This window comes from Oncorhynchus mykiss, chromosome 19 (assembly GCF_013265735.2).
Source record: "Oncorhynchus mykiss isolate Arlee chromosome 19, USDA_OmykA_1.1, whole genome shotgun sequence".
In the NCBI taxonomy this organism is placed as follows: domain Eukaryota; kingdom Metazoa; phylum Chordata; class Actinopteri; order Salmoniformes; family Salmonidae; genus Oncorhynchus; species Oncorhynchus mykiss.
Genome location: NC_048583.1, coordinates 9303305 through 9447483, shown reverse-complemented (window position 1 = coordinate 9447483; position 144179 = coordinate 9303305). Strand labels below are relative to the sequence as shown.

General features: G+C 41.7%; 6 protein-coding genes and 3 pseudogenes across 7 annotated transcripts in view; 3 read left to right on the top strand and 6 right to left on the bottom strand.

Moving 5' to 3' along the window:
- Nucleotides 1–17863: 17863 nt before the first annotated feature.
- Nucleotides 17864–19163, bottom strand: LOC110533187 (annotated as a pseudogene).
- Nucleotides 19164–22005: 2842 nt separating this feature from the next.
- On the bottom strand, nt 22006–24703 carry LOC110514468 (erythroblast NAD(P)(+)--arginine ADP-ribosyltransferase). Its single transcript, XM_036954183.1, has 2 exons — nt 23415–24703; nt 22006–23204 (listed from the first exon to the last, which is right to left on the bottom strand). The coding sequence occupies exons 1-2, from the start codon at nt 23547–23549 to the stop codon at nt 22461–22463; spliced, it is 879 nt and encodes a 292-aa protein (XP_036810078.1). The 5' UTR covers nt 23550–24703; the 3' UTR covers nt 22006–22460.
- Nucleotides 24704–34249: 9546 nt separating this feature from the next.
- Nucleotides 34250–35277, bottom strand: LOC118941451 (erythroblast NAD(P)(+)--arginine ADP-ribosyltransferase-like). Its single transcript, XM_036954184.1, has 2 exons — nt 35142–35277; nt 34250–35017 (listed from the first exon to the last, which is right to left on the bottom strand). The coding sequence occupies exons 1-2, from the start codon at nt 35217–35219 to the stop codon at nt 34250–34252; spliced, it is 846 nt and encodes a 281-aa protein (XP_036810079.1). The 5' UTR covers nt 35220–35277.
- Nucleotides 35278–38048: 2771 nt separating this feature from the next.
- Nucleotides 38049–54244, bottom strand: LOC110516167 (annotated as a pseudogene).
- Nucleotides 54245–56436: 2192 nt separating this feature from the next.
- On the top strand, nt 56437–65714 carry LOC110534588 (von Willebrand factor A domain-containing protein 7-like). Its single transcript, XM_036954180.1, has 18 exons — nt 56437–56568; nt 57514–57825; nt 58034–58186; nt 58649–58789; nt 58940–59033; nt 59855–59983; nt 60411–60597; nt 60836–61005; nt 61538–61650; nt 61883–61999; nt 62320–62479; nt 62583–62659; nt 63152–63284; nt 63365–63517; nt 63705–63797; nt 64094–64380; nt 64527–64826; nt 65004–65714. The coding sequence occupies exons 2-18, from the start codon at nt 57637–57639 to the stop codon at nt 65472–65474; spliced, it is 2967 nt and encodes a 988-aa protein (XP_036810075.1). The 5' UTR covers nt 56437–56568; nt 57514–57636; the 3' UTR covers nt 65475–65714.
- Nucleotides 65715–67732: 2018 nt separating this feature from the next.
- Nucleotides 67733–76964, top strand: LOC118941543 (C-type lectin domain family 4 member M-like). Its single transcript, XM_036955478.1, has 5 exons — nt 67733–67790; nt 75856–75984; nt 76106–76248; nt 76400–76503; nt 76683–76964. Exons 1-5 carry the CDS (start codon nt 67733–67735, stop codon nt 76813–76815), a joined length of 567 nt encoding a protein of 188 aa, XP_036811373.1. The 3' UTR covers nt 76816–76964.
- A 15814-nt stretch (nt 76965–92778) lies between these two features.
- Nucleotides 92779–93763, bottom strand: LOC110533188 (annotated as a pseudogene).
- A 9171-nt stretch (nt 93764–102934) lies between these two features.
- Nucleotides 102935–104631, bottom strand: LOC110534506 (NAD(P)(+)--arginine ADP-ribosyltransferase 2). Its single transcript, XM_021619384.2, has 2 exons — nt 104390–104631; nt 102935–103927 (listed from the first exon to the last, which is right to left on the bottom strand). Exons 1-2 carry the CDS (start codon nt 104465–104467, stop codon nt 103160–103162), a joined length of 846 nt encoding a protein of 281 aa, XP_021475059.2. The 5' UTR covers nt 104468–104631; the 3' UTR covers nt 102935–103159.
- A 26427-nt stretch (nt 104632–131058) lies between these two features.
- LOC118941447 (C-type lectin domain family 4 member E-like) overlaps nt 131059–144179 on the top strand; it is a 14311-nt gene continuing 1190 nt past the window's right edge. Inside the window, exons 1-6 of one of the 2 annotated variants that reach the window (XM_036954175.1) lie at nt 131059–131531; nt 132751–132846; nt 140095–140217; nt 140319–140461; nt 140599–140699; nt 143701–144179. The exon at nt 143701–144179 is cut by the window's right edge and continues 1190 nt beyond it. In XM_036954175.1, coding sequence (XP_036810070.1) covers nt 131429–131531; nt 132751–132846; nt 140095–140217; nt 140319–140461; nt 140599–140699; nt 143701–143860 — 726 coding nt within the window. In that variant the 5' untranslated portion in view covers nt 131059–131428 and the 3' untranslated portion in view covers nt 143861–144179. Of the gene's footprint in view, nt 131532–132750; nt 132847–140094; nt 140218–140318; nt 140462–140595; nt 140700–143700 lie in introns of both variants that reach the window. The other variant, XM_036954174.1, reaches the window with a different exon arrangement.

The following is a 144179-nucleotide window of genomic DNA, read 5'->3' as shown; positions in this document are numbered from 1 at the left end:
GATGAAAATCACTGTTTTTTTAAATGTTTTTACTTTTAATGTCATTGGCTAGAACGTTATATATTTTTCGACAAAACGTAAAAATGCAGCGTTTTCATATGTTTAGACACTGGCATTGTGCTGGAGATAATGAACATGAGGATGACAACATGTTTAGACACTGGCATTGTGCTGGAGATAATGAACATGAGGATGACAACATGTTTAGACTCTGGCATTGTGCTGGAGATAATGAACATGAGGATGACAACATGTTTAGACTCTGGCATTGTGCTGGAGATAATGAACATGAGGATGACAACATGTTTAGACTCTGGCATTGTGCTGGAGATAATGAACATGAGGATGACAACATGTTTAGACTCTGGCATTGTGCTGGAGATAATGAACATGAGGATGACAACATGTTTAGACTCTGGCATTGTGCTGGAGATAATGAACATGAGGATGACAACATGTTTAGACTCTGGCATTGTGCTGGAGATAATGAACATGAGGATGACAACATGTTTAGACTCTGGCATTGTGCTGGAGATAATGAACATGAGGATGACAACATGTTTAGACTCTGGCATTGTGCTGGAGATAATGAACATGAGGATGACAACATGTTTAGACTCTGGCATTGTGCTGGAGATAATGAACATGAGGATGACAACATGTTTAGACTCTGGCATTGTGCTGGAGATAATGAACATGTGGATGACAACATGTTTAGACTCTGGCATTGTGCTGGAGATAATGAACATGAGGATGACAACATGTTTAGACTCTGGCATTGTGCTGGAGATAATGAACATGAGGATGACAACATGTTTAGACTCTGGCATTGTGCTGGAGATAATGAACATGAGGATGACAACATGTTTAGACTCTGGCATTGTGCTGGAGATAATGAACATGAGGATGACAACATGTTTAGACTCTGGCATTGTGCTGGAGATAATGAACATGAGGATGACAACATGTTTAGACTCTGGCATTGTGCTGGAGATAATGAACATGAGGATGACAACATGTTTAGACACTGGCATTGTGCTGGAGATAATGAACATGAGGATGACAACATGTTTAGACTCTGGCATTGTGCTGGAGATAATGAACATGAGGATGACAACATGTTTAGACTCTGGCATTGTGCTGGAGATAATGAACATGAGGATGACAACATGTTTAGACTCTGGCATTGTGCTGGAGATAATGAACATGAGGATGACAACATGTTTAGATTCTGGCATTGTGCTGGAGATAATGAACATGAGGATGACAACATGTTTAGACTCTGGCATTGTGCTGGAGATAATTAACATGAGGATGACAACATGTTTAGACACTGGCATTGTGCTGGAGATAATGAACATGAGGATGACAACATGTTTAGACTCTGGCATTGTGCTGGAGATAATGAACATGAGGATGACAACATGTTTAGACTCTGGCATTGTGCTGGAGTTAATGAACATGAGGATGACAACATGTTTAGACTCTGGCATTGTGCTGGAGATAATGAACATGAGGATGACAACATGTTTAGACTCTGGCATTGTGCTGGAGATAATTAACATGAGGATGACAACATGTTTAGACACTGGCATTGTGCTGGAGATAATGAACATGAGGATGACAACATGTTTACACTCTGGCATTGTGCTGGAGATAATGAACATGAGGATGACAACATGTTTAGACTCTGGCATTGTGCTGGAGATAATGAACATGAGGATGACAACATGTTTAGACTCTGGCATTGTGCTGGAGATAATGAACATGAGGATGACAACATGTTTAGACACTGGCATTGTGCTGGAGATAATGAACATGAGGATGACAACATGTTTAGACTCTGGCATTGTGCTGGAGATAATGAACATGAGGATGACAACATGTTTAGACTCTGGCATTGTGCTGGAGATAATGAACATGAGGATGACAACATGTTTAGACTCTGGCATTGTGCTGGAGATAATGAACATGAGGATGACAACATGTTTAGACTCTGGCATTGTGCTGGAGATAATGAACATGAGGATGACAACATGTTTAGACTCTGGCATTGTGCTGGAGATAATGAACATGAGGATGGCAACATGTTTAGACACTGGCATTGTGCTGGAGATAATGAACATGAGGATGGCTAGTGGTGGGATTTCCCTTTAACTTGTCCTTTGTACATTTGACTTGCTTTTTGTTAACATGATTTTGCATCTTTTTGGGGGGAAATGTATTTTTGTAATATTTGCGAATGTTTTGTAGTTGTTGTTATCCATTGTTTGATGTTCTGAACAAAGCACATTTCAGTAAATATTCCCACAGTACTAATTGGTAGTTTTCCCATATAATTTTATTGAACCATTTAACTTTGTTAGTTCAGTGTGTCATATGATATCTTAACTATAATCAGAGGGCCATGTAATATTATAATTCAGAAGAGGGAGATGACCACATGTTCTACTTAACTATGTAATATTATAATTCAGAAGAGAGAGGTGACCACATGTTCTACTTAACTATGTAATATTATAATTCAGAAGAGGGGGGCGAGCACATGTTCTACTTAACTATGTAATATTATAATTCAGAAGAGGGAGATGACCACATGTTCTACTTAACTATGTAATATTATAATTGAGAAGAGAGAGATGACCACACGTTCTACTTAACTATGTAATATTATAATTCAGAAGAGGGAGGTGACCACATGTTCTACTTAAATATGTAATATTATAATTCAGAAGAGAGAGGTGACCACATGTTCTACTTAAATATGTAATATTATAATTCAGAAGAGAGAGGTGACCACACGTTCTACTTAACCATGTAATATTATAATTCAGAAGAGGGAGATGACCACATGTTTAGACTCTGGCATTGTGCTGGAGATAATGAACATGAGGATGACAACATGTTTAGACTCTGGCATTGTGCTGGAGATAATGAACATGAGGATGACAACATGTTTAGACACTGGCATTGTGCTGGAGATAATGAACATGAGGATGACAACATGTTTAGACTCTGGCATTGTGCTGGAGATAATGAACATGAGGATGGCAACATGTTTAGACTCTGGCATTGTGCTGGAGATAATGAACATGAGGATGGCTAGTGGTGGGATTTCCCTTTAACTTGTCCTTTGTACATTTGACTTCCTTTTTGTTAACATGATTTTGCATCTTTTTGTGGGGAAATGTATTTTTGTAGTATTTGCGAATGTTTTGTAGTTGTTGTTATCCATTGTTTGATGTTCTGAACAAAGCACATTTCAGTAAATATTCCCACAGTACTAATTGGTAGTTTTCCCATATAATTTTATTGAACCATTTAACTTTGTTAGTTCAGTGTGTCATATAATATGATATCTTAACTATAATCAGAGGGCCATGTAATATTATAATTCAGAAGAGGGAGATGACCACATGTTCTACTTAACTATGTAATATTATAATTCAGAAGAGGGAGATGACCACACGTTCTACTTAAATATGTAATATTATAATTCAGAAGAGGGAGATGACCACATGTTCTACTTAAATATGTAATATTATAATTCAGAAGAGGGAGGTGACCACACGTTCTACTTAAATATGTAATATTATAATTCAGAAGAGGGAGGTGACCACATGTTCTACTTAACCATGTAATATTATAATTCAGAAGAGGGAGATGACCACACGTTCTACTTAAATATGTAATATTATAATTCAGAAGAGAGAGATGACCACATGTTCTACTTAACTATGTAATATTATAATTCAGAAGAGAGAGATGACCACACGTTCTACTTAACTATGTAATATTATAATTCAGAAGAGAGAGGTGACCACACGTTCTACTTAACTATGTAATATTATAATTCAGAAGAGGGAGGTGACCACATGTTCTACTTAACTATGTAATATTATAATTCAGAAGAGAGAGGTGACCACACGTTCTACTTAACTATGTAATATTATAATTCAGAAGAGGGAGGTGACCACATGTTCTACTTAAATATGTAATATTATAATTCAGAAGAGAGAGGTGACCACATGTTCTACTTAAATATGTAATATTATAATTCAGAAGAGAGAGGTGACCACACGTTCTACTTAACCATGTAATATTATAATTCAGAAGAGGGAGATGACCACATGTTCTACTTAAATATGTAATATTATAATTCAGAAGAGGGAGATGACCACACGTTCTACTTAAATATGTAATATTATAATTCAGAAGAGAGAGGTGACCACATGTTCTACTTAAATATGTAATATTATAATTCAGAAGAGAGAGGTGACCACATGTTCTACTTAACCATGTAATATTATAATTCAGAAGAGAGAGGTGACCACATGTTCTACTTAACTATGTAATATTATAATTCAGAAGAGAGAGATGACCACATGTTCTACTTAAATATGTAATATTATAATTCAGAAAAGGGAGATGACCACATGTTCTACTTAAATATGTAATATTATAATTCAGAAGAGAGAGGTGACCACATGTTCTACTTAACTATGTAATATTATAATTCAGAAGAGAGAGGTGACCACATGTTCTACTTAACTATGTAATATTATAATTCAGAAGAGGGAGGTGACCACATGTTCTACTTAACTATGTAATATTATAATTCAGAAGAGAGAGGCGACCACATGTTCTACTTAACTATGTAATATTATAATTCAGAAGAGGGAGGTGACCACATGTTCTACTTAACTATGTAATATTATAATTCAGAAGAGAGAGATGACCACATGTTCTACTTAAATATGTAATATTATAATTCAGAAGAGGGAGGTGACCACACGTTCTACTTAAATATGTAATATTATAATTCAGAAGAGGGAGGTGACCACACGTTCTACTTAACCATGTAATATTATAATTCAGAAGAGAGAGGTGACCACATGTTCTACTTAACTATGTAATATTATAATTCAGAAGAGGGAGGTGACCACACGTTCTACTTAAATATGTAATATTATAATTCAGAAGAGGGAGATGACCACATGTTCTACTTAAATATGTAATATTATAATTCAGAAGAGAGAGGTGACCACACGTTCTACTTAACTATGTAATATTATAATTCAGAAGAGAGAGATGACCACATGTTCTACTTAAATATGTAATATTATAATTCAGAAGAGGGAGGTGACCACACGTTCTACTTAACTATGTAATATTATAATTCAGAAGAGAGAGATGACCACATGTTCTACTTAACCATGTAATATTATAATTCAGAAGAGAGAGGTGACCACATGTTCTACTTAACTATGTAATATTATAATTCAGAAGAGAGAGATGACCACATGTTCTACTTAAATATGTAATATTATAATTCAGAAGAGGGAGATGACCACATGTTCTACTTAAATATGTAATATTATAATTCAGAAGAGGGAGGTGACCACACGTTCTACTTAACTATGTAATATTATAATTCAGAAGAGAGAGATGACCACATGTTCTACTTAACTATGTAATATTATAATTCAGAAGAGGGAGATGACCACATGTTCTACTTAACTATGTAATATTATAATTCAGAAGAGAGAGATGACCACATGTTCTACTTAAATATGTAATATTATAATTCAGAAGAGGGAGATGACCACACGTTCTACTTAAATATGTAATATTATAATTCAGAAGAGGGAGGTGACCACACGTTCTACTTAAATATGTAATATTATAATTCAGAAGAGAGAGATGACCACATGTTCTACTTAAATATGTAATATTTGATTTTGAAGATTTATGTCAGTCAAAAGGTTAGTACAACAGAAGTTCAAAAAATGCATGAGACTTTTACTAAATCAGGGATGGACCACAAAAAAATCAGAACTCAACATGACGGGCTGCAGTAGCACCCCTCCCCACACCTATTGCAAGCAAAACATTTAGTGGCCCCACTCCTGACAGCAGATATGTTTTTTATGTTTTAGGGTTCATTTTGTGCATTTCTACACATTTTGCCTTGCGATGTAGACAATATTTTGCAGTTTTCTAACTAACTAATGCAATTCTACTCATTTTGCCATGGGGCGAAGAGGAACATCAGCTGATTTACAGCTCATTTCTTGTAAGTCTACTCATTTTGCCATGTGGTGTAGAGAAGGAATTGCCCGTGGGTCGCCGTTGCCCATTCCTGTACTAAATATTCCCACGTCTCCAGCTTCTTTGCAAAACTTCATGACACAACACCACAATAACACATTTTTTGTTTGTTTTGATAAATGTTTATGTTACAGCCAATTTTGTTACAGCTTGACCATAGTGGGAAACAGCAAGTTGACCATAGTGGGAAACAGCAAGTTGACCATAGTGGGAAACAGCAAGTTGACCATAGTGGGAAACAGCAAGTTGACCATAGACATTTAGGGGTGATTTCCCAGACACACATAAAGACTAGTCCTGGACTAAAAAGCAAACTCATTGAAGACTCTCTGTGTCTGGGAAACCGCTCCCCAGATCCATACAAATAAATAAAGGATGCCGCTACTGGGTTTTCTCAAGACAGTCACCACATCCTTCATCACAAGGCACACCAACCTTCACTCAGCGTGGGGAGCACAAGACTGACCCAAAATCCTGGTACTCAAACACAATAAGCTGCACCTGGAAACACACATGAACCTGGGCAAAAGATGGTTGGTGTTCCTGCCTGACTACATTGCAGACGCCTGCCAGATCTCACAACGATTGGGTAGGTGTTGAGCGTATCAGCTAAACAGATCATATGTTATAGCAATTGGATGCCCGACTGTGCAGTCGATGAAGTGGCACCGACTATTGGTTGATGAAATGCAACGTCTGCAAGGAAGTGGGCCTGGAACTCGACCAAGACATTTAACATGTCACTAATGTCAGATGTTACTGTCACGTTCTGACCATCGTTCGTGTGTGTTTTCCTTGTTTTAGTGTTGGTCAGGACGTGAACTGGGTGGGCATTCTATGTTGGATGTCTTGTTTGTCTATTTCTATGTCTGGCCTGATATGGTTCTCAATCAGAGGCAGGTGTTAGTCATTGTCTCTGATTGGGAACCATATTTAGGTAGCCTGGGTTTCACTGTGTGTTTGTGGGTGATTGTCCTTAGTGTCCTGATGTCATTGTTCTGTGTTAGGTTTCACAAGTATAGGCTGTTTCGGTTTTCGTTAAGTTTATTGTTTTGGTATTGTTTGTGTTTAGTTTGTTTCTTCATTAAACATGGATTGCAATAGACACGCTGCATTTTGGTCCGACTCTCCTTCTCATACGGAAAACCGTTACAGTTACAGGTTTTGTTATTTTTTGTCATTATCGACAATATGGCAATTCAAGTCACTTTTGGATGTTATTGTGCTCTCTAGTTCATAGACAATCTCACGTTCACTCTTATCATCTTTGTCCTTATCTTCCAATACTTTATTCTTGATTACCTCAGCAATTTAAAAAAACGATTATGGGGGAATCAATACCTCTTCTTCATCGTTCAATTGAAATAAACCTGCCAGGGAAGCACCAAAACAGGTAGTGATCTTAAAACATGTCTTCCAATCTGCAAACATTTTAGCCACAAGCTCGTCGGTAGATGATGAAGCAAATTGGCCAAATCGCATTGTCATCTTTTTTTCCTTCGTAAGCTAATCGGGTTCCACGGAAGGTTTCTACACACTGTTTTCCCAGGTCTTAATGAAGAATACGTCAGGCAACAGGAAATGCACGGAGTGATACTTATAAATGATCTTGTAGTGCTTCCCTAGGGTCGTTGCCTCATTGAATGGCTCAAAAATCATCTCTGTTGGATTCACATACATGAATTGCCCTTAAATGGTCATTAGACAGTTCAATGTTATGTTTATGGTTGTCATAAAACCCCAAAGCTTCCCACCAAGCGGATTGACGTTTTCTGTACTTTTTTTTCTCCTTTGGTAGGAAGTTGTTTGTCACCTCACAGAGCATATTCTCCCTGCAGCCCTCATAGGTGTCATCGAAAGAGTCAGGGGCCATGTCATGAATCTTCAGAAAAGGGAAGAGACAATGGTAACACTTTAATTATAGTAGTGAAATATATTATTCATAAAGCATTCATAAAGCCATTATATGCATGACATAAAGAGTCATGAAGCCTTTATATGCATGACATAAAGAGTCATGAAGCCTTTATACTGTATGACATAAAGAGTCATGAAGCCTTTATATGCATGACATAAAGAGTCATGAAGCCTTTATACTGTATGACATAAAGAGTCATGAAGCCTTTATATGCATGACATAAAGAGTCATGAAGCCTTTATACTGTATGACATAAAGAGTCATGAAGCCTTTATATGCATGACATAAAGAGTCATGAAGCCTTTATATGCATGACATAAAGAGTCATGAAGCCTTTATATGCATGACATAAAGAGTCATGAAGCCTTTATATGCATGACATAAAGAGTCATGAAGCCTTTATATGCATGACATAAAGAGTCATGAAGCCTTTATATGCATGACATAAAGAGTCATGAAGCCTTTATATGCATGACATAAAGAGTCATGAAGCCTTTATATGCATGACATAAAGAGTCATAAAGCCATTATATGCATGACATAAAGAGTCATGAAGCCTTTATATGCATGACATAAAGAGTCATGAAGCCTTTATATGCATGACTTAAAGAGTGATGAAGCCTTTATATGCACGACATAAAGAGTCATGAAGCCTTCATATGCATGACATAAAGAGTCATGAAGCCTTTATATGCATGACATAAAGAGTCATGAAGCCTTCATATGCATGACATAAAGAGTCATGAAGCCTTTATATGCATGACATAAAGAGTCATCAAATCAAATCAAATTGTATTTGTCACGTATGCTTGTGCTTCTAGTTCCGACAATGCAGTAATAACCAACAAGTAATCTAACTAACAATTCCAAAACTACTGTCTTGTACATGAAGCCTTTATATGTATGACATTGTCATAAATCCCTGTTTTCGTAAACTCTAAGCCTACATAGTTTTATGTAGTCTTATGCAGTAATGACATAAACATTATAGCACCCACTCCACATGAACTGTTATAAGCAAGCTACAATGTCTCTGCCAAATGTCTCTGTTGCACATGTATGTTATGAAGCCTTTATGTGTACACATACTTATTCATGTATTGGGTACAATCAGAGAAAATGCATTAGTGTTTACCAGCACTAGTAACTGATTCATTCATTATTTTCCACCACGATTGGTAAAGTGGCACACTCTTTGGATGTTATAATACATTCATAGGAATTTAAACTTATTCATGAATACTTTTTCATGACTTGCTGAAAATGATTAAGTTACATTGTGACATTTTGACCTTACTCTTTTAAGTCTACAGTCTGTAGGTGCTACAAAGTAATAATTGGTGTAATTTGAAGCTTTATTAGAAGTGCTCTGTAAAATGAGCACTATTTCCATAACAGTTTTCTTACATTAATTAATGAACCACAGAGGTACCCCCGCTCTACGGGTGTTACCCGTGTTTGGTTATTTTGTTCACTGTCAGCCTATTTGTGCAACTATTATTGAATTTGCAGAAAAAAGTAATTTGGTTGCAAATGCAACTGGGGCCATGTAAATCATTTTTAGGCTACTGATTCCACCAGTGGAACCTTGTATGACCACACAAGTCTATTATGCGACTGAGAAGAGTAAAATAATTTGGTTGCAAAGTCACTGCCCTGCCCTACCTCTGCCCTACAAGGACCATGAACATACGGCTTATAGTTCTGCCTGGACAGGAACATTAACACAAGGCTCATAGTTCTGCCTGGACAGTAACATTACCACAAGGCTTATAGTTCTGCCTGGACAGGAACATTAACACAAGGCTCATAGTTCTGCCTGGACAGTAACATTAACACAAGGCTTATAGTTCTGCCTGGACAGGAACATTAACACAAGGCTCATAGTTCTGCCTGGACAGGAACATTAACACAAGGCTCATAGTTCTGCCTGGACAGGAACATTAACACAAGGCTTATAGTTCTGCCTGGACAGTAACATTAACACAAGGCTTATAGTTCTGCCTGGACAGGAACATTAACACAAGGCTTATAGTTCTGCCTGGACAGGAACATTAACACAAGGCTTATAGTTCTGCCTGGACAGTAACATTAACAAGGCTTATAGTTCTGCCTGGACAGGAACATTACCACAAGGCTTATAGTTCTGCCTGGACAGTAACATTAACACAAGGCTTATAGTTCTGCCTGGACAGTAACATTAACACAAGGCTTATAGTTCTGCCTGGACAGGAACATTAACACAAGGCTCATAGTTCTGCCTGGACAGTAACATTACCACAAGGCTTATAGTTCTGCCTGGACAGGAACATTAACACAAGGCTCATAGTTCTGCCTGGACAGTAACATTAACACAAGGCTTATAGTTCTGCCTGGACAGGAACATTAACACAAGGCTCATAGTTCTGCCTGGACAGGAACATTAACACAAGGCTCATAGTTCTGCCTGGACAGGAACATTAACACAAGGCTCATAGTTCTGCCTGGACAGTAACATTAACACAAGGCTTATAGTTCTGCCTGGACAGGAACATTAACACAAGGCTTATAGTTCTGCCTGGACAGGAACATTAACACAAGGCTTATAGTTCTGCCTGGACAGTAACATTAACAAGGCTTATAGTTCTGCCTGGACAGGAACATTACCACAAGGCTTATAGTTCTGCCTGGACAGGAACATTAACACAAGGCTTATAGTTCTGCCTGGACAGGAACATTAACACAAGGCTTATAGTTATGCCTGGACAGGAACATTAACACAAGGCTTATAGTTCTACCTGGACAGTAACATTACCACAAGGTTTATAGTTCTGCCTGGACAGGAACATTAACACAAGGCTTATAGTTCTGCCTGGACAGGAACATTAACACAAGGCTTATAGTTCTGCCTGGACAGTAACATTACCACAAGGCTTATAGTTCTGCCTGGACAGTAACATTACCACAAGGCTTGCTTTGTATATTTACCTGATAACGTACTGCAGGATATAGCCATTCCTATACAGCACTGTAAATTAGTAACATGCTGTTGAGTTGTTATACATTTTCAGAAGTCTGGACATGTCTACTGTCCCTCTTACTGAACATCCCCCTCCTCCCACGTCAATACCACACTCATCCACCATCTCTTCTTAAATGCCAAATACAATAAGTCATGTTGAGACAGTGGCTTCAACAAATGTAAAAAGACTACTTAATGACTATCTCTAGCCAGTGGGTTTGAGTGGCGTGTCTCCTCTCTCACTACTGGCTATTATATCATTCAGTGTTGTTTTAAAAGTCACTGCTACACGTTCCTGCACCATTAGAATGTTTTCTGTCTGCTTGGCCTTTATGTAGTGTACACTAGATCTGACTACATCCCACCACTCAGTTGCTGAATATATCCTATAACATGTACATATACCTGGTTCTGTCCATACTGGTCTTTTATTCTGTCCCTTTGAATACACCTCAACCACAACATTACATAATACTGTGTTCAATAGTGCCTCTAACAATTTCTGCCTTGAGATAATGTAAATTCTGCCTTGAGATAATGTAAATTCTGCCTTGAGATAATGTAAATTCTACCTTGAGGTTTTAGGCTATTGTTCCAGCCCAGCACTAAAATACCTCATACCACTAGTTAAAGCCACTGTCTGCAAGGTGCCCAGTAATTTCACATACTTGAAATATAACTGTAACGGCTTTCTTCTATCTCCTCCTCGGACGAGGTGTAGCAAGGATCGGACCAAAATGCAGCGTGTAGATTGCGATCCATGTTTAATAAACAAATGTAAAACACGAATCAATTATAAACACTACAAAACAAATAACAAAACCAAAACAGCCTATACTTGTGTAAACTAACACAGCGACAGGAACAACGACACATAGGACAATCACCCACGACAAACTCAAAGAATATGGCTGCCTAAATATGGTTCCCAATCAGAGACAACGATAAACACCTGCCTCTGATTGAGAACCACTCCAGACAGCCATAGACTTTGCTAGATAACCCCACTAGCTACAATCCCAATACATACACACCAGAACCCCAGGACAAAACACACCACAATACAAAAACCCCATGCCACACCCTGGCCTGACCCAATACATGAAGATAAACACAAAATACTTAGACCAGGGCGTGACAATAACCCTTAATTGTGAATAATATGACTCGTCTTGAATACCTTTATGTGATTATCTTACTTTATTATAACCCATAAATGTAGCACATGTTTCTACAATTGTGCTTGTTGTGTAATTTGAGACTTATTTAGAGCTTCATATCACCTTTAAAACATGTCATGGGATGCCATTCCTTTAGCACCACGGGTATAGAAATCAAGTGGTCGTTCTGATATTTCTTTATTTTTACTTTGGATGATGTGCATATTGTTTTCTAGGTATTATTACTGCACGGTTGGAGCTAGAAACACAAGCATTTCACTGCACCTGCGATAACATATGCACATCTGTGTACACAACCAATAAAGTTTGATTTGAAGTGCTAGTTTCATGTGAAAATCTCGTAGCATGCATTTTTTTTTACATTGTTGTTGGTGGCCTATTCCATCATATATGGTATACAACATAGTTACAGTAAATATTGTTACTGTAAATGCTACAGTAAATATAGTTACAGTAAGTGCTACAGTACATATAGTTACAGTAAATATAGTTACAGTACATTTAGTTACAGTAAATGCTACAGTAAATATAGTTACAGTAAATGCTATATATGACCAGGCCTGTGTTCAAATACTATTTGAAATCTGTTGGTAGGGGCAAGGGGGCAATTTGGGATTCACCATCTCTCTCTCTCTCGTCTGGTCTGGTCTGTTCTGGTCTGGTCTGTTCTGGTCTGGTCTGGTCTGGTCTTGTCTTGTCTTGTCCTGTCTTGTCTTGTCTGGTCTGGTCTGGTCTGGTCTGGTCTGGTCTGGTCTTGTCTTGTCTTGTCTTGTCTTGTCTTGTCTTGTCTGGTCTGGTCTGGTCTGGTCTGGTCTGGTCTGGTCTGGTCTGGTCTTGTCTTGTCTTGTCTTGTCTTGTCTTGTCTTGTCTTGTCTTGTCTTGTCTGGTCTGGTCTGGTCTGGTCTGGTCTGGTCTGGTCTGGTCTGGTCTTGTCTTGTCTTGTCCTGTCCTGTCCTGTCCTGTCCGGTCCGGTCCGGTCCGGTCCTGTCCTGTCCTGTCCTGTCCTGTCCTGTCCTGTCCTGTCCTGTCCTGTCCGGTCCGGTCCGGTCCGGTCCGGTCCGGTCCGGTCCGGTCCGGTCCTGTCCTGTCCTGTCTTGTCTTGTCTTGTCTTGTCTTGTCTTGTCTTGTCTTGTCCTGTCCTGTCCTGTCCTGTCCTGTCCTGTCCTGTCCTTGATTGATTGATTGATTCTCTCTTTGTCTGTCAATCTCACTCTCTATTTCTATCTCTTGGTCAATAACTCTAGCCAGTGTTCCAGACATCTGATTTAAACGGTTAATCTGATTTAAGATGTAACGTTGCCTGCGCACTGTGGAGCAAGACAGTCCTTATTTGGCCGAAGGTGAAAGGTCATATGACAGTCAAAAGTATTTCTATGACATTATTATTATAAATATGATGATTATTATATGACATGTTGCCTTATGTTGCATTTTTACATATTTGTTTACAAGATTCTGAAAGTTTTTGCATTATTTTGAATGTTTGAAATTTTTTTTGGGGTATTTTCCATTTCTACACAATGCAGTAAAAACAGTAACAGTTCCTTCAATGCCAACTGGTAGTTTCCAGTATCACTTTACTGAACAACTAATTAATTCACTCATTCATTAGTTAATCGTGTGTCATGGCCTAAGTCTCTCAAAAGTGGAGGAGGCTTCAGTGGAAGTTTAACAAAGACATGTGAATGTAATAATGCTGAATGTTTTTCTTTATTCATGTTGGCAGAAGCTGCAAGCATGGAGTCTGTTACACAGGGTACTACAGGTCTATTGACTTACATCTTAATATCTGTGTCCTGATGTCAGAATGTAACAATAACAGCATGGAGTCTGTTACACAGGGTACTACAGGTCTATTGACTTACATCTTAATATCTGTGTCCTGATGTCAGAATGTAACAATAACAGCATGGAGTCTGTTACACAGGGTACTACAGGTCTATTGACTTACATCTTAATATCTGTGTCCTGATGTCAGAATGTAACAATAACAGCATGGAGTCTGTTACACAGGGTACTACAGGTCTATTGACTTACATCTTAATATCTGTGTCCTGATGTCAGAATGTAACAATAACAGCATGGAGTCTGTTACACAGGGTACTACAGGTCTATTGACTTACATCTTAATATCTGTGTCCTGATGTCAGAATGTAACAATAACAGCATGGAGTCTGTTACACAGGGTACTACAGGTCTATTGACTTACATCTTAATATCTGTGTCCTGATGTCAGAATGTAACAATAACAGCATGGAGTCTGTTACACAGGGTACTACAGGTCTATTGACTTACATCTTAATATCTGTGTCCTGATGTCAGAATGTAACAATAACAGCATGGAGTCTGTTACACAGGGTACTACAGGTCTATTGACTTACATCTTAATATCTGTGTCCTGATGTCAGAATGAAACAATAACAGCATGGAGTCTGTTACACAGGGTACTACAAATCTATTGACTTAGTTCTTAATATCTGTGTCCTGATGTCAGAATGTAACAATAACAGTGACCCACTAACTGATTAAAATATAACTAACAGACATTGAAAATATATTAGTATAACAAAATATATTTGTTAAAAAAAAGTTTAAGGAAGCAGAGGTAGACTTGTTTGATTTAAACATCTTGATGGAAAATGAACTGATGAATGAATCTCTCAAAAAGAAATGGACCACGCACGTCTCAATAGTTTGCTGTATTCACACAATATACGTTTACCCTGGATGTACAATTTAGAGTTGAATGAACTTGTATACTAATATGAGGTTAACAAAATTTACCATGTTGACATAACTTACCATTTAAGGCAGTGAGTTATAACATTTGACAGTGTTGGTATTGATAGAAGCTGTAGACAGAGGCACCATCTAGATGACAGATTTCAGTAAATGCAAAATGTCATGTTAAGAACTTTAATCTCAATGCAAATAGGTACGGATGTATTGCTCATCTGTTTCTCCACATACGGCAAAGTAGTAGAATCATTATCTGATTCCTAACAGGGGCTTGATCTGTATTTACACTAAAGCACAGTTCAGATCACTTAAATATGTTGCACTTTTCAGTTTGAAAACAACTTTGCACCACAGGTCTTTGACTGTGTTTCTATTTTTCACTTCCTCAATTTTAAATTTCTCATAAGGAGGGATCAAAACCTCTGCCTCAAGTGATCCCATGCTCGTATATTTTTCCACAGAGGCACCATAGCATGTTTCAATTTCAAAACAATTTTCAGTTCCAAATTCTGCAGCAAGAGTCTGAGAAGTAGAGGTTGAGAGGAATTTGCCAAATCTAATTTCTTGTTTTAATTGACCCTTGTAAACACGTTTGGTTCCACGGTATACGGTTTTCAAACATTCATTGGGATTATTTTTTTCTTTCAGAATACGTATGGCATCAGACAGCAGGAAATGCCATGCATAGAACTCAAATGTTTTAGCTTTGTATTTATCTTTTCCCACACGAACTGCATCATTGAGTGTTTTGTAAAAAATACCAGAGTACAACTTGATTGCAACAATATGTTCAACTGTAAGTTCCCCATCAGATTCTTTGTTGTCAGTAGCATCATAATGGTCTGTCCAACGTGTTCCAAAGTCGTCCGTATTGGCTGTAATCTCATCTTTCAGGTACACCTTCACCTTAGTCAACATCGCTGGAACACAGCCCTTGTACGCATCATCGACAGATGAAAGTGCCATGTCCAGAACGGTGTCAGGCCTCACCTTGGAGAGGAGGAAAAGGATTTAGCTATTTCACCTTTTTAGGATTTTAAATTCATTTTAAACATTCAGTTAAGGTATGTGACACGTGCGCACAAACAAACGTACCATTCCACTGACCATACTGAAGGTCAATGAGAAAACAGCCCACACTACAAACTTCACCATCTTCACTGCAATCTAGAGTAGACTCAAAGGTGATCCTAGTTATTATCAGGTTACAGCTCTCTGGTGCTTGTGGCTGTGATGTTACCAAGTTGTCTTCACTTTGGTGCGCCTCCCTCCTTCCGGACAGTCATTTATCCTGTATCTGCTATTTGCATAGCTAAAATGCCACTTCAGTACAGGTCTCATTCATACAATACAAACTCGTGACGGTCTCCCATTGGCTGTTTTTACTAGTTAGTTTGGAATCTGTTGATCTTATTCCTCTGCCCTTTTTTGGAAATTGAGCATTGCCCAAGGAAGATGAAAACGGACATTTACATGCCACTTGACATCATGTTTACTCCTTAACTCTATACTGAGTAGGACAAGTTTGATACTGTATGGTAGCTGAGCTTCTACTGTTGTCAGTACACAATGTGTGTTTTAGCTCGTTGCCTCTAAATGAACAAAACAGCATAACATATCTTTTAAATCTTGTTTTGAGTGCTGACACATTAATCTTATGTTTTAACTTACATTGCTGCTAGACACTCACCTATGCCCAATTACAAAAAGGAATGTATGAACAACTAATTGTAACTCTAATGTCCCTAGGCGATGTTTAACGGGAGTATCCTCTCTCTAACTCACTCATGACCATGATCCCCTTCACACTACTTGAACAATTTCAGGCTTATTCACTATTTAAACCCTAAAATCTCATAGGATGCATTTGCTCTACGGTTTACATTAGCTCTCCAGGACCAGGTGAGGTGACCACTGAGAGAGGTAGCTAAAAATAGTTGGTCTGTTTTATGCATCAAATGCTGCCCCCTTCTGGTAGTTGTGGAGAATGCACAATGTAATAATTTGTCGACTGTGGTCTTTGAATACCATTGAACTGCTTTAATCATGCTCAATGATGCTTTATTGATGCTACAGGGCAAGTGCTGAAAATGTATGATGAAAACATAATTAACTCTAAATTACAGCACATTAGATAATACATTTTTCCATGTAGGCACAGTTACAGTTAATGCTACAGTAAATATAGTTACAGTAAATATAGTTATAGTTAATGCTACAGTAAATGGTAGTTACAGTAAATGCTACAGTACGCATAGTTACAGTAAATGCTACAGTAAATGGTAGTTACAGTACATGCTACAGTAAATATAGTTACAGTAAATATAGTTATAGTTAATGCTACAGTAAATATAGTTACAGTAAATGCTACAGTAAATATAGTTACAGTTAATGCTACAGTAAATATAGTTACAGTAAATGCTACAGTAAATATAGTTACTGTAAATGCTACAGTAAATATAGTTACAGTAAATGCTACAGTAAATATAGTTACAGTAAATGTTACAGTAAATATAGTTACAGTACATGCTACAGTACGCATAGTTACAGTAAATGCTACAGTAAATATAGTTACAGTAAATGCTACAGTAAATATAGTTACAGTAAATGCTACAGTAAATATAGTTACAGTAAATGCTACAGTAAATATAGTTACAGTAAATGTTACAGTAAATATAGTTACAGATAATGCTACAGTACATATAGTTACAGTAAATGCAAAATATGACCAGACCTGGGTTCAAATACTATTTGAAATCGTTCAAGTACTTTGAGCGTTTTATTTAACCTGCCTGGAGTGCCAGATGGGCAGAGTTTGCACTTTGGGGACTGTCCTATTGGTTCCATTGCAACAGGCAAGCTAAATTAATTGCAGCTAAAGTATTTGAATCCAGGTGTGTATATAAACTGTGATGAAGTTGTTGGTAGCAGGATTTCTATATTAGATTTCTCCCTGTGTGGGCATTACATTATGGAGCAAAGGACCTGGCAGAAGAAGAACAATGTGAACAGACAGTATATAACACAGGTCTACAGTGATGGGGGAATCCACAGGGAACAACCCTGCCCGTTTCGTTTCACTCTCTGAATGAGAGAGAGCTTCATTGACTAACATACCGTTCTACTGCTGTGTTTTCCTATACAGCTTTACAATTCAGATTGTTTTGGAATCCGACACTCTCCAGTTTGAAGAGAGATTTACATTTTAGAACATTCTGGCCTTTTTCCTTTTTGGTCATTCTGAACATCTCAACAGGTGGAATCAACACCTCCTCCTGTTCTCCCAACACTGGGTAGGACTTGAGATATGTTCCTGCACATGTCTTCATCTCAAAGCAGGACTTCTCTCCAAATGATTGACTAATTCTCTTGTCAAGAGAGCTCGAGGCAAAGAAGACGAATCTTATTAGTTGGTTAACTTTACCGCCAAACTCCATGTTGGTTCTCCGGTATGTGGTGTGACAGCCCTGTTGGTTTTCTTTCAGGAGGCGGAGAGCACCGGTCCGGACTGCTTGGTTGAACACTGGGTATAGTTTAACCCCCTATAGTTTGACCCCCTGAGTAAGCACAGATAGCCTTGATATGATCATGTGGAAGTTTGTCTTTAGAATTCTACTTGGACTTGTCCTTTTGGAATCGCTGTGTCCCATATGTTGCACATCCTTCTGCCTTCATCCAGGCTTGTTTGAAGATCCCTACTTTTCTAATTTTATGTTCCAGATATTCCTTCTGCACCTTGTTGTACATTTGTTCAGGGCAGCCATTATACATGTCGTCAACCGAGTCAGGGACCATGTCTAAGTGTATGCTGGAATTGAGCAGGCTGATGGAGAATAACCTTCAGAGAATATGGAGGTGGAAAAGTAGCCCCAAAAACAAGAGGAATAGTTTATGAAAATGTTAAACTGTAGCGATCTTGTTCACAGATTAACTATACCCTTTCATAACAAGGTTCTCATCTCAAAATCCTATAGTTCTACAGAACAAACAGAAGTTGACACTGGATTGTGGGCAATGCTGAAAAGGCCTATGTGCTAAAACACTTCCAGAAGTAATCTTCTAGTTCCATGTTCCAGATTGAGAGATCCTCTTACCATCGTGGAGTCCACACCCAGAGTCCAAGCATGGTAGAGACACAGCACAGAAAAGGTTAGGATGTTGTCTCTCTCCATGCCTTCAACAGCACCTGTAGTAAAACAACATGTATAGGAGACCATACCAATCAGCATAACAATACAAAAACATGATATAACATAGCTTTAATATCATTCCCTTTTAATAAATAAGAAAATGGGACTAACTGCATTAGCACCATATAGGAGCTGATAGTAAATTCAAACATACTGGCAGTCATTATATTCATTATCAAAATAGCTTATAATGATCTGGTAGTTGAACTTACCAGACTGGAGCACGTCAGAGGTTGTTTTGTATTGTTCAACTTCAGGACTTGTGTTTTGCAGACTGTCTGATAAGATCTACTTAAACCTGGTGAGAGAAATGACTTTACAACAGACATGACCACAAACCATGTTCCCACACTGAAGCACCAAGATAATACGTGAAAAAAATCATGCAGACCTTGTGCGGTCAGTCAGTTGTCATGGTCACAGTCTCTCAGGTTGTGTGACTGGTAATAACCTCACTGGATGAGTTCCAGGATGTTTCAGTAGCACGTCGGAGTTGGAAAGACAGCATAAACATATCTGGAACTCATCCAGTGATGTCATTACCAGGCACACAACCTGAGAGACTGTGACCATGACAACTGACTGACCACATGGGGCAGGGGTTGACTAGCTGTTTCCATCTAATAGGTATCTTTTTCTCATATTTTCCCCTCAGAACCCAGACTAAAGTTTCAGACCCTCTTGAAGGTGTGAAATAGTCACTATCAGCCTGAGTTTAATGTAAACCACAACCACAATACAAACAACCTGACAAAAGAAATGTCATTCAGACTCCCAGATGTAACTATGTAGGTGTCATCATTACCGTATAAGATACTTATTATAATTTCTGTCTCAGAGATATTCTGTATTATAGTGGTGTCAAAGTAACAGTTAGTGTCAAAGTAACCTGTGGATAGACAGTAGATGTTATGACAGTTAACCTGTGGATAGACAGTAGATGTTATGACAGTTAACCTGTGGATAGACAGTAGATGTTATGACAGTTAACCTGTGGATAGACAGTAGATGGTATGACAGTTAACCTGTGGATAGACAGTAGATGTTATGACAGTTAACCTGTGGATAGACAGTAGATGTTATGACAGTTAACCTGTGGATAGACAGTAGATGTTATGAGAGTTAACCTTTTGGATAGACAGTAGATGTTATGACAGTTAACCTGTGGATAGACAGTAGATGTTATGACAGTTAACCTGTGGATAGACAGTAGATGTTATGACAGTTAACCTGTGGATAGACAGTAGATGTTATGACAGTTAACCTGTGGATAGACAGTAGATGTTATGACAGTTAACCTGTGGATAGACAGTAGATGTTATGACAGTTAACCTGTGGATAGACAGTAGATGTTATGACAGTTAACCTGTGGATAGACAGTAGATGTTATGACAGTTAACTGCCACCCTATGGCCTATGTTGTCTCTGCCAGTCAACAAGATGGCTGCTGAAAGATTCCTTCATAACCAAGTCCCGCCCCCTCTCTCTCCTCCAACCCCACTCATGATGTTGGCCACGTTCCAGGCTGACTACATTGAAGTCACCTGCCAGATCTCACAACTCCTCGATTGTATCATATACATCATATGGTGTAGCAATCTGATGCCCATTTGTTGCTGCATGCAACTCAACTGCAATATAGTCAGCCAGGAACGAGACATCTCTCCTCGTTGTGGTTGACAGATTGAACTGTACTGAGCTCTGACCTCACAGATACAGGAAACTACTAACCCTGCTGCTGCTCTCCCTCCCATCTCACTCTGACCTCACAGATACAGGAAACTACTAACCCTGCTGCTGCTCTACTTCCCTTTGACAGAAACTGTTTCCTCTCTCTCTGGTTTTCTAGCCTATTTGTTCATGTTTGGCCTCAAGTCTATTTCAAAGCCATGACTAAGTGTTACTTCTCTGTGAAACTATGTCTATAACTATGGCTAATTTTAAAGTCAACAATAGGTTTTCTATATTGTCCTACCTGCATGAAAGTGGAATGACAGTGTTGATCTGTTTAGCCACATAGCTTTTAGCTTTAGCTTCCTATTTGAGGTGTTAGTTGCTAAGGGGTGCTACTGCTGCTGCTTACCATTTTAAACCAATCAGAGAACAACCTGAGAACTAGTGGAGTTGCTTTTTAATGAGATGCAACTAGCTCTAGGAAGAGTATTGGTGGTTCCACTCTTCTATGATGGAGGCCACTGGGCCTTGGGGACATTCAATGGTCCAGACATTTTTTGGTACCCTTCCCCAGATTTTTGCCATGACACAATCCTGTCTCAGAGCTCTACGGACAATTCCCTCGAACTCGTGGCTTGGATATTAGTGCTAGAGGCGTCACTACAGACACCCTGGTTCAAATCCAAGCTGTATCACAACCGGGCTGTGCACAATTGGCCCAGCGTTGTCCTGGTTTGGCCAGTGTAGGCAGTCATCGTAAATAATCATTTGTTCTTAACTGACTTGCCTAGTTAAATTAAAAACCTCATACTGTAACTAGCTACCAAGAAGCCATTTCAGGCTATCAATCAAGTTATTATTATTTTTACATTGAATTAAGAGCAATGATTATGGCTTTAGATTACAGGAAAAATCTCACAATGCCTGGATAGGTGTTTAACGTATCAGTTAACCACATCTTATAATATAGGAAACTGATTCCCGATTACGCAGTCGATGACTTGGCCAGCAGCCATTAGTTAATGGCTGCAGCCTGTTTTCAATATAATTGGTCTGGAATGAGACCATTCTCTCCTCGTTGTTGTTGATAGATTGATAGACACTCTGACCTCACAGATACAGGAAACTATTAACCCTGGGTGAATGGGTGAAGAATTACCACGTTAGCAACAGTCTCACTCAGATGGGATGATTGAAGCTTCAGGTTAACTTTGGCTATATCTTTATTTAAATCGGAGTATCTTTGTAGCCCATTGTAATTATAACCTGAGAACAAACACATTTTCTTCAAGTGAGATGAAATTAATCTCTTTATAATGGATGTGTAGGTAGTGGATAAATAGGACAGGAGATGTAATATTGCTGAATGCTTTTCATTATAGGTTTTTAGCAAAAGCTGCAGTGCACATGACAACAAATGCCAATTCACTGGCAGAAGAAAGGTTAACAATCTAAGCAAACAATGTGGGAAACATTTACAACAGGACAGATCTGACAATCTGAAAGTAGGAAAAGCTCCACTAATGTTTTCTGTATTTCCTGTATTTGTGGGAGGGAGCGACGGTGGATGGGGAAGCCAGGTGTTGCACTAAAAACTGCATTTCATATTTAACTGAAAGCGGAACAGCTGTGTTGCTGTTTTGATTTTACTCTCCTTGGAGTGGTCCAACCATCTGGCATTTCAGGTCACTCTTTCCTTTCTTAGTACTCTGCAGTTTGTAGACGACGTCACACCAGAGGTCTTTCTTGTCTTTTCTCTTCAGCACCTCTGTAATTCTGAACACCTCGTAGGGAGGAATCAGCACCTCCTTCTCATGAGCCATCTGAGATGCGTACTCCCCCAGTGGGGCACCAAGGTAAGTGGTGATCTCAAAACAGGAGCGACTTCCAAAGCGTTCACCAGCGATTTTCTTGTCTAAAGAGCTCGAGGTGAACTGTCCGAATCGCATTTCAGTATTTCGGACTCCGTGGAAAGACACGTTGGTTCCTCGGAAGGTTTGAAAACGCTTATTTTTCTTGTTCAGGATTCGTAAAGCCAGGGTCAGAAGGAAGTGCAGGGAGTGGTACTGGAATGTTGTGCTGTAGCTCTTCTTTTGGGTACGAGTGGCCTCGTTAAATGACTTGAACATTTGGGAGTATTCAGTCACATACACCTGGATTGCCAGGGAATAGAGTTTAGACAGTGCTCTTTTCGGTTTGGGTTTGTAACGGGCCTCAGCATCGGTCCAAGCCTGGTTGAAATCTTTGTTTTTTAGTCTCTCCGTTTTCAGGTAATAGTCATGCACCTTCCTGAGCATCTTCTCCTCACAGCCCTTGTAGGAGTCATCAACAGAGTCTGGAGCCATGTCTAAAGGGATTTTGGGTTTTAGACCATGCAGAGGGAGACTGACCTTTAGTGAAAGGAACAGAGAAAAATAGACAAACAGGTATGACACAAGAAAATGCAAATAAAATGATGATGAGAGACAAGATGTAAGGCTGGCCATCAGTCATAATGTCATCACAAACTTTGTCCACACTAAACTTGTGCCTGTTATTTTGATAATTGAATCGCTCTCTCGCTCATATTCAAATGCACTCAAAATAGTGTTGTATCTTACCGTCTTTGTATCCACACCCGGAGTCCAAGCAGAGAAGACACACAGCACAGAAAAGGTTAGGATGTTGTCTCTCTCCATGCCTTCAACAGCACCTGTAGTAAAACAACATGTATAGGAGACCATACCAATCAGCATAACAATACAAAAACATGATACAACATAGCTTTGATATGATCAACTATTTAAAAATGGATAGGAGTCACTGCAATGCCACCATTTAATGAAGCCGTATCATGCAGAGATTACAATGAGGTTTACGGTATCTGATAGCTGGACTTACCAGACTGGAGCACGATAGAGGTTGTTTTGTATTGTTCAGCTTTAGGACGTGTTTTTGCAGACGGTCTGCCAAGATCTACTTATACCTGGTCAGAGATCTGACTTTACAAGCAGACATGACCACAAACCATGTTCCCACACTGAAGCACCAAGCTAATACGTGCACCATGTCATACAGATCTTCATGTCTGCACACGTACACATGCATGAGGATGTACACAGCTCTACCTTGGTTCACCACAGGGCCATTTGAAACTAAAAGTGATGCTGCTGAGAAAGAGTTAACGTTCCCCCTTCCTGTCTTTCTCACGCTCCCCTCGACCCCAAGTCTACCACTGCACCGTGTGGTCAGTTGTCATGGTCACAGTCTGTCAGGTTGTGTGACTGATAATGACATCACTGGATGAGTTCCATACATTTCTCAGGAACACATAGGATTTCCATCTCTTAGAGATATTCTGTATTATAGTGGTGTCAAAACAACAGTTATAGTGTCAAAGTAACCTGTGGATAGACAGTATATGTTATGACAGTTAACCTGTGGATAAAGAGTAGATGTTATGACAGTTAACCTGTGGATAGACAGTAGATGTTATGACAGTTAACCTGTGGATAGACAGTAGATGTTATGACAGTTAACCTGTGGATAGACAGTAGATGTTATGACAGTTAACTGCCACCCTATGGCCTCTGTTGTCTCTGCCAGTCAACATGATGGCTACTGAAAGCTTCTCTCATAACCAAGTCCCGCCCCCTCTCTCTCCTCCAACCCCACTCATGATGTTGGCCACGTTCCAGGCTGACTACATTGAGTTCGCCTGCCAGATCTCACATCTCCTTGATTACTGTTTAACATATCAGTTAACCACATCATATGGTATAGCGATTTGATGCTCATTTGTCGTAGCGTCAAACTCAACTGCAATACAGTTGGCCTGGAACGAGACCGTTCTCTCCTTGTTGTGGTTGATAGATTGAGCATTACTGAGCTCTGATATCAGACACAGGAAACTACTAACCCTGACAGTGTTGATCAGATTAGCCACAGAGCTTTTAGTTTCCTATTTGAGACGTTAGTTGCTAAGGGGTGCAACTGCTGCTGCTTACCATTTTAAACCAATCACAGAACAACCTGAGAACTAGTGGAGTTGCTTTTTAATGAGACGTAATATATATCTTCTGTAGATTTACACCAGATTTACACATAGTAGATAAAGAGGACAGGAGATATAATATATATTTTCTGTAGATTTACACCAGATTTACATTTACACATGGTGGGTAAAGAGGACAGGAGATATAATATTACTCAATGCTTTTCTTCATTGTTTTTTTTTACACACATTCTAGTGCACATGACAACAAAACAGAACGTACCGTCAGAAACGTCATGGGGCACGTGCACCCTCACATTTGTCCTGTAAAAACATATAGCTATACAGTACCAGTCAAAAGTTTGGGTACACCTACTCATTCAAGGGGTTTTCTTTATTTTTACTCTTTTCTACATTGACGAATAATGGTGAAGACATTAACACTACGAAATAACACGTAATCATGTACATGTAGTAACAAAAAAAGTGTTAAACGAATCAAAATATATTTTATATTTGAGATTCTTCAAAGAAGCCAACCTTTGCCTTGATGACAGCTTTGCACACTCATGTGTGTATGTATGGTCAAAAGACTATACCTCTCCCACGTCTAGCTAGGACTACCTCCCACCTGAAGGCCCAACTTCCTGCCTTCCTGCCTTTATCCCATCACTGACACACTTACCACAGTACGATAAACGGTCAACAGGGGGAGCCAAAACCTAAGGTGCACTAATGACAAGGGAATATTTCTCAATCAGGTAATCACATAAATCATTAAGTTACGTACCTAATATTTTATCACATACATTCATATTTCATACATACATACATATATATACATATATATATATATATATACATATATATACATACATATATATATACTGCTAAAAAAAGAAAGGGAAAACTGAAATAATACATCCCAGATCTGAATGAATAAAATATTCTTATTAAATACTTTTTTCTTTACATAGTTGAATGTGCTGACAACAAAATCACACAAAAATTATCAATGGAAATCAAATTTATCAACCCATGGAGGTCTATGCCAAACGTCCTGCACGGTGTTGGGCTGTAAGCACAACCCCCACCTGTGGACGTCGGGCCCTCATACCACCCTCATGGACTCTGTTTCTGACCGTTTGAGCAGACACATGCACATTTGTGGCCTGCTGGAGGTCATTTTGCAGGGCTCTGGCAGTGCTCCTCCTGCTCCTCCTTGCACAAAGGCGGAGGTAGCGGTCCTGCTGCTGGATTGTTGCCCTCCTACGGCCTCCTCCACGTCTCCTGATGTACTAGCCTGTCTCCTGGTAGCGCCTCCATGCTCTGGACACTACGCTGACAGACACAGTAAACCTTCTTCCCACAGCTCGCATTGATTAGCCTTCCTGGATGAGCTGCACTACATGAACCACTTGTGTGGGTTGTAGACTCCGTCTCATGCTACCACTAGAGTGAAAGCACCGCCAGTATTCAAAAGTGACCAAAACATCAGCCAGGAAGCATAGGAACTGAGAAGTGGTCTGTGGTCAGCACCTGCAGAACCACTCCTTTATTGGGGGTGTCTTGCTAATTGCCTATAATTTCCACCTGTTGTCTATTCCATTTGCACAACAGCATGTGAAATTTATTGTCAATCAGTGTTGCTTCCTAAGTGGACAGTTTGATTTCACAGAAGTGTGATTGACTTGGAGTTATATTTTGTTGATTAAGTGTTCCCTTTATTTTTTTGAGCAGTGTATACATATGTATGAAATATGAATGTATGTGATGAAATATTAGGTACGTACCTTAATGATATATATATATATATATATATATATATATATATATATATATATATATATATATATATATGTTGTTGTTTATCTCCGGTAAAGACAATGACGATTCTCCGTCTTAAATGTTATCGTTAATTTATGTATTAGGGTACCTAAGGTTGGATAATAAACAGTGTTAGACTTGTTTGGAGAAGTTTATTGGTAACATTTGGGATTAATTTTGTATGCATTTTGAAGGAGGGAAACCGGTGGATTATTGAATGAAGCGCGCCAGCTTAACTGAGTTTAATCGAACAAAATGACAATTTGTGATGTGGCTGGGACCTTTTGGAGTGCCAACAGAAGAGGATATTCAAAGGTAAGGCATTTATTTTATCGCTATTTCTGACGTTCGTGGCGCACCTGCCTGGTTGAAAAATGTATTTCATGCCTTTGTATGCAGGGCGCCGACCAGATAATCGCATGGTGTGCTTTCGCCCTAAACCTTTTTGTAGCTTCATTTTTATGTAGGACACTTGTATTTTCATGAATATTAAATATTTATATTTCTGTAATTTGAATTTCGCGCTCTACAATTTCACCTGATGTTGTCGAGGTGTCCCGCTAGCTGATCGCCTAGCCATAACCGGTTTAAAGAAATGGGTTAAATTACCAGAGATTCTCACATGGCACTTATGTTGTATTACTGGACTATATCAGCCAATATGCTAGGTGTAGTTTCAAGAGAGCAGAGTTAGAGAGACTTGTACTTTCTCTTGCAATATTTTTAAAGCCTACCATTTAGGAGTGGGAAGATTCCCAGGCAGGGTCAGACAGCCAGGGAAGACCAGTGTGTGGAGCTCAGGTGCATTTTGCAGTATATTCAGTGAATGTTTCATCTTGAATTGACGGGTAGCTTAATGACAACATTAAAGCTACAGTCTGGTGTCTGGGAAATGATTGAACATGACAACATTAAAGCTACAGTCTGGTGTCTGGGAAGTGATTGAACATGACAACATTAAAGCTACAGTCTGGTGTCTGGGAAGTGATTGAACATGACAACATTAAAGCTACAGTCTGGTGTCTGGGAAGTGATTGAACATGACAACATTAAAGCTACAGTCTGGTGTCTGGGAAGTGATTGAACATGACAACATTAAAGCTACAGTCTGGTGTCTGGGAAGTGATTGAACATGACAACATTAAAGCTACAGTCTGGTGTCTGGGAAGTGATTGAACATGACAACATTAAAGCCACAGTCTGGTGTCTGGGAAGTGATTGAACATGACAACATTAAAGCTACAGTCTGGTGTCTGGGAAGTGATTGAACATGACAACATTAAAGCTACAGTCTGGTGTCTGGGAAGTGATTGAACATGACAACATTAAAGCTACAGTCTGGTGTCTGGGAAGTGATTGAACATGACAACATTAAAGCTACAGTCTGGTGTCTGGGAAGTGATTGAACATGACAACATGAAAGCTACAGTCTGGTGTCTGGGAAGTGATTGAACATGACAACATTAAAGCTACAGTCTGGTGTCTGGGAAGTGATTGAACATGACAACATTAAAGCTACAGTCTGGTGTCTGGGAAGTGATTGAACATGACAACATTAAAGCTACAGTCTGGTGTCTGGGAAGTGATTGAACATGACAACATTAAAGCTACAGTCTGGTGTCTGGGAAGTGATTGAACATGACAACATGAAAGCTACAGTCTGGTGTCTGGGAAGTGATTGAACATGACAACATTAAAGCCACAGTCTGGTGTCTGGGAAGTGATTGAACATGACAACATTAAAGCTACAGTCTGGTGTCTGGGAAGTGATTGAACATGACAACATTAAAGCTACAGTCTGGTGTCTGGGAAGTGATTGAACATGACAACATTAAAGCCACTGTCTGGTGTCTGGGAAGTGATTGAACATGACAACATTAAAGCCACAGTCTGGTGTCTGGGAAGTGATTGAACATGACAACATTAAAGCTACAGTCTGGTGTCTGGGAAGTGATTGAACATGACAACATTAAAGCTACAGTCTGGTGTCTGGGAAGTGATTGAACATGACAACATTAAAGCTACAGTCTGGTGTCTGGGAAGTGATTGAACATGACAACATTAAAGCTACAGTCTGGTGTCTGGGAAGTGATTGAACATGACAACATTAAAGCTACAGTCTGGTGTCTGGGAAGTGATTGAACATGACAACATTAAAGCTACAGTCTGGTGTCTGGGAAGTGATTGAACATGACAACATTAAAGCTACAGTCTGGTGTCTGGGAAGTGATTGAACATGACAACATTAAAGCTACAGTCTGGTGTCTGGGAAGTGATTGAACATGACAACATTAAAGCTACAGTCTGGTGTCTGGGAAGTGATTGAACATGACAACATTAAAGCTACAGTCTGGTGTCTGGGAAGTGATTGAACATGACAACATTAAAGCTACAGTCTGGTGTCTGGGAAGTGATTGAACATGACAACATTAAAGCTACAGTCTGGTGTCTGGGAAGTGATTGAACATGACAACATTAAAGCTACAGTCTGGTGTCTGGGAAGTGATTGAACATGACAACATTAAAGCTACAGTCTGGTGTCTGGGAAGTGATTGAACATGACAACATTAAAGCTACAGTCTGGTGTCTGGGAAGTGATTGAACCATTCATTATTTTCCTGGATAATGTATAAATGTACTCCAAAGTGATTCTTTGTCATGCCTCATTTTAGGAGGATCGGGTGGTGACAGGTGTAAGGATATGTCGAAGATAAATGCACAACGCAGAGACAGTACGAGAATAGAACTAACGAGCAATGGAAATAGTGTTTTTTCTATAATAGGGATTTTTTTTTTAGTTTATTAATTTGATCATTTAAAAAAACAAGCACAAAATAAACTTAAAAGCCATAAATGCACATTAATAAAATCTTTGAGGTGACACACAATAAAGTCTGGGACTTATTTCCATTGTGGTCCTCTTGAGACAAGAGGGCTAGACAAGATCAAACACAGTTAAAAACAGTATGGCAGTGAATAATAAACAAAAACAGAGAGGAAGAACATCTCATCATTCTAGTTACATCATAGGGGTTATTCATATGGGCACAGAGGACATCAAAGATATTTTTACTTGATTTTTAAAGCTGCCCAGAGAGGATGATGTTTTTATAGGCAGAGGCAACTCATTCCATTCTGAGGCTCCAGTATACAAGAAAGTACCTTTCCCAGCATTACTCCTGAACCTGTATGAGCACACATCAGCAACACCTGATCTGGTGCTGTGATGATCAAACTTTTATAAGGTCTGGATGCTTTATATGGAATACTGTACGCCTAAAGGAGTCTGTATTGAAAACATGCCCACGTCAGGGGAGATATCTATATAGGCTGGGCTGCTCAAACCTGGCCCTGGGGGTCTGCTGTACTGTTGTCACTCTGGACTTGGCCCAACACACCTCAAACCAACAATGAATGTTTCACTAAGATCCTAAAGCTGAGTGGGGTGTGTTGGGTTGGTGCGCTACAGGGCCGTGGACCCCTAGGGGCAGGACAGGGTGACCCAGCTATATAGTGTGCAACTAAAAAGAGCTCTACAGTACTATTAGGCCTATGATATTAATTATATAGAGGGTGTACTGTTCCTGTGTGTTAATTTGTGTGTTTTCATTCAACTTTAATTTAATGAAGCTGCCAGTTAAGGACTTGTGAGGTGTCTATATACATGTATATACACTAAACACATTTTATGTACACAGTATATTTTACAATAGTTGATTTTTGTTTGCTTTTAGTTCCAGCCTTCAGCTCCTCACAACCCCTCCCCCTGTCTCTGAACACCATTCAGTTCCTATTTGCCATATGTGTCAAATCGGAGGGTCTGCTGTCCGGACCTCTGGCAGTCTCTATGGGGGTGCCACAGGGTTCAATTCTTGCACCGACTCTCTTCTCTGTATACATCAATGATGTCGCTCTTGCTGCTGGTGAGTCACTGATCCACCTCTACGCAGATGACACCATTCTGTATACTTCTGGCCCTTCTTTGGACACTGTGTTAACAACCCTCCAGGCAAGCTTCAATGCCATTCAACTCTCCTTCCGTGGCCTCCAATTGCTCTTAAATACAAGTAAAACTAAATGCATGCTCGTGAACTGATCGCTGCCTGCACCTGCCTGCCTGTCCAACATCACTACTCTGGATGGCTCTGACTTAGAATACGTGGACAACTACAAATACCTAGGTGTCTGGTTAGACTGTAAACTCTCCTTCCAGACCCACATCAAACATCTCCAATCCAAAGTTAAATCTAGAATTGGCTTCCTATTTTGCAACAAAGCATCCTTCACTCATGCTGCCAAACATACCCTTGTAAAACTGACCATCCTACCAATCCTCGACTTCGGCGATGTCATTTACAAAATAGCCTCCAATACCCTACTCAACAAATTGGATGCAGTCTATCACAGTGCCATCCGTTTTGTCACCAAAGCCCCATATACCCACTGGCTCCATGTCATCTACAAGACCCTGCTAGGTAAAGTCCCCCCTTATCTCAGCTCGCTGGTCACCATAGCAGCACCCACCTGTAGCACGCGCTCCAGCAGAACTACTGTTTTAAAAGGATATAATACAGTAGTTCTCCAGGAGGAGGGTTGTCCACCTCTGGTGTAAAAGGATATAAACAGTAGTTCTCCAGGAGGAGGGTTGTCCACCTCTGGTGTAAAAGGATATAAAACATTAGCTCTCCAAGAGGAGGGTTGTCCACCTCTGGTGTAAAAGGATATAAACAGTAGTTATCTAGGAGGAGGGTTGTCCACCTCTGGTGTAAAAGGATATAAACAGTAGTTCTCCAGGAGGAGGGTTGTCCACCTCTGGTGTAAAAGGATATAAAACAGTAGTTATCTAGGAGGAGGGTTGTCCACCTCTGGTGTAAAAGGATATAAACAGTAGTTCTCCAGGAGGAGGGTTGTCCACCTCTGGTGTAAAAGGATATAAAACAGTAGCTCTCCAAGAGGAGGGTTGTCCACCTCTGGTGTAAAAGGATATAAAACAGTAGTTCTCCAGGAGGAGGGTTGTTCACCTCTGGTGTAAAAGGATATAAACAGTAGTTCTCCAGGAGGAGGGTTGTCCACCTCTGGTGTAAAAGGATATAAAACAGTAGCTCTCCAAGAGGAGGGTTGTCCACCTCTGGTGTAAAAGGATATAAAACAGTAGTTCTCCAGGAGGAGGGTTGTTCACCTCTGGTGTAAAAGGATATAAAACAGTAGCTCTCCAAGAGGAGGGTTGTCCACCTCTGGTGTAAAAGGATATAAAACAGTAGTTCTCCAGGAGGAGGGTTGTTCACCTCTGGTGTAAAAGGATATAAAACAGTAGTTCTCCAGGAGGAGGGTTGTCCACCTCTGGTGTAAAAGGATATAAAACAGTAGTTCTCCAGGAGGAGGGTTGTCCACCTCTGGTGTAAAAGGATATAAAACAGTAGTTCTCCAGGAGGGGGGTTGTCCACCTCTGGTGTAAAAGGATATAAAACAGTAGTTCTCCAGGAGGAGGGTTGTCCACCTCTGGTGTAAAAGGATATAAAACAGTAGTTCTCCAGGAGGAGGGTTGTCCACCTCTGGTGTAAAAGGATATAAAACAGTAGTTCTCCAGGAGGAGGGTTGTCCACCTCTGGTGTAAAAGGATATAAAACAGTAGCTCTCCAAGAGGAGGGTTGTTCCACCTCTGGTGTAAAAGGATATAAACAGTAGTTCTCCAGGAGGAGGGTTGTCCACCTCTGGTGTAAAAGGATATAAACAGTAGTTCTCCAGGAGGAGGGTTGTCCACCTCTGGTGTAAAAGGATACAAAGCAGTAGCTCTCCAGGAGGAGGGTTGTCCACCTCTGGTGTAAAAGGATACAAAGCAGTAGCTCTCCAGGAGGAGGGTTGTCCACCTCTGGTGTAAAAGGATATAAAACAGTAGCTCTCCAAGAGGAGGGTTGTCCACCTCTGCTGTAAAAGGATACAAAACAGTAGCTCTCCAGGAGGAGGGTTGTCCACCTCTGGTGTAAAAGGATATAAACAGTAGTTCTCCAGGAGGAGGGTTTTTCCACCTCTGCTGTAAAAGGATACAAAACCGTAGTTCTCCAGGAGGAGGGTTGTTCCACCTATGATGTAAAAGGATACAAAACCGTAGTTCTCCAGGAGGAGGGTTGTTCCACCTCTCATGTAAAAGGATACAAAACCGTAGTTCTCCAGGAGGAGGGTTGTCCAGCTCTGATGTAAAAGGATACAAAACCGTAGTTCTCCAGGAGGAGGGTTGTTCCACCTCTGATGTAAAAGGATACAAAACCGTAGTTCTCCAGGAGGAGGGTTGTCCACCTCTGGTGTAAAAGGATACAAATAAACTTTCCTCTTCTTCTCTTGCAGTTTGTGTGCTCTTTTTTACAGGTTTGCACTGTGGGTAGCAATGTAAACCCTGTCTCAGAGACACATATGGAATAGAACATACATTTGCATGAACATCAGGCGTCTTTAAGATGCTGCATCTGTCTGCAAGGCAGTCACAGCCTCTCCTCAGTGCTTCTGAGAAATTACACTTATATAGAGAACCCATCACACAAAAACAGACACACACACACACATATACCCCCACACAGGCAGGACACACCATACAGCTTCTGAGAATTGTTTGTTCATACTTCTTTCATACTGAGCTATGTGTGAACATGACTAACAGCAACACCACTGCTGATACTGAGAAAAGGTGTGTGTGTTCGTGTTTGTGTGTGTGCTTGCGTATTAGTACTGAGAGACCATTAAACGTCATAATCTTTCCCCTCTATTCAAGGACCAATAACCAAAATACCACTAATCAATCAATTGATTGATCGATCAGTCGATATATCAACCAATCAATGAATCAACTATCAGGGAATAAGCAAAACAGCAATAAGGCAAATCTTGAGGCCCCAAGTATACAATTCGGAGCCAATCAAGGACAGCAGAGGCGGGGCACCACCTGCTATGAGAATTATTCTGGTGATGTGTGACATGCCTGTGGGCCAATCAGGGCGGGGCACGTTGTGAAGATATGTCCATTGAGGTATGTGTATTACAGAATAAACCAGGTACCGCTTGTAGACTTCTTTCTCTGTTGGTCTCTACCCAGTTTTTATTGTCCTTTCTGATTTCTATCTTATTGGAGACAAAATGTCTGGGGGGGGTGTAAAGCAAGACAGTACAGTAAATATCCCCCCCACCAGTCGGTAGTTTCCAGTATCCCTTTATTGGACATTTCAACTTGTGTCATGTTATATAACATCTTAATCAGTGGCCCATGTAATGTTGTATCTTCAGACAGTCTAAATGTAGTACAGTGAAAGTGATAACTAAAAGGACAAGACATACTGCAGTAAAGCTCAATGATTTTCTTTATTAATTTTGCCACAAGATGCAGAAGGTATATAAGTGCTTTAAAATCTCCTATGGAGTCTGATACACAGGTTAATACACACAACTTAATAATCACTATTTCTGGTAGTCAGGATGAGGTTTGTATTTAACATTCACCAATGAACCAATTAACTTACTACATTAAAATCTTTAGACAGTAAAAACACATTGTTTGGCTTTAAGAGGATAAGCAGCCTGAATGTTTGTCCCTGGATATAATTTAAGTCAATGACTCAAGATCAAGAGATTTTCTCAGTTAATCATTTTTTACCTAAACAGTTTGCAATTCAGGTTACTCCGGGGCTTGGGGATACTCTTTAGTGTGTACACAACATTGCACCAAAGGTTTTTATAATTCTCTTTCTTCAGCACGGCAGTAACTCTGAACACTTCATACGGTGGAATCAACACCTCCTTTTCATGATTCCCCAGTTTGGGGAAGGACTTCAGGTCAGCGCCAAAACATGTCTTTATCTCAAAGCAAGACTTATCTCCAAATCTTGTACTAATTCCCTTGTCGAGAGAGCTGGAGGCAAAGAAGCCAAATCTGATTACTTTGTTAACTTTACTAACAAACTCCATGTTGGTTCTTCGATACGTGGTGTGACAGGACTTTTGGTTCAGTTTCAGGAGGCGAATGGCGTCAGTCAGAAGGAAATGAAGGGAGTGGAAGGGGAAGGAGGTGGTGTACTCTGTTCTACTGGTCCGGACTGCTTGGTTGAACACTGGGTATATCTCAGGTACCTCTGCTGAGTAAGCACAGATAGCCTTGATATGATCATGTGTAAGTTCTTTAGGATTGTACTTGGACTTGTCCTTTTGGAATCGTTTCTTCACTTTCTCAATAGTTGCACATCCTTCTGCCTTCATCCAGGCTTGTTTGAAGATCCCCTCAGTGGAGTTTTCATTTGGAAGATATTCCTCCTGCACCTTCTTGTACATTTTTTCAGTGCAGTGTTTGTACTTGTCGTCAACAGAGTTAGGGACCATGTCTAAGGGTACAGAGAAATTGAGACCAGGCTGACGAAGATGAACCTTTCAGACAATATGGGGGGAAAAAATAGAATTTATTAAATTAATTTAAATTCCGTCTCTCTCTCTCGTTGTTGATTTATTTTCTTTCTTTCTCAAGTACAGTCTAAATAGTGTAGTGTCTTACCATCTTGGAGTCCACACCCAAAGTCCAAGCCGGGACGAATAACATCACAGTAAAGGTTAGGATCTTGAGTCTTGCCATGATGTCAAAATGTATTGGTCCAATGTCAACTTGTAATGGAGATGAATTGTCTTTTAAGATACAGAATCAGCATTCAAATGTTCAACTTTCAGGGGGTCTTGTTATACCAGGGGTGCTTATTTTCACAGTCCCTCCTCTCTTGCTGAGAACAGACACCTACAGGCACAAGTACCCCTCAAACCACAACCCCATTACCACAGTACACACACACTTTTTCTCAGTATCAGCAGTGGTGTTGCTGGTGTTAGTCATGTTCACACATAGCTCCCCGGGTGCCGATAACGTCGATTAAGGTAGCCCCCTGCACATCTCTGATTCAGAAGAGTTGGTTTAAATGTGGAATACACATTTCGGTTGAATGCATTCAGTTGTGCAACTGACTAGGTATTACCTTTCCCTTCACATACTCACACATATACTGTACAGTGTGGTGCCAGGTTGGGACAAAATCCTGCAGTACCAGCTGCACTGAAGAAATAGTGTTGCTTACCCCTGGCCTAGACTAAGCTTGTCTGTCAATCATTCCTTTAGCTGGTTGAATTAAATACTGCCCTCTTCTGGCTGCTGTGAGGAAAGCACCGTGTCAAGACACTAAAGCAGGGTTTACCAAACTCGCTCCATGGGACCCCAAAGGGTGCACGTTTGGGGTTTTTACCCTAGCTCTATACAGTTGATTCAACTAATCATCAAGGTTTGATCATTTGAAACAGCTGTGTAGTGCTCTTGCAATAACAAAAAAGTGCACTCCTTGGGGTCCCGACAACCGAGTTTGGGAAACACTGCCCTGAAGGCCTCTGGGTACATTAGTGTGTGTTTGATGCCAGTGTCCAGGGTATGATTGAGACAGTATCCCAATATTCTAATAATGCTGGTTATGGTTGAAACCTTTTCTTTGTTATGACTGAGATGTGAGAGGCCTGGTAGGTTGACAGGGTTCTATTCCTTTGTTATGACTGAGATGTGAGAGACCTGGTAGGTTGATAGAGTTATATTCCTTTGTTATGACTGAGATGTGAGAGGTCTGGTAGGTTGATAGAGTTCTATTCCTTTGTTATGACTGAGATGTGAGAGACCTGGTAGGTTGATAGAGTTATATTCCTTTGTTATGACTGAGATGTGAGAGGCCTGGTAGGTTGATAGAGTTCTATTCCTTTGTTATGACTGAGATGTGAGAGGCCTGGTAGGTTGACAGGGTTCTATTCCTTTGTTATGACTGAGATGTGAGAGACCTGGTAGGTTGATAGAGTTCTATTCCTTTGTTATGACTGAGATGTGAGAGACCTGGTAGGTTGACAGGGTTCTATTCCTTTGTTATGACTGAGATGTGAGAGGCCTGGTAGGTTGATAGAGTTCTATTCCTTTGTTATGACTGAGATGTGAGAGGCCTGGTAGGTTGATAGAGTTCTATTCCTTTGTTATGACTGAGATGTGAGAGACCTGGTAGGTTGATAGAGTTCCATCATATTACATTCATGTGATGTGGTGTTTACAAAGGAACGCAGACAAGGAAAGGAGACAAGAGAAGGAAGGGAGCAGATTGAGACTATTGGGACCTGGCCTTAACATAGCTGATGAATATGTTGTTTATGCTGGAGTCCAGCAACTGTATAGATGTCACCTAATGCAGCAGACATATCTGTAGAGGGATGTGAGGTTGCACAGATCAGTAGAGGTCACATTCTAACACACTCACGCACACGCACGCACACACAGGCAGGAAACACCACACGGTTTCTGAGAATAGTTTGTTCACACTTCTCATACTGGTCTATGTGTGAACATGACTAACAACAGCAACACCACTGCTGGTACTGAGAAAAGGTGTGTGCGTGTGCATGCGTGTGTGTGTGAATGCATAACAGTACACGAAGACCCTTCAACATCATCATCATCCTTCCCCTCTAATCAGGGACTGATTCAGGCCTGGAATACTAATAGCCAATATACCACAAATCAATGAATCAACTATCAGGGAATAAGGAAAACCGCAATTAGGCAAACCGTGAGGCCCCAAGTATAAACTTCAGAGCCAATCAAGGATGGCAGAGACGGGGCACCGCCTGCTATGAGAATCAACTGAAAGTGGGTGACTTTCTCTCGCTCTCTCTTTCATTTTCTCACTCTCTCTGTCTCTCTGTCTGTCTCTCTGTCTCTTTCTTTCTTTACCTACCTACCTACCTACCTACCTACCTACCTACCTACCTACCTCTACCCAGTCTTTATGGTCCTTTCTGATTTCCCTCTTATTGTAGACTAAATGTCCAGGAGGATGGAGAGTATGTTGTAATATTTAGTCATTTGTTGTAATTGTTGTAACCCATTGTTTGATGTTGCTGCACAAAGGAAGAAAAGACAGTAAATATTCCCCCCACCAGTTGGTAGTTTCCAGATTCACTTTATTGGACATTTCAACTCGTGTCATGTTATATTACATCTTAATCAGTGGCCCATGTAATGTTGTATCTTCAGACAGTCTAAATGTAGTACAGTGAAAGTGATAACTAAAAGGACAAGACATACTGTAGTCAAGCTCAATGATTTTCTTTATTCATTTTGCCACAAGATGCAGAAGGTACATAAGTGCTTTAAAATCTCCTATGGAGTCTGATACACAGGTTAATACACACATCTTAATAATAACTATTTCTGGTAGTCAGGATGAGGTTTGTATGTAACATCCACCAATAAACCAATTATCCTATTACAATAAAAGCTTTAGACACTGAGGACACGTTGTTTGGCTTCATTTACTATAAGAAGGATAAGTAGCCGGACTGTTTGATTTCAATTCTATTTAGGGACAATGACTCAAGATCAAGATTTATTTTCTTAATTAATAATTGGCTTCTTAAAAATGTTGAAATGCAGGTTACTCTAAGGTGGGCTTGATACTCTTTAGTTTATACACAACATTGTACCACAGGTTTTCATCATTTTCTCTCTTACTGCACAGCAGTAACTTTGAACACTTCATTTGGTGGAATTAACACCTCCTTTTCATAATTCCCCAGACTGGGGAAGGACTTCAGGTCAGCACCAAAACATGTCTTTATCTCAAAGCAGGACTCCTCCCCAAAATATGTCAAGACCTTTAGGAAAGAGCTGGAGGCAAAGAAGCCAAATCTGATGACCTTTTTCACTTCATCGACAAACTCCATGTTCGCTCTTCGATATGTGGTGTGACAGGTCTTTGTTTGTACTTGGACTTGTCCTTTTGGAATCATTCCTTCACATCTATTGCACATCCTTCTGCCCCTATCCAGGCTTGTTTGAAGATCCTTACATTGCTGTTTTCATTTGGAAGATATTCCTCCTGCACCTTCTTGTACATTTTTTCAGTTGGTACTTGTCATCAACGGGGTTAGGGAACATGTCTAAGGATTTGGGGGAATTGAGACCAAGCTGAGATGAACCTTCAGACATTATGGTAGAAAAATACAGGCAAAATGTGTAATAACAGAGGACCATTTTCTATATGTTTAAATATATGTAAATTAAAACAAATACATATCTAGTATAGAAATAGCTCTCTCTCTCTCTCTCTCTCTCTCTAAATATTATAGTATTTTACCATCTTGGAGATCACACCCAAATTCCAAGGCAGGAAAAAATACAGCAAAAGTTAGGATCTTGTGTCTTGCCAAGATGTCAAAATATGCTGGTCCAACGTCAACTTGTAATGGAGATGAACTGTCTTTAAAGATACAGAATCAGCATTCAAATGTTCAACTTTCAGGGGGTCTTGTTATAACAGAGCTCTTGTGGTTATGTTCACAGGCACGTACCCCTCAAACCACGAACCCCTTAGCTTAGTACACACACACACACACACACACACACACACACACACACACACACACACACACATTCAGCTGTGCAACTGACTAGGTATCCCCTGTACATAATCAAACACATACAGTGTGGTGCCTAGTTGTGGTGCCTACCCAGGGCCTAGTCAAAGGGTTGTCTGCCTATCATTCCTTTAGCTGGTTGAGTTAAATATTGCCCTCTGCTGGTTGATGTGCAGATTGCACCGTGTCAAGACTGAAGGCCTTTGGGTACATTAGTGTGTGTTTGGATTCAGTGGTCTCTCCTGCCAGTGTCCAGGGTATGATTTAGACAGTATTCCAATATTCTAATACTGCTGGTTAAGATTGTTATGACTGAGATGTGAGAGGCCTTGTAGGTTGATAGAGTTCCATCTTATTGCATTCATATGGTGAGGTCTTTCTGATCTGTGATAGGAGATAAGGAAATGGGACAGGAAGAGGACGGAAGCAGATTGAGAATATTGGGATGTGGCCTTAGTGGTTGGGCCTCTGACTGTGTAGTTTATGGTGAAGTCCAGCCACTGACTGTGTAGTTTATGGTAGAGTCCAGACACTGACTGTGTAGTTGATGGTGGAGTCCAGTCACTGACTGTGTAGTTGATGGTGGAGTCCAGTCACTGACTGTGTAGTTGATGGTGGAGTCCAGTCACTGACTGTGTAGTTTATGGTGGAGTCCAGCCACTGACTGTGTAGTTGATGGTGGAGTCCAGACACTGACTGTGTAGTTGATGGTGGAGTCCAGTCACTGACTGTGTAGTTGATGGTGGAGTCCAGTCACTGACTGTGTAGTTGATGGTGGAGTCCAGTCACTGACTGTGTAGTTGATGGTGGAGTCCAGTCACTGACTGTGTAGTTGATGGTGGAGTCCAGTCACTGACTGTGTAGTTGATGGTGGAGTCCAGTCACTGACTGTGTAGTTTATGGTGGAGTCCAGCCACTGACTGTGTAGTTGATGGTGGAGTCCAGACACTGACTGTGTAGTTGATGGTGGAGTCCAGTCACTGACTGTGTAGTTGATGGTGGAGTCCAGTCACTGACTGTGTAGTTGATGGTGGAGTCCAGACACTGACTGTGTAGTTTATGGTGGAGTCCAGTCACTGACTGTGTAGTTGATGGTGGAGTCCAGTCACTGACTGTGTAGTTGATGGTGGAGTCCAGTCACTGACTGTGTAGTTGATGGTGGAGTCCAGCCACTGACTGTGTAGTTGATGGTGGAGTCCAGTCACTGACTCTGTAGTTGATGGTGGAGTCCAGTCACTGACTGTGTAGTTTATGGTGGAGTCCAGACACTGACTGTGTAGTTGATGGTGGAGTCCAGCCACTGACTGTGTAGTTGATGGTGGAGTCCAGCCACTGACTGTGTAGTTGATGGTGGAGTCCAGCCACTGACTGTGTAGTTGATGGTGGAGTCCAGTCACTGACTGTGTAGTTGATGGTATAGTCCAGTCACTGAATGTGTAGTTGATGGTGGAGTCCAGCCACTGACTGTGTAGTTGATGGTGGAGTCCAGCCACTGACTGTGTAGTTTATGGTGGAGTCCAGACACTGACTGTGTAGTTGATGGTGGAGTCCAGCCACTGACTGTGTAGTTGATGGTGGAGTCCAGACACTGACTGTGTAGTTGATGGTGGAGTCCAGCCACTGACTGTGTAGTTGATGGTGGAGTCCAGTCACTGACTGTGTAGTTGATGGTGGAGTCCAGTCACTGAATGTGTAGTTGATGGTGGAGTCCAGCCACTGACTGTGTAGTTGATGGTGGAGTCCAGCCACTGACTGTGTAGTTGATGGTGGAGTCCAGTCACTGACTCTGTAGTTGATGGTGGAGTCCAGCCACTGACTGTGTAGTTGATGGTGGAGTCCAGCCACTGTATAGTTAGAACCTAATCCAACAGTTATATTGTTGACACAGTTTAATACAGGTCCCATTGCACGCAGGCATACACACACACACACACACACACACACACACACACACTGGACACACTCTTTTGTCTCCATAAGACACAAAAAAGTCACATGAATAACAGTGTTTGTTCAGGAGAATGTTGCCATTGTTAAACACTAATGGGACATTGTATTAGTCCCCATCACCCTGTTACTGCCTCAATACAGGGACATTTTATTAGTCCACCATCACCCTGTTACTGCCTCAATACAGGGACATTTTATTAGTCCCCATCACCCTGTTACTGCCTCAATACAGGGACATTTTCTTAGTCCCCCATTACCCCGTTACTGCCTCAATACAGGGACATTTTATTAGTCCCCATCACCCTGTTACTGCCTCAATACAGGGACATTTTCTTAGTCCCCCATTACCCCGTTACTGCCTCAATACAGGGACATTTTCTTAGTCCACCATCACCCTGTTACTGCCTCAATACAGGGACATTTTCTTAGTCCACCATCACCCTGTTACTGCCTCAATACAGGGACATTTTATTAGTCCACCATCACCCTGTTACTGCCTCAATACAGGGACATTTTATTAGTCCCCATCACCCTGTTACTGCCTCAATACAGGGACATTTTATTAGTCCCCATCACCCTGTTACTGCCTCAATACAGGGACATTTTCTTAGTCCCCATCACCCTGTTACTGCCTCAATACAGGGACATTTTATTAGTCCACCATCACCCCGTTACTGCCTCAATACAGGGACATTTTATTAGTCCACCATCACCCTGTTACTGCCTCAATACAGGGACATGTTATTAGTGTTTGTATTGGACCTGTGTGGTTTTAGTCCAAGCTTAGCGTGTCATTCAGGTAGAAGTACAATAACACACATGGACACCAGCACACACAGTGGATGTTAAGAGTTGCCCCAGTGGGTGACTGTATCCAAACAGTGGAAGGCTAGAGAAGGAGGAGACATTGGCACACACACACACACACACACACACACACATGCACACGCACACACAAACAATCACAGGTTTCTACATATTTTAAAGTGGGTGTCAATGTTTTCTCAAGAACAGAATGTTGGATGTCTGCATTCCAGCAACGTTCAGCAAACATTCTGATGTGTTTGGATGAAATGGTGCCATTGTTGTACTTCTGACCACTAAAGTTACAGTAACTGAGGTTGTGTTATAAACTAGGGGGTTCCAGCCCTGAATACTGATATGCTGACAGCTGTGGTATATCAGACTGTATACCACGGGTATGACAAAACGTGTATATTTACTGCTCTAGTTATGCTGGTAACCAGTTTATAATGGCAATAAGGCGCCTCAGGGGTTTGTGATATATGGCCAATATACCACCACCAAGGGCTGTATGCAGGCACTCCATGTTGAGTCATGTGTAAGAACTGCCCTTAGCCGGTGTATATTGGCCATATAGCACACCCCCTTGGACCTTATTGATTAATTATACCACATCATACAGTATTGCTAGTGCTACAAAATCTAGCCAAGGTGAAACACATTGACAGTTAAGAACTGAGGTCCTGTTTCTCTTGGCTGATAATGTGTCCCTAGTAATGTAAGGGTGGTGGGTTCGATTCCCGCTGATTCACAGACCCTATACTAAAGATGTATGCACCCGCTGTACTATAAATCACTTAGGATAGTTGATGAAAAATTAACACAACATTTTACTGAGTTACAGTTTATATAAGGAAATCAGTCAATTTAAATAAATTCAATAGGCACTAATATATGGATGACTGGGAATACAGATACAGTATGCATCTTTTGGTGATAGATACTTTAAACAAAACGTAGGGGCGTGGATCAGAATAACATTCAATATCTCCTTCACATAGAGTTGATTGTGGCCTGTGGGAATGTTGTCCCACTCCTCTTCAATGGCTGTGGGAATGTTGTCCCACTCCTCTTCAATGGCTGTGGGAATGTTGTCCCACTCCTCTTCAATGGCTGTGGGAATGTTGTCCCACTCCTCTTCAATGGCCTTGGGAATGTTGTCCCACTCCTCTTCAATGGCTGTGGGAATGTTGTCCCAATCCTCTTCAATGGCTGTGGGAATGTTTTCCCACTCCGCTTCAATGGCTGTGGGAATGTTGTCCCACTCCTCTTCAATGGCTGTGGGAATGTTGTCCCACTCCGCTTCAATGGCTGTGGGAATGTTGTCCCACTCCTCTTCAATGGCTGTGGGAATGTTGTCCCAATCCTCTTCAATGGCTGTGGGAATGTTGTCCCACTCCTCTTCAATGGCAGTGGGAATGTTGTCCAACTCCGCTTCAATGGCTGTGGGAATGTTGTCCCACGCCGCTTCAATGGCTGTGGGAATGTTGTCCCAATCCTCTTCAATGGCTGTGGGAATGTTGTCCCACTCCTCTTCAATGGCTATGGGAATGTTGTCCCACTCCTCTTCAATGGCTGTGCGAATGTTGTCCCACTCCGCTTCAATGGCTGTGGGAATGTTGTCCCACTCCTCTTCAATGGCTGTGGGAATGTTGTCCCACTCCTCTTCAATGGCTGTGGGAATGTTGTCCCACTCCTCTTCAATGGCTGTGGGAATGTTGTCCCACTCCTCTTCAATGGCTGTGGGAATGTTGTCCCACTCCTCTTCAATGGCTGTGGGAATGTTGTCCCAATCCTCTTCAATGGCTGTGGGAATGTTGTCCCAATCCTCTTCAATGGCTGTGGGAATGTTGTCCCACTCCGCTTCAATGGCTGTGGGAATGTTGTCCCACTCTTCTTCAATGGCTGTGGGAATGTTGTCCCACTCTGCTTCAATGGCTGTGGGAATGTTGTCCCACTCCTCTTCAATGGCTGTGGGAATGTTGTCCCAATCCTCTTCAATGGCTGTGGGAATGTTGTCCCACTCCTCTTCAATGGCTGTGGGAATGTTGTCCCACTCCGCTTCAATGGCTGTGGGAATGTTGTCCCACTCCTCTTCAATGGCTGTGGGAATGTTGTCCCAATCCTCTTCAATGGCTGTGGGAATGTTGTCCCACTCCTCTTCAATGGCTGTGGGAATGTTGTCCAACTCCGCTTCAATGGCTGTGGGAATGTTGTCCCACTCCGCTTCAATGGCTGTGGGAATGTTGTCCCAATCTTCTTCAATGGCTGTGGGAATGTTGTCCCACTCCTCTCCAATGGCTATGGGAATGTTGTCCCACTCCTCTTCAATGGCTGTGCGAATGTTGTCCCACTCCTCTTCAATGGCCTTGGGAATGTTGTCCCACTCCTCTTCAATTGCTGTGGGAATGTTGTCCCACTCCTCTTCAATGGCTGTGGGAATGTTGTCCCACTCCTCTTCAATGGCTGTGGGAATGTTGTCCCACTCCTCTTCAATGGCTGTGGGAATGTTGTCCCACTCCTCTTCAATGGCTGTGGGAATGTTGTCCCAATCCTCTTCAATGGCTGTGGGAATGTTGTCAAAATCCTCTTCAATGGCTGTGGGAATGTTGTCCCACTCCGCTTCAATGGCTGTGGGAATGTTGTCCCACTCCGCTTCAATGGCTGTGGGAATGTTGTCCCACTCTTCTTCAATGGCTGTGGGAATGTTGTCCCACTCTGCCTTAATGGCTGTGGGAATGTTGTCCCACTCCTCTTCAATGGCTGTGGGAATGTTGTCCCAATCCTCTTCAATGGCTGTGGGAATGTTGTCCCACTCCTCTTCAATGGCTGTGGGAATGTTGTCCCACTCCGCTTCAATGGCTGTGGGAATGTTGTCCCACTCCGCTTCAATGGCTGTGAGAATGTTGTCCCAATCCTCTTCAATGGCTGTGGGAATGTTGTCCCACTCCTCTTCAATGGCTATGGGAATGTTGTCCCACTCCTCTTCAATGGCTGTGCGAATATTGTCCCACTCCTCTTCAATTGCCTTGGGAATGTTGTCCCACTCCTATTCAATGGCTGTGGGAATGTTGTCCCACTCCTCTTCAATGGCTGTGGGAATGTTGTCCCACCCCTCTTCAATGGCTGTGGGAATGTTGTCCCACTCCTCTTCAATGGCTGTGGGAATGTTGTCCCACTCCTCTTCAATGGCTGTGGGAATGTTGTCCCAATACTCTTCAATGGCTGTGGGAATGTTGTCCCACTCCTCTTCAATGGCTGTGGGAATGTTGTCCCACTCGTCTTCAATGGCTGTGGGAATGTTGTCCCACTCCGCTTCAATGGCTGTGGGAATGTTGTCCCACTCCTCTTCAATGGCTGTGGGAATGTTGTCCCACTCCGCTTCAATGTCCTTGGGAATGTTGTCCCACTCCTCTTCAATGGCTGTGGGAATGTTGTCCCAATCCTCTTCAATGGCTGTGGGGATGTTGTCCCACTCCTCTTCAATGGCTGTGGGAATGTTGTCCCACTCCGCTTCAATGGCTGTGGGAATGTTGTCCCACTCCTCTTCAATGGCTGTGGGAATGTTGTCCCACTCCTCTTCAATGGCTGTGGGAATGTTGTCCCACTCCTCTTCAATGGCTGTGGGAATGTTGTCCCACTCCTCTTCAATGGCCGTGGGAATGTTGTCCCACTCCTCTTCAATGGCCTTGGGAATGTTGTCCCACTCCTCTTCATTGGCTGTGGGAATGTTGTCCCACTCAGCTTCAATGGCTGTGGGAATGTTGTCCCAATCCTCTTCAATGGCTGTGGGAATGTTGTCCCACTCCTCTTCAATGGCTATGGGAATGTTGTCCAACTCCTCTTCAATGGCTGTGCGAATGTTGTCCCACTCCTCTTCAATTGCCTTGGGAATGTTGTCCCACTCCTCTTCAATGGCTGTGGGAATGTTGTCCCACTCCTCTTCAATGGCTGTGGGAATGTTGTCCCACCCCTCTTCAATGACTGTGGGAATGTTGTCCCACTCCTCTTCAATGGCTGTGGGAATGTTGTCCCACTCCTCTTCAATGGCTGTGGGAATGTTGTCCCACTCCTCTTCAATGGCTGTGGGAATGTTGTCCCACTCCTCTTCAATGGCTTTGGGAATGTTGTCCCACTCCTCTTCAATGGCTGTGGGAATGTTGTCCCACTCCTCTTCAATGGCTGTGGGAATGTTGTCCCACTCCGCTTCAATGGCTGTGGGAATGTTGTCCCACTCCGCTTCAATGGCTGTGGGAATGTTGTCCAACTCCGCTTCAATGGCTGTGGGAATGTTGTCCTACTCCGCTTCAATGGCTGTGGGAATGTTGTCCCACTCCTCTTCAATGGCTGTGGGAATGTTGTCCCACTCCTCTTCAATGGCTGTGGGAATGTTGTCCCACTCCGCTTCAATGTCCTTGGGAATGTTGTCCCACTCCTCTTCAATGGCTGTGGGAATGTTGTCCCAATCCTCTTCAATGGCTGTGGAAATGTTGTCCCAATCCTCTTCAATGGCTGTGGGAATGTTGTCCCACTCCGCTTCAATGGCTGTGGGAATGTTGTCCCACTCCTCTTCAATGGCTGTGGGAATGTTGTCCCACTCTGCTTCAATGGCTGTGGGAATGTTGTCCCACTCCTCTTCAATGGCTGTGGGAATGTTGTCCCAATCCTCTTCAATGGCTGTGGGAATGTTGTCCCACTCCTCTTCAATGGCTGTGGGAATGTTGTCCCACTCCGCTTCAATGGCTGTGGGAATGTTGTCCCACTCCGCTTCAATGGCTGTGGGAATGTTGTCCCACTCCTCTTCAATGGCTATGGGAATGTTGTCCCACTCCTCTTCAATGGCTGTGCGAATGTTGTCCCACTCCTCTTCAATTGCCTTGGGAATGTTGTCCCACTCCTCTTCAATGGCTGTGGGAATGTTGTCCCACTCCTCTTCAATGGCTGTGGGAATGTTGTCCCACTCCTCTTCAATGGCTGTGGGAATGCTGTCCCACTCCTCTTCAATGGCTGTGGGAATGTTGTCCCACTCCTCTTCAATGGCTGTGGGAATGTTGTCCCACTCCTCTTCAATGGCTGTGGGAATGTTGTCCCACTCCGCTTCAATGTCCTTGGGAATGTTGTCCCACTCCTCTTCAATGGCTGTGGGAATGTTGTCCCACTCCTCTTCAATGGCTGTGGGAATGTTGTCCCACTCCGCTTCAATGGCTGTGGGAATGTTGTCCCAATCCTCTTCAATGGCTGTGGGAATGTTGTCCCACTCCTCTTCAATGGCTATGGGAATGTTGTCCCACTCCTCTTCATTGGCTGTGCGAATGTTGTCCCACTCCACTTCAATTGCCTTGGGAATGTTGTCCCACTCCTCTTCAATGGCTGTGGGAATGTTGTCCCACTCCTCTTCAATGGCTGTGGGAATGTTGTCCCACCCCTCTTCAATGGCTGTGGGAATGTTGTCCCACTCCTCTTCAATGGCTGTGGGAATGTTGTCCCACTCCTCTTCAATGGCTGTGGGAATGTTGTCCCACTCCTCTTCAATGGCTGTGGGAATGTTGTCCCACTCCTCTTCAATGGCTGTGGGAATGTTGTCCCACTCCTCTTCAATGGCTGTGGGAATGTTGTCCCACTCCTCTTCAATGGCTGTGGGAATGTTGTCCCACTCCGCTTCAATGGCTGTGGGAATGTTGTCCCACTCCTCTTCAATGGCTGTGGGAATGTTGTCCCACTCCGCTTCAATGTCCTTGGGAATCTTGTCCCACTCCTCTTCAATGACTGTGGAAATGTTGTCCCAATCCTCTTCAATGGCTGTGGGGATGTTGTCCCACTCCTCTTCAATGGCTGTGGGAATGTTGTCCCACTCCGCTTCAATGGCTGTGGGAATGTTGTCCCACTCCTCTTCAATGGCTGTGGGAATGTTGTCCCACTCCTCTTCAATGGCTGTGGGAATGTTGTCCCACTCCTCTTCAATGGCCATGGGAATGTTGTCCCACTCCTCTTCAATGGCCTTGGGAATGTTGTCCCACTCCTCTTCAATGGCTGTGGGAATGTTGTCCCACTCCTCTTCAATGGCTGTGGGAATGTTGTCCCACTCCTCTTCAATGGCTGTGGGAATGTTGTCCCACTCCTCTTCAATGGCTGTGGGAATGTTGTCCCACTCCCCTTCAATGGCTGTGGGAATGTTGTCCCACTCCTCTTCAATGACTTGTGAAGGTGGTGGATAATGTCTGGAACTGGAACAAGCTGTCGTACACGTCAATCCATAGCATCCCAAACATGCTCAATCGGTGACATGTCTGGTGAGTATGCAAGCCATGGAAGAAATGCGACATTTTCAGCTTTGTGGAAATGTGTACAGACCCTTGCGACATGGGGATGTGCATTATCATGCTGATACATGAGGTGATGGCTGCGGATGAAAGGCAGAACAATGGGCCTGAGGATCTCACCACGGTATCTCTGTGCATTCAAATTGCTTTTGGTAAAATGCAATTGTGTTCATTGTCCATAGCTTATGCCTGCCCATACTATAACCCCACCTCCACCACGGGGCACTCTGTTCACAACGTTGATATCAGCAAACCGCTCGATCACGCAAATGTGAAGAGCACATTTGCGTGCCAGTTGCCATCGAAGGTGAACATTTGCCCACTGAAGTTGATTACAATGTCAGGTCAAGACCCTGATGAGGATGACAAGCACGCAGATGTGTTTGCCTGAAGCAGTTTCTGACAGTTTATGCAGAAATTCTTTGCTTCTGCAAACCCACAGTTTCATCAGCTGTCTGGGTGGCTGTTCTCAGACGATCCCGGTAGGTGAAGAAGCCGGATGTGGAGGTCCTGGGCTGGCGTGGTGGTTAAACGTGGTCTGCGGTTGAGAGGCCGGTTGGACGTACTGCCAAATTCTCTAATGTTACGTTGGGGGCGGCTTATGGGTAGGGAAATTACCATTAATTTGTGAGGCAACAACTTTGGTGGACATTCCTGCATTCAGCATGCCAAATGCACGTTCCCTCAAAACTTGAGACATCTGTGGCATTGAGTTGTGTGACAAAACTGCACATTTTAGAGTGGCCTTTTTTGTCCCCAGCGCATTACCTGTGTAATGATCATGCTGTTTAATCAGCTTCTTGATATGCCACACATGTCAGGCTTATTGGATTATTTTGGCAAAGGAGAAATGCTCACTAACAGGGATGTAAACAAATCTGTGCACAAAATCTGAGAGAAATGAGCTTTTTGTGCATTTGGAACATATCTGGGATTTTTTATTTCAGCTCATGAAACATGGGACCAACACTTTACATGTTGCATTTATATTTTTGTTCAGTATTTAACAGGCTTCTCTGTTGAAGGAGAACATGAGAAAAGAGTGTATTTTGGAGACAGTTATCACCTACCAATATAACGATACTGTAAATCACCTTATTGGAAGACATGTTTAACTTTCATGTGGTACTACAGTATACAAAAATATACTGTATGATCTTGTCAGGCTACAGTCTTGATTCTCCACTCTGTTCCTGATGTTGTGTTGTCAGGCTACAGCCATGATTCTCCACTCTGTTCCTGATGCTGTGTTGTCAGGCTACAGCCATGATTCTCCACTCTGTTCCCGATGTTGTGTTGTCAGGCTACAGCCATGATCCTCCACTCTGTTCCTGATGTTGTGTTGTCAGGCTACAGTCTTGATTCTCCACTCTGTTCCTGATGTTGTGATGTCAGGCTACAGCCATGATTCTCCACTCTGTTCCCGATGTTGTGTTGTCAGGCTACAGCCATGATCCTCCACTCTGTTCCTGATGTTGTGTTGTCAGGCTACAGTCTTGATTCTCCACTCTGTTCCTGATGTTGTGTTGTCAGGATACAGCCATGATTCTCCACTGTGTTCCGGATGCTGTGTTGTCAGGCTACATCCATGATTCTCCACTCTGTTCCTGATGTTGTGTTGTCAGGCTACAGCCATGATTCTCCTCTCTGTTCCTGATGTTGTGTTGTCAGGATACAGCCATGATTCTCCTCTTTGTTCCTGATGTTGTGTTGTCAGGCTACAGCCATGATCCTCCACTCTGTTCCTGATGTTGTGTTGTCAGGCTACAGCCATGATTCTCCACTCTGTTCCTGATGTTGTGTTGTCAGGCTACAGCCATGATTCTCCACTCTGTTCCTGATGTTGTGTTGTCAGGCTACAGCCATGATTCTCCACTCTGTTCCCGATATTGTGTTGTCAGGCTACAGCCATGATCCTCCACTCTGTTCCTGATGTTGTGTTGTCAGGCTACAGTCTTGATTCTCCACTCTGTTCCTGATGTTGTGTTGTCAGGCTACAGCCATGATTCTCCACTCTGTTCCTGATGATGTTGTGTTGTCAGGCTACAGCCATGATTCTCCACTCTGTTCCTGATGTTGTTTTTGTCAGGCTACAGTCTTGATTCTCCACTCTGTTCCTGATGTTGTGTTGTCCGGCTACAGTCTTGATTCTCCTCTGTGTTCCTACTGGTAGCCTGTATGTGTATTATTTAATTGAACCTTCATTTATACAGGTTATTCTCCTTGGGATATATTTTACAGTAAAGGCCTGTTGTAACTTGTACCAGTACTGTGCTGTTCCATCTCCACGTCAAGGTCTTTACATGGCTGTTAGTCTGTTTGTTTGTATCTTGTACTGTACTGTTCCATCTAGCTCCACGTCAAGGTCTTTACATGGCTGTTAGTCTGTTTGTTTGTATCTTGTACTGTACTGTTCCATCTAGCTCCACGTCAAGGTCTTTACATGGCTGTTAGTCTGTTTGTTTGTATCTTGTACTGCACTGTGCTGTTCCATCTAGCTCCACGTCAAGGTCTTTACATGGCTGTTAGTCTGTTTGTTTGTATCTTGTACTGCACTGTGCTGTTTCTGTGGAAGTATGCTTCGAATGCTCTGACTCATGCAAGGATTGCTCTATCATAACCTTTGTGAGAAACAGAGAAATAAACGATGAGAAATAAAACTATGAGAAAAAAAACTATGTAAATCAAAACAAGGTGGAGAAACTGTCATCTCTGGTGAAATTTACTCAACTGGGGAAAGAGTAATCTCCCTCTTCAGACAAAATGTGTTCTTTGTATTAAATACCTCTCAATCAAACAATAAAGGTGGATTAATTTAGGATTAATGGCTTTGGATGGTGTTTGTGTTGTATGTGTTACCTGTGTTAATGTCATTGTAGGTGGAACTATCAGGAGGTGGTTTAAATAAACAAGGGATAGTTTCACTCAACCTGTTTTTCTATCACTTTCTCTCCTTCAATCAGTGGGAATGACATTAAACTCATCTTTGACTCCTCCCTATGTCTCTCTCTCTCTCTCCCTCTACCACTCTCTCTCTCTCTATCTCTACCACTCTCTCTCCCCACTCAATCTTTCTCTCTGTGTTTAGTAATTGTATTGTTCCTCAGTGTATTTTGTGTGATTGTTGAGTATTCACACATGAAGTGTCGGTCATCACCACCTCTGAGTAAACAGCAGACACCTCCTTCCCAAACAACATGAAGTGTCTGTCATCACCACCTCTGAGTAAACAGCAGACACCTCCTTCCCAAAGCATACAGATTGTTTGTAGTATACAGAAGCTTTGACTAACCTTCATTCATACGTTCATTATCCCCTCTGTCATCCCTCTCTCTTCCACTCCCTCCCTCTATACAACTCTCTGTCATCCCTCTCTCTTCCACTCCCTCCCTCTATACAACTCTCTGGTATCCCTCTCTCTTCCACTCCCTCCCTCTATACAACTCTCTGTCATCCCTCTCTCTTCCACTCCCTCCCTCTATACAACTCTCTGTCATCCCTCTCTCTTCCACTCCCTCCCTCTATACAACTCTCTGGTATCCCTCTCTCTTCCACTCCCTCCCTCTATACAACTCTCTGGTGTCCCTCCCTCTATACAACTCTCTGGTGTCCCTCCCTCTATACAACTCTCTGGTGTCCCTCCCTCTATACAACGCTCTGGTGTCCCTCCCTCTATACAACTCTCTGGTATCCCTCCCTCTATACAACTCTCTGGTATCCCTCCCTCTATACAACTCTCTGGTATCCCTCCCTCTTTACAACTCTCTGGTATCCCTCCCTCTATACAACTCTCTGGTATCCCTCCCTCTTTACAGCTCTCTGGTATCCCTCCCTCTTTACAACTCTCTGGTATCCCTCCCTCTATACAACTCTCTGGTATCCCTCCCTCTATACAACTCTCTGGTATCCCTCCCTCTATACAACTCTCTGGTGTCCCTCCCTCTTTACAACTCTCTGGTGTCCCTCCCTCTATACAACTCTCTGGTATCCCTCCCTCTATACAACTCTCTGGTATCCCTCCCTCTATACAACTCTCTGGTGTCCCTCCCTCTTTACAACTCTCTGTCATTCACGTTTTCCTTTCTCATGTTCTTCTAAGATTGTGATATTATTTTTCCTGTCAGGTCCCTCTCCTTTTCTCTATATTTCCTCCGTCTCTCTCTCTGTCCTTTAAAGACTCTTGTCCTTTCTGGACATCTGTAGCATCCTGCTACTGTACTTTATGTAAAACTGGAATGAATGGCTCTACTTCTATGTTACCTTCCACCTGACCATTGACAGGAAATGAGAGTGACCGTATTGCCATGGAAATGAAAGTGAAAGCAAATGACAATTGGATGAAGAAGTAACCTGACAGGGTAATTGTGTCAGAACAGTGGAAGGCCAGAAAAGGAGAATCTTTTGGTTCTCTCTTATACATCACTAAAGGTTGAATCCTAACTTCAGGTCCAATTTTCATGTAGTCTCCATATGACATCAATGCATTACTAAGTGAATGTTTGACTTAAGTGGAAGTTAGGATTCACCCCTGCGTGTAATTGTGATGAAACAGTGGAACGCCAGAAAAGGATACTTTAGCACACACACACACGCGCGCACGCGTGCACATACACTGAGGCATCTAAAACATAGGGGGCTTCTGAGGGGAAGACGGCTCATACTAATGGCATGGAAACCATGTTTGATATTATTCTATTGACTCCGTTCCAGACATTATTATGAGCCGTCCTTCCCTCAGCAGCCTCCACTGATCTCTGGTATCCCTCCCTCTATACAACTCTCTGGTATCCCTCCCTCTATACAACTCTCTGGTATCCCTCCCTCTATACAACTCTCTGGTATCCCTCCCTCTATACAACTCTCTGGTGTCCCTCCCTCTACACAACTCTCTGGTATCCCTCTCTCTCTCGTCCCTCCCTCACAATGCACATTCACTCATCAAACATGAAAATAAAATATATGAAAAATATCACTTTTCTCCTATGATTTGCTAAATGCTGCTTCTCTTATTGAACTAAGAAAAAACAGACAACAGCTGACAGAGAAAAAAAGGCCTTCATTGGAATGAAAAGTTAACCATTTGTTATGAGATACATCACTTCACAGAATGTCCCCCAAACGGCACCCTATTCCTTAAATAGTGCACTACAGTTGACCAGGACTCATAGGGCTCATAGGACTCATAGGGCTCATAGTGCTCATAGGACTCATAGAACTCATAGGGCTCATAGTGATCATAGGACTCATAGAACTCATAGGGCTCATAGTGATTATAGGACTCATAGAACTCATAGGGCTCATAGGACTCATAGGGCTCATAGTGCTCATAGGACTCATAGAACTCATAGGGCTCATAGTGATCATAGGACTCATAGAACTCATAGGGCTCATAGTGATCATAGGACTCATAGAACTCATAGGGCTCATAGTGCTCATAGGACTCATAGAACTCATAGGGCTCATAGTGATCATAGGACTCATAGAACTCATAGGGCTCATAGTGATTATAGGACTCATAGAACTCATAGGGCTCATAGGACTCATAGGGCTCATAGTGCTCATAGGACTCATAGGACTCATAGGGCTCATAGGACTCATAGGGCTCATAGTGCTCATAGGACTCATAGAACTCATAGGGCTCATAGTGCTCATAGGACTCATAGGGCTCATAGTGCTCATAGGACTCATAGAACTCATAGGGCTCATAGTGATCATAGGACTCATAGAACTCATAGGGCTCATAGTGATCATAGGACTCATAGAACTCATAGGGCTCATAGGACTCATAGGGCTCATAGTGCTCATAGGACTCATAGAACTCATAGGGCTCATAGTGATCATAGGACTCATAGAACTCATAGGGCTCATAGTGCTCATAGGACTCATAGTGCTCATAGGACTCATAGAACTCATAGGGCTCATAGTGCTCATAGGACTCATAGTGCTCATAGGACTCATAGTGCTCATAGCACTCATAGAACTCATAGTGCTCATAGTGCTCATAGGACTCATAGAACTCAGTGCTCATAATGCTCATAGTGCTCATAGTGCTCATAGGACTCATATGAAACATATGGCTCTCAGGACTCATAGGACTCATAGTGCTAATAGTGCGCATAGAGGTCATAGGGCTCATAGGGATCATAGAGCTCATAGTGCTCATATGAGTCATGGTGCTTATAGGACTTATTGTGCTCATAGGACTCAGTGCTCATAGGACTCATGGTGCTTATAGGAATTATTGTGCTCATAGGACTCATGGTGCTTATAGGACTTATTGTGCTCATAGGACTCATGTACAGTGCCTTGCGAAAGTATTCGGCCCCCTTGAACTTTGCGACCTTTTGCCACATTTCAGGCTTCAAACATAAAGATATAAAACTGTATTTTTTTGTGAAGAATCAACAACAAGTGGGACACAATCATGAAGTGGAACGACATTTATTGGATATTTCAAACTTTTTTAACAAATCAAAAACTGAAAAATTGGGCGTGCAAAATTATTCAGCCCCCTTAAGTTAATACTTTGTAGCGCCACCTTTTGCTGCGATTACAGCTGTAAGTCGCTTCGGGTATGTCTCTATCAGTTTTGCACATCGAGAGACTGACATTTTTCCCCATTCCTCCTTGCAAAACAGCTCGAGCTCAGTGAGGTTGGATGGAGAGCATTTGTGAACAGCAGTTTTCAGTTCTTTCCACAGATTCTCGATTGGATTCAGGTCTGGACTTTGACTTGGCCATTCTAACACCTGGATATGTTTATTTTTTAACCATTCCATTGTAGATTTTGCTTTATGTTTTGGATCATTGTCTTGTTGGAAGACAAATCTCCGTCCCAGTCTCAGGTCTTTTGCAGACTCCATCAGGTTTTCTTCCAGAATGGTCCTGTATTTGGCTCCATCCATCTTCCCATCAATTTTAACCATCTTCCCTGTCCCTGCTGTAGAAAAGCAGGCCCAAACCATGATGGTGCCACCACCATGTTTGACAGTGGGGATGGTGTGTTCAGCTGTGTTGCTTTTACGCCAAACATAACGTTTTGCATTGTTGCCAAAAAGTTCAATTTTGGTTTCATCTGACCAGAGCACCTTCTTCCACATGTTTGGTGTGTCTCCCAGGTGGCTTGTGGCAAACTTTAAACGACACTTTTTATGGATATCTTTAAGAAATGGCTTTCTTCTTGCCACTCTTCCATAAAGGCCAGATTTGTGCAATATACGACTGATTGTTGTCCTATGGACAGAGTCTCCCACCTCAGCTGTAGATCTCTGCAGTTCATCCAGAGTGATCATGGGCCTCTTGGCTGCGTCTCTGATCAGTCTTCTCCTTGTATGAGCTGAAAGTTTAGAGGTACGGACAGGTCTTGGTAGATTTGCAGTGGTCTGATACTCCTTCCATTTCAATATTATCGCTTGCACAGTGCTCCTTGGGATGTTTAAAGCTTGGGAAATCTTTTTGTATCCAAATCAGGCTTTAAACTTCTTCACAACAGTATCTCGGACCTGCCTGGTGTGTTCCTTGTTCTTCATGATGCTCTCTGCGCTTTTAACGGACCTCTGAGACTATCACAGTGCAGGTGCATTTATACGGAGACTTGATTACACACAGGTGGATTGTATTTATCATCATTAGTCATTTAGGTCAACATTGGATCATTCAGAGATCCTCACTGAACTTCTGGAGAGAATTTGCTGCACTGAAAGTAAAGGGGCTGAATAATTTTGCACGCCCAATTTTTCAGTTTTTGATTTGTTAAAAAAGTTTGAAATATCCAATAAATGTCGTTCCACTTCATGATTTTGTCCCACTTGTTGTTGATTCTTCACAAAAAAATACAGTTTTATATCTTTATGTTTGAAGCCTGAAATGTGGCAAAAGGTCGCAAAGTTCAAGGGGGGCGAATACTTTCGCAAGGCACTGTATATGGAAAAGGGTGTCATTTGGTACACTGCCTTTATGTGTATTTGAGTCAGACCTCCTCAACACGGACAGTAAGGCCTCTCCTACTGTCCTCCCACTGCTCTGACACACACACACACACACACACACACACACACACACACACACAGACACACACACACACACACACACACACACACACACACACACACACACACACACACACACACACACACACACACCGTAAACACGTACTGTACACACACAGCCCTCCTCTTCCTGTGTATCTGGAGGAGTGTTCTGTTTGGGAATTCTTGTCACGGCCACCTGAACACTGAATGAGTGACTTCCCCTCCCCTCGTCACTCCACCCAGGTGTAGCAAGTTATAAAGGAGCAGAATGAGCCCACACACAAACTGATAAGGACAAAGAATGTCAAACACACAGAGTATACTGTACACACACACTTGAAGTCTACTTCCACCACCACTCCCAACGTGGACATCGGGACTTCACGACTCACAGGTAAAACACACATTTTAATGTCATTTTTAATGAATTATACCTGTCAACATTTCAGTTGGAATTTTTGTAAGTCAACTTTGTGTATTTTAGACTTCATCTTTAGTTAATTTCGCACTGTTTATGTAAAGTATTAGAATGGAAAATTGTATGTAAATTGGAGTTTTCTTAAAGTGCATTCGTTAGATAACTACAAGTTATTTTAGTGATATGTACAATGTGATCTGAGATATGGTCAGGACTTAAGTGAGAATATTTCTGTCTCCCCTCCCTTTTCTCTCTCATGCCTCCCTCTTCATTCCCTTGTCTCTCTCATACTTTCCTCTTCATTCCCTTGTCTCTCTCATGCCTCCCCCTTCATTCCCTTGTCTCTCTCATGCTTCCGTCTTCATTCCCTTGTCTCTCTCATGCCTCCCCCTTCATTCCCTTGTCTCTCTCATGCTTCCGTCTTCATTCCCTTGTCTCTCTCATGCTTCCCTCTTCATTCCCTTGTCTCTCTCATGCTTCACTCTTGATTCCCTTGTCTCTCTCATGCTTCCCTCTTCATTCCCTTGTCTCTCTCATGCCTCCCCCTTCATTCCCTTTTCTCTCTCATGCTTCCCTCTTCATTCCCTTGTCTCTCTCATGCTTCCCTCTTCATTCCCTTGTCTCTCTCATGCTTCCCTCTTCATTCCCTTGTCTCTCTCATGCTTCCCTCTTCATTCCCTTTTCTCTCTCATGCTTCCCTCTTCATTCCCTTGTCTCTCTCATGCTTCACTCGTCATTCCCTTGTCTCTCTCATGCTTCCCTCTTCATTCCCTTGTCTCGCTCATGCTTCCCTCTTCATTCCCTTTTATCTCTCATGCTTCCCTCTTCATTCCCAATCTCCACACAGGTGTGTCCATTACAGCTCATTAACCCTGAGTAACCTCTTCTTGATTTGCTCTCTGTCCTTTTGTGTCTCTGTAGGTTGCAACAGGCTCACAGAACCAGGAAGATACTTGATATTGGACTCTGATCATATCTCACACATAGAGAGAGTTATTAGAGACCTCCACCAATCTCCTTGGACCCTCAACTTTATGCACTGCCATGCAGACCTCCCTCCTCTTGATGGCGCTGTACCTGTCCATTCCAGGGGGCACCCAGGCCTTCAAACCCCTCATCTCAGGAGGGGGCTCGATCACACATCGTGACATCACACAGAGGGCCGTATTACGCAAAACCGCCGAGGTCTGCCGCGCCCTGGCAGCCGCCCAGGGGCGGGACTTCAGCCTGCCTGTGAGTTGACTATTGGTGGATGTTGTGACAGACCGGAATGAGCTACTGGAAATGAACTAATGTTTTGTAATTAGTTCTATAATAAAGCAATGAATGTGCTAATAAGACATTTTTTTCACCAGACTGAAAGTAAGTCTCTTACTTGTGTGTTTCCCCTACAAACCAATTAATAACCTGTGTGTCTCTCTCTCTCCCTTTCTCTCCAAAGATTGATGACAGTCTCTCCATCATCAAACTACAGAAGGCCTGCTCTGCAGACTCCTCCTCTTCCTCCCTCGTCTCCACCATCCTCTTCCAGAGTGCCATTGTCAAGATGTACCTTAGCAACGCCCTGGTGGACATGGCGTTTGCTCTGAGCAAAGTGAGGATGACAAGATGATGACGATGATGATAATAGTGATGATCATGACAATGATTATGATAATGGTGATAATGGTGATTATGATGCTGATGATGATAATGGTGATGATGAATGTGGTGATGATTATGATAATAGTGTTGATAATGGTGATGATGATGTTAATGATGATCAATATGATGATAATGATGGCAATTATTATTTGGAGTATGATGATGGTGTTAATGCCAATGGCGATGATAATGGTGACAATTGTGATAACTATGATGATAATGGTGATGAAAATTGTGATGATTATAATGCTGATGTTGATCATGATGATGATGATAATGGAGATGATGGTGATAATGGTGACAATGATGATGATGGTTATGATGATGGTGACATGATGGTGGTGATGATGATGATGATGATGATGATGATGATGATGATGATGATGATGATGATGATGATGATGTGAGCCAGGCGCACCACTTCGACGGTGAGACCTTCCAGGGGGGGCGGGCCCTGATCACGGCGGGGGTGTCGGAGGTCAAGGCCAGCGTCAAACGAGGGAGCTTCTTATTGGCCAGGCTGGCCCTGGGACGAGTCTGTCACACACTACAGGTGAGCTGTCTGTCACACTACAGATGAGGTGACACACAAACAAGCACGCATGCACACGCACAAACACACACACACACATACTACATGTGAGAGAGGGAGATGATGAAGACTGTGCTGATACTGTGGAGTTGGTTGTGACTGTCTCTCCAGGATTTCTACAGCCACAGTAACTGGGTTGAGATGGGGAACAGACAGCCGTACAGCACTCTGATCAGACCTGACCTGCAACTGGTGAACCTGGCAGGTATTGTGTGTGGAACTCTCTGTAGTTTATTTAAACCATCCCCAGACATACCAACCTATATCAGCACAATACAGGCAACTACATGCAAAACAGACACGTAGCTAAAACGCCTACATTATAAAGGCATTTGTTCATAAAATAAAGAAACCCCTCCTCACGGATTGATAAAGAAGTATTTGGCTGTGTGCCAATGTCAACACTAAACCACTCCCTCTTTGTATCAGTCGACCAACCAGTCTGGAGATAATAGACTTGTCATCGCTTCTACACACTTCACACCACTCTATACATAGTCACTTTAACTCTACCTACATGTACATATTACCTCAATTACCTCCACTAACCGGTGTCTCCGCACATTGACTCTGTACCGGTACTCACAGTATATAGCCTCCCTATTGTTATTTTACTGCTGCACGTTAATGATTTGTTACTTGTATTTTTACTTAACACTTTAAAAAAAACTGCCTTGTTGTTAAGGGCTTGTAGGTAAGCATTCTACTTTTGTATTCGGCACATATGACAAATACAATTTGATTTGATGACTCCACATACCGTACTCTAACTCTGCAGTGGATTCTCTCTCTCTCTCTCTCTCTCTCTCTCTCTCTCTCTCTCTCTCTCTCTCTCTCTCTCTCTCTATCTCTCTCTGTCTCTCTGTGTGTGTGTGTGTGTCATTTTTGAGTGAACGCACAAACTGCTATTACCACACACCGTCACCCCCTCCAATACACACACTCCTGTTATAACCCACTCTCCTCTCTCTTCAGGCCCCAGTACTCCTGTTATAATTCAATCTCCTCCCTCTCCTCCCTCTTCAGGCCCCAGTACTCCGACCTGTAGGAGCTGTATGGGAGGTAACTGTACTGATAACATCCTACCAGAGGTCTTACAGCAGGGCCTTCTCACCTCTGGATACTTCAACCTGTTCTCCTCCAACAAACCTGCAGGTACACACACACACACACACACACACACACACACACACACACACACACACACACACACACACACACACACACACACACACACACACACACACACACACACACACACACACACCTCTTCTTGATAGACAGCAGCTAATGGGGATCCTAATAAATACAACCCAAAAAACATGATATTATGTAACCTTTATTTAACTAGGTAAATGTTTATTTACAATGACGGGCTACCCCTGCCAAACCCGGACGACGTTGGGACAATTGTGCACCACCGTATGGGGACTCCCAATCACGGCCGGATTATGATACAGCCTGGAATCAAACCAAGGACTGTAGTGATGCTGCTTACACTGTGATGAAGCGCCTTAGACCGCTGCGCCACTCGGGAGCATTGGTGCAAACTAATTTACACACTCATCTCCCCCTCTCCTAGGTAAGTGTAGCCACGGCGGGTCGTTTGACCGGACCAGCGGTCGGGACCCGGAAGGGGGCATCAACAAGGACGACGTGGGGTCCAGTCACGGTCACCTCCACCACACTGCAGCCGACGTGGCCGTCAACGCTACCATGGAACTATTGGAGGACATCAGAGGAGCTGCCGGGGACAAAGGCTTCCTACGGTGAGAGAGAGAGAGAGAGAGAGAGAGAGAGAGGCTGAAGTAGGTGGGCAATGTTTAGGCAAGAGGGGATTATTTGTGATGTTTTGTGTTAAATTGGAGGATTGTATCACTACTATGGGCAAGGATTGGACTACTATATGATGAGGGAGATGTCATGGTAAACTGTTGTGAGGAGCTAGGATAACAAAGGGTGGTTTTGGTTCATAATCTCCCTTGCTCTCTCTCATCTTCTCTCCAGGTTAATGGACATCACCCAGTCATCAGTGTTGTGTTTTGTCATCGACACCACAGGCAGTATGAGTGATGACATCACTGAGGCTAAGAGAGTGTCCTTCTCCATCATCGACAGTAAGAGAGGAACCCAGCAGGAACCTTCATCATACATCCTGGTCCCCTTCAACGACCCAGGTGGGTGTTAGCCTGTTCCCAGATCAGCAGGAACATACATCCTGGTCCCATTCACAGACCCAGTTAGGTGTTAGCCTGGTCCCAGATCAGCAGGAATATACATCCTGGTCCCATTCACAGACCCAGTTAGGTGTTAGCCTGGTCCCAGATCAGCAGGAATATACATCCTGGTCCCCTTCAACGACCCAGGTGGGTGTTAGCCTGGTCCCAGATCAGCAGGAACATACATCCTGGTCCCATTCAACCCAGGGGGGGTGTTAGCCTGGTCCCAGATCAGCAGGAACATACATCCTGGTCCCATTCAACCCAGGGGGGGTGTTAGCCTGTCACATGCCACAAGTGCCTCTCTGAAATTGGGAGCAGAATAACTGTTTTAACCCAAATTTCTTCTCTTTTTACTTAAGTGGCATAACATTACATTTTCACGTCAGACCAAATCTTACACAATTTGTCATTTGTGGTGTGTGTGTGTGTGTGTGTGTGTGTGTGGCTGTGTGTGTGTGTGTGTGTGTGTTTGTGTGTGTGTTTGCAGGATTTGGACCTCTGATCACCACAACAAATGCAGACATTTTCAAACAGAGAATCAACGCCCTGACAGCATCAGGAGGAGGAGATATACCAGAGCTGTGCCTATCAGGACTACAGGTGTGTGTCCGTGTGTGTGTGTGTATATATATATATACAGGCAATGTCATGAGCAAAGGTTTCATTGCCAATATGAAGGCTGTATTTGAACGGCTGCATTTGAAATGTGGTTGCCTGTTTTAGTAACTCTGCCAGAGCTGGTTAGTTAGACTGAACATGTTATTTACCATAGAGTTCCAGTACTTGATCCCAGTGTGGTCTAACTCTTAGCTGAATGTGTTGTAATTCCCAGCTGGCCCTCACGGCGGCGCCACCCTCCTCTGAGATCTTTGTGTTCACTGATGCTCCTGCTAAAGACACTGCACTGAAGAGCACTGTCACGGCCCTCATAGAGAGCACCAAGTCTGTGGTTAGTAGCTTTCACTACTGTTTATCTTTCTCTCTCTGTCTCCTTCTCTTTCTGTCTCTTTCTCTGTGCTTCTCTTCATCACTGTCTCTGTCTCTCCCCCTTTTGGAGACAGTTTACTGTTTGTGGGCTCACAAGTTGTCTGACTGAGATTTGATAAAGTGTGATGTTAGCCATCATGATTGATCTCAACATATCTTACTTCTTTACTGCCATTCTTTCCTAACTTTCACTTTCCTTTCATCCTTTATTCTGTCATCAACCTCTAACTCTCTTCTCCTCTCTCTACCTCTCCTCTGCTCCCTCTCCTCTCCTCTCCTCAGGTGACCTTCATGTTGACTGACAACCTCCGATCCAGTCGACGTCGTCGTAGGCGTTCCATGGGCGGGGCTTCAGCCGTATGGCCCAGTCAGGGTGGAGCCTCCAACCGGATGGCCCAATCAGACGCTCAGCTGTACCGTGACCTTGCCCAGGCCTCTGGAGGTCAACCAATCATTCAATTGATTTAATTCACAAAGCAGTTGTCTCAAAGTGTTTTACAGCTTCTTATAGAGTTCTCAGAACATACTGTGCTCCCTTCCTCTAGGTCAGGCCATTGAGGTCACCAAGGAGGATCTGCACCGGGCCACCAGCGTCATCGAGGACGCCTCCGATGCAGCACAGGTATGATAATGTATTGACCTACAGGTTATAGACCAATGTCCGCCAGCTCAGTGTTCAGTCAGTCACTCTCACTCACTGGACAAGATATACAACTGTACACATAACAATGACCTCAACGGTGTTTATAACATATCTAATGTATTGTCTATTAGCCCCTCCTCCTCCTCCTCCTCCTCCTCTTCCTCCTCTTCCTCCAGGTTACTGTGTTGTTAACATATCTAATGTATTGTCTATTAACTCCTCCTCCAGGTTACTGTGTTGTTAACATATCTAATGTATTGTCTATTATCCTCTCCTCCTCCTCCTCCTCCTCCTCTTCTTGCTCCTCCTCCTCCTCCAGGTTACTGTGCTGTTAACATATCTAATGTATTGTCTATTAACTCCTCCTCCTCCAGGTTACTGTGTTGTTAACATATCTAATGTATTGTCTATTATCCTCTCCTCCTCCTCCTCCTCCTCCTCCTCCTCTTCTTGCTCCTCCTCCTCCTCCAGGTTACTGTTCTACAGGAGGTAAGGAGCCCAGGAAAGGCAGAGAATTTCTCCTTTACAGTAGACGAGTCTATGAGAAATCTGAATGCTTACATCACAGGAGGATCCCTCTCCTTCACTCTCACCAGCCCTTCAGGTGTGTGTGTGACAGCCAGTTGTGAGTTATTGTAGACCAGGTAAAGGTTTGATAACCAGATGTCCCTCTCCTCCCTCTAGGTGTGTCTCAGAGTAACAGTGAGGCCAGTGGTCCTCTGGGGACCATCCAGACTGTAGGGAACCTACACCGCATCTCTCTGACCACACACAACAACACAGGATTATGGGAAATCAGTCTTAACTCCCTAGAGTCTTACTCACTGAAGGTCATAGGTCAGTACAGTGGCGAGCCCTGATCCCTGGTCAACAGTAGTGATTATATGGAATAGGGTTCTATTTCAGACGTAGTCCATTGTCTGGACTTCCCCTCCTCATCACAACATTTAGATATCTATCTTTATTCTCTATGTAAGAATTGTTTGAATAATGATTATCTAATGTGCGTGTGTGTGTGTTTCAGGTCAGAGCTCTGTTAATTTTGGCTACCATTTTGTGGAGGCTTTCGGGGGGGCTCATGGAGACTTTGGCCTCAAAGAGGGCCGTCCTCTCACAGGTAACAATAAATAACAGATGAAACCATCTTCAGTACCGGCTCTTTCATCTTCATCTTCCATAGCATCACAGCAGAGTAGTTTCAAATAATGTAAAATAAAATAATAACTTCCTCTTCCTCTCTACTTCACCTTGCCTCTCTGTTTCTACCTCGTTTTCTCCCTCGCTCCGTTACCCTCTCTCTCATTCTTACCCTCTCTTTTACCTCTGTTCACTTCACTCTCCTCCCCTTCTCTCCTCTTCCTCCATGTCTCCCTCCACCACCCGGTCTCTCCTACTCCCCCTCCCCCCTCCCAGGCGATAACATAACCCTGCTGGTGTCTGTGACGGGGGGTGACTCTGTCACTGTGACGGCGGTGGCCCTGGTCGAGGCCTCGGGGTCAGGGTCAGAAGTCAACGGAACCCTGCAATTGCTAGGCGGCACCGGCGGCGGGGACTTCCTGGTTACCGTGGCCAGAGTCCCACAGGGGGAGTTTGTTGTGCGTCTGAGGGGAGAGAGCAATAGCGCCACCACCAAATCATCACCTAGCCTCTTCCAGAGACAGGTCTCCACTCAGATAAAGACTTCCAGCATCTCTGTTACGGTCAGTCTTGTAGAACTCTGAAATTGCACCCTTTTCCGTTGGACCTGGGCCGCTAGGGTTCTGATGAAAAGCAGTGCACTACAAGGAATAGGATGGCATTTTGAACACTGTCTTATTGTTAAAAAGTGAAGTTCTTCCCTCCCCAGGCCCAGGCTGACAGTACTCTAGAACCCGGTTCTACCATCTCTGTCCCCTTCACTGTGGCAATGGCCAACGGAACAGGAGGAGCTTTTACCGTCCGAGCCACGAACGACCGCGGCTTCACTTCCTCCTTCCCCGCCAGTGTCTCCATTGTGACCGGAGAGGGAGAGGCCAAAGGTACGGTGACTCTCACGGCGCCCGCCAGCACCTCATCGGGAACGGACGTCACCCTGACCATCGAGGCAGAGTCCGCTGGAGCAGCAGACTTGAACTACGCCATCCTGCGTCTCTCTGTTGTCAGCAAGGTGAGTGTCATGTTCCAAAACTCTAAAATGGGTTTCCTTTCCTCATATCCTCTCTCCCTCATGGCCCTGATAAGAATGCTAACAGCGCTACAGGTCAGAGATGGTTCTACCACCACCACTACTTCAGTTGTCTGACTAAGCTCTCTATCGCTCCCTCTCCGTCTCCCCCTTCTCCAGGTGACAGATTTCACTCCTCCCCAGTGTGGGGTGGTCAGCGTCTCGTCCAACTGCCCGGCTGACTGTGGTGCCTCTTACTGGCAGCTCTCTGCCAACCTGACCGACGGTGCCAACGGGACTGGCATCGACCGAGTCACCCTGCGCCAGGGCAACGGGACCCTGAACACTTCTACAGAGGTGGGCACCGGGGGCGAGAACGTGACCCGGATTGAGTACAGCGCCACCTGCTGTTCAAAGAAGGTAGAGCTAGTGGTAGTTGACAGGGCAGGCAACGTGGGTGTGTGTCTGGGCTCAGTAAAGGACTCTGTGGGGGTGGTTGTGAGCTCTACAGCACAGGCCTCTGTCACCAACACTACAGCTGTACCTGTAGTTAGTACTACATCTACTGGAGGGTCACCTTTGACTCTGTCCCTGTATCTAAGGATCTGTGTGATGCTTTCTCTTCTCCTGTGGAAGAGAGTAGAGCTATAGAGTTGTATAATAGTTCATGTAGGTAGATGTCATGTGGAACAGTGGAATCAGTGCAGAGAGACTCAAGTCATCAGACATAACCGGTATGTATATGTTATGTTGTACAAAAAGACAGGGTGGAAATATGTAATGAACTCTGTCATAATACACTGTGGGAACTCTGTCATAATACACTGTGGGAACTGTGTCATAATACACTGTGGGAACTGTGTCATAATACACTGTGGGAACTCTGTCATAATACACTGTGGGAACTCGGTCATAATACACTGTGGGAACTCTGTCATAATACACTGTGGGAACTCTGTCATAATACACTGTGGGAACTCAGTCAAAATACACTGTGGGAACTGTCATAATACACTGTGGGAACTCTGTCATAATACACCGTGGGAACTCTGTCATAATACACTGTGGGAACTGTCATAATACACTGTGGGAACTCTGTCATAATACACCGTGGGAACTCTGTCAAAATACACGGTGGGAACTCTGTCATAATACACTGTGGGAACTCTGTCATAATACACTGTGGGAGCTCTGTCATAATACACTGTGGGAACTCTGTCATAATACACTGTGGGAACTCTGTCATAATACACTGTGGGAACTGTGTCAAAATACACTGTGGGAACTGTGTCATTTATACACTGTGGGAACTGTCAAAATACACTGTGGGAACTCTGTCATAATACACTGTGGGAACTGTGTCAAAATACACTGTGGGAACTGTGTCATAATACACTGTGGGAACTGTGTCATAATACACTGTGGGAACTCTGTCATAATACACTGTGGGAACTCTGTCATAATACACTGTGGGAACTATGTCACAATACACTGTGGGAACTCTGTCATAATACACTGTGGGAACTGTCATAATACACTGTGGGAACTCTGTCATAATACACTGTGGGAACTCTGTCATAATACACTGTGGGAACTCTGTCATAATACACTGTGGGAACTGTGTCAAAATACACTGTGGGAACTGTGTCATTTATACACTGTGGGAACTGTCATAATACACCGTGGGAACTCTGTCATAATACACTGTGGGAACTGTGTCAAAATACACTGTGGGAACTGTGTCATAATACACTGTGGGAACTGTGTCATAATACACTGTGGGAACTCTGTCATAATACACTGTGGGAACTCTGTCATAATACACTGTGGGAACTCTGTCACAATACACTGTGGGAACTCTGTCATAATACACTGTGGGAACTGTCATAATACACTGTGGGAACTCTGTCATAATACACCGTGGGAACTCTGTCAAAATACACGGTGGGAACTCTGTCATAATACACTGTGGGAACTCTGTCATAATACACTGTGGGAGCTCTGTCATAATACACTGTGGGAACTCTGTCATAATACACTGTGGGAACTCTGTCATAATACACTGTGGGAACTGTGTCAAAATACACTGTGGGAACTGTGTCATTTATACACTGTGGGAACTGTCATAATACACTGTGGGAACTCTGTCATAATACACTGTGGGAACTCTGTCATAATACACTGTGGGAACTCTGTCATAATACACTGTGGGAACTCTGTCATAATACACTGTGGGAACTCTGTCATAATACACTGTGGGAACTCTGTCATAATACACTGTGGGATGTGCACTGTGGGAAACAACCATTTTTCCATTAGAAGCTAAAGTGGGGGAAGTCATGTGGTCATGTTTTTATAGGGGACAGTGCACATTAATCAGCATCAATATTACATCCATGTAAATGTGCCAGGGTTAGCCAAAAGATCATTTACACCCGTAGTCCCTGGGCAGGTAAGGGCCTTTACACAGCCATCATCTAAATACAAATACACACTAAAACAATACAACATACAAATACATTACATCCAATAATATGTCATTCTAACAACAACACACTATAATGAGGAACCACAGATAACTCATGTGTACATTTTTGGATAGATTTGAGTCTTGTTTTCAATTTAAATTTATAAGTACAATAATGAGTGCAGCTTCTCTAGTCCGTGAGCATTGCATTCCATCATATTTTAGCTCTGATAGAGAAGGCCAATTGACTGAATTTACTGTCTCAAAAAGGTACAACGCAATCGACCTCTAGTTGCTGCCATTGTTATCCTGGAGCTGCTTAAAACAGTGCCACATACAGTAAGGAACAGGAACAGACACAGGGCAGAGGTAACGATATCACAAGAACCTGGATAGACTTAACATACACCTGTTAGACAGAAAACACAGTACGTTGATGGAGATGTCTGAGGCCATCAATGCTGAACCAGATATGAACAAGAAGGTCAAGTTTAACAGAGGTGAGATGAAGGAGAGGATTGCAAGGCACTACAGATGGTGGTGCATACGGCCCAGTACAGCACCGGGGCTAAGCTGCCTGCCATCCAGGAGCTCTACACCAGGCGGTGTCAAAGGAAGGCCCTAAACATTGTCAAAGACTCCAGCCACTCCAGCCACCAAGACCAGTAGCAGTAACAAAGGATGTTTTCACCAGTAGCTATATGTATCCATCCTATGCAGATAACAGAAGCATCGGAGACTCATAAAATGAATATGACTAAAGAGAGAGACCAGCTACAGACGAGTTACAACGGGCTGACAAAAGAGAGAGACCAGTTAGAAAGGGAGAGAGACAACTATCGGAATAAGAACTGAACTGGTATTCCTTTTGATGTCAATCCTCATCAAAATGACAATCCTTGAGGAACTGAAACGGGTTTGCTTCAATCATGTCAACAGTATACAACCTTTAGGTAACACTTTTTGGAAAGCCCCAAGTAATTGTATTTATTTATTGTGTTGTATTTTTCAACAGAGAAAACCTGCTGCTCTAATGGATGGATGAGGTTTGAAGGCAGCTGTTACTACATCTCTACTTTCTACATCTCCACTGTGAAGAACACCTGGGATTACGCCAGACAGGACTGTCTGAGCAGAGGAGCAGATCTGGTGATCATAGACAGCAAAGATGAACAGGTAAAAGAGAGAGAGAGAGAGAATAACAGTGGAGACTTTATATTAACAATGTTGTTTTCTGTCACAACAGACATTCTTCAATGAGTTTTACTGTCCCTGTAGCCTGGAATGGTCTGACTGACTATGTTACTGAGAAGACCTGGAAATGGGTTGATGGCACAACACTGACCACCCCAAGGTAAGAGAATACTGCTCTAAGAACACTGACCACCCCAAGATAAGAGACTACTGCTATATAATAACACTGACCACCCCAAGGTAAGAGTCTACTGCTATATAATAACACTGACCACCCCAAGGTAATAGACTACTGCTATATAATAACACTGACCACCCCAAGGTAAGAGACTACTGCTCTATAATAACACTGACTACCCCAAGGTAAGAGACTACTGCTATATAATAACACTGACCACCCCAAGGTAAGAGACTGCTGCTATATAATAACACTGACCACCCCAAGGTAAGAGACTACTGCTATATAATAACACTGACCACCCCAAGGTAAGAGACTACTGCTCTAATAAAACTGACCACCCCAAGGTAAGAGACTACTGCTCTATAATAACACTGACCACCCCAAGGTAAGAGACTCCTGCTCTATTAACACATCTCTCTAGGTTCTGAGAGAGAGGCCAGTCTAACTCTGTGTTGTTCATACCAAAGTTCACCTTAGCTACCAACTTTGCAGAGGGAGATGTCCTAAAAAAAGTACAAAATCATTGTGATTTTATAATAACCTGAAACGGATTGTTCTGGATTCACTAGTAATGATTTCACCTGAAGAGAACACAATTATCAGACACCAAACATGTTGCTCATGGAACATTTATATATAAACACACAAAATATGAATACATATTTTTTTATCAAAATCATTTATACAATGGAAGTAAAACAAATGTACCATTGCAAAACATTTTGTTATTTTGTACACTAATGAACACATCCCAGATTTACTAAGTGTTAGCAGCACTTAGTCGGATGTAACGTCTGCAGTTTTTTTATCTTCAAAATGGAGTTAAAAATTCACGACAGAATGAAAATGTAAACTTGAGTTAACAGAAAGAGGATAACATTCAGGTAATATGTAAATGATTGAACAGTTTCATGTTTTATCTTTGCTTTAGGACTCATCCCCTATACTGAAAAATGTGCAAACACTTAGTAAATCTTACTAACAATATTTCTGGACAATCACACTGACCACTTTAGAGAGAATACAGTATTCGGCATGTGTCAAAAAGTGATTGATGATCTATTTTATGTGTCACGTGGTTATGCCCATTTATGTACATCCTGTCCGGATGTTCTCACGCTATCGAGTGAGTGCTTATGTAACATGATAGTGCAGCTGTTCCTTTTGAAGTAAAGCATATGTTTGCAATAAAAATGTCATGTTGATTGAGGTGTAGTGACCTTGTTGAACTGAAAGAATATGTGAAACATTTGGGAATGTATGTAGTGAATGGGGGAGGCCTGAGTTTGAACATGTGAAACAGTTGGGAATGTTTTGTAGTGAACTTATGGAGCTGCTGTTTAGGGAGCCTGTGAAATGAAAAAGTATTTTCCGGGTTGGTCTGCCTGAGTATAAGTAACTGTCCTCTGACAAGTCTAACACAGATAAACCACAGAAAACTGCAGAAAACATGTCTCCTAGACCAATTCTAGGTGTATGGTGATTTACCTTCAATGAATGAAATCGCTGTCTATCTCTCCCCCCTTGGGGTATGTCGGTCAATTCATTGCTCTCTATGCCTTTATAAAGCTCTTTGACATACTGTCAACTCCCTCGGTAGCTAACATCTACAATAACCATTAGACATACGGGTCACAGTTATCATACACAGTCTCAGGGATTTCTAGCTCTGGAAATTCCTTTGGTCTGTAAAGAGTTAGATAAATCAGCTCTTTGCCCCTTACTTGCGGAATAATCTCCAAGCTTCTCTAAATGTTGATGTTTTGGTGTCTCTAGATTAATTCAGACTGCTAAATGAGGCCTGTTACAACGTACTTACAACGTACTTACAAAACCTTTAAAGGAGTTTGTGAAACCATTCAGTCATGGATGTATGTGAACATATTTAATATGTATTGCTTGTTACAGAAGACTACTGTTGTACAGTTCTATTTTTGTTTCATCGGACCAGAGGACATTTCTCCAAAAAGTACGATATTTGTCCCCATGTGCAGTTGCAAACAGTAGGCTGGCTTTTTTATGGCGGTTTTTGAGCATTGCCTTCTTCGTTGCTGAGCGGCCTTCAGGTTATGTCGACATAGGACTCGTTTTACTGTGGATATAGATACTTTCGTACCTGTTTCCTCCAGCATCTTCACAAGGTCCTTTGCTGTTGTTCTGGGATTGATTCGCACTTTCCACACCAAAGTACGTTCATCTCAAGGAGACAGAATGCATCTCCTTCCTGAGCGGTATGACGGCTGATGGTGTTTATACTTGCGTACAATTGTTCGTACAGATGAACCTGGTACGTTCAGACATTTGGAAATTGCTCCCAAGGATGAACCAGACTTGTGGAAGTTAACATTTTTTTTTCTGAGGTGTTAGCTGATTTCTTTTGATTTTCCCATGATGTCAAGCAAAGAGCCAATGAGTTTGAAGGTAGGCCTTGAAATACATCCACAGGTAAACCTCCAACTGACTCAAATTATGTCAATTAGCCCATCAGTAGCTAATAAAGACATGACATAATTTTCTGGAATTTTCCAAGCTGTTTAAAGGCACAGTCAACTTAGTGTATGTAATCTTCTGACCCACTGGAATTGTGATACAGTGAATTATAAGTGAAATAATCTGTGTAAACAATTGTTGGATAAATTACTTGTGTCATGAATAAAGCAGATGTCCTACCCGACTTGCCAAAACTATAGTTTGTTAACAAGAAACTTGTAGAGTGGTTGAAAAACGAGTTTTAATGACTCCAAACTAAATGTATGTAAACTTCCATAGCGTGAGAACATCAGGACAGGATGTATATCAATGGGCATAACCACGTGACACATAAAAAGGTAATCAATCATTTTTTGACACATGCCAAATATTGTATGTTCTCTCACTTTACATAAGTACAGTAGATGTTATGACAGTTAACCTGTGGATAGACAGTAGATGTTACAACACTTAACCTGTGGATAGACAGTAGATGGTTTGACATTAACCTGTGGATAGACAGTGGATGTTATTACAGTTAACCTGTGGATAGACAGTGGATGTTATGACAGTTAACCTGTGGATAGACAGTAGATGTTATGACAGTTAACCTGTGGATAGACAGTAGATGTTATGACAGTTAACCTGTGGATAGACAGTAGATGTTATGACAGTTAACCTGTGGATAGACAGTAGATGGTTTGACATTAACCTGTGGATAGACAGTGAATGTTATTACAGTTAACCTGTGGATAGACAGTGGATGTTATGACAGTTAACCTGTGGATAGATTTTAGATTAACTAACTTCAAAGTAATGACTCGGACGTCGGGTTTGATACGAAAGCTTCTTTTAGTAATAATACTTGTTCACGTTACATTTAACAACTTTAGATGCTACAGAGCAATGCAGGTAAGATGCTATCGGAAAGTCAGCCACAATCACTGCAGCTGCACATAATTAGCGCGTTATCTCTCTCATTCCTGTCGCAAGGCATTCTGGAACTTGCAGTCAAAAAGCGTAATTCAACACAACCCAATACAATTACTTATGCAAATAACTGTAAAGAAATATCTTTAGATCCAGCTCAATTAATAAACTTAAACATTAACTCTGTAACACATTAAAGTTACAACATAGACAGTAGATGTTACAACATTTAACCTGTGGATAGACAGTAGATGGTATGACATTAACCTGTGGATAGACAGTGGATGTTATGACAGTTAACCTGTGGATAGACAGTAGATGGTATAACATTAACCTGTGGATAGACAGTGGATGTTATGACAGTTAACCTGTGGATAGACAGTAGATTTTATGACAGTTAACCTGTGGATAGACAGTGGATGTTATGACAGTTAACCTGTGGATAGACAGTGGAGGTTATGACAGTTAACCTGTGGATAGACAGTGGATGTTATGACAGTTAACCTGTGGATAGGCAGTAGATGTTATGACAGTTAACCTGTGGAGAGACAGTGGGTGTTATGACAGTTAACCTGTGGATAGACAGTAGATGTTATGACAGTTAACCTGTGGATAGACAGTAGATGTTATGACAGTTAACCTGTGGATAGACAGTAATGTTATGACAGTTAACATCTACTTTCTATCAAATCAAATCACATTTATTTGTCACATACACATGGTTAGCAGATGTTAATGCAAGTGTAGCGAAATGTTTGTGCTTCTAGTTACGACACTGCAGTAATAACCAACGAGTAATCTAACCTAACAATTCCAAAACTTCTACCTTATACACACAAGTATAAAGGGATAAAGAATATTTACATAAAGTTATGTGAATGAGTGATGGTACAGAACGGCGTGGGCAAGATACAGTAGATGGTATCGAGTACAGTATATACATATGAGATGAGTAATGTAGGGTATGTAAACATTATATTAAGTAGCATTGTTTAAAGTGGCTAGGGATATATTTTACATTAATTTCCATCAATTCCCATTATTAAAGTGGCTGGAGTCAGTGTGTTGGTAGCAGCCACTCAATGTTAGTTGTGGCTGTTTAACTGTCTGATGGCCTTGAGATAGAAGCTGTTTTTCAGTCTCTCGGTCCCTGCTTTGATGCACCTGTACTAACCTCGCCTTCTGGATGATAGCGGGGTGAACAGGCAGTGGCTCGGGTGGTTGTTGTCCTTGATGATCTTTATGGCCTTCCTGTGACATCGGGTGGTGTAGGTGTCCTGGAGGGCAGGTAGTTTTCCCCCGGTGATGCGTTGTGCAGACCTCACTACCCTCTGGAGAGCCTTACGGTTGTGGGCGGAGCAGTTGCCGTACCAGGCAGTGATACAGCCCGACAGGATGCTCTCGATTGTGCATCTGTAGAAGTCTGTATCTCAAAAACATTGTTTGGAATAATAACGTGGCAGGCTCTGTAACCATATCTTTACATTTCCTCCTCTCTCTCTTTCACTCTTCTTCCTATCCAGTCTTCCTCCTCTCCACTCTCTAACAGAAAACACTTGCTAGCTTCTGGCTGAGTTTTCCACAAGGTTCTCTCTAAAACTAGTGACAGCAAGTAGTTAGTAGAAGAAGAAGAGTGAATGAAGCTGCTATAGCGAGCAGCCCCCTCTGCTGGAGGAAACAAGCACAACGCGATTGAGACGTCAACCGGTAGGCTCTGCTGCCCGGTCTTTCTTGCCACGTAAAATTTCCTCTTCTCTCTTTGGTTAGCTTGCCTACTTGTTACTTTTTTTTATTTTATTATTTTTTTTACCTTTATTTAACAAGGCAAGTCAGTTAAGAACAAATTCTTATTTACAATGACGGCCTAGGAACAGTGGGTTAACTGCCTGTTCAGGGGCAGAATGACAGATTTGTACCTTGTCAGCTCGGGGGTTTGAACTTGCAACCTTCCGGTTGCTGGTCCAACGCTCTAACCACTAGGCTACCCTTTGGCCCCAAGTATATTTCAAAGCCATGTCTTAGTGTTACTATTGTGTTAAACTATATGTTAATATGTGGTATTGTGTGCAGATTGATGACAGAACAAATGTTTAGAATAAGGCTGTAACGCAACAAAATGTGGAAAAAGTGAAGGGGTCTGAAAATGTTCGTAATGCATTGTATATGTTCGTTGGTGGCCAGTCAAACTCTGGGAAGTTTCCCCTCGGTATAGATCTATGATCAGCAATCCCTCCCCCGATCCTAACCTTAACCATTTGTGGTGGAAATGCAAAACTGACTCAAGATCAGTGTCTAGGGTCAACTTCACCCTACACCACCAGTCACAGAGTGGGAGCCATTATGTGCTCTCCATTTGAAGGCTGGGGGTGCTGTAAACTCAGTCAGAATTTATGTAGTGTATCTGTCAATTAACAGGATCCCAATTTATTGGAGCACATCCAAAATTGGGACCCTGTGAATTCACAAATGCTTTATATAGCATGATATAAAGTCATATCATGTATTATATTATCACACTACAGATGGTGGGAGTCATATCATGTATTATATTATCACACTACAGATGGTGGGAGTCATATCATGTATTATATTATCACACTACAGATGGTGGGAGTCATATCATGTATTATATTATCACACTACAGATGTTGGGAGTCATATCATATAGTATATTATCACACTAAGGCTGGTGGGAGTCACGTGGTGGCCAGGGTTGTGCTAATTTCACTTCCCCTTCACTGTGGTTGACTGATAAAGAGTTTCACTACCTAAAGTCACACAGACACAGCACTTTGCAGGGAGAAGACACAGCTAGATGCACATTAGAGCTGAGGTTAGAAGTAAAAGTTACTGTATTTGATCACAAGTGTGTTAAGATGTCAGAGGGAGTCTATGAAATCTCAGATGGATTTGAAGAAGATGAGCCTGATGCAATGAAGAACAAATTATATGCCAACGTAAGAGCCTTTAAACCCAGTCCACGAGAAGGAGTTGTTGCTTCAGGTAAGATTACCGCACACGCACACACACATTAAACAGGTGAGATTACCATGTAGTAATATAGCTTTGTAGCATTTTAGCTGTGTGATCACGCTCTCTCTCGGTGTCAGAGGAAGGCCATAAACATTGTCAAAGACTCCAGCAACTCTAATCATAGACTGTTCTCTCTGCTACCGCATGGCAAGCAGTACCAGAGCGCCTAAGTCTAGGTCTAAGAGGCTTATAAACAGTTTCTACCCCCAAGCCATAAGACTCCTGAACGTCTATTCAAACGGCTACCCAGACTATTGGCATTGCCCCCCGTCTTTTACCCAACATGTACATATTACTTCAATTACCTCGACACCAGTGCTCCCACACACTGACTCTGTACCGGTAACCCCTGTTTATAGCCTCGCTATTGGTATTTTACTGCTGCTCTTTAATTATTTGTTACTTGTATTTCTTTTTTTAGTTTTTTCTTAAAACACCTGTTGGATACAGCGCATGTGACAAATACAATTTCATTTTATTTATTTGTCCCAATCGTGAATGATACAGTAAAACACATTACCAAATATCATACTTTAATAATGTGTGATTCAGTACATTTTCAGTGGTGGAAGAGACCCTCTGGAGTTGCTGCAGTGTGTCTGGGGCTGCTGTGTGTTCTCTTACTGGCTGGGATCATAGGCCTGTCTGTCTACTGTAAGTTTAGTATGTTGTCACTGAGACTTAAGTCGCCTACTTAATCATACTTAATCATCAAAGGTATGGTAGCTAAATGTTTGATGAACTTTTCCCTTTTACAGATGGAGTCATTGGTGATCACGACTCAACAGAGAGAGACCAGCTACAGACCAGTTACAACATCCTGACTAAAGAGAGAGACCAGCTACAGAAAGAGAAAGATGATGTCATGTCAAAGTTATCTAATCTGAGTGAGTTCACCTAATAAATGATCATAACATCACATATCTAATATGCAGTGAACTTGTGTTTTGTATTCTACAATAATATGTGCAGAATAATAAGATGGGAATTCATGTTATTATCTTGTAGAACAAACCTGTCCAGAAGGCTGGCATACGTTTGAATCCAGTTGGTACTTCCTGTTTACTAAGGCTAAAACCTGGGAGGAGAGCAGACAGGAATGTGTGGAGAGAGGAGCAGACCTGGTGATCATAAACAGTGAAAAGGAACAGGTGAGAGAGAGAGAGAGAGAGAGAGAGAGAGAGAGAGAGATGGCAGGGGGGGGGTTATGATCAAACATCTCTTGGTCAGTAATGTATCTTCCAGTATTTAACACATATTGTCTATAGTAGTTGACAATATCAGTATCTTTCTCACCAACAGGAGTTTCTCTTCAACCTCAACAGTAGTTTTTGGATTGGTCTGACTGACTCTGTTACTGAGGGGACCTGGAAATGGGTGGACGGAAACCCACTGACCACCCCAAGGTAAGGGACTACTGCTCTAATAACACTGACCACATCTCTCTTGGTTCTGAGAGAGCTTCCAGTCTAACTCTGTGTTGTTCATTCTCTTGGTTCTGAGAGAGCTTCCAGTCTAACTCCGTGTTGTTCATACTCTAGGTTCTGAGAGAGTGGTCAGTCTCACTCTGTTGTTTCTACTGCAGGTTCTGGGGGAGTGGACAGCCTAATGGTGATGAGTCGGAGGACTGTGCGTTGTTCTCTCACAGTTCACCAGACCAAGGAAAATGGCATGACTATCCGTGTTCATCTAACCATTACTGGGTCTGTGAGAAATAGTTCTCTCTCACTGTTAGTTATGATGTTGATTGTCACTCTGAAAGTCATGATACCAGCTACAGGACTTCAGAAAGTATTCACAGCCTAGACTTTTTCCACATTTTGTTGTTTACACGCTGAATTTGTAAATTGATTAAATTGAGATTTTATTGCCACTGTCCTACACACAATAACTCATAATGTCAAAGTGGAAATATGTTTTTCATTTTTTTTTTTTACAAATTAATAAAAGATTGCTGAAATGTCTTGAGTCAGAAAGTATTCAACCCCTTTGTTATGGCATACCTAAATATGTTCAGGAGTAAAAATGTGCTTAACCTTGATACATAATAAGTTGCATAGGCTGACTCTGTGTGAAATACAAATCTACATTCTCTCCTCTAAATCTAAACAACAAATATTTGTCACATTTTTTCTCTCTTCCTCATTCTCTTAATTTTCTTCTTCCTCCTCTGTCTCTCTCTGACACTAAGGCTCCATTCTCCCATCTCCTCTACTCCCATCTCCTCTCCTCCCGTCTCCTCTCCTTCAGTTTCCTGTCTCCTCTCCTCCTCACCTGAGTTGAGAAACCCTGCATTATGATACTGATTCTAACCATATTTTATTGATCTGTTTAGAGCTAGCTTCACATGATCGAGGATCATGATATCTACCCAAAATCCTAACCTTAGCCATTATGGTGAGGAATGTAAACTGACCTGAGATCTGTGTCTAGAGGCAACTTTATCCTGCTCTTTTAAGGCCCTGTGGTAAGAAGGAGTTGTCAAACATGCTTCAGCCTAGCTTAAACTAAAAGGCAATCAGGGACTTGAAAATCCCCAAAATATTCCTTATCCCAGCGCACTTGAACTGTTTCAGCATAGATCGTAAAGATGTATTTAATTGATACAAACAGGCTTCTGTTTTCCCCATCTGGTAATTTTTTTCCCTATTCAGTGCACCACTTTTAACTCTCTCCTCTGTCTCTTCTCATACTCTACACCTATATTATCATTATTATTATTATACTCTACACCTATATAATTTTTATTATTGTTATACTCTACACCTATATTATCATTATTAGTATTATTATACTCTACACCTATATTATCATTATTAGTATTATTATACTCTACACCTATATTTTATTAATATTATTATTATTATTATTATACTCTATTCCTATATTATTATTATACTATATTCCTATATTATTATTATACTCTACACCTATATTTTATTAATATTATTATTATTATTATTATACTCAATTCCTATATTATTATTATTATACTCTATTCCTATATTATTATTATTATTCTACTCTATTCCTATATTATTATTATACTCTATTCCTATATTATTATTATTATTCTACTCTATTCCTATATTATTATTATACTCTATTCCTATATTATTATTATTATACTCTATTCCTATATTATTATTATACTCTACACCTATAATATTATTATTATACTCTATTCCTATAATATTATTATTATACTCTATTCCTATATTATTATTATTATACTCTATTCCTATATTATTATTATACTCTATTCCTATATTATTATTATACTCTACACCTATAATATTATTATTATACTCTATTCCTATATTATTATTATACTCTACACCTATATTATTATTATACTCAATTCCTATATTATTATTATTCTCTATTCCTATATTGTTATTATTATACTCTATTCCTATATAATTATTATTATACTCTACACCTATAATATTATTATTATACTCTATTTCTATATTATTATTATACTCTACACCTATAATATTATTATTATACTCCATTCCTATATTATTATTATACTCTACACCTATAATATTATTATTATTATACTCTATTCCTATATTATTATTATTATTCTCTATTCCTATATTATTATTATTATTCTCTATTCCTATATTATTATTATTATACTCTATTCCTATATTATTATTATTATACTCTATTCCTATATTATTATTATACTCTACACCTATATTATTATTATTATTATACTCTACACCTATAATATTATTATTATACTCTATTCCTATATTATTATTATTATTCTCTATTCCTATATTATTATTATTATTATACTCTACACCTATAATATTATTATTATACTCTATTCCTATATTATTATTATACTCTACACCTATATTATTATTATTATTATACTCTACACCTATATTATTATTATACTCTATTCCTATATTATTATTATACTCTATTCCTATATTATTATTATACTCTACACCTATATTATTATTATACTCTATTCCTATATTATTATTATACTCTACACCTATATTATTATTATACTCTATTCCTATATTATTATTATACTCTACACCTATATTATTATTATTATTATACTCTACACCTATATTATTATTATACTCTATTCCTATATTATTATTATACTCTATTCCTATATTATTATTATACTCTACACCTATATTATTATTATTATACTCTATTCCTATATTATTATTATACTCTACACCTATATTATTATTATACTCTATTCCTATATTATTATTATACTCTACACCTATATTATTATTATACTCTACACCTATATTATTATTATACTCTATTCCTATATTATTATTATACTCTACACCTATATTATTATTATACTCTATTCCTATATTATTATTATACTCTACACCTATATTATTATTATACTCTACACCTATATTATTATTATACTCTACACCTATATTATTATTATACTCTACACCTATATTATTATTATACTCTATTCCTATATTATTATTATACTCTATTCCTATATTATTATTATACTCTACACCTATATTATTATTATTATACTCTATTCCTATATTATTATTATACTCTACACCTATATTATTATTATTCTCTATTCCTATATTATTATTATACTCTATTCCTATATTATTATTATACTCTACACCTATATTATTATTATACTCTACACCTATAATAACATTATTATTATGATACACCTGCTAGATGCTCTTTCACTGTTGTGGTGAAACACATGTTATTCATTGAGTTCATGTATTTAGTTGATAGGCTTACACACATGATGTACACGTCACAGGAGGCGGGACCTTAATTGGGGAGACCAGGCTCCTGGTAATGGCTGGAGCGGAATCAGTGGAACCATATCAAATACATCAAACATATGGTCTCCATGTGTTTGATGCCGTTCCATTTGCGCCGTTCCAGACATTACTATGAGCCGTCCTACTGGGGTGGCAGGTAGCCTAGTGGTTAGAGCATTGAACTAGTAACAGGAAGGTTGCTAGATTGAATTCCTGAGCTGACAAGGTAAAAAATCTGTTGCTCTGCCGCTGAACAAGGCAGTTAACCCACTGTTCCCCGGTAGGCTGTCTTTGTAAATAACAATTTGTTCTGAACTGACTTGCCTGGTTAAATAAAAAAATAAAAAAATATTTTACATTTAAAATAGCCTCAGCAACCTCCACTGGTTCACATACTAAATATAGACTGTGTGTGTGTTCAGGACCCAGTGACTTTTGCCCTAGTGAAGGAAGAAGGTGACACAGTTGGGAAGGAGAAGTGTCCTTATGATCCCAGACAACGTCACACTGCTGTTACTGCAGGTCAGGCACACAAACACGCTCACACTCTATCACATCCTGTCTATATGAGTATTGTAGATGGAGTGCTGTACACCGCCTCCCCTTCTAACTTCCTGGGCACGATGTTTGACATCACCAGGGCAACAGGTCAAGAGGTGCACGTACATCAGTCCATCAACTGGCTCAGTGGTGAGACCCATCTGTCAATCACACACACTCCAAATGCATGTTGGGAAAGATGATAAAATACTTCTACTGTCCAAACTTCTGTAACACCAAATAACAACAGAATGTGTCCAATGAAGAGTTTAACTCAGGATGTGGTTTAGCAGTGTAGTGTTACTTACCTAATGAGTTCTCTTTGATGATGGTCTATATCTTTAACCATCCACATGTTTTATGCCTGTAAAGTCATACCGTATAAAATAAACATCACCACAGCTCTGATGGAAACAGGATGTTTTGGTATAATTTTATAAATTCCAACAGATAACTTTTTCTTTTCGACATGGTGGGATCTTTTTGTGGCGGTAGAATGAAGGATGTGAGAAGTGGAGATGGAAAGGTCTTTATATGCTAGTATTGATGTAACAACCATCATAAGTAAACTGGGAGTCATGGTTGTGTGGTCCTCCCACTACGACTCGGGAAGTCAGGCAGTTTATTAGGCTACAGATGAAATAACTGAAAGTGCAAGGCGATTTTGACGCTCTTTTCCAATAAATATCGAGGGTCTTATTCTGGTGACGTGATGATCGATGCTTGACTGCAGTTTGACAAATACAAATGTTCTTGCTCTTATCGATAGTAATCTCATCATGTAGACTAGCCTTTCCACACTGTATCTGTGAGCTGTTGGCTAGAACGCTCGTGCCAAGACCAAAATATGCACATTTGCTACTTAACCTAACCTGGGATATAACTATCGGTACAGTTGAAAATGGAAACATATTGAACTTTACATTTTTATTCAGTACATGAAAACTTAAGCGAAAAATAATGTTTTGTGTGTCTACATCATCACACATTGATTTTTATCTGCAAAAAGACAGTTTAGTGGAAACACCACTGATGAGAAAATGTGCAAGTTTGTCTGGGGCTACAAGGAAAATGTGAACCGTCGGGGGTGTTGAGGACTGGAGCTGGGAAGCACGACACACAATATGTCATTAATATGTCATTCTCTGATGAGTCCAGATCCAGAGCTTGTGAGTTCGGCCCTGGTCAGGGAAAGTCCTGGAGACTCTCCCTGGAGAGGTTGAGTATGAACACTATTCCGCTATTAAACAGGTTTAATGGCATTATATCACATCTATTCTACTCTTAAACATGTTTAAGGCCCTTGGGCTCCCGAGTGGCGCAGCAGTCTAAGTCACTGTATCTCAGTTTTAGTGGCTTCACTACAGACCCTGGTTCGGTTCCAGGCTGTATCACAACTGGCCGTGATTGGAAGTCCCATAGGGCGGCATACAATTGGCCCAGGGTCGTCTGGGTTAGCGTTTGGCCGTTATTGTAAATAACTAACTGACTTGCCTAGTTAAATAAAAGTTCAAATATATATAATAGTAATAATTATATCACATTTATTCCACTATTAAACACATCCATCAAATCTACTACATTTCCAAACAAAGACGATCTCTCTCGCTCTTCCTCTCATCTTGTAACTCCCTACTCTTGCCCATCTCCCATACTTCCTATCTCTCCCTTTCTCTCTCTTTTACTCTCCATCCTTCCTTCTCACTCCTCCTCTCTCCCACCCCCTTCCCCTCTCAGGTCGTTGTTCCCCTGAGGTGAAGGAGCTGCGTGTGAAGAAGGACCTGGTGGTCCTCCTCCCCTGTCCTCCTCCCGCCCTTGATCGCAATAAAAGTAGTTTGAAATATTTTGGCAAAGTTCATAGGCAAGTTTTGAAATATGTTGTAGTGACTGCGTTTTTAGTAAGCTGTTATTTTCTGGATGAAACGCGCTTTATAAATGGACATTTTGGATATATATGGACGGAATTAATCGAACAAAAGGATCAATTGTGATGTTTATGGGACATATTGGAGTGCCAACAAAAGAAGCTTGTCAAAGGTAATGCACGTTTTATATTTTATTTCAGCGTTTTGTGTAGCGCCTGCAGGGTTGAAATATGCTAACTCTGTTTACTGGTGGTGCAGATGGTGCAGGCTATCAGATAATAGCTTCTTATGCTTTCGCTGAAAAGCATTTTTAAAATCTGACATGTTGGCTGGATTCACAACGAGTGTAGCTTTAATTGAGGATCTTACATGTGTGATTTAATGAAAGTTTGAATTTTATAGTTTTTTATTCGAATCTGGCGCTCTGCATTTTCCCTGGCAATTGGCCAGTTGAGACATTTGCGTCCCGCCTATACCTAACTAGTTTAATGTCACTACTAGTTTAATGTCACTAAAAAAATGGCCTACTGATTCCACCAGTGGCACCTTGTTGGACCATTATTCGACCAGGTACAGTAAAATTATTTGGTTGCAAAAGTCACTGCCCTGCCCTACCTCATAGAATGCCTTTCCCCAAATAAATATAATAACTCTTGTGATGCATCATTTCCACGGTAATTAGGAACGTTCAGTCAATGAGCATAATAGCCCTTATGCACATTCCATGATCGAACGTTCTAAACACACTTCCTATCGGTTTGGCTATTTCCGGTCAGTCTAGTTGTTATCGACGATATAACGTTACTACCACTATGTCGCAGTTTTTTTACTAGGGGTCTTCAGGACTTGCCTCAAATTAATATTAATGATGTACATCGAATTGTTACATCAGCCTCCGAGACTCCAGCTAGAAAGAATGAAAAGGGGCTCAGATGTATGTAGGAAGCTACATAGACAACTATGAAGGTGAGTACCAAGTCAGTGACAGATATAACGTTAGCTAGCTACAATCATTAGCTAGCTAATTTAACTATTAACTGTAGCTAGCTAGTTACTTCGTAAAATGACAGAACTTTGACAGAATCTACCTGAGAATGTGTGTATTTTCGTTAGCTTGGTTAAGTTATGCTTGCTAGCTATATTTGCTAGCTAAAAATAATTGTTATTCATGTCTTCTACACAGTATCTAACAAAGCCGGGGAGATCACCGTGAGGGCTGCCTGTCACAGGTCCATGAGGAAGAGTGAAAAGCGTCACAGCATGGGAGTAGGGAAAGGTTATAGATAGCTACTAGGGACCTTGTTAAACATCTCCTGTGAGACACTGTCATCATGGTCCAAATGTGTTGGAAACAGTGTCAACGTTTCATCAAATCAGTAGATAGATTTTAACGATGGGTCCCAGTCCCAAATTAGAATTGCCCACTTAACAGGTTATTTGGTAAAGATCTGTTGATGCAGTGTTTGGTAGTTCTGTTACTGAAACACAACGTATTCCTGTATAGTTAAATGAGCCCCTAGTGAAGAAGAGTAGACACTACTATGTTTATTGTTATTCATTCTCACTTCAGTCTTTCATCACACTTACAGTGGGGAGAACAATTATTTGATACACTGCCGATTTTGCAGGTTTTCCTACTTACAAAGCAGATAGAGGTCTGTAATTTTTATCATAGGAACACTTCAACTGTGAGAGACGGAATCTAAAACAAAAATCTAGAAAATCACATTGTATGATTTTTAAGTAAATCATTTGCATTTTATTGCATTTTGTTTTGTGTTCTATGTTTTCTATTTCTATGTGTTTGGCCTGGTATGGTTCCCAATCAGAGGCAGCTGGCAATCGTTGTCTCTGATTGAGAACCATACTTAGGCAGCCTGTTTTTCCCACTTGAGTTGTGGGTAGTTTTCTGTCTCTGTGTCTCTACCAGACAGGACTGTTTCGGTTGTTATTTTGTTTACTTTGGGTTTCAATGTTCAGCTATTGAATACATTTAACATGGACACTTACCACGCTGCGCTTTGGTCCTCTTCTCCTTCCAACAGCAGTTACAGCTACCTTGCTCTCTCTCTTCAGTGGTCACCATCTCTTGTCCTGGAGAGCTACAGATGCAGGCTATATTTCCAGCCCAGCAATAAAAACACTAAATTCAGTGTATCATCAAAAGCTTTAAAGTCTAGCGTATACTAGCTAAGATTGTATGGGCCACCAGTAGAGCAAATGCATGCTATGAGATTTTAAGATTTAAATAGCACTAGTGTTAGTGTTTAAATACTGGAGAGTTGAGACCAAATCACGGACGCTGGACAGAGTGGATTTCAGTTGTAACAAAAGACAGTTTTAATGAGTCAGAGATATCTTGTCCCGCAGTTTTACGTGCACGGATCTAGTTCACATAACTCGGCAAGGAGTCAGGTGAAAAAGAGACCTTATACAACGGTTACATTCATTTTTATACATAGAATAAAGTAGGTGGAGTCTTGTCGTTTTGGTCTTCTGATTGGTCACAAAGGGTTGGAGGCGGGCCTTGCTCTAGCCAGAGCGGGCCCCATTGGTGCACAGCAAAAGTACTTTGCTCTTGGGACCCGACCAGTAGAGGGGGATGAGATGTGTGTTTATACAAGGAGATATTTGTGTGTCTGGAAATCTGATACAGGAGAGCAGAGGGGGTCGTGAAAGAAGAGAAAAGAGGGGGTCAGTCTTATGGCTGGGTGTATGTGTTCTTGCGATGGAATGTCTTTGTTTATATGAGCTATGTGTATGAATATTTATATAACACTAGGGACATGACAGTATCTGTAGTGCTCAAGGACATTCCATTACATCAGGAGTGGGTTAAATAGACCCAAGTTCTGTTGTTTGTGGTATTGTGTTGGGAGGAGCCTAGAAGTGTTGGCCAGAGTAGACTTACAACCACTCAACAGCAATGGCTCATGTGAAGAGCAGTATGGCAATGACCCTATCCTGTAGTACGTTATCAAGGTGAACTGCAAGCCTTGTGGCAATACACCTGTCCAGACAGAAGAAGTCAGCCTCTGATGTCCAGAAAAGAACAGAGGAATGAGCCCAATGTATATTCAAAACAAACTAGTAAAAACAGTGTCATGATGTTGCCCTGTTGGTGAGGTTAATGACCCCCATAAATACCTTTCCCCCTTTTCTCTCTCTACTCTACAGAATGGACTCTTGGGAAGCCCTTTGTTAACATACAGAGAGTACGGTAACATCAAAAGGTTGGGAACGCTCCACCTTACATTTTCATATTGCAAATGCTCATCAAGTCAAGACCCAAGGGTCAAATTTTGAAAATTTGAAAACTTATCACCCCCAACCTCTTGGGGATAGTGAAACGCTAGCGTCTCAAGTGGCCAATAGCCTCGGGAAATGCAGAGCGCCAAATTCAAATAAAACGCTATAAAACTCAAAATTCATTAAATCACACATGCAGGGTACTCAATTAAAGCTACACTCGTTGTGAATCCAGCCAACATGTCAGATTTTAAAAATGCTTTTCGGCGAAAGCATGAGAAGCTATTATCTGATAGCATGCATCCCCCTGAACCAGTTGTAAACAAAAGAACTAGCGTAGCAGGCGCTACACAAAACGCTGAAATAAAATATAAAACATGCATTACCTTTGACGAGCTTCTTTGATGGCACTCTAATATGTCCCATGAACATCACAATTGATCCTTTTTTTCGATTAATTCCGTCCATGTATACCCAAAATGTCCATTTATAAAGCAGGTTTGATCCGGAAAAAAACAGCTTTCCAAAACACAACGTCACTCCAAAATATTTCAAAAGTTGCCTATAAACTTTGCCAAAATATTTCAAACTACTTTTGTAATGCAACTTTAGGTATTTTTAAACGTTAATAATCGATCAAATTGTAGACGGGGCAATCTGTATTCAATAGAGCAAGTAAACAAAACATGCACCATTTTCCCTCTTGCGTAACTATCAACAGTGTAACGGTGTTCCAGGATGTGCCTCTTCTTCGTTGCACCAATGATTAACTTCAACCCAATTCCAAAGACTGGTGACATCCTGTGGAAGTCGTAGGAACTGTAAAATGGTCGCTATCAAATTTCCCTTGGCAAAGACAACTGAGGGAACGGTCAGAGGAAAAAAAATAAATAATTCTGAACAGTTTTTCCTCAGTGTTTTGCCTGCTGCATAAGTTCTGTTATAGTCACAGACATGATTGAACCAGTTTTAGAAACGTTTTCCACGTTTTCCCCAAGGTGTCTACAGCATTGTGACGTCTTTGTAGGCATTTCCATTGAAGAATGGCTGTAAGGGACCATATATAGCATGTGGTCACATGGTGTCTCCCGCAGAAAATCTCGCGTAAAATACTGAAGTTGCCATTTTTCCAATCGCTTCTTATGAGAAACCAATTGCCTCGACGGATATATTATCGAATATATATGTTAAAAACACCTTGAGGATGGATCCTAAACAACGTTTGCCGTGTTTCTGTCGATATTATGGAGCACATTTTTTTTAAAGTTTGGCGTTATAGTTGCAGCATTTTCCGGTCGATTTCTCAGCCAAGCATGATGAAGAAACGGGAGCTTTTTCGCCTACAAAAATAATATTTTTGGAAAAAAGGAACATTTGCTATCTAACTGGGAGTCTCCTGAGTGAAAGCATCTGAAGTTCTTCAAAGGTAAATTATTTAATTTGGTTGCTTTTCTTATTTTCGTGAAAATGTTGCCTGCTGCCAGCAGAGCCTAGCATAGCATTATGCCATGATAAACTTACACAAATGCTTGTCTAGCGTTGGCTGTAAAGCATTTTTTGAAAATCTGAGATGACAGTGTTGTTAACAAAAGGCTAAGCTTGTGTTTGAATATATTTATTTCATTTCATTTGCGATTTTCATGAATAGGAAAAGTTTATGTCCGCTGCGTTATGCTAATGCATTTGAGGCTATGATTACGCTCCCGGATACGGGTTTGCTCGTCGCAAGAGGTTAATGCCACACGGTCAAGGTTAGGCTAGCACAGATCTGGAGGACCTTAGGAACATTCCTGTGGTTGAATTGTCCTTCTAACCCGAACGGTTCCCCCTCTGTCTCCCAAAAGCACCTGAAATTTAGGGCCAGGCTTCATTTTGGGCCTACTTTTTTTCACGGTCGCTGCGCTCAGAGCGAACGAGCTGCGGTCAATCGGGGCATCTTCTTGAACTCGACACGGCCTTGAGATTCTGGTAATGCCATTGCAGGCTCTGTGTCTTTAAGCCCTGTGTGTGTGTGTGTGTGTGTGTGTGTGTGTGTGTGTGTGTGTGTGTGTGTGTGTGTGTGTGTGTGTGTGTGTGTGTGTGTGTGTGTGTGTGTGTGTGTGTGTGTGTGTGTGTGTGTGTGTGTGAGAGTTTTTTCTTTGACATCTGTTGAGAGAAATGACTGATTTACAGTTCATGAAGATAGCCTAATCACACAAATGAAGTTTTGGAAAGATCGGACCTTTTTAACCCTTTGAAACAACCTCTACTTGTAAATTTACGTTAAGAAATGACGGATTTACACAGGGTTGAATGCAGTGATTTTCACAAACTGCTGGTTTGGTAAATCAAACACCTTTAGGGTGAATTTAACCACTTCCGGTTGCTCCAGGAAGCTTAGAATCGACACAGGTAGACCTAATAGTGGCCTGATGAATTGTCATTGAAGACAGGTTCATAAGGCATTCATAACCCACATAGGCTTCAGGTTGAATTTAGGGGAGCAGGCAATGTATTCCTATGGGGAGAGAAGTCATTGCAAACTGTTTGATATAAACACCTTCTTTTCACTGTTAAGGGTTAATGCTACATGGTCTAGGTTAGGTTTTCACTGGTCAGGAGGACCTCAGGAACGTTCCTGAGGTCGAATTGTGCTTCTAACCCTAACGGTTCTCCCGCTGTCTCCCAAAAGCACCTGAAATTTAGGGCCAGGCTTCATTTTGAGCCTTCTTTTTTTCACGGTCGCTGTGCTCAGACCGAGCGAGCTACGGTAAAGCGGGGCATCTTGTTGAACTTGGCACTGCCTAGAGATTTATGGCAATGCCATTGCAGGCTCTGTGTGTCTTTAAGCCCCGCACTGTGTCACTCCATTCTTGATGTGTGTGTGTGTGTGTGAGAGAGTTTTTCTTTGACATCTGTTGGGAGAAATTACTGATTTACAGTACATGAGGGTTGCCTAATCACACATATGAAGTTTTGGAAAGATCTGACCTTTTTAACCCTTCGAAACAGCCACTATGACCCCAATTTAAGGCACTTCCGGTTGACACAGGAAGCTGAAAGTGAACACATATCCTCCTTGGAGGCTCTTATAGACAATAGAGTTTTAAGTCTTTACATTAAGAACTGACTTATTTACAGAGGGTTGAATGAGTGTGTGTTATTACAGAAAATCACAGAAAATCACAGAAATCCCACAGAGCTCCGAAACCTGCCTTAACAGATTCGTCTGAACACGCTGCAACTGGATCTGTAACTTTTGTGGGAATAAAAAAAATTAACATCACCAATTGTACATTGTACGATTTCTCTTAAATTACAATAGATAAATGTCTGCTTCTTTTTTCCTGACTCCGTATGTTCATGTACTTTGACGTGAAGTGGCCAAATTAGTGCTCTATTTTTGTTTTTGACCTTTAACTTCTTGAATATAGGGGGCGCTATTTTAATTTTTGGATGAAAAACGTTCCCGTTTTAAACAAGATATTTTGTTACGAAAAGATGCTCGACTATGCATATAATTGACAGCTTTGGAAAGAAAACACTCTGACGTTTCCAAAACTGCAAAGATATTGTCTGTGAGTGCCACAGAACTGATGTTACAGAAAAAAAAACAGATAAAAATCCAATCAGGAAGTGCCTCATTTTTTGAAACCGCCTCATGCCAATGACTCCATATATGGCTGTGAATGGGCCACGAATGAGCTTCATCTTTCTGTCGCTTCCCCAATGTGTCGACAGCATTGTGACGTATTTGTAGGCATATCATTGGAAGATTGACCATAAGAGAATACATCTACCAGGTGTTCGCTTGGTGTCCTCCGTTGCAATTATTGCGTAATCTACAGCTGCAGTATTTTTCCGTTTGCTTCTGATGAGAAGCTGACTGCCACCACTGAAAGATTATTGAATAGATATGTGAAAAACACCTTGAGGATTGATTCTAAACAACGTTTGCCATGTTTCTGTCGATATTATGGAGCTAATTTGGAGAAAAAAATTGCCGTTGTAAGTGACTGCATTTTCCGGTATTTTTCTTAGCCAAACGTGATGAACAAAACGGAGCTATTTCGTCTACACAAATAATATTTTTGGAAAAAATGAACATTTGCTATCTAACTAAGAGTCTCGTCATTGAAAACATCCGAAGTTCTTCAAAGGTAAGTGATTTTATTTGAATGCTTTTCTTGTTTTTGTGAAAATGTTGCCTGCTAAATGCTAGGCTTAATGCTATGCTAGGCTATCAATACTCTTACACAAATGCTTGTGTAGCTTTGGTTGAAAAGCATATTTTGAAAATCTGAGATGACAGTATTGTTAACAAAAGGCTAAGCTTGTGTTTGAATATATTTATTTCATTTGCGATTTTCATGAATAGGAAACGTTGCGTTATGGTAATGAGCTCCCGGATACGGGATTGCTCGATGCTAGAGGTTAATCCCAGAAAAATGGCCTTAACTCAAAAAGAGTTAAGGCCTCGACGCCATCTTGTTCGGGGCTAACTGCCCATTATGCCAAACCTATGCTCACCAAGTTTCGTCTTCGAAGTCTTTTCCATTTAGGAGAAATGGCCATGTCGTGATTGGTGATGTTTTGTACATTCTCAATATGATTACATTCGCCACCTGGTGGTATCTAACGGGACAGTGGAAAAATGACCAAAATTTGAAAATGTTATAAAACGGAAACCCGAGTGTCTGAGAGACTTTGTTTGATGACTTCCCGGAAGATCTGGCCCCGGTGCACGGCCCGCCGCCGTCCGCAAATTTTAGAAACATTCATGGACGTCTACTAAGGGACCGTACATTTGCAATATGGAGTTTCTCATCAATCATACAGCAAATACCAAAATGTGCCCTTCATGTATGTTGATACAGTTCTTATACATGTGTAATTGACACAAAATTTGAAAGAATTTCGAAAAACGGTCCAGAAAGCACTTTTTTAAGGGTGTGTGAAGTTTTTTCAATTTTTTTGCTATTTTTGACTTTTGACTTTTGACTTCCTATGAAATCATATTGCAAATGGAAGTAAAAAAATTAATAAAAAATGATGATAATAAAATATGACTAAAGTATGTTGATACAGTTCTTATACATGTGTAATTGACACAAAATTCGAAATAATTTTGAAAAACGGTCCAGAAAGCATTTCTTTAAAGGGTGTGTGAAGTTTTTTTCAAAGTTTTTGCTATTTTTGACTTTTGACTTCCTATGAAATCATATTGCAGATGGACAAACGCTGGAAGGATGAGTTTGACTACACTAGCCAGAATAAAGCATTAGCTTAGTATGGCAACTTGGTATGAACTTTGAACTCTTATTCACTTAATTAAGAAGTGATACATCCTAGATGTCAAGTTCTCATTAGCAGCTGTAAACGTGCGTGGCCTAGGAAAGGACGGACAATCTCTTCAGAACGACAGGGTACTAAATTGTATCCGTTCATTATTAGTCAATGTATGATCCATCCTGTGTTTATGTAATTCTGTGTGACTATTTACAGTTGAAGTCGGAAGTTTACATACACTTAGGTTGGAGTCATTAAAACTCGTTTTTCAACCACTCCACAAATTTCTTGTTAACAAACTATAGTTTTGGCAAGTCGGTTAGGACATCTACTATGTGCATGACACAAGTCATTTTCCCAACAATTGTTGACAGACAGATTATTTCACTTACAATTCACTGTATCACAATTACAGTGGGTCAGAAGTTTACATACACAAAGTTGACTGTGCCTTTAAACAGCTTGTACAATTCCAGAAAATGATGTCATGGCCTTAGAAGCTACTGATAGACTAATTTGACATCATTTGAGTCAATTGGAGGTGTACCTGTGGATGTATTTCAAGGCCTACCTTCAAACTCAATCCAAAGAAATCAGCCAAGAACTCAGAAATATACCTCTCACACCACGACCTTACCAAAGAGAGAAGTAAAAAGGTGTGACAGTGGGCAGAACTGAGAAAGTGTGTGAGAGCAAGGAGGCCTACAAACCTGACTCGGTTACACCAGCTCTGTCAGGAGGAATGTGCCAAAATTCACCCAACTTGTGGGAAGCTTGTGGAAGGCAATCCAACATTTCTTACCCAAGTTAAACAATTTAAAGGCAATGCTACCAAATACTAATTGAGTGTATGTAAACTTTTGACCTACTGGGAATGTGATGAAATAATTAAAAGCTGAAATAAATAGTTCTCTCTACTATTATTCTGACATTTCACATTCTTAAAATAAAGTGGTGATCGTATCTGACCTAAGACAGATCATTTTTACTAGGATTAAATGTCAGGAATTGTGAAAACTGAGTTTAAATGTATTTGGCTAAGGTGTATGAATACTTCCGACTTCAACTGTAGAAACAGTAACTTCTACAGTAAACAATGCAGTAAATAATACAGTAAATATAGTTACAGTAAATAATACAGTAAATCTACGATTTGAAATCTTTCAAATACTTTGAGTGTGTTCTTTGAACTGCCTGGAGTGCCAGGTGAGCAGTGTTTGCTCTTAGGGGACTGTTCTATTGGTTACATTGCAACAGGCAATCTAAATTAAATATAGCTAATGTTTTTGAACATGTTTCAAATAGTATTTGAACCCGGGTCTGTATGTAACCTGTAATGGAGTTGTTGGTAGCAGGAATTCCATATAATATTTTTCCCAGTGCATAGGAAACAAGCAAGCACAAGCAGCCTGACAGACAGACAGCTTCACTGACAGACAGACAGTTTGACTGCTGTATTTTCCTATACAGCTTTACAATTCAGATTGCTCTGGAGCCCTACACGCTCAAGTTTGTAGAGATACTTACAGTCATTAACATTTTGGCCTATTGTCGTTTCGGTAATGTTGAACATCTCAAATGGTGGAATCAACACCTCCTCCTCCATGTTTCCATTCACTGGGTAAGACTTGAGATAAGCTCCTGAACATGTCTTTATGATAAAGCAGGATTTATCTCCAAAAATATAAAAATTTGGTTTGAAAGAGCTTGAGGTTGTCACGACTTCCGCGGCTTTCTAGCCACCGCCGATCCACTTTTAATTTTCCATTTGTTTTGTCTTTGTTTTACACACCTGATTTCAATCCCACAATTACATGTTCATTATTTAACCCTCTGTTCACCCATGTTTTTTTTTGTGAATGATTGTTTATTTATTTTCTGTCTGTCATGGTGTACGTGTACTTCTTACTTTGTATATTGACATTTTGAGTAAAAATACGTTGATTCCTCATATCTGCTGTCCGGCGCCTGACTCTCTACACCGGCTACACTTAGAATCCTTTACAAAAGCAAAGAAGCCAAATCTCATTATTTGGTTAACTTTACCAACAAACTCCATGTTGGTTCTTCGATATGTGGTGTGACAGGTCTTTTGGTTTTCTTTCAGGAGGTGAATGGCGTCAGTCAGCAGGAAATGCAGGGAGTGGAATTGGAAGGAGGTTGCGTGCTCTGTTCTATTGGTCCGGACTGCTTCGTTGAACACTGAGTATATCTTAGTTGTAATTCCTGAGTTAGCACAACTAGCCTTGATATGATCATGATTAAGATTGTCTTCAGAATTGTACTTTTTTTCTGCACATCCTCCTGCCTGCCTGTTTCCAGGCTTGTTTGAAGATCCTTACCTTGCTGTTTTCATGATCCAGATATTCCTTCTGCACCTTGTGGTACATTTGTTCAGTGCAGCCGTTGTCGTCAACACACTTAAGGGCCATGACTAAAGGTTTGGGGGGATCAAGACCAGGCTGACGGAAATTATCCTTCAGAGAATTGGGAAGAAAAAATACAGGCAAAAAGTGTAAAAGAGAGGATTTTTTTGTATATATTTCAATTAATTTAAATTATCTCTCTCTATCTCTCTCTTTATATCAAATTCATTCATTCAAATTCAATATGCTTAAATGGCATGAATAACAAGATTGCCAAAGCAAGAGATACACACAATTATGAAAATAAAACTGACAACTGTGTACACAGTATATATAAAGCAAATAAAAATAAATACATATCTGATACAAAAATGTAACACTGTAATAACCCTCTCTGTAAATATTATAGTATCTTACCATCTTTGTGTCCACACCCAAAGTCCAATCCTGGACGAAATACATCACAGCAAAGGTTAGGATCTTGTGTCTTGCCGTGATGTTAAAATATATTGGTCCAACGGCAACGTCTAATGGAGATGAATAGACTTTTAAGATAAGAATCAGCATTCATATGTTCAACTATCAGGGGGTCTTGTTATACCAGTGTTTTTTTTTGTTATTTTCACCGTCCCTCCTGTCTTGCTGAGAACAGGCAAATAACCCTCAAACCAAACCCCTTAGCTCAGTACATACACACACACACATACACACATACACACACACACACACACACACATACACACATACACACAAACACACACACACACACACACACACACACACACACACACACACACACACACACACACACACACACACACACACACACACTCACACACACACACACACACACAACCTGTTGATGCCAGGAGTTCCTCTAGAGGAACACCCCCCCCCCCCCCCCCCCCCGTTCAGCTCAAACGGTGGCGCATGGAACGCAAAAATATTCTTAGAAATATTTAACCTCCACACATTAACAAGTCCAATAGCTCAAATGAAAGATAAACACCTTGTTCATCTACCCAGCATGTCAGATTTTTTAAATGTTTTACGGCGAAAACACACCACACATTTATATTAGACCACCACCGAAACCAAGACAAGCGGCAGCCATTTTGTCCCAGAAAATATAAAATTATAAAAGCAGGATTAAAAAATAAATCGCTCACTAACCTTTTGAAAATCTTCATCAGATGACAGTGATAGGACATGTTACACAGTACATTTTTTTTTTTTCAATAATATGCCATATATATCCATAAATGTCCATTTACAATGTACTCATGTTCAGAAATTACTCAAAAATGCCCGCAGGAAATCTAGGTAGCTCGGCAAGATAACGTAAATAGACATCATAAACTTTGGCTAAATATACATGTTCTACATATAGTTAGAAAGATACACTGCTTCTTTATGCAACCGCTGTGTTAGATTTATTTTTAACGTTACAGAAATCGCACACTATTCCATATGCTGAGACAGCGCTCAGTTCCAAGCTACATTTCCACGTAATGTTGGAGTCAACAGAAACACAGATTTAAGCATAAATATTCCCTTACCTTCGATGGTCTTCGTTCAGAATGTTCTGGAAGGGTTCATACTTACCCAATACATCGTTTGGTTTCAAGTCTTGCGTCTTTGTATTAGCTACTGCTAATAACATCAGCTGAAATGCACCCAAAACGTCCTCTGGTCCGGAAAAGTTGCGCATCAAAACTTCAAAATTACACATTATATGTCGACTAAACAGGTCAAACTAAGTGCAGAAGCAAGCTTTATGATGTTTTAGACGTGCAAAACAAACTTCAATTCAACCGGGCATCGTTTGCTCTTCCCAGGAGTGCTGAAACAAAGGAATGGCTGTGACCAATTCGCGCCCTAACGCGCGATTTGAACGATTGAACGCTCTAAAGAAAGAGGACATCTAGTGGAAGAGATGGAAAGTGTCCCCAGATCCATAAGTGGTCGGGAAGGGTGGGGGCCATGACGTCAAAGTTGCTCCAACTTTCATGGCCACAAAAACTAGTTTGGAAGAATGCATGCCCTGTGAGTTCTGCTATACTTACAGACATAATTCCAACGGTTTTAGAAGCTTTAGAGTGTTTTCTATCCAATAATAATTATTATATGCATATATTAGCAATTTTTGATAATTTTTTTTTCAGTTTACTAGGGGTACCCAATTTCTCCAAAGGGGGCGTAAATCTGCCATGCCCTCAAAATTAAGAGAGTCGGGACAGTAATCTAAAGGTTTCTCGTTCAAATCCCCAAGCCAGCACATCGGAGAATACAAGCCTTGAAACACCTTTACATACTTTGTCATAATAGTTTGTAGGTCACACCATTCGGACACTACAGACATTTTCATGGGAAGACCGATTTTCGGGATGTCTCATGGTCTGACAAACAATGCTTGAGCTCTGCCACCTTCTACCACAGATGCTGAAGGGGCAGATGTGGTGGATTGAGACGCAGCCAATGCAACAATTGATGGATTTGGATGTTTTTTATTTTTATTATGTTGCTTAGATTGATGCACTGGTTCATAAATAGACCCTCAGGCTTTCTGTCTGTCACCCAGCGTAATTCTCTCTTTCTGTCTGTCACCCAGCGTAATTCTCTCTCTCTCTCTCTCTCTCTCTCTCTCTCTCTCAATTCAATTCAATTCAATTCAATTCAATTCAAGGGCTTTATTGGCATGGGAAACATGTGTTAACATTGCCAAAGCAAGTGAGGTAGATAATATATAAAGTGAAATAAACAATAAAAATTAACAGTAGACATCACACATACAGAAGTTTCAAAACAATAAAGACATTACAAATGTCATATTATATATATATATATATACAGTGTTTTAACAATGTACAAATGGTAAAGGACACAAGATAAAATAAATAAGCATAGATATGGGTTGTATTTACAATGGTGCGTGTTCTTCACTGGTTGCCCTTTTCTCGTGGCAACAGGTCACAAATCTTGCTGCTTTGATGGCACACTGTGGAATTTCACCCAGTAGATATGGGAGTTTTTCAAAATTGGATTTGTTTTCGAATTCTTTGTGGATCTGTGTAATCTGAGGGAAATATGTCTCTCTAATATGGTCATACATTGGGCAGGAGGTTAGGAAGTGCAGCTCAGTTTCCACCTCATTTTGTGGGCAGTGAGCACATAGCCTGTCTTCTCTTAAGAGCCATGTCTGCCTACGGCGGCCTTTCTCAATAGCAAGGCTATGCTCGCTGAGTCTGTACATAGTCAAAGCTTTCCTTAATTTTGGGTCAGTCACAGTGGTCAGGTATTCTGCCGCTGTGTACTCTCTGTGTAGGGCCAAATAGCTCTCAAATTGCTCTGTTTTTTTGTTAATTCTTTCCAATGTGTCAAGTAATTATCTTTTTGTTTTCTCGTGATTTGGTTGGGTCTAATTGTGCTGCTGTCCTGGGACTCTGTAGGGTGTGTTTGTGAACAGAGCCCCAGGACCAGCTTGCTTAGGGGACTCTTCTCCAGGTTCATCTCTCTGTAGGTGATGGCTTTGTTGTGGAAGGTTTGGGATTCGCTTCCTTTTAGGTGGTTATAGAATTTAACAGCTCTTTTCTGGATTTTGATAATTATTGGGTGTCGGCCTAATTCTGCTCTGCATGCATTATTTGGTGTTCTACGTTGTACACGGAGGATATTTTTGCAGAATTCTGCGTGCAGAGTCTCAATTTGGTGTTTGTCCCATTTTGTGTAGTCTTGGTTGGTGAGCGGACCCCAGACCTCACAACCATAAAGGGCAATGGGCTCTATGACTGATTCAAGTATTTTTAGCCAGATCCTAATTGGTATGTTGAAATTTATGTTCCTTTTGATGGCATAGAATGCCCTTCTTGCCTTGTCTCTCAGATCGTTCACAGCTTTGTGGAAGTTACCTGTGGCGCTGATGTTTAGGCCAAGGTATGTATAGTTTTTTGTGTGCTCTAGGGCAACAGTGTCTAGATGGAATTTGTATTTGTGGTCCTGGTGACTGGACCTTTTTTGGAAGACCATTATTTTGGTCTTACTGAGATTTACTGTCAGGGCCCAGGTCTGATAGAATCTGTGCATAAGATCTAGGTGCTGCTGTAGGCCCTCCTTGGTTGGTGACAGAAGTACCAGATCATCAGCAAACAGCAGACATTTGACTTCGGATTCTAGTAGGGTGAGGCCGGGTGCTGCAGACTTTTCTAGTGCCCGCGCCAGTTCGTTGATATATATGTTGAAGAGGGTGGGGCTTAAGCTGCATCCCTGTCTCATCCCACAACCCTGTGTGAAGAAATGTGTGTGTTTTTTGCCAATTTTAACCGCACACTTGTTGTTTGTGTACATGGATTTTATAATGTCGTATGTTTTCCCCCCAACACCACTTTCCATCAGTTTGTATAGCAGACCCTCATGCCAAATTGAGTCGAAGGCTTTTTTGAAATCAACAAAGCTTGAGAAGACTTTGCCTTTGTTTTGGTTTGTTTGGTTGTCAATTAGGGTGTGCAGGGTGAATACATGGTCTGTTGTACGGTAATTTGGTAAAAAGCCAATTTGACATTTGCTCAGTACATTGTTTTCATTGAGGAAGTGTATGAGTCTGCTGTTAATGATAATGCAGAGGATTTTCCCAAGGTTACTGTTGACGCATATTCCACGGTAGTTATTGGGGTCAAATTTGTCTCCATTTTTGTGGATTGGGGTGATCAGTCCTTGGTTCCAAATATTGGGGAAGATGCCAGAGCTAAGGATGATGTTAAAGAGTTTTAGTACAGCCAATTGGAATTTGTTGTCTTTATATTTGATCATTTCATTGAGGATACCATCAACACCACAGGCCTTTTTGGGTTGAAGGGTTTTTATTTTGTCCTGTAACTCATTCAATGTAATTGGAGAATCCAGTGGGTTCTGGTAGTCTTTAATAGTTGATTCTAAGATCTGTATTTGATCATGTATATGTTTTTGCTCTTTATTCTTTGTTATAGAGCCAAAAAGATTGGAGAAGTGGTTTACCCATACATCTCCATTTTGGATAGATAATTCTTCGTGTTGTTGTTTGTTTAGTGTTTTCCAATTTTCCCAGAAGTGGTTAGAGTCTATGGATTCTTCAATTACATTGAGCTTATTTCTGACATGCTGTTCCTTCTTTTTCCGTAGTGTATTTCTGTATTGTTTTAGTGATTCACCATAGTGAAGGCGTAGACTCAGGTTTTCCGGGTCTCTATGTTTTTGGTTGGACAGGTTTCTCAATTTCTTTCTTAGATTTTTGCATTCTTCATCAAACCATTTGTCATTGTTGTTAATTTTCTTCGGTTTTCTATTTGAGATTTTTAGATTTGATAGGGAGGCTGAGAGGTCAAATATACTGTTAAGATTTTCTACTGCTAAGTTTACACCTTCACTATTACAGTGGAACGTTTTACCCAGGAAATTGTCTAAAGGGGATTGAATTTGTTGTTGCCTAATTGTTTTTTGGTAGGTTTCCAAACTGCATTCCTTCCATCTATAGCAATTCTTAATGTTACTCAGTTCCTTTGGCTTTGATGCCTCATGATTGAGTATTGCTCTGTTTAAGTAGACTGTGATTTTGCTGTGGTCTGATAGGGGTGTCAGTGGGCTGACTGTGAACGCTCTGAGAGACTCTGGGTTGAGGTCAGTGATAAAGTATTCTACAGTACTACTGCCAAGAGATGAGCTAAAGGTGTACCTACCATAGGAGTCCCCTCGAAGCCTACCATTGACTATGTACATACCCAGCGTGCGACAGAGCTGCAGGAGTTGTGACCCGTTTTTGTTGGTTATGTTGTCATAGTTGTGCCTAGGGGGGCATATGTGGGAGGGAATGCTGTCACCTCCAGGCAGGTGTTTGTCCCCCTGTGTGCTGAGGGTGTCAGGTTCTTGTCCGGTTCTGGCATTTAGGTCGCCACAGACTAGTACATGTCCCTGGGCCTGGAAATGATTGATTTCCCCCTCCAGGGTGGAGAAGCTGTCTTCATTAAAATATGGGGATTCTAGTGGGGGGATATAGGTAGCACACAGGAGGACATTTTTCTCTGTTAGGATAATTTCCTTTTGAATTTCTAGCCAAATGTAAAATGTTCCTGTTTTGATTAATTTAATGGAGTGAGTTAGGTCTGCTCTATACCAAATTAGCATACCCCCTGAGTCCCTTCCCTGTTTCACCCCTGGTAGTTTGGTGGATGGGACTACCAGCTCTCTGTAACCTAGAGGGCAACCAGTGGGTCTGTCTCCTCTATACCAGGTTTCTTGCAGGATGACAATGTCTGTATTACCGATTTCTTTGGTGAAGTCCGGGTTTCTGCTCTTCAGGCCAAAGGCAGATGACCTCAGGCCTTGGATATTCCAGGATGATATAGTGAATGCTTTTTGTTCCATAGAGTGTCCAATGTTGTTGGTCGTGGTTTGGCCTCAGGCCAGTAAGTGTGAGCAGAGCCTGCTGAGCATCTGGTACATGCCATTGGCTTGGGCGAGTGTGAGAGTGGGGGTTGGGACTGTTTGCCCACTCACTACCTGGGCTTATGTGTGGCTTCCATGTTGAGGCCCTCTTTGCGGGGGTGGGGTGCATGGGGTGGGCAGGAGTGGCATAGGTCTGATCTGAGGGGGCCTAAATTGGGTGTGGGCATGGTTGATGTGGGGGGGTGTTGATTAGTTGGGGTGGGGGTGTGGATGTGTCTGGGTGTGCGGTGGTCTGGATGTAATTCCTCTTGGCGTGGGTCCTCTATGTGTAGGTCCAGGGGGGGGTCCTGCAGGTCTGGGAGGGTGTCTCGCTGGTCTGGGTGGGGTGTCTATTGACCTGTTGCTCCTGTGTGAAGTGTTGGGGATACGTTTGAGAGCGATGTCCTTTAGAGTTCGGGCAAAGGTGGGCACTGCTGCCTTGTAGAGGTGGACCTGGTCATAGAGGCTGTTCAAGTCCAGGGTGGAGTGGTGGGCCAGGAAAACGTTTGGTTTTGAGGCACAGCCACGGGAAATACTTGCGTTTACCCGCTGTATTGTGGCAAGGTGGAAGTCTTTTCGTGGTAGCAGGGTAGAGATAACCACTTGTGCGTTGGGGAAAGTAGAAGAAGCCTTTTCAATCACTCCCTTCAGTGCTGTGGCCACTCTTTCTTGCTGTGCTCTCAGGTCGTTTGTGCCTGTGTGTATTATTATGTGGCTGGGTGAGCCTAGTTTGGCCTCAGACAGAAGGTCTAGGGCCCGCTGGGTGTTTAGACACCAGAGTTTAGACACACTGTGTTTGGGAAAAAGTTTTTTTTCTTCTATATATTTCCCATTTGAGTCCATAAGTAGTACAATCTGTGTCTTGTGTTTGTCCTCAGTGGGTGTGGGGGGTTGTCAGAAGGGCTATCAGGCAGGCTGACAGGGGGGGTGCTCAGAGGGGGTGAGAGCCGCTGGGCTTGGGGTTCTTCATTTGTCTGTTCTGCTGTGATGTCGACTCTATGGTCAGGGTCTGGTGTGGACTGTTCTGCTGTGGTGTCGAGACTTTTGTTGGGTGCTGAGGTGGGCTGTTCTACTGGCTTCTCTGTGGGGGTGGCCACTTCTCTAGTGGGTTGTTCTCTGTCGCACGCCGTCCCCCTCAACCTCTCCTCCATCCCCCTCACCCTCTCCTCCATCCCCCTCAACCTCTCCTCCACCAGCTGTCTGACACTCTCCTCTAGTGCTCTGTTCTGCTCCTCTTTCTCTTGTTGTATTTGTCTCACCACTGTCCAAAGTGCAGATATGTCTCTGTCCACCTCCAGCTCTCCGGGTCTGGTTAAGGGGCTGTTGTTGTGCTGGACTGTTGTCTGGGTCTGTGCTGACTGAAGTGTAATTACCTGCTGTTCCAGTTCCACCTGCCTTATCTCCAGCTGGGTGAATTTGTCCTTCATTTCAATGAGGGAGTGGTAGTCTGTGCTGGGAGGTTGACTCTCTGCTGGGGGTTGCTCGTCTGTGGGGTTACATAATGAAGAGGTCTGGTCTGACCCGCTCGGTGTGGGGGTATCTTTATCAAGGGAGAGCTTCTCCTGCTGGGCTAATTCTTTGATTAGGTGAAAGTCCAGCTGAAACTGTTTGGGGTTAGCCTGTACCATTACTGTTCCGGACTCATAGATATTTATATTACTTGACTCAGAGTCCTCGTTATCAAGTATTCTGAGTTTCCACCCCTCGTTAATCCCCCCTCTCGTAACAAAGGGGTAGTGTGCTAATATAGCACTGTGCCATGCCAGGGGATGGTTTGTGTGGAAGATAAGGTTGCTGATGTTCCCATTTTTGTAATAGTCAGCAAAAAGTGTCTCTTGATTTTCCATAAGGAGCTTCATTTTGTAATCTTTTCTTGACTTATCATTCTTTACATGCAAAGGGTACTGTATTTTAATTACCCCTGAACAGCGGGAGGGAGCCTCTAAGGCCTCTCCATTTGGTTGGGGTAGACTGTGTGACTCTCCTGCCATTGTTGGGCTAATGGGCTTTGACACCTCTCACTTGACACGTCAGTGCTAGTTGAAGCTGTATCAAGCTTGGCAGAATTATGTTAGAATTCAGTCCTTATAAAGTAATGTTGTGTATTTTTCTTCTTGGCTTTTGGCTTTTAAAATATAGTTTCAGACTAAGCATTACTCACTCAGTTCCAGGTTGGATGGTGTTTTCAGGTTTCTGTTGTTTTCCAGAGAATTTGCTGTATAGAGAAATAAATCTTGGTAGTTGTGAACCTTCCAGGTGATTCCGTAATTCCGTCCAGAATCAGGTTGTAGGTTTCAAGTTTTGATTTGAAGTGGGGGTTATGTTGTAGAAGGTAGAATCCAGTATGTGTTCCTGATAAAAAATCCAAGTTTATCTAACTCCTAATCTATCTTTTTTAAAGAAAATGCTGAAAAATGCAGGAGCTCATCTGATCCTGACTCGCTCACTCTCTGTCTCACTCTCTCTCTCTCTCTCTCTCTCTCTCTCTCTCTCTCTCTCTCTCTCTCTCTCTCTCTCTCTCTCTCTCTCTCTCTCTCTCTCTCTCTCTCTCTGGGCGATGTTGCCACCTAGTGGTTAAAGTGAGAGATGAACTCACCATAGAGGTATTACTGATATGCCCATGGGCTTTTCTCAACTCATCCTTCCTTGATTCCTCCTTGCATCCTCATTGTCTCTTCGCTTCCTTCTAAAAACGCATTGTATAATATTGGCCAATGGGAAGAAACGTGGACTTTTTCCTCTATTAGGGAGGATATAGGAGAGGAGACAGGAGAAAAGGAGACAGGAGACCGGAGGAGAGGATATAGGAGGAGACAGGAGACAGGAGATGAGAGAAGAGGAGATGAGAGAAGAGGAGATGGGAGGTGAGGAGAAAGGAGCCTTAGTGTCAGAGAGAGACAGAGGAGGAAAAATAAAAATAAGAGAATATCGGAAGAGAGCGCAGCACTTTGTGAAGAGACGTCCAAAATTGACTTAATTGAAGTTAGTGTATTACCGGATAAACCAGGTACCGCTTGTAGACTTTGTTCTCTGTTGCACTCTCTGTCTTTCTCTGTGTCTCTCTCTGTCTCTCTTTGTGTCTCAGTCTCTCTTTCTCTCTTTCCCTCCCTCTACCCAATTCTTATTATCCTTTCTGATTTCCCCCTTATTGTAGACAAAATGTCCAGGAGGTTGGAGAGTATGTTGTAATGTTTAGTCTTTTGTTGTAATTGTTGTAACCTATTGTTTGATGTTGCTGCACAAAGCAAGACAGTACAGTAAATATCCCCCCCCACCAGTTGGTAGTTTCCAGATTCACTTTATTGGACAATTCAACTCGTGTCATGTTATATTACATCTTAATCAGTGGCCCATGTAATGTTGTATCTTCAGACAGTCTAAATGTAGTACAGTGAAAGTGATAACTAAAAGGACTAGACATACTGCTGTCAAGCTCAATGATTTTCTTTATTCATTTTGCCACAAGCTGCAGAAGGTATATAAGAAATTTTCTTAGTTATTAATAATTGTTTACTTAAAAAGTTTGCAATTCAGGTTACTCCTTGGCTTGGTGATACTTTTAACTGTGTACACAACATCGCACCAAAGGTTTTTATCATTTTCTTTCTTCAGCACAGCAGTAACTTTGAACACTTCATATGGTGGAATCAACACCTCCTTTTCATAATTCCCCAGTTTGGGGTAGGACTTCAGGTCAGCGCCAAAACATGTCTCTATCTCAAAGCAAGACTTGTCTCCAAATCTTGTACTAATACCCTTGTCGAGAGAGCTGGAGGCAAAGAAGCCAAATCTGATTTCTTTGTTAACTTTACTAACAAACTCCATGTTGGTTCTTCGATACGTGGTGTGACAGGACTTTTGGTTCAGTTTCAGGAGGCGAATGGCGTCAGTCAGCAGGAAGTGAAGGGAGTGGAACTGGAAGGAGGTGGTGTACTCTGTTCTACTGGTCCGGACTGCTTGGTTGAACACTGGGTACATCTTACTTTGACCCCCTGAGTAAGCACAGATAGCCTTGATATGATCATGTGGAAGTTCTTTAGGATTGTACTTGGACTTGTCCTTTTGGAATCGTTTCTTCACATTCTCAATAGTTGCACATCCTTCTGCCTTCATCCAGGCTTGTTTGAAGATCCCTACTTTGTTAATTTCATTTGGAAGATATTCCTTCTGCACCTTGTTGTACATTTGTTCAGTGCAGCCATTATACATGTCGTCAACAGAGTCAGGGACCATGTCTAAGGGTATGCTGGAATTGAGACCAGGCTGATGGAGATGAACCTTCAGAGAATATGGAGGGAATAAAACAGGCGAAAGTGAAAAAGCAAGGATTTTTTAAATATATTTAATTTTATTTAAATAATCTTTCTCTCTGTCTATCTCTCACTCTCTCTCTCACTTTCTCAAATTCATTAAATTAAATGCAATATACTTTAATGAAATTAATAACAAGGTAAATGTTGCCACAGAAAAGTGACACACACAATTATGAAAACAACAGTGACAATAATAAAAGTAGTAGCTATAATACTATAAATACTGTATATACAGTGCATTCGGAAAGTATTCAGACCCTTTCAGTTTTTCCACATTTTAACAAATCGAACAAATAAACAAATATATATCTAATACAAAAATGTAATACCCACCTCTCTCTCTCTCTCTCCTTTCTTTCTATCTCAATGTCCTTCTTTCTTTCTTTCTTTCTTTCTTAATTGCAGTATAAATAGTATAGTATCTTACCATCTTGGAGTCCACACCCAAAGTCCAAGCCTGGAAGAAATACATCACAGTAAAGGTGAGGATCTTGTGTCTTGCCATGATGTCAAAATATATTGGTCCAATTTCAACTTGCAATGGAGATGAATTATCTTTTCAGATACAGAATCAGCATTCAAATGTTCAACTTTTAGAGAGCCTTGTTATACCAGTGGTTTTTTGTTTATTTTCACAGTCCCTCCTCTCTGGCTGAATACAGGCACATACATGCACAAGTACCACTCAAACAACAAACACACACACACACACACACACACACACACACACACACACACACACACACACACACACACACACACCGTTTCTCAGTATCAGCAGTTGTGTTGTTAGTGTTAGGCATGTTCACACATAGCTCCCCGGGAGCGGATGACGTCGAGAGACCTGGTAGGTTGACAGGGTTCCATTCCTGTGTTATGACTGAGATGTGAGAGACCTGGTAGGTTGACAGGGTTCCATTCCTTTGTTATGACTGAGATGTGAGAGACCTGGTAGGTTGACAGGGTTCCATTCCTTTGTTATGACTGAGATGTGAGAGACCTGGTAGGTTGACAGTATTCCATTCCTTTGTTATGACTGAGATGTGAGAGACCTGGTAGGTTGAGAGGGTTCCATTCCTTTGTTATGACTGAGATGTGAGAGACCTGGTAGGTTGACAGGGTTCCATTCCTTTGTTATGACTGAGATGTGAGAGACCTGGTAGGTTGACAGGGTTCCATTCCTTTGTTATGACTGAGATGTGAGAGACCTGGTAGGTTGACAGGGTTCCATTCCTTTGTTATGACTGAGATGTGAGAGACCTGGTAGGTTGACAGGGTTCCATTCCTTTGTTATGACTGAGATGTGAGAGACCTGGTAGGTTGACAGGGTTCCATTCCTTTGTTATGACTGAGATGTGAGAGACCTGGTAGGTTTTCAGGGTTCCATTCCTTTGTTATGACTGAGATGTGAGAGGCCTGGTAGGTTGATAGAGTTTCATATCTTTGTTATGGCTGAGATGTGAGAGACCTGGTGCAGGTTGACAGGGTTCCATTGTATTGCGTTCATATGGCAAGGTCTTTCTGATCTGTGGTGGTTACAAACTATAGAAGACAAGGAAAGGAAGGGAGCAGATTGAGCCTATTGGTATGTGGCCTTAGTGTTTGGGAACATTTGAAAAGTTCATGCTGCAATCCAGCCACTGCATAGATGGAACCTAATCCAGCAGACATACTGTAGCTGTAGAGGGATGTGTGTTTACACAGATCAATATAGGTCACATATTAACACACTGAGAATTGTTTATTCACACTTCTCTCATACTGATCTGTGTGTGAACATGACTAACAACGGCAACACCACTGCTGGTACTGAGAAAATATGTGTGTGTGTGCATGTGCGTGAATGCACACACACACACACACACACACACTCACATCTTAGTCGATCAATCAACCATCCAATTAATGAACTATCAGGGAATATGGAAAACAGCACTACGTCAAACCTTCAGGCCCCTAGTATAAACTTCAGAGCCATCAATGACGGCATGTGGCGGGGCCCCACCACCTGGGGGAGAATTGGCTGGTTATGGGTGACATACCAATGGGCCAATCAGGGCGGGGTGCTTTGAAGAGACGTCCAGAATTGACTTAATTGAAGTAAGTGTATTACAGGATAACCCAGGTACTGCTTGTAGACCCCTCTCTCGCTCTCTCTCTCTCAAAATAGTGTAGTATCTTACCATCTTGGAGTTCACACCCAACGTCCAATCCTGGACGAAATACAACACAGTAAAGGTTTGAATCTTGTGTCTTGCCATGATTTCAAAATGTATTGGTTCAATGACAACTTGCAATGGAGATTAATTATCTTTTCAGATACAGAATCAGCATTCAAATGTTCAACTTTTAGAGAGCCTTGTTATACCAGTGGTCTTTTGGTTATTTTCACAGTCGCTCCTCTCTTGCTGAGAACAGGCACATGCCCCTCAAACCACATACCCCTTAGCTCAGTACACACACACACACACACACACACACCACCCACACACACACACACACACACACACACACACACACACACACACACAGCCTAGCGGTTAAGACCATTTGAGAGAGAGACTGAGCAAAACCGAAGTGATTTCTTTGATATATTTATTTTCTGTCTTAGTAAAGTTGTTTTGTGGACTAAAGCCTCCCTGTCTCTGTGTCAATCTCTGCACGCTCAACCCAGCACCCCACAGTTTACAACACATTTTGGTTGAATGCATTTAGTTGTGCAACTGACTAGGTATCCCCTTTCCCTTCACATACTCACACACATATGGTGTGGTGCCTAGTTGGTATAAAATCCTGCAGTACTAATGGCACTGTAGTCAGGGTTGTCTACCCCTGGCCTAGTTTAAGCTTTGTCGGCCAATCATTCATTTAGATGAATGAGTGAAATACTGCCATCTTCTGGCTGTTGTGAAGAAATGCACCGTGTCAAGACTGAAGGCCTCTGGGTACATAAGTGTGTGTTTTGGTTTTCAGTGGTCTCTCCTGCCAGTGTCCAGGGTATGATTTAGACAGTATTCAAATATACAAATAATGCTGGTTATGGTTGTTAACTTCCTTTGTTATGACTGAGATGTTAGAGGCCTGGTAGGTTGACAGGATTCCATTCCTTTGTTATGACTGAGATGTGAGAGACCTGGTAGGTTGACAGGATTCCATTCCTTTGTTGTGACTGAGATATGAGAGACCTGGTAGGTTGATAGGGTTCCATCATGTTGCATTAATATGGGGAGGTATTTCAGATCTGTGGCAGTTACAAACTATAGGAGATAAGGAAAGGAAGGGGAGCAGATTGAGACTTTTTGGAAATGGCCTTTGTGTATGGAGACATAGTGTTTGGGCCACTGAATGTGTAGTTTATGGTGGAGTCCAGTCACTGACTGTGTAGTTGATGGTGGAGTCCAGCCACTGACTGTGTAGTTGATGGTGGAGTCCAGACACTGACTGTGTAGTTTATGGTGGAGTCCAGTCACTGACTGTGTAGTTGATGGTGGAGTCCATCCACTGAATGTGTAGTTGATGGTGGAGTCCAGACACTGACTGTGTAGTTTATGGTGGAGTCCAGTCACTGACTGTGTAGTTGATGGTGGAGTCCAGTCACTGACTGTGTAGTTGATGGTGGAGTCCAGCCACTGACTGTGTAGTTTATGGTGGAGTCCAGTCACTGACTGTGTAGTTTATGGTGGAGTCCAGCCACTGACTGTGTAGTTGATGGTGGAGTCCAGACACTGAATGTGTAGTTGATGGTGGAGTCCAGCCACTGACTGTGTAGTTTATGGTGGAGTCCAGTCACTGACTGTGTAGTTGATGGTGGAGTCCAGACACTGACTGTGTAGTTTATGGTGGAGTCCAGTCACTGACTGTGTAGTTTATGGTGGAGTCCAGCCACTGACTGTGTAGTTGATGGTGGAGTCCAGACACTGACTGTGTAGTTGATGGTGGAGTCCAGTCACTGACTGTGTAGTTTATGGTGGAGTCCAGTCACTGACTGTGTAGTTTATGGTGGAGTCCAGTCACTGACTGTGTAGTTGATGGTGGAGTCCAGTCACTGACTGTGTAGTTTATGGTGGAGTCCAGCCACTGACTGTGTAGTTGATGGTGGAGTCCAGACACTGACTGTGTAGTTGATGGTGGAGTCCAGTCACTGACTGTGTAGTTTATGGTGGAGTCCAGTCACTGACTGTGTAGTTTATGGTGGAGTCCAGTCACTGACTGTGTAGTTGATGGTGGAGTCCAGTCACTGACTGTGTAGTTGATAGTGGAGTCCAGCCACTGACTGTGTAGTTGATGGTGGAGTCCAGACACTGAATGTGTAGTTGATGGTGGAGTCCAGCCACTGACTCTGTAGTTGATGGTGGAGTCCAGACACTGACTGTGTAGTTTATGGTGGAGTCCAGTCACTCTATAGGTAGCACCTAATCCAACAGTTAGATCTGTAGGTCACACGATTAATACAGCTCACTTTACAATGAACACACACAGACACACACACGGCTGCTGAGAATCAGCATGGAAGAAGTGTGAACAAACAATTCTCAGAAGCCATGTGGTGTTTCAAGCCTGCCTGCCTGCCTGCGTGCGTGTGTGTGTGTGTGTGTGTGTGTGTGTGTGTGTGTGTGTGTGTGTGTGTGTGTGTGTGTGTGTGTGTGTGTGTGTGTGTGTGTGTGTGTGTGTGTGTGTGTGTGCGTGCGTGCGTGCGTGCGTGCGTGCGTGCGTGCGTGCGTGCGTGCGCGTAACAGTACAGGAAGACCCTTAAATCGCATCATCATCCTTACCCTCTAATTGGCTGATGATTGGTGACATGCCTGTGTGCCAATCGGTGCAGGTCGCTTTGTGGAGGGACGTCCAGAATGGAGTCAATTGAAGTAAGTGTATTGTGAATGCACCATGTCAACACGAGGCCTCTGGGTACATTAGTGTGTTTTTTGTTTTTCAGTGGTCTCTCCTGCCAGTGTCCAGTATGATTTATACAGTATTCCAATATACAAATAATGCTGGTTATGGTTGTTAACTTCCTTTGTTATGACTGAGATGTGAGAGGCCTGGTAGGTTGACAGGGTTCTATTCCTTTGTTATGACTGAGATGTGAGAGACCTGGTAGGTTGATAGAGTTCTAGTCCTTTGTTATGACTGAGATGTGAGAGGCCTGGTAGGTTGATAGAGTTCTATTCCTTTGTTATGACTGAGATGTGAGAGACCTGGTAGGTTGACAGGGTTCCATTCCTTTGTTATGACTGAGATGTGAGAGGCCTGGTAGGTTGATAGAGTTCTATTCCTTTGTTATGACTGAGATGTGAGAGGCCTGGTAGGTTGATAGAGTTCTATTCCTTTGTTATGACTGAGATGTGAGAGGTCTGGTAAGGTGATAGGGTTCAATATTATTACGTTAATATGGTGAGGTCTTTCTGGTCTGTGATGGTTACAAACTATAGGAGATAAGGAAATGGGACAAGGAAAGGAATGGAGAAGATTGAGACTTATGGGATGTGGCCTTCGTGTTTGGGGACATAGCTGCTGACTGTGTAGTTTATGTTGGAGTCCAACCACTGTATAGACACTTTAGCACCTAATCCAGCAGACATATCTGTAGAGGGACGTGAGGTTGCACAGATAAATAGAGGTCACATTCTAATACACACACACACAAACACACACACACACAAACACACACACACACACACACACACACACACACACACACACACACACACACACACACACACACACACACACACACACACACACACACACACACACACACACACACACAGGCAGGCAGGCAGGCTTGAAACACCACATGGCTTCTGAGAATTGTTTGTTCACACTTCTTCCATGCTGATCTATGTGTGAACATGACCAACACCAGCTACAACACTGCTGATACTGAGAAAAGGTTTCCTATAGTAACAGTACAGAAAGACCCTTCAACCTCATCATCATCCTTCTCCTCTAATCAGGGACTGATTCATGTCTGGAATACTAATATCCAATATACCACTTTAATCAATCACCCAGAAGAATGGAAAGCAGCACTACAGTGATGCTTCATGACCCCAGTTCAGGGTTTCCCAACCCTCTCATCAGGGACCATCAGACATTTCACAGTGTTTGTTTTAGCCCTAAACTGGCAAACCTGATTGAGTCTACTATCCAACAACCCCTTGACTAATTGATTCAGTTGTGCCAGTCTGGTGGTCCCTGAGGAGAGGGTTGGGAAGTACTGCACCTGGTAAACACCCCTGGTCCTGGAACTCTGCAGAAACTTGATGTTTTTCGTTTATCCGACCTGGAAGACCAGGTGTGTTGAATTCAGGTAATCACTGAGCTGATCAATTAGGTCAGTTGGCCAGATGTGGTGCCTAGTTGGGACAAAATGGTAACAGTACAGTAACAGGCCACCATTGTTCCTGTACCCAAGAAAGCAAAGGTAACTGAACTAAATGACTATCGCTTCGTAGCACTCACTTCTGTCATCATGAAGTGCTTTGAGAGGCTGGTTAAGGATCATATCCTCTCCACCTTCAAATCAAATTGTATTTGTCACATGCGCTGAATGGAACAGGTGTAGACCTTACAGTGAAATGCTGACTTATAAGCCTCTAACCAGCAATACAGTTTAAAAAAATACAGATATGAATAAGAGATAAAAGTAACAAGTATTTAAGAGCAGCTGTGAAATAACAATAGAGAGACTATATACAGGGGGGTACCGATCAGAGTCAATGTGTACATATAGAGTCAATACGTACATGTAGGTAGAGTTATTAACGTGACTATGCATAGATGACAACAGAGAGTAGGAGTGGTGTAAAGAGGGACTGTGGGGGGAGGGGAGGTACTGAAAATAGTTTGGGTAGCCATTTGACTAGATTTTCAGGAGTCTTATTGCTGGGAGGTAGAAACTGTTTAGAAGCCTCTTGGACCTAGACTTGGTGCTCTGGTACCGCTTGCTGTGTGGTAGCAGAGAGAACAGTCTATGACTGGGGTGGCTGGATTCTTTGACAATTTGTAGGGTCTTCTTCTGACACCGCCTGGTATAGAGGTCCTGGATGGCAGGAAGCTTGGCCCTGGTGATGTACTGGGCCTTTTACACTACCCTTTGTAGTGCCCTGCGGTCAGAGGCCGAGCAGTTGCCATACCAGGAAGTGACGCAACCAGTCAGGATGCTCTCGATGGTGCACCTGTAACAGGGTTATATTGGTGATTCCCCTTGCCACTTTATTGTTAAGCCAATGGGTTTTTGGTTTGAGTTTGTCTTGCCTTCACCTACTCAACATGGCATCTTATTGGCTGGTTTGCGTAGCTTGCTTACGAGGGGGGATGTTCCGGTTAGAATCGTCCCAGTGAACAAGCACCAAACCAGCGTGCGTGAGTGCAGAGTTGGATGGTGAGACGTGCATTGCATGACGTGCAATTTTGTGCCGTTGCTAACAGAATAAAGCTACATGACTGGTGCTACATATTGGAGTTCCGTGTCGATGACTGATTGTACACAACGCCAGAAGAGTACTGTTACACAACTGTAGAACCTTTTGAGGATCTGAGGACCCATGCCAAATTTTTTCAGTCTCCTGAGGGGGAATAGGTTTTGTCATGCCCTCTTCACGACTGTCTTGGTGTGCATGGACCACGTTAGTTTGTTGGTGATGTGGAGACCAAGGAACTTGAAGCTCTCAACCTGCTCCAATGCAGCCCCGTCGATGAGAATTGGGGCATGCTCGGTCCTCTTTTTGCTGTAGTCCACAATCATCTCCTGACCTGACAACCTTTGACTGGGATGTTAGTGGCCTGGTAGGTTGATAGAGTTCCATCATATCACATTCATATGGTGAGGTCTTTCAGATCTGGGGTTGTAACAAAGGAAAGGAGACAAGGAATGGAAGGGAACAGATTGACACTATTGGGTACATTGGCCTGAGATGTGAGAGACCTGGTAGGTTGACAGGGTTCTATTCCTTTGTTATGACTGAGATGTGAGAGGCCTGGTAAGGTGATAGAGTTCTATTCCTTTGTTATGACTGAGATGTGAGAGGCCTGGTAGGTTGACAGGGTTCTATTCCTTTGTTATGACTGAGATGTGAGAGGCCTGGTAGGTTGATAGAGTTATATTCCTTTGTTATGACTGAGATGTGAGAGGTCTGGTAAGGTGATAGGGTTCAATATTATTACGTTAATATGGTGAGGTCTTTCTGGTCTGTGATGGTTACAAACTATAGGAGATAAGGAAAGGGGACAAGGAAAGGAATGGAGAAGATTGAGACTATTGGGATGTGGCCTTCGTGTTTGGGGACATAGCTGCTGACTGTGTCGATTATGTTCGAGTCCAACCACTGTATAGATACTGAGGCACCTAATCCAGCAGACATATCTGTAGAGGGACGTGAGGTTGCACAGATCAATGGAGGTCACATTCTAATACACACACACACACACACACACACACACACACACACACACACACAGGCAGGCTTGAAACACCACATGACTTCTGAGAATTGTTTGTTCACACTTCTTCCATGCTGATCTATGTGTGAACATGACCAACACCAGCTAAAACACTGCCGATACTGAGAAAAGGTTCCCATAGTAACAGTACAGAAAGACCCTTCAACCTCATCATCATCCTTCTCCTCTAATCAGGGACTGATTCATGTCTGGAATACTGATAGCCAATATACCACTTTAATCAATCACCCAGAATAATGGAAAGCAGCACTACAGTGATGCTTCATGACCCCAGTTCAGGGTTTCCCAACCCTCTCATCAGGGACCATCAGATATTTCACAGTGTTTGTTTTAGCCCTAAACTGGCAAACCTGATTGAGTCTACTATCCAACAACCCCTTGACTAATTGATTCAGGTGTGCCAGTCTGGTGGTCCCTGAGGAGAGGGTTGGGAAGTACTGAACCTGGTAAACACCCCTGATCCTGGAACTCTGCAGGCACTTGATGTTTTTCGTTTATCCGACCTGTTAGACCAGGTGTGTTGAATTCAGGTAATCACTGAGCTGATCAATTAGCTCAGTTGGCCAGATGTGGTGCCTAGTTGGGACAAAATGGTGACAGTACAGTAACAGGCCACCATTGTGGCCTGTCATTCAGAAGGGTTGGGTTAAATGTGGAAGACACATTTTGGGTGAATGCATTCAGTTGTGCAACTGACTAGCTATCCCCTTCACATACTCACACACATATGTTGTGGTGCCTAGTTGGGAAAAAATCCTGCAGTACTAATGGCACTGTAGTCAGGGTTGTCTACCCCTGGCCTAGTTTAAGCTATGTCGGCCAATCATTCATTTAGCTGAGTGAGTGAAATACTGCCATCTTCTGGCTATTGTGAGAAATGCACCGTGTCAAGACTGAATGCCTCTGGGTACATTAGTGTGTGTTTTGGTTTTCAGTGGTCTCTACTGCCAGTGTCCAGGGTATGATTTAGACAGTATTCAAATATATAAATAATGCTGGTTATGGTTGTTAACTTCCTTTGTTATGACTGAGATGTGAGAGACCTGGTAGGTTGAGAGGATTCCATTCCTTTGTTATGACTGAGATGTGAGAGACCTGGTAGGTTGACAGGGTTCCATTCCTTTGTTATGACTGAGATGTGAGAGGCCTGTTAGGTTGACAGGGTTGCATTCCTTTGTTATGACTGAGATGTGAGAGACCTGGTAGGTTGACAGGGTTCCATTCCTTTGTTGTGACTGAGTTGTGAAGTCTGCTAGGTTGATAGGGTTCCATCATGTTGCATTAATATGGTGACGTATTTCAGATCTGTGGCAGTTACAAACTATAGGAGATAAGGAAAGGAAGGGGAGCAGATTGAGACTTTTTGGAAATGGCCTTTGTGTATGGAGACATAGTGTTTGGGCCACTGAATGTGTGGTTTATGGTGGAGTCCAGTCACTGACTGTGTAGTTGATGGTGGAGTCCAGCCACTGACTGTGTAGTTGATGGTGGAGTCCAGACACTGACTGTGTAGTTGATGGTGGAGTCCAGTCACTGACTGTGTAGTTTATGGTGGAGTCCAGCCACTGACTGTGTATTTGATGGTGGAATCCAGTCACTGACTGTGTAGTTGATGGTGGAGTCCAGCCACTGACTGTGTAGTTTATGGTGGAGTCCAGACACTGACTGTGTAGTTTATGGTGGAGTCCAGTCACTGACTGTGTAGTTGATGGTGGAGTCCAGCCACTGACTGTGTAGTTGATGGTGGAGTCCAGCCACGGACTGTGTAGTTGATGGTGGAGTCCAGTCACTGACTGTGTAGTTTATGGTGGAGTCCAGACACTGACTGTTTAGTTGATGGTGGAGTCCAGTCACTGACTGTGTAGTTTATGGTGGAGTCCAGACACTGACTGTGTAGTTGATGGTGGAGTCCAGACACTGACTGTGTAGTTGATGGTGGAGTCCAGACACTGACTGTGTAGTTTATGGTGGAGTCCAGTCACTCTATAGGCAGCACCTAATCCAACAGTTAGATCGGTAGGTCACACAGATTAATACAGGTCACTTTACAATGAACACACACAGACACACACACGGCTGCTGAGAATTTGTTTGCTCACACTTTTTAATACTGATGATCTTTGTGTAAACATGACTAACACCCACCAACACCACTGCTGATACTGAGAAAATCTATTGTGTGAATGTGTGTGTTTGTGCGTGCGTGCGTGCATGTGTGTGTGTGTGTGTGTGTGTGTGTGCGTAACAGTACAGAAAGACCCTTAAATCGCATCATCATCATCCTTACCCTCTAATTGGCTAATAATTTTTGACATGCCTGTGTGTAAATCGGTGCAGGGCGCTTTGTGGAGAGACGTCCAGAATTGACTCAATTGAAGTAAGTGTATTGTGAATGCACCATGTCAACACGAGGCCTCTGGGTACATTAGTGTGTTTTGTTTTTCAGTGGTCTCTCCTGCCAGTGTCCAGGGTATGATTTATACAGTATTCCAATATTCTAATAATGCTGGTTATGGTTGAAACCTTTTCTTTGTTATGACTGAGGTGTGAGAGGCCTGGTAGGTTGATAGAGTTATATTCCTTTGTTGTGACTGAGATGTGAGAGACCTGGTAGGTTGACAGGGTTCCATTCCTTTGTTATGACTGAGATGTGAGAGGCCTGGTAGGTTGATAGAGTTCTATTCCTTTGTAATGACTGAGATGTGAGAGACCTGGTAGGTTGACAGAGTTCTATTCCTTTGTTATGACTGAGATGTGAGAGGCCTGGTAGGTTGATAGAGTTATATTCCTTTGTGTCTGATAGCTGAGACCCTTCCCAGTTTTTGCAGTGAGTCTGGGGCTGCTGTGTGTTTTAATGGCTGGGATCCTAGGCCTGTCTGTCTACTGTGAGTTGGTGTCCAAATTCATTGCTTATCACCTAGTTGTAAGAAGTGCTGGTGATTAGAACTATTCACCTGTTGTTTTACCTAGTAACTATGTTGCATCCTAGTAACTGGTTGCATCACTGCCTGATACGGCAACCGCTTGACCTCCGACCGCAAGGCACTACAGATGGTGGTGCATACGGCCCAGTACAGCACCGGGGCTAAGCTGCCTGCCTTCCAGGACCTCTACACCAGGTGGTGTCAAAGGAAGGCCCTAAAACTTGTCAAAGATCCTGACCATCCAAGTCATAGACTGTTCTCTTTGCTACCGCATGGCAAGCGGTACCTGAGCGGCAAGTCTAGGACCAAAAGGCTTCTCACCAGCTGTTAATGCCAACCCATAAGACTCCTGAACAGGCAATCAAATGGATTCCCATATAGACCAGATACAAAAACCTGACTAAAGCGAGAGACCAGCTACAGACCAGATACTACAACCTGACTAAAGAGAAATACCAGCTACAGACCAGAAACAACACCCTGACTAAGGAGAGAGACCAGCTACAGACCAGATACTACAACCTGACTAAAGAGAAATACCAGTTACAGACCAGAAACAACACCCTGACTAAAGAGATAGACCAGCAACCAACCAGTAGTAACACCCTCACTAAAGAGAGAGACCAGCTACAGACCAGATATACCACCCTAACTAAAGAGAGAGACCAGATATAGACCAGTAGTAACACCCTGACTAAAGAGAGAGACCAGCTACAGACCAGTTACAACAACCTGAATGAAGAGAGAGAACAAGGTGAGAAAGAGGGGAAGGGCTGATGAGGGTGAGATAATTTGATGATGGCACTGATATTTCATTTATAAATCTCGTGTTTGGATGAGTTACTTGTACAGCTGCCACTGCTATCTTGATTTCCTTGTTTCTCCCAGCTGCTCCTCCCCCTCTTCTCTGAGCAGACAGGCCTGTATCCCTACTAAGTCCAAACTCCACACAGACATAGTGTGGGTATGCTGCTGGAGAGCCAGTATCCGTGTGTACGTGTGTACGATGTCTCTCATTCACTTATGCTTGAAAAATGTCTAAACCCACCTAAAATGACAATCACTAGCTTGAACCTATATACAGTGCATTCGGAAAGTATTCAGACCCATTTATTATTTTAAAGACTTTTAAAGACATGGAAAGATGACAATTGTGGCACAAACCATAATTGGATCCAGGAGAAAATTATTTAACAATAACCTACTCTAGCCTCTCTACACTCTCTGCACCTTTTTTCTATCTGGAACCGAAAAGGGTTCTTCGGTTGTCCCCATAGGAGAGCCCTTTGAAGAACCCATTTTGGCTCTAGGAGAACCCATTCGGTTCCAGGTTGAAACCTTCTGGGTTCCCTGTACAACCCTTTCCACAAAGGGTTCTACATGGAACCCAGAATAATTCTACCTGGAACCTAAAAGGCTCTCATATGAGGACAGCAGCAGAACCCTTTTGGAACCCTTTTGTAATTTTTGGTGCACTTTTAACCCATTTTTTCTCCCCAATTTCGTGAGATCCAATTGGTAGTTACAGTCTTGTCCCATCGCTGAAACTCCCATATGGACTCAGTATAGGCGAAGGTCGAGAGCCATGCGTCCTCTGAAACACAACCCTTCCTAGCCTCACTGCTTCTTGACACACTGCTCGCTTAACCTGGAAGCCAGCTGCACCAATGTGTCGGAGGATACACAGTACAGCTGGCGACTGAAGTCAGTGTGCTTGCGACCGGCCTGTCACAAGGAGTCTCTAGTGAGCGATGGGACAAGGACATATCGGTCGGCGAAACCCTCCCCTAATCTGGAAGACACTGGGCCAATTGTGTGCCGCCTCATGGGTCTCGGACGGCTGCGACACAGCCCGGAATCGAACCCGGATCTGTAGTGACACATCTAGCACGCCTCTAGCACCTTAGACCGCAGCGCCAATCGGGAGGCCCCAGAACCCTTATTTCTTAGAGTGTAGGTTTGAGAAGTAGGATAGGAGATAGGTCAGGATTCTAGGACAGACCGATTGAGATGGAGCCTTGGTGTCACATGGAATGACGCTGGAGAGACGAAGCAGGTACAGGGAGTGGAAGGAGCCGGACATGGAATGAGACAACGTCAGCAAACTAATACAAAAGACAAAAACAATACAATGCAGAAGCCGGGAATAGCGCTAGGGAACTGACAAATATAGGGGAGGAAATAAACAGATGATAAGTGAGTCAAGGTGATTACAATTTCGCTCTTGTGCGTGATGAGTGACGCCAGGTGTGCATGATGGACTGCAGGAGTGTGTGATGCAGGGCAACCTGGCAACCTCAAGCGCCAGGGGCAGGGAAGAGTGGGAGCAGACGTGACACTTAGTGTCAGAGAGAACCGTAGAGGAGGAAGAAGACAACTGGAGAATGAGAAAGAGAGAAAAATTAAAGAAATAATGATGTTTAGATTTAGAGAAGAGTATGGAGACATACAGTACTGGAAATATATCAATCACTTAACAGCAACATGTCATGTGGTTTGCCATAGGCAAATGCTCAGCTAAATTATTTTCTTGCTTTTTTCATGGTTAATTATTAGCAAAAAAATCACTTTGTTCTTCTTCTTATTAAAGACACATAATAATAAATAAAGGAACAATGTCTACCAGCTTCCTGATTGAATGTGATTGGATATTAACCTCTTGAAGCTAGGGGGCACTATTTTTATGTTTGGAAAAATAATATTCCCAAAGTAAATGGCCTATTTCTCAGGACCAGATGCTAGAATATGCATATAATTGTCAGATTAGGATAGAAAACACTCTAAAGTTTCCAAAACTCTCAAAATATTGTCTGTGAGTATAACAGAACTGATATTGCAGGTGAAACCCTGAGGAAAATCCAATCAGGAAGTGCCTCTTATTTTGAAACCCTTCTGTTCCTATGCATGCCTATCCTCCATTTAAAGGGATATCAACCAGATTCCTTTTCTCTGGTTTCCCTAAGGTGTAAACAGTCTTTAGACATAGGTTCAGGCTTTTATTTTGAAAAATTAGCGTGAAAGGTCACATTGCGTAAGTGGATAGGTGGGGGCTCTCAGAGTGAGTTTTTGCGCTACAGAGTAAAGCTGCCGTTGTTCCTCCCGCTGTTATTGAAAAACCTACACACACGGTTGATATATTATCGAATATATATTTTTAAAACTACCTGAGGCATGATCATAAAAAACGTTTGACATGTTTCTGTGGACTATTTGGAATTTCCGTCTTCTAAAAACATGATTTCACTTCGTCACTGTGGGCCATTGTGTGGGTGGGCTATTGTGTGGGTGGGCTATTGTGTGGGTGGGCTATTGTGTGGGTGGGCTATTGTGTGGGTGGGCTATTGTGTGGGTGGGCCATTGTATGGGTGGGCTATTGTGTGGGTGGGCTATTGTGTGAGTGGGCTATTGTGTGGGTGGGCTATTGTGTGGGTGGGCTATTGTGTGGGTGGGCCATTGTGTGGGTGAGAGAAAAATAAATTCAATCCATTTTCAATTCAGGCTGTAAGTATAAATACTTTCTCTGTCCTCATCTCCTTCTCAAAACACATTGAAGAATACAAGCCTTGAATACACCTTTACATACTGGGTCATAATAGTTTGTAGGTCACACCATTCGGACACTACAGACGTTTTCATGGGAAGACCGATTTTCAGGATGTCTCATGGTCTGACAAACAATTCTTTAGCTCTGCCACCTTCCACCACAGATGCGGAAGGGGCAGATGTGGTGGATTGAGATGCAGCCAATGCAAAAATGTATGGATTTTGATGTTTTTTTTTATTATTATGTTGCTTAGATTGATGCACTGGTTCATAAATAGACTCTCAGGCTTTCTGTCTGTCACCCAGCGTAATTCTCTCTCTCTCTCTCTGGGTGATGTTGCCACCTAGTGGTTAAAGTGAGAGATGAACTCACCATAGAGGTATTACAGACATGCCCATGGGCTTTTCTCAACTCATCCTTCCTTGATTCCTCCTTGCATCCTCATGGTCTCTTCGCTTCCTTCTAAAAACACATTGTATAATATTGGCCAATTTGAAGGAATCTGGACTTTTTCCTCTATTAGGGAGAAGATGGGAGTAGAAGAGAGGAGACAGGAGAAAATGAGACAGGAGACCGGAGGAGAGGAGAGGAGACAGGAGGAGACAGGAGACGGGAAAAAAGGAGATGGGAGGAGAGGAGACAGGAGACGGGAGAAGAGGAGATGGGAGGTGAGGAGAAAGGAGCCTTAGTGTCAGAGAGAGACAGAGGAGGAAAAATACAATTAAGAGAATATCGGAAGAGAGAAAAAACAAGACACGTGATTGTTGTGTTTAGATTTAGAGGAGAGTATGTAGACAAACTGTACTCTGGAAAATGATTCTTCATTCTTTTTTAGCAACATGTCATGTGATTTGCCATAGGCTTATGCTTGGTAAAAAAAAGAAAAGGTGGGAGCAATTATTAACCTATGCTTATTTATCACTTCAATAAGAATAACAAAGTCACAGATGAATAAATAAAGGAACAAAGTCCTTCAACAAGGTCTACCAGCTTCCTGATTGAACGTTATTAGATAGTGAAAATCGTGTCACCTGCAGTTGGACACAGAAAGGGCAGAACAGACCTGAGAGGACATATGCATGCAGACACACACACACACACACACACACGCACACGCACATGCACGCGCACGCGCACACGTAACGTTCCCCTTTTAAACCTCTGATAAAGATGCAGACATGGATTTCCCCCACCACCTCTGAATAACTCTTCATACTGATGTTACAGACAGAAAACATAGATAGAAAGAAAGGACCTTATATGGCCATCGATGGCCGGTCACAGAGTACAAGCCATAACTTCCTTATGAATGATACCCAAAAGTGATAGGCTGAAAGGCTGCACTCGTCACGACTTGTTGTCATGCAACTATCCTGTTATATCGCTGTGTTTAGATTATCCTGTCAGGTCTACCAACTTCCTGCTTAAAGGTGATTGGATACTTAAAACCTTCTATCAACTGCAGTGGATAACAGAGAGGTAAGTGGTGGAGACGCATATCAGACCAACTACTTGTCAGAGAAGTTCGAAATATAATAGATATTACCGTTAGGAGTCACTTGGAAAGGTAACTAACTATACAGTTAGTTAAGATGGATGACTACATCAATGAAGAGGTTATTGAAGAAAAAAAAGTTATTGTGCAAAATAAGAACAGAGCAAAGAAAAGAACAAAGACTGAAACCCATCGCTCAGGTAAAAACTAGGGAAGCTCTCTATCACACACATACCGTACACAGACAAAGACTTAAACACATGAACAAAAGCACAAGAAAAATGCTAACTGATAGCAACTTATAGTATTAACTGTGTTTTGAGGCTTCACATACAGTTTTTTTTACAATATTGTTTAGAAACAAGTAATTTAAAAGGGCATCAGTGTGTATCTCCTCAGGACCTGGGGATTCAGGGAGAAGGCTCTACAGGATGGTTGCTGTGAGCTTTGGGATTCTGTGTGCTCTACAAGTCACTCTCAACATCTCCCTGAGACTAGTCTGTGAGTGTATTCTTGTCTAATCATCACACTATATCAGACTTTCACAAGGTCACAACTTCCCTAAGTTCATCCTCTGTTAAACATGTTTAAGGAACTTGCAATCCACAACCAAGATATTGCTGTATTTTTTCAGCAGACTATATAGACCAGTGTTTCTCAATACTGGTCAAGGGGAACCAAAAGGAAGCACATTTTTATTTTTGTCATAGCAGCACACAGCTGATTCAAGCTATCGACTCATCATACTGTTTTGAGGATTTGAATTAGGTGTGTAATGCTAAGGTCAAAAAAAAAAAATGTGCACCGCTTCTATAATGGGACCCCCAGCTGTTCCATGTGTATTTCAGGGCTAGCACCTGATTCCAATTGTCAAGTAGTCATAAGGCCTTTGAATAGGTGAAATTACCTAGTTTAGAGCTACAACAACATGTTGAAATGTCTGGTGGTCCCCGAGGACTGTGTGTTTTTAATGCCTGTCACTTACAGTAGCCGTAACAAATGATGTTTTCACCAGTAGCTATATGTATCCATCCTTTCCAGATGACATAAGTATCGGAGACTCTAAAAATAAGCATATCTCTCTTCATAAAATGAATATGACTAAAGAGAGAGACCAGCTGCAGATGAGTTACAACGGGCTGACTAAAGAGAGAGACCAGCTACAGATGAGTTACAACGGGCTGACTAAAGAGAGAGACCAGCCACAGACGAGTTACAACGGGCTGACTAAAGAGAGAGACCAGTTAGAAAGGGAGAGAGACAACTTTCAGAAGAAGTTTGAAGGCAAGTGAACTGAACTGGTATTCCTTTTGATGTCAATCCTCATCAAAATGGCAATCCTAAAGCCTTGAGAAACTGAAACAGGTTTTCTTCAATCATGTCAACAGTATAATACCTTTGGGTAAAACCTTTTGGATAGCCCCAAGTAATTGTATTTATTTATTGTGTTGTATTTCTCAACAGAGAAAACCTGTTGCTCTAATGGATGGATGAGGTTTGAAGGCAGCTGTTACTACATCTCTACTTTCTACATCTCCACTGTGAAGAACACCTGGGATTACGCCAGACAGGACTGTCTGAGCAAAGGAGCAGACCTGGCGATCATAGAGAGCAAAGATGAACAGGTAAAACAGAGAGATAGAGACTTTTGACTTGTTGTCAAAATGTCCTGTACTGCAGTACAGCATACATGTTCCATACTCACCTTGCCCCCTAAGGCACAATACAAAAACAACATCACACATCACAATAACCAAAACCTCACCACTTTTACAACCGTATATCCAACCGATCTTCCCCAGCTGTACAGACAGCACCCCCAACACACCATATCGTCTGAAACATCTCCACACTTTGTATCATTTTATAGAACTCAAATTCCACCCTAAGGCGCACCGAGACCATCCCATTGAATAATAGTAAAGGGTCTCTTTCCCCCACCTTTGACCTTGTTCCTCCTTGTTAGCCAAATAGCCAACTTTGCCTGGGCAAACAGTTCAATTCAACAACACACATTTGGCCTTCTCCTTATTTAAATAACTGTACCCCATTATAAACATCCCAACAGTAAAACCCACCCACAACCTCTCACACAGACATTCCAACAGAGATCCCTGCAGTCTCCTGCATAGCAGGCCCAGAAAAGGCTCCATGGCTAGTGTATATAACTTCCCAGGTAGAGGCCATTCTTGTCTAATGTCCCAGCTCACCCAGACTGGCCTACTGAGCCCTCCTCACACCTTGACCATACATTATGCTCCAGCTTACAACATCCTCACACAGGCCGAAAACGTTGACCCAAACCCAAACACAGACATCACATTAAACAGATACTCATGGCCCACTCTATCAAAAACCTTCTCTTGATCTAGATAGACCAATTCAAAGTTCGCATCAGAACCTCTCGATAAGTCCAACAAGAACACGTTGTCCATGACTGAGCGTGCACAATGCATATTATGTCTGTTATGTCTGTTCCTTGTGTCCAGATAGGACTTCAGTCTTTTAGAGAGGACCTTGGCAAATATATTGTAGTCCGCACAGAGCAATGCCACAGGCCTTCAGTTCTTAAGTTCACACAAGTCCAGTGTCTCCTCAGGCGCTACCTGTGAGAGTTCGTGTTTAACACCCCCAAATAGAAACATCCTCTCTCTCCCTGTGTTCGGCACATACACATTTATAAAGACAAAACCCATGTTGTTAATTTCTGCTTTTACTACAAGCAGCCTACCCCTACATACCTACTTTGAGGAGCATATTTTTAGAGAAATACCAGGTACAAAAAGGACTGCTACCCCTGTAAAAAAAAAAGAGCCCACAGTTTTGTTCATTCTGGAAAAATAACTTATAATTTCTGCTCCTACCTTTTCGATGACCTCAAGCAGAACCTCCTCCACCTTAATTCCATTCTCAGGAACACAGCTGAATCGATGCCGTAATGACAGCGTCCCCTCCGCGCTAGGCTGTGAAGCCATCGCGCACACCACATCGTTCAAACCCAGGAAAATAAAACTCTGTCCTATGCCACCCTAACTTAAAGAGAAAAAAAACTGTGGGCACTGCTAAAACAAACAGTGACCTTCCACCATAGGAAAGAAAAATTTAAAGAAAAGACCAAGGAAATAATCAAGAAAAAAGTTAGGACAGAGCCCTCCACACCAAACACTCAAACTCCAAAAAATTGCCAGCATGCAAGAGAGGGAAAGAGAGACAGAGAGAGAGAGAGAGAGAATAGTGGTGGAGATATTGTATTAGCAATGTTGTTTTCTGTCACAATAACAGACGTTCATCAATGGGCTTAAATCAGTCAGTCATGTCTGGATTGGTCTGACTGACTCTGTTACTGAGGGGACCTGGAAATGGGTGGACGGAACCCCACTGACCACCCCAAGGTAAGAGACTACTGCTCTAATAACACTGACCACAGTGGAAGAAGTAGGACTGATTCTCCGTGTTGTTCATACTCTAGGTTCTGAGAGAGTGATCAGTCTAACTCTGTGTTGTTTATTCTCTAGGTTTTGAGAGAGTGGTCAGTCTAACTCTGTGTTGTTCATACTCTAGGTTCTGAGAGAGTGGTCAGTCTAACTCTGTGTTGTTCATACTCTAGGTTCTGAGAGAGTGGTCAGTCTAACTCTGTGTTGTTCATACTCTGGGTTCTGAGAGAGTGGCCAGTATATTTCTGTTGTTTCTACTGCAGGTATTGGAGGAGTGGAGAGCCTAATGGTGATGGCGTGGAGAACTGTGTGGTGGTCTTACTTACTGGTCATCAGGCCAAGGAGATTGGTGGGACTATCAGTGTTCCAATCGAGAGTACTGGATCTGTGAAAAAGGCCTGTTGTAGGTACTGCTGTTTAAAGAACTCTGAAGACTGATTATATATTTTGGGAAAATGGCACTATGAACAAGACGTTGTAGAGAGAGAGGCACGTACACACGCACACACACACACACACACACACACACACACACACACACACACACGGAAGCATTCACACACAGAAAACAAATTAGGTATTTACACTACCAGTCAAACTTTTGGACACACCTAATCATTCCAGGTTTTTTTTTTATTCTACATTGTAGAATAATGGTGAAGACATCAAAACTATGAAATAACACATATGGAGTCATGTAGCGTTGTGTTAAACAAATCAAAATATATTTAATATTTCAGATTCTTCCAAGTAGCTGCCTTGATGACAGCTTTGCACACCCTTGACATTCTCTCAACCAGCTTCATGAGGTAGTCACCTGGAATGCATTTGTTAAAAGTGAATTTGTGGAATTTCTTTAGCCAATAGTTGTGTTGTGACAAAGTAGGGTGGTATAAAGAAGATAGTCTTTTACCAAATAGGGTTAAGTCCATATTATGGCAAGAACAGCTAAAATAAGCAAAGAAAAACGGCAGACCATCATTACTTTAATACATGAAGGTCAGTCAATCCGGAACATTTCAAGAACTTTGAAAGTTTCTTCAAGTGCAGTCACAAAAACCATCAAGCGCTATGATGAAACTGGCTCTCATGAGGACTGCCACAGGAAAGGAAGACCCAAAGTTACCTCTGCTGCAGTTGAAAAGTTCATTAGAGTTAATTACACCTCAGATTGGAGCCTAAATAAATGCTTCCTAAGTAAATTAGTTCAAGTAACAGACACATCCCAACATCAACTGTTCAGAGGAGACTGTGTGAATCAGGCCTTCATGGTCGAATTGCTGCAAAAAAAACACTACTAAATGACACCAATAATAAGAAGAGACTTGCTTGGGCCAAGAAATACGAGCAATTAATAATAGAATGTGGAAATCTGTCCTTTGGTCTGATGAGTCCAAATTTGAGATTTCTGGTTCCAACCGCAGAGTCTTTGTGAGATGCAGAATAGGTGAACGGATGATCTCTACATGTGTGGTTCCCATCGTGAAGCATGGAGGAGGAGGTGTGATGGTGTGTGGGTGCTTTGTTGGTGACACGGTCAGTGATTTATTTAGAATTCAAGGCACACTTAACCAGCATGGCTACCACAGCATTCTGCAGCGATACGCTATCCCATATGGTTTATGCCTAGTGGGACAATAATTTATTTTTTATTTTTTAATGTATGTTTTTTAAGGGGTGGATCAGCTTAATAATATTGCGGAAAGATTGTTGCTTCCATCAATGTAATTTTCTGCATCATTTCCAATCCCCAATATATTTTTGGGGTAAATATATATATCTGTATACATACACGCATGCATACATATACACATATATACATACACATACCTATATAGATATACATACTTTTTAAAGAATATACCTTTATCATTCCCCGCAAACCCTACCACACTCCCCCAATTCGAGTAAACTAATAAACACTTATGCTTCTATCTTCAGTTTATACATCTTATACACATTTTACAGACACAATCTATTTTACAATAGTTATATTTTGTTTGTTTTTAGTCCTTCCTCTATTTCTGATGTCCATCCAGTTTGATTTCTATTTGTAACTGTGCTATTTCACAAAATGTCTGAACCTATATACATTTTACAGACCCCGTATGTTTTACATTGGTTATCTTGTTATTAGTCCCACCCTTCAGCTCCATTCAAACCCTCCCATCTATCTCTCAACATCAACCATTTTGGATTTCTATTTGCCATATATTTTTCAACTGTGCTGTGATGCTTCACAAAAGTACTGAACCTTTCTATTCTCATAGCTTCTACAGATTGTAAATGAGTGGAGGACAGAGGAGCCTCTTAAAGGAGAAGTTACAGGTCTGTGAGAGCCAGAAATCTTGCTTGTTTGTAGGTGACCAAATAATTATTTTCCACCATAATTTGCAAATAAATTCATTAAAAATCCTACAATGTGATTTTCTGGATTTTTTTTTTTCTCATTTTGTCTGTCATAGTTGAAGTGTACCTATGATGAAAATTACAGGCCTCTCTCATCTTTTTAAGTAGGAGAACTTGCACAATTGGTGGCTGACTAAATACTTTAATGCCCCACTGTATATACCACTTGGGCCCTGTTTCCGTAATAATGATATCAGACCTTCTTGTTGCGTGTCTGATAATCTACCATTTATATAGGAGTGGTTAAAACGTGCTAATAAATGGTCCTCTGAGTTAATAAAAAAAACTTTTTGTATACTTCCACTGGTATGCCATCCATCCCCGGAGTTTTCCCATCCTTAAAGGCCCCAATTGCATCAAGAAGTTCCTCCTCTGTAATTTGGCCTTCACATTAGTCTTTCTGTACAGATGTGAATTTTACATTATTATTAGGAAAAAAAATCCATACCATTCTAACTGTACTGTTAGTCTGTCAATTTCCTCTGTTAATATGGACTATTTTGATGTGAATTGCTTTTGTTTTATAGATGAGTAGTGAATTGCATGGCCTCTATAGGCACACTTAAAAGTGTCCCAATAAGGGGATCTGCTGTACCTATGTTATGTCTGAAAAAGTCAGCTGTAAATTCTTCTGTCCTAGTTGTTATCATCAGTTTATCATTTTAGTAGGCTTTGATTTAATTTCCAATATCCTCGCCCACGTGGAAATTCTGTAAGAGTAATATATATGCTAATTATGTGATGATGCCAGAGAGAATGGCATAAGAAAGTAGTCAAGACGACTAGCTTGATTAAGCCTCCACCATGTATATCTCTAATTCCAATTTATCCATGACATTCATGATTTCCTTAAGTGCCTGAGGGTGATAGTTTATAGTGTGATTTCCTTTCCGGTCCATAGAGGTATTTAAGACCGGATTAAAATCTTCCACCTTAATAATAGATTCTAGTGTTGCTTGTAGAGTTGATAAATTCTTATATTATATTTTTTTTGCTACGCCATTACAATTGTAACTGGCTATACTTATTTCACCATAATGAGACTCAACTTTCAATTCTATTTATCAAAATATATGTTTGTAAACGTACCATTAAAAGTAACATGATGATTGAGTGTCTATATAGCTGTACCATGATATTTGCATTGCTACTAAGTAAACCTCCAATTGGTCCCCTCTATTCCACCTGCTAAAAGCCCTCCTCATCCTGACTTGGGTTGTCATCCCAATGCCCGGCAGACTACCCCCGACCCCCCTTATCCATAGCCCTGAAAAGACTGGGATCCATCCTTCGAAAAGAGCACGGAGTGCCATTTACCGAACAGAATTAGATCAACTGCAAAATGCATTTCCTTTGCCCTCACCTCGATTTCTATCATATATAGCCATGAAAATATATATATATTTTAAGAATCCTGTTTCTTATTTTCCATAATTAGCTATTAATATTTGTAGTAATGTAGGCAATTTATGAAAATGATTTTACCTCTCACCAGTCTCGCCATTACCAAAATTACATTATTACAAGCAATTATTATATTAGCGAACAATTGTTGTGAATCATCCTCTCTTGTCCCTTTCATCTTTTACTCCTTCGCAACAGTTGTGGGATACGCACATACACCCACACAATCATACACACTCAACCCTTTCCCCCTGCACAACCATAGGCTCACATTCTCAACAGTTGCACCATCCCAGAGCCCAACTCAAGAAAGGTCTTGATTTACAAATGCATATACAGTTGCAGCTGTATGAGAAGGCCTGCAAGACCGTGCAAAAAAAATGAGATTTTATGAACCATTGTCACATCCTAGATGACGGAGGTCAAATGTACACATTTTCCCTGAAACACCCACAACACGGTTCCCCGTATTGACCATATTCCCAAGCATCTCCATGCAGTCAGACTTTTGTGCCACCAGGGCCACACAAATATACCCCCTCTCTGAATGTCCGAGTGTGACCACCTCCCCATGGGTTACTGCAGCTAGTGTTGCCAGTACTGCCACTACCTGGGTGGAAGCACCCCACCGGAATCCCTACAAGGTTGTAAAGGTTCTCATTAGCAGCTTTGAGAATTTCCTTGTGTAGTATGCTCTCCCTTTAGGGGGCTTTGACTTTGCAGGACCAACCCTGCCAAGCAGGCTCAGAATCTTGAAGGGGCAGTGCTGCTCTAGGTCTCTGCCCGCATTTTGGCTGCATACAGACTGCTTACAGCAGGCCCATAAAACAGTTAGGGACTTCTCCTTAGTATCTGGGTCATTCAGGTGGGTGTCTAGGGTGTGGGGTAAAAGTATGGGGTAAAATTAATTAAAAAATAAACACACACTACACCATTCACACATACTGTGCCTTCTGTTTACTGAGTTTTTATCTTCACCATGTTGAATTAGTGCTTGTGTGTTCCAATTAGTAATATTTGAAGATATATAGAAAAGCTATATATTTTTTTGTATTGTTATACAATCCATAACCAGGCTAGAATTGTGTTTCATTATTTTCCTCATCTATAAGAACTTTCTCATGTCTGTGAACAACTGGTTATCAATATATAGTTTATCAACGACGAGAGCTACTCGTTTCCCTTTGAATCTATTTCCCTTGAGAATTGGATACAGAACTTTACGCCGTTCTGCAATTTCCTTCGGGAACTGGTCATTCATGCCAACTTTGGTCCCAGCAAGTCTTTTACCCAGGCTTTTAACCATTATTTTCTCTTTAAAGGAAGCAAACTTGGCAACGATTGGGCGTTTATAACTTTGCCCACTTTGTCCGAAGCGGTGTACATGTTCCAGTTGGATTTTGTAGATAGCTTCGCGTGGAATCTGAAGCGCTGTATGGAGGAACTCTCTAACTACAGAAACTTCAGGAACTTCTCCTTCTTTCTCTTGTATACCTGTAAGTACCAGATTCTCTCTCATGGATCTAGTCTGTATGTCAATTAAGGCTACTCTCAGAACGGTGTTCTCCTTTTTAAGTTCATTCACTTTGGTTTCAATCTTTTTGACTGTCTCTTTTAACTTGTGTGTTTCCTTCTCCAATGTCGCAGCTTTTTCATCAATCATCTCAAGGCTTGCCTTCAACTATTTTATATCCTTACTGACTAATTCAAGTATACCCAGTTTGTCATTTATTGATTTTAATAGATCGGTTTCGACCTTTACCATTCCCGGTGGTGAAAATATTAAATCGTCTGTGTCTGTAGAAGAGTCACATTTCCGTTTTGAAATCGGTTCCCCTGTCTTACTCTCCGTCATGTTTGGGTGTTGCTTGTTTTCGTAATATTTGTCGATAAATGTCTCTAGTCTTAAGATTTCTAGAGTATCATTATCCAGATTGAAGGTCATCACCCACCAGATTGAGTGGTGCTAATATTTAGTCTAACTTGCCGATATTCAATATGACATTTTTATCTTGAGGTGCTCTACATAACTACGTTCAGTCTGTCATTACCTGTCTCAGTCCCGCCTTCCTATCATTTGTTTAGGACAATGATCCAACACACCTCCAGGCTGTGTAAGGGCTATTTGATCAAGAAGGAGAGTCATGGAGTGCTGCATCAGATGACCTGGCCTCCACAGTCACTTGACCTCAACCCAGTTGAGATGGTTTTGGATGAGTTGGACCGCAGAGGGAAGGAAAAGCAGTCAACAAGTGCTCAGCCTATGTGGGAACTCATTCAAGACTGTTGGAAAAGCATTCCAGGTGGATCTGGTTGAGAGAATACCAAGAGTGTGCAAAGCTGTCATCAATGCAATGGTTGGCTGCTTTGAAGAATATCAAATATATTTTGATTTGTTTAACACTTTTTTGGTTACTACATGATTCCATGTATGTTATTTCATAGTTTTGATATCTTCACTATTATTCTAAAATGTAAAAAATAGTAAAAATAAAGAAAAACCCTTGAATGAGTAGGTGTGTCCAAACTTTTGACCGGTACTGTATATCACGTAATAGCTGTTGTCAATGTTAAGATTTATAGTTCATTATATAGCATTGCATGTAGGCTCTACACAAATATCTCTCTCTCTCTCTACCTCTAACTCTCCGTTGATGGTTGGATCCATGAATGGTTAAGTGATGATCCCCACCTAGTGGTTAAAGTGAGAGAGGAACTCACCATGAACAACATAGAGGTGAAACAGTGGTATTACACACTTGTCTATGGGTTTTTTCTCAATTCATCCTTCCTTGGTTTATCCTCGCATCCTCTCTCCTCCTTCTCAAAACACATTGGATAATACAATCCTCGGGGAGGGACCTTGGACCTTCTCCTCTAATAGGGTTGAGCAGAAGGAGAGGAGAAAAGAGAAGAGCAATCAGACTATTGAGATAGAGCCTTGTCAGAGAGAGCCTTAGAGGAAGAAGAACATTTTAATTAGTGATGGACAGAGAAAAATAATGTTATGTTGAGATTTAGATGAGTGTGTAGACATACTGTGCTCTACAATGCTTGTGTTCTGCTAAATGTATTCATAATTGTTCTAGATTTCTTTTCATTATCAATTATTACCATCAATCACTTTTATAATAAGAAGAACAAATGTACAGATGAATAAATAAAGGAACAGTGTCCTCTGAGGTCAACCAGCTTCCTGATTGAATGTGATTGGATTGTTAAAAAAGTGTGACCTGCAGTTTGACACAGACAGAAGGCAGCACATAACTTAGGACACATACACATTCACAAAGGCACACACGTCTGTGAAGTTCCCCTTTAAAACCTCTGAAAAAGACGCAGACATAGATACCCTACACACACTTCTGAATATTTCCTCACACTGATGTCACACACAGACGGCATAGACAGGAAAGAAGGCCCCTATATGGCCAGTGCAAGCCATAACGGGACTTCCTTATGAACAATGTTACGAACAGGCCTTGCGAAATATGACTTCCTGCTTGAATCTGATTGGATTCTATCAACTGCAGTCGACCTCAAACAGACTTCAGAGCGGTACCAGTGGAGACGCATATCAGAGTAACTACTCAGCTAATTGTAATTGAAGTTAGAATCATACAGTAGATATTACCATTGGGAGTCAGAAAGAAAGGTAATCATACAGTAAGTTAATACCGTAAGTACAAGTAAGTTAGAATCATAGATATTACAATATCAGGTCAGTCAGACTGAATTAGTTCATTCATTGATTGATTGGGGAAATCATTGATATTCGGTACGGTTAGTTAAGATGGCCGACTACGTCAACAAACAGGTGATTGAATTAAAAGCAGTTAATGAAGAAAACCGGAACGGAGCAACGAGGAGCGTGAAGACTGAGACCCATCTCTCAGGTAAGGACAAATAATTAGCTATTTTTCTCTCTCTCGCAATCACGGACGCACGCCCGCCTGCAGGCATAGACGAACCAAACACATGCACGCACACACACAAATACCACATAAAAGAAAAACATACATAACATGTATATTTTTTGAGTGTTCTGTCACCTGGGTGGTTCAGTTGATAAGGAGAGTGGGGATTACAACATGCTGGGGTCACACACTAAAATGCAGTAGTTTTTCCCCTTCAATTACTGGAACTATTTTAATAAGATCAATTAAAAATAACCTTTTAAAACAACAACAAAGTGGACACCCTGCCACTGTTTTTGGTAAACCGCTGAGGGGCTGGAGAAATGTAAGCACTCTCAAATTCATAGAGATCTGTATGCTCAGTGTAAGCTTGTTTTACTCTGGAATTGTAAATGATGGAATTGTACAAACTCTGTATTTTTGGGAGATCCGACAACATTCATATAGAGATGTGAGTTAAAGATCTTTCATTCCCATTGAAAGCAAGTCGAAGAGGCGGTAGATCTGTTCTATGTGTTGTTTTTCTGTGCTTCCCTTTCTGAAGTTGCATTTTTACATCTTTTACTTTAGGTTTTGTACAGCAACTTCAAACAGCTGAATATACAATATTTATTTTACACAATGACTGCTTGTTTTGTCACATAAACACATTAGAATTTTAGCAACCTGGAAATGGAGGACCGATTTCTGCATAGTGCATCCTTAAATTGTCATTTTGAGCTCATAGATGGTCAGTCTTGGGTCCTGGTGGGGTTACATAGTTAAACTAAGCTCATGAGGCATTTACAAGTTACATTCATGAAGAATGAATGGGTTAATATTATACATTTCAAAGTCCCAAAAAATTGAGGCAGCAATCAAAGAGAGCCCTTTTAAATCATTCTTCAGCTATATTGTGCAATTTTGGCAATTTCTTCATACAGTAGCTTCCTGTTTTTCTGATGTGAGGTGACCACAAGTTTGAGTAAAGTGTTGCTGCCTACCCTAAGTCAGAGGAAAACAAATTACGCAATGGAAATGTTTGGTTCTCAGAATTCTGATCATAATCATTAGTGATGTAGGATGATGGTGTTTCTGTGTGTGTGTGTGTGTGTGTGTGTGTGTGTGTGTGTGTGTGTGTGTGTGTGTGTGTGTGTGTGTGTGTGCGTGTGTGTGTGTGTGCGTGTGTGAGTGCGTGTGTGTGTGTGTTTCTCTGCAGATGGAAGACTAAGACTCTACAGGCTGGCTGCTGTGTGTTTTGGAGTGCTGTGTCTTCTACAAGTCACCCTCAACATCTCCCTGAGGCTGGCTTTCTGTGAGTGAGGTTGTGTCCCAAATGACACCCTAGTAGCTCTGTTCTTTTGATAGTGCACTATGTAGGGAATAGAGTGCCATTTGTGACCTTTTTCCATTTGGGTCTCTTTTCCATTTTATAACGGACTACATTTGAACAGGGTCGATGGGGCAGATACGTATTTTATCATCACACTAGTTCTGTACTTAAAATCAACGATCACAATTCCTGTAGTTTGTCAATGTTTTTGACGCACAAAAATAAACACACCTGTTGTAATGATGCAGTACAACGAAATGTGTGCTCTATTTACAGTAGTCTGTTCCTAGACTCCGCATGGGTTTCAAGTTTGAGAAAGTTTATAATTTATCCTTCCATTTCTACCGATCCGCGTGTCAGTTATGATTTTCATAAACACGTTTTAGTGGAACATTTTCATTTAGTATAATTTTTGTTTTTCAAAATAATTGTGACATGGTTAATATTACAAACCGGAATTACATCATTTAGGAGACTTTCTTATCCAGAGCGATTTACAGGAGTAATTAGGAGTAAGTCCCTTAGTCAAGGGCACATTGACAGATTGTTCACCTAGTATACCGCCCCAACGCTCTAAACCGCTATGCAACCTGCCGCTTCAAACCAGAATTAAAATAATAAACATTTAAAAAATAGAAATTCCATTAATGGGAGAGCACCAGCCTCTGCCATATGGACACATTTATACACTGTGATTCATTGGCGTCTAAAGAAATGAGTGCACGAAGAGATATCCTCAGGCAATGTAGCAGTAGGTCAAGAACTTCCATTGTCAACTAGAAGAAATAAAATCAGAAAACATCCTGATGAAAATATAGATTCTTTCAATCGCATTCATCTCTCTACTTCTCATGTCTGCCTCTCTTTCTACCTTGATCTATCATTAGTGATGTGCAACATTGTATTAAATCAATCAATTGTATCCAGCCCAGTCACTGTATATAGGAAGGTCCGTCCCAGAGCTAATGCTAGCGAACTTGCAACATTTTATCAACTAGCCTATTCCGGTCCTCAGAGTGTTTTGCTCCAGTGAGCTCAGGACAGACACAGCTGTTTTTGCTGGAAGGGAGATGTGCTCAGGTATTTTGTGAAATTTCCACTGGATATATGGGATCCTCAGAGCATGACATGTTGCTTTTTCACAGGAGGACTGGTGATTATCGAGGGGGAGAGTTTTGTAAAGATTGTTAAAATACTGTGAGGAACTAACATTCACAATGGATGTAAAGGTGAAGAAAAAATTACTTAGAAGCTCAGCTAATGTTGAAAATTGATTATTTGGCCTCAATGCCAAGCGTCACGTCTGGAGGGATCCTGGCACCATCTCTACGCTGATGAATGATGGTGGCAGCATCATGCGGCAGGGACTGGACTAGTCAGGATCGAGGGATAGATGAATGGAGCAAAGTACAGAGAGATCCTTGATGAAATCCTGCTCCAGAGGGCTCAGGACCTCAGACTGGGGCAGAGGTTCACATTCTAGCAGGACAATGACCTTAGCACAAATCCAAAACAAAAAGGGAGAGGCTTCGGGACAAGTTTCTGAATGTCCTTGAGTGGCCAAGCCAGAGCCCGGACTTGAACCCTATTGAACACCTCTGGAGAGACCTGAAAATAGCTGTGCAGCGATGCTCCACATCCAACCTGACAGAGCTTGAGAGGATCTGCAGTGAAGAATGGGAGAAACTCCCCAAATACAGGTGTGCCAAGAATGTAGCGTCATACCCAAGAAATCTCAAGGCTGTAATCGCTACCTGCTTCAACAAAGTACTGAGTAAAGTGTCTGAATACTTATGTAAATGCAATATTTACGTTTTTTATTTATTATGAAGTTCCAAACATTTCTAAAACCCTGTTTTTGCCTTGTCATTGTGGGTTATTTTGTGTAGATTGATTAGGCGAGTAAATAATTCAATCAACTTTAGAATAAGGCTGTAACATAACAAATTGTGAAAAAAGTCAAGGGGTATGAATACTTTCCGATTGCACTGTATAAGCCTGTAATATCAACCACTCAAAGTTAGTGGGAGTGACCATAGAATTCTACAGGAGTGACCTTCTTGAGTAAAATATTTGCCATCAGGCTATGTCCTCTAGCAAAAACATTCCCCCTGGTCGTCGATAGTTAATACAACCACAAAGACTGTACTACCGGCGCCGACAGAGATGGCCACCTCGCTTAGCGTTCATAAGAAACTATGCAGTATTTTGTTTTTTTTATGTATTATTTCTTACATGGTTTCCACAGGAAATCTTAAGTTTTGTTACATACAGCCGGGAGGAACTGTTGGATATAAGAGCAATGTCAACTTACCAACATTACAACTAGGAATACGACTTTCCCGAAGCGGATCCTCTGTTTGGTCCAACACCCAGGACAATGGATTGGATCCCAGCCGACGACCCAAAACAACGGAAGTGGCATATGGAGCGGTCTTCTGGTCAGGCTCCGTAAACAGGCACATTGCGCACAGCTCCCGAGTATACTTTTCGCCAATGTCCAGTCTCTTGACAATAAGGTAGATGGAATTTGAGCAAGAGTTGCCTTCCAGAGAAACATCAGAGATTGTAACGTTCTTTGTTTCACAGAAACATAGCTCACTCGGGATAAGTTATCAGAGTCGGTACAGCCAGCTGGGTTCTTCATGCATCACGCCGACAGAAACAAACCTCTCTCTGTTACGAAGAAGGGCGGGGGTGTATGCCTTATGATTAACGAGACGTGGTGTGATCATAACAACATACAGGAACTCAAGTCCATTTGTTCACCTGACCTAGAATTCCTTAGAGTCAAATGCAGACCGCATTATCTACCAAGAGAATTCTCTTCGATGATAATCACAGTTGTGTACATGCTCCCCAAGAAGACACATCGACGGCCCTGAAAGAACTTCATTGGACTCTATGTAAACTGGAAACCACAAATCCGCAAGGCAGTCAAACAAGCTAATTGTGAGTATAGAGACAAAGTAGAGTCGCAATTCAATGGCTCAGACATGAGAGGTATGTGGCAGGGTCTACAGTCAATCACGGACTACAAAAAGAAAACCAACCCTGTCGCAGACCACAATGTCGTGCTCCCAGACAAACGAAACAACTTCTTTGCTCGCTTTGAGGACAATACAGTGCCACAGACACGGCCCGCTACCAAAACCTACAGGCTTTCCTTCACTGCAGCCAACATGAGTAAAACATTTAAAAGTGTTAACCCTCGCAAGGCCCAGATAGCATCCTTAGCCGCATGCACAGACCAGCTGGAAGGTGTGTTTACGGACATATTCAATCAATCCTTATCCCAGTCGGCTGTTACCACATGCTTCAAGTGGGCCACCATTGTTCCTCTCCCCAAGAAAGCTAAGGTAACTGAGCTAAATGACTAACGCCACGTAGCACTAACTTTCATCATCATGAAGTGCTTTGAGAGAGTAGTTAAGGATCATATCACCTCCACTGTACCTGACACCCTAGACCCACTCCAATTTGCTTACCGCCCCAATAGGTTCGCAAACGACACAATCGCAATCACACTGCACACTGCCCTAACCCATCTGGACAAGAGGAATACCTATGTAAGAATGCTGTTCATCGATTACAACTCAGCATTTAACACCATAGTACCCTCCAAACTCATCAGTAAGCTCGAGAACCTGGGTCTCGACCCAGCTCTGTTCAACTGGGTCCTGGACTTCCTGACGGGCCACCCCCAGGTGGTGAGGGTAGGAAACAATATCTCCACACTGCTGATCCTCAACACTGGGGCCCCACAAGGGTGCATTCTCAGCCCTCTCCTGTACTCCCTGTTCACCCATGACTGCGTGGCCATGCACGCCTCCAACTCTATCATCAAGTTTGCAGATGACACTACAGTGGTAGGCTTGATTACCAACAATGACGAGACAGCCTACAGGGAGGAGGTGAGGGCCCTCGGAGTGTTGTGTCACAGAAAAATAACCTCACACTCAATGTCAACAAAACAAAGGAGATGATTGTGGACTTCAGGAAACAGCAGAGGGAACACCCCCCTATCCACATCGATGGGACAGTAGTGGAGAAGGTGGAAAGTTGTAAGTTCCACGGTGTACACATCACAGACAAACTGATTTGGTCCACCCACACAGACAGCATGGTGAAGAAGGCACAGCAGCGCCTCTTCAACCTCAGGAGGCTGAATAAATTTGTCTTGTCACCAAAAACACTCACAAACATTTACAGATGCACAATCGAGAGCATCCTGTCGGGCTGTATCACCGCCTGGTACGGCAACTGCTCCGCCCACAACCATAAGGCTCTCCAGAGGGTAGTGAGGTCTGCGCAACGCATCAGCGGAGGCAAATTACCTGCCCTCCAGGTCACCTACACCACCCGATGTCACAGGAAGGCCAAAAAGATCCTCAAGGACAACAACCACCTGAGCCACTGCCTGTACACCTTGCTATCATCCAGAAAGTGAGGTCAGTACAGGTGTATCAAAGCTGGGACAGAGACTGAAAAAATGCTTCTATATCAAGGCTATCAGACTGTTTAAGAGCCATCACTAACCTTGACTGGCTGCTGCCAACATACTGACTCAAATCTCTAGCCTCTTTAATAATAAAAAATTGGATGTAATAAATGTATCACTAGCTAAACAATGCCACTTTATATAATGTTTACATACCCTTCATTACTCATATGTATATACTCTACTCTATACCATCTACTGCATCTTTCCTATGCTGTTCATCCATTGCTCATCAATATATTTTGATGTACTTATTCTTATTCATTCCTTTACACTTGTGTGTATAAGGTAGTTGTGAAATTCTTAGATTACTTGTTACATATTACTGCATGGTCAGAACTAGAAGCACAAGAATTTCGCAACACTCACATTAACATATGCTAACCACGTGTATACGACAAATAACATTTGATTTGATCATGGCTAAGCACATTTCCACAATTTTTATACTTAAAATGTGCTTTTAGATCTAAACCCTAAATCTAAGTTTGATGCGTTGGTCTACCAAACCTTCCAAGCAATTGGGCGGAAGTGTCTGGGAACAAGATTAGGTGTAATGTGACTAAAATAACTTAACTTTACAGCCTGTTTCTTCCTTCAGCACAACATGTCACCCTTTATACGTTTATATCATATTCAACATTGTGGGTCATGTCACACTTGACATGGGTGATTATGTTTTTAGTTATTTTTATTTCACCTTTATTTAAACCAGGTAAGCTAGTTGAGAACAAGTTCCCATTTGCAACTGCGACCTGGCCAAGATAAAGCAAAGCAGTGCGACAGAAACAACAACACAGAGTTACACATGGAATAAACAAGCGTACTGTCAATAACACAATAGAAAAAAAAGAAAGTCTATATACAGTGTGTGCAAATGGCTCCAGGAGACCGCCAGAGGTCCGGACAACAGGCCCTCCGATTTTACACACTGAACTCTATCTGCGAAGTAGTATGCGAACCAGGCGATGCAGTCATTTGAGAAACCAAGGCTATTGAGTCTGCCAATAAGAATACGGTGATTGACAGAGTCGAAAGCCTTGGCCAGGACGATGAAGACGGCTGCACAGTACTGTCTTTTATCGATGGCGGTTATGATATCGTTTAGTACCTGAGGTGTGGCTGAGGTGCACCAGTGACCAACTAGGAAACCGGATAGCACAGAGGAGAAGGTACGGTGAGATTCGAAATGGTCAGTGATCTGTTTATTATCTTGGCTTTCAACGACTTTAGAAAGGCAGGGCAGGATGGATATAGGTCTGTAACAGGTTGGGTCTAGAGTGTCACCCCCTTTGAAGAGGGGGATGACCGCGGCAGCTTTCCAATCTTTAGGGATCTCACGAAATGAAATAGAGATTGAACAGACTGGTAATAGGGGTTGTAACAATGGCGGTGGATAATTTTAGAAAAAGACGGTCCAGATTGTTTAGCCCAGCTGATTTGTACGGGTCCAGGTTTTGCAGCTCTTTCAGAACATCTGCGATCTGGATTTGGGTGAAGGAGAAGCTGGGGAGGATTGGGCGAGTAGCTGCGAGGGGTGCGGAGCTGTTGGCCGGGGTTGGGGTAGCCAGGAGGAAAGCATGGCCAGCCGTAGAGAAATGCTAATTGAAATGTTCGATTATGAAGGATTTATCGTTGGTGACCGTGTCGCCTAGCCTCAGTGCAGTGGGCAGCTGGGAGGAGGTGTTCTTGTTCTCCATGGACTTCACAGTTATGACACGTTTATGAACCCTTTATAAAGCATGACGTACACTTATAGATGCTTAATAACACATTAATGTAGCACTTATGAATGCATTATGAAGGCTTTATGAACCCTTTGATAAGACCATTGACGATGAAATCACAATCAGTGAAAACATTACTGATCTAGCTAACTAGCAGATTTAGATCAATCATCAACATGAATGATCAGCTGATAGTCTGTCCTCTTTCCCCGATGTCAGCCATGTATTTTGATAGGCACTGTAACCAGTGGTGTAGTGATATTTGTCATCATTTCTCAATCAATGTTTGTACTGACAGATGACACCTAGAATAAAAATGTTACTTACCCTACATTATTCATCTCATATGCATACGTATATACTGTACTCTATATCATCGACGGTATCCTTATGTAATACATGTATCACTAGCCACTTTATACTATACTATGCCACTTTGTTTACATACTCATCTCATTTGTACATACTGTACCCAATACCATCTACTGTATCTTGCCTATGCTGCTCTGTACCATCACTCATTCATATATCCTTATGTACATATTCTTTATCCCCTTACACTGTGTACAAGACAGTAGTTTTGGAATTGTTAGTTAGATTACTTGTTATTACTGCATTGTCGGAACTAGAAGCACAAGCATTTCGCTACACTCGCATTAACATCTGCTAACCATGTGTATGTGACAAATAAAATTTGATTTGATTTGATTTGATTTGATTTGAATATACATCACATGCATCCGCAGATTACAATGTCTGACTATATCCACATCGTCTCGGAGAAAATGTACTATGTCCTTCACCAAGTCAGGAACAGCTCATTTCAAAATAGACTAAACATCCATGTCAATCTTGAATGATAATTCATCACGTTTTACTGGTGAAATGTCCACACCGCATGCCAATCTCTCAGTCATTATCATGGAATATGCATTTAGATATTATTGAATTACTGTTACGTGAGTGAATTAACCAGGAGCTATATGTATCAATCCTTTCCAGATAACAGAGGCAATGTGACTGTGGAGAGAGACCAGCTACAGACCAGTTACAACACACTGACTGCAGAGAGAGACCAGCTTCAGAAGGAAAGAGATGATCTCATGAGAAATTTCTCTAATCTGAGTGAGTTAACCTGATAAATGATCATAACATCACATTTCTAATATGCAGTTTCAATAATAGGTGCAGAATAACAAGATGGAAATGAATGTTTTGTCATGTAGAACAAACCTGTCCTGATGGCTGGCAGAAGTTCAACTCCAGTTGGTACTTCCTGTCTACTGAGACTAAAACCTGGAAGGAGAGCAGAGAGGACTGTCTGGAGAGAGGAGCCGACCTGGTGATCGTAAACAGTGATATGGAACAGGTGTGTGTCTGTGTGTGAGAGAATGGGAGAGAGAGCGAGAGAATCAAGCATCTCTTTATCAGTAATGTGTCTTCCAGTATTTAACACATGTAGTCTATAGTAGTTGACAATATCAGTATCTTTCTCACCAACAGCAGTTTCTCTTAGGCCTCAATAAGGGAGCCTGGATTGGTCTGACTGACTCTGTTACTGAGGGGACCTGGAGATGGGTGGACGACACCCCACTGACCACCCCAAGGTAAGAGACTACTGTTCTATAATAACACTGACCACCCCAAGGTAAGAGACTACTGTTCTATAATAACACTGACCACCCCAAGGTAAGAGACAAATGCTCTATAATAACACTGACCACCCCAAGGTAAGAGACTACTGTTCTATAATAACACTGACCACCCCAAGGTAAGATACTACTGCTCTATAATAACACTGACCACCCCAAGGTAAGAGACTACTGTTCTATAATAACACTGACCACCCCAAGGTAAGAGACTACTGCTCTATAATAACACTGACCACCCCAAGGTAAGAGACTACTGTTCTATAATAACACTGACCACCCCAAGGTAAGAGACTACTGCTCTATAATAACACTGACCACTCCAAGGTAAGAGACTACTGCTCTATAATAACACTGACCACTCCAAGGTAAGAGACTACAGCTCTATAATAACACTGACCACTCCAAGGTAAGAGACTACTGCTCTATAATAACACTGACCACCCCAAGTAAGAGACTACTGCTCTATAATAACACTGACCACTCCAAGGTAAGAGACTACTGCTCTATAATAACACTGACCACCCCAAGGTAAGAGACTACTGCTCTATAATAACACTGACCACCCCAAGGTAAGAGACTACTGCTCTATAATAACACTGACCACCCCAAGGTAAGAGACTACTGCTCTATAATAACACTGACCACCCCAAGGTAAGAGACTACTGCTCTATAATAACACTGACCACCCCAAGGTAAGAGACTACTGCTCTATAATAACACTGACCACTCCAAGGTAAGAGACTACTGTTCTATAATAACACTGACCACCCCAAGGTAAGAGACTACTGCTCTATAATAACACTGACCACTCCAAGGTAAGAGACTACTGCTCTATAATAACACTGACCACCCCAAGGTAAGAGACTACTGCTCTATAATAACACTGACCATAAGGTGTGAAAGAGACTTTTTAACAAATTACATATTGCTTCAAATCATTATCATGAAAAGTTTGTTTTCACTCATAGATGTCATTCCACGAACACTAATATATATATCGAAGAAACTAAGTACTATTAAATATGAAAATGCAATACAACAAAATGTATCTTTGTTGGTCTAAGCTAGATGAGGGTGTGCTAATATTAAAGCTGAAAAAACATGTCTATAATTTATGATGATGTTTTCTACCAGCGTCACACACACACACACACTGTTAATTATATATCCTGATTGTCTACTCACTTGTATCCCTACCTACATCAGCAAGTATTCACACCCCATTTTGTTGTGTTACAGCCTGAATTTAAAATGTTTTAAATACCGACATTGAATATCCCTTTGAGCTTTGAGGTGAAGTTAATAATTACACTTTGAATGGTGTACCAATACACCCAGTCACTACAAAGACATAAGCATCTTTCCTAACTAAGTTACTAGAGAGGAAGGAAACCACTGAGGAATTATAACACGAGGCCAATGTTGACATTAAAACAGTTACAGAGGTGAATGGCTGTGACAGGAGAAAACTGAGGAATTCTGTTTGCAACAAGGCACTAGAGCAAAAAAATGCTCAAACGGTTTGGACGCAACAGACAGAAGTTGGAAGATCAGGTTTAACGACTTCAGATGAGTCCCATGACAGTTGTGAGGGTCGTAGAGTGAAATAGAGAAAACCACCGTGTTTGTGAGAGTCTCGCCTTTCCAGAGATTGGTTTGTACAGATGTTTTTTATTGAGACAGCTGCATTTCAGGATGTCTCATGGTCTGGCAAACACCACTGTAGCTCGGCCACCTTCCCATGCAAAAACAACCCGGATATCTCTAGCTTAAATTGACTGATTGTTTTGGAGATGTTTTTATTACATTACTTAGATTGACGCACAGGTGTGTCAATGGACTCTTACTGATTTAAGGATGGAATGGAGCTAAGCACAGGCAAAATCCTAGAAGAAAACCTGTTCCAATCACCTTTCAGCAAGACAATAACCTAAAACACAAGGCCAAAACCGACACTAGAGTTCCTAACCAAGTGTAACGGTTCTCCTCTTCATCTGAGGAAGAGTAGTCAAGATCGGACCAATGCGCAGCGTGGTATGTGTCCATGTTAATATTTAATAAATCAACTGAACACTGAATAACAAAACAACAAAGCGAGTGAACGAAACAGTCCTGTAAGGTGCAACAACAGAAAACAGAAAACAACTACCCACAACTCAAACGGGAAAAACAGGCTGCCTAAGTATGGTTCTCAATCTGAGTCAACGATTAACAGCTGCCTCTGATTGAGAACCATACCAGGCCAAACACATAGAAAAACAAAACTAGAACAACACATAGAATGCCCACCCCAACTCACGCCCTGACCAACCTAAACAAGAAACATAACAAAGGAACTAAGGTAAGGACGTGACACCAAGAAGGCAGTGAATGTTTCGAGTTTTGAAAGTTTTGATTTAAATCTGCTTGAAAATGTATGGCAAGACCTAAAAATGGTTGTCTAGCAAAGATCAGCAATGACATTTGACAGAGCTTGAATCATTTTTTCTAAGAATAATGGACACATGTTGCACAATCCGGTGTGGTGAGCTCTTTAAAAAAAAATACCCAAAAAGACAAAGGGTGATTCTAACATTTACTGGTTGAATACTTACGCAAATGTTCGAAGAAATGTTAGTATTTTTTGTCAATTATTGCCAAAAAATACTATTTAAGACAATATTGATCCCACTTTGTAACATAACTCTATTTGAAAAAGTCAATTTGTGTGAATATTTTCCATATTAACTCAATTACCTCAACTACATACCTCGTACCCCTGCACATTGACTCGGCATTGGTACTCGTATATAGACTCGTTACTTTTTATTTGTTGTGTTACAATTTTTTTTTCAATTGTTTGCACATTTTTTATTAATTTCTTAATTACTTAATTACTTTAACTCTGCATTGTTGGAAAAGGACCCGTAACTAAGCATGTGTTATTATTATTTTCTCTGTCTTGTTTACCCTGTAGTTACTGGCACTCACAGCAACCTGATAATGGTGGTGACAACCCAGCAAATGGGGAGGAGGACTGTGTTGAACTGAACACAGAAACCTGGCGTCCTGCAAAGGCATGGAATGACCAGTCATGTTTAGACAATCGTCACTGGATTTGTGAGAAAGTGGTTTAACATCACCATGACAACAGAGGAGGCTGGTGGGAGGACGCGCGGTGGGAGGACATACAGCACCTTACAGTGCTCACAACTTCATTCTCTCTCTCTCTCTCTAAGACACACACACGCACACACACCAACACACTGCTGGTACTGTACTTAGTGGCAAACAACCTGATAATGGTTGTGAACCAGGATATACTGTAACAAGGACTGTGCTGATGTTAATATTGGGTATTCTGAGCCTGTATATCAACATTCTGACATATCATTTACCTCTCCTCATAACTGGATTTGTGAAGAGTTATACAGTAGCTCATTATATAGTAGTGCT

Excerpts from the sequence above, each read along its gene's own strand:
- LOC110514468 (XM_036954183.1), bottom strand. The coding sequence starts at position 23,549 with ATGCTGATTGGTATGGTCTCCTATACATGTTGTTTTACTACAGGTGCT. Across the intron at positions 23,205-23,414 it reads CGGGTGTGGATACAAAGACG|GTCAGTCTCCCTCTGCATGG; the intron begins GTAAGATACAAC and ends CTTTCACTAAAG.
- LOC118941451 (XM_036954184.1), bottom strand. The coding sequence starts at position 35,219 with ATGGCAAGACTCAAGATCCTAACCTTTACTGTGATGTTATTCGTCCCG. Across the intron at positions 35,018-35,141 it reads TGGGTGTGGACTCCAAGATG|GTTCATCTTCGTCAGCCTGG; the intron begins GTAAGACACTAC and ends ATTGTCTGAAAG.
- LOC110534588 (XM_036954180.1), top strand. The coding sequence starts at position 57,637 with ATGCAGACCTCCCTCCTCTTGATGGCGCTGTACCTGTCCATTCCAGGG. Across the intron at positions 62,660-63,151 it reads ACGCCTCCGATGCAGCACAG|GTTACTGTTCTACAGGAGGT; the intron begins GTATGATAATGT and ends CTCCTCCTCCAG. Across the intron at positions 64,381-64,526 it reads CTTCCAGCATCTCTGTTACG|GCCCAGGCTGACAGTACTCT; the intron begins GTCAGTCTTGTA and ends TTCCCTCCCCAG.
- LOC118941543 (XM_036955478.1), top strand. The coding sequence starts at position 67,733 with ATGTCTGAGGCCATCAATGCTGAACCAGATATGAACAAGAAGGTCAAG. Across the intron at positions 75,985-76,105 it reads GTCAAAGTTATCTAATCTGA|AACAAACCTGTCCAGAAGGC; the intron begins GTGAGTTCACCT and ends ATTATCTTGTAG. Across the intron at positions 76,504-76,682 it reads AACCCACTGACCACCCCAAG|GTTCTGGGGGAGTGGACAGC; the intron begins GTAAGGGACTAC and ends TTTCTACTGCAG.
- LOC110534506 (XM_021619384.2), bottom strand. The coding sequence starts at position 104,467 with ATGGCAAGACACAAGATCCTCACCTTTACTGTGATGTATTTCTTCCAG. Across the intron at positions 103,928-104,389 it reads TGGGTGTGGACTCCAAGATG|GTTCATCTCCATCAGCCTGG; the intron begins GTAAGATACTAT and ends TATTCTCTGAAG.